General features: G+C 45.0%; 1 protein-coding gene across 6 annotated transcripts; it reads left to right on the top strand.

The window, feature by feature from the left end:
• The first annotated feature begins 9477 nt into the window (after positions 1 to 9477).
• On the top strand, positions 9478 to 118138 carry LOC141196796 (mitochondrial ornithine transporter 1-like). 6 transcript variants are annotated; one of them, XM_073662593.1, is made up of 8 exons: positions 9478 to 9573; positions 25284 to 25475; positions 45407 to 45500; positions 78191 to 78449; positions 83034 to 83171; positions 83248 to 83420; positions 113245 to 113403; positions 117869 to 118137. In XM_073662593.1, the coding sequence occupies exons 3-8, from the start codon at positions 45446 to 45448 to the stop codon at positions 117988 to 117990; spliced, it is 906 nt and encodes a 301-aa protein (XP_073518694.1). In that variant the 5' UTR covers positions 9478 to 9573; positions 25284 to 25475; positions 45407 to 45445; the 3' UTR covers positions 117991 to 118137. The 6 variants fall into 6 exon arrangements, with proteins under 6 accessions (XP_073518694.1, XP_073518693.1, XP_073518696.1 ...); XM_073662592.1 differs by lacking the exon at positions 9478 to 9573 and adding an exon at positions 9634 to 9780; XM_073662595.1 differs by lacking the exons at positions 9478 to 9573; positions 25284 to 25475 and adding an exon at positions 36517 to 36618.
• Positions 118139 to 142813: the final 24675 nt, after the last annotated feature.

Raw genomic sequence — 142813 nt, forward strand, 5'->3', positions numbered from 1 at the left:
TGAGGTCAGATGGAGGGCATTTGTGAACAGCAGTTTTCAGCTCTTTCCACAGATTCTCGATTGGATTCAGGTCTGGACTTTGGCTTGGCCATTCTAACACCTGGATACGTTTATTTTTGAACCATTCCATTGTAGATTTTGCTTTATGTTTGGGATCATTGTGTTGTTGGAAGATAAATCTCCGTCCCAGTCTCAGGTCTTTTGCAGACTCCAACAGGTTTTTTTCCAGAATGGTCCTGTACTTGGCTCCATCCATCGTCTTATCAATTTTAACCATCTTCCCTGTCCCTGCTGAAGAAAAGCAGGCCCAAAACATGATGCTACCACCAAGTTTGACAGTGGGGATGGTGTTTTGAGGGTGATGAGCTGTGTTGCTTTTACGCCAAACATATCGTTTTGCATTGCGGCCAAAACGTTTGATTTTGGTTTCATCTGATCAGAGCACCTTATTCCACATGTTTCGTGTGTTTCCCAGGTGGCTTGTGGCAAATTCAAACAAGACTTTTTATGGATATCTTGAGTGATCATGGGCTTTTTGGCTGCAGCTCTGATCAGTCTTCTCCTTGTTCGAGATGAAAGTTTAGAGGGACGGCTGGGTCTTGGTAGATTTGCAGTCGTCTGATACTCCTTCCATTCAATATGATCGCTTGCACAGTGCTCCTTGACATGTTTAAAACTTGGGAAATCTCTTTGTATCCAAATCCGGCTTTAAACTTTGCCACAACAGTATCTCGGACCTGCCTGGTCTGTTCCTTGGTCTTCATGATGCTCTCTGCACTTGAAACAGAACCCTGAGACTATCACAGAGCAGGTGCATTTATATGGAGACTTGATTACACACAGGTGGATTCTATTTATCATTACCAGTCATTTAGGAGAACATTGGATCATTCAGAGATCCTCGCTGAACTTCTGGAGTGAAAGTAAAGGGGCTGAATAATATTGCACGCCCCACTTTTCAGTTTTTAATGTTAAAAAAGTTTAAAATATCCCAAAAATTTCGTTCCACTTCACGATTGTGTCCCACTTGTTGATTCTTCCCAAACAAATTAGAATTTTATATCTTTATGTTTGAAGACAGAAATGTGGCAAAAGGTAGAAAAGTTCAAGAGGGCCAAATACTTTCAAACTGCACTGTATTAAAGGTGATCGCGTTACAGGTTACATGATACATCGGGTACCTGGGGGTGGGGCCCGCGCCTTCAAAACTGCCCGGGGCCCTGGCTACTCTTAATCCACCCCTGCTAGTAACCAATGAGCCACCGGGCTGCCCTGGGCTGTATCACATTACCAGTTTTTGGCGTAGAAAACAGTGTGGTGAGCCACTGGGGAGGCGCCAGATGTTGCAGAAGGGCCAGCTGGGGAGTGTAGTCTCACTGGCAGCAGATAATGATGTCACAGTAGCTGAACTGGGTCGCTGGACCCCTCAACGCTTCCCTCATGTCCACAACAATTTCAAAAGCGGGAGGTGGCACTTGTGGATGGTATAGGACCCCCCGGGGGCACTCCTGTAGCAGTGGTGTTTGGGTGCAGGTTTTGGAGTGCCGGTGATGTTTGTGCAATCCCAAGCAGCCAGACACGCAGGTGAACTTGTAAACATATCAATTTTACTGAAGGAGGTAACGGGGTACAGTCTCTCTTACAGGCAAAGTTCACAGTATATTGTGCATATGACAGTAATGGTTTTCTCCTCATGAGACAAGCACTGTTATGGCCCCTCAGGGCGGATGGAGCAGAGTTCTCTTCACTTGCTAGTGCAGGAAATGGTATGCACAGTCCAGGAAATATTAAACTGATGGAGGGACCTTCACAGATTGGCTCTCTGTGGGAAACACACTAAAGTGTGGATGTACTCACTGTTTTTATCCCACCGTTCCCTCTTGCAGGGGGTAGGTTTAAACAAAGTTGGTGGCGTGGCAGCCACGTGGATCTGGTCCTGGCTAGAAGCAATCAGGATAACCAAAGAGCAGGAGAGTCCATGTACAGCATTCTCTCTCCTGACTAGAAGACACGGCACTCTTTTTGTGAAAGAGAATATGTGAGGAAAAATGTCCCCTCAGTGTAGACTGGCATTGAAAACTCTTCTCTGAGAGAATAATGTCTCTTCTCAATCTTCCTGAGGCTGCAGGAACCGCCCACAACTGGTTTGTACCAGTGTTCACTCAGTGTGTGCCCTGAGCTGGGAGGCTCCTCCCAGCCTTTGCTATGGCCACCTGTTGTGAGGAGAATAATCATTACTTCATATACACACATTGGCCAGCAGATGGCAGTAAAGTACAATTTACAATGCAATGTATTATATCCCCTAACTCAGTGCACACATTGGAACAAATCTACTGCCACACTACAACTGTCTCATTTAGCTGTAGTAGAAAGGGTACCGGGATGCCACAACAGGTTCCAGCGCAATGTACGCATTTTTTAATGTTTTTATTTGTCCTGTTTAGGTTTTTGTGCTTGTTATATAATAAAGATTTATATTGTTAAAATTTAGGAAGTGCAACAGATCTTTCGAACTTTTATTTCCTTCCTTTTTAGTTACATATGTTTTACATGTACTTTGGTTACCGCTCCATTATTATACAGGTGGTGCCTGATCCATTGGGATTTTTGGGTGTCTCATCTCTCCATTTAATAATTTCCTGGATGTCACTGTCTAAGAAATCGGGAGTCGGGAGCTATGATTCATTATGGATGTGCCACAAGAGTCCGCTAATAATTCTAATAGCACCTTTAAGACACTGCTGTGTGTGTCAGCAGTGTGACACGTACCGGCGCCCGGGAATCAGTGGTACAGTTAGCACTGTTCCCAAGTGCTGAGTGCTGAACGCTGCCCTCATCATTGTTCCTTGCTCGCGCTGTGATCAGCACGAGCAAGGGACAATGTTGGGAGCAGTAGTGTCTGCTCCCGAAGTGTCCCTGTGTAAAAATAAGAATAAAATAATAATATCCTTATACTCACTTTTCCGGAGATGTCCCCCGCTGTAATCCTCTGTCTACTGATGATGAGGAGCAGGGGAGAATGAGCGGGGCCCTGCACTGAGCGGAGCTCACTGAGTGACAGGACACCGCTCCGCGCAGCTTCGGGGCTTGCTGGAGTGGCTCATTCTCTCCGGCACACAGTGGAGACACAGCGGGAGCAAAATACTACTCCCAACATTGTCTCTTGCTCGTGCTGATCACAGCGCGAGCAAGGAACAATGATGAGAGCAGTGTCCAGCACCCGGCACTTGGGAACAGAGCTAACTGTACTGCTGATTCCCAAACGCCGGTACATGTGATCCTGATGCGGCACACGGTTGCCACACGTGTGACACACACAGACACACGGGACACGGATATCTCTGGTACCGGTTTTTCGGAAATATACGGACATGTGAAACCACCCTAACACACAGGCTTCCACTATTTTTGTAACACTGAACAGAGGGCCAGTTTAAGTTTAGTTGAAACCCTCAAAGTTACAAATTTGGTGACATTCCTGTCAAACGTTTGGGCCTATTCCCCCTTATATAGAAGAGATAGTTGCTCATGCATGTGGCCTGCTCTATAGGAGTCTATAGGAGTTTAAGAGATAACCAGCCAGCAATCACCTTGGATTTCAATGGACACAGTCATATGTATGCCAGGCCACCTCTCCATCTCTCTTTGGCTGAACAGAATCAATTAATGGGTATAAGGTGGCTCCAGTTTTATTGAGATGATCAGGGTATACGCTATCCATATACCGAAAAAGTGATTGCAAGACCTTCATAGCTAGCCTGTGTAGAAAGTGGACGCATTATAGAATATCAAAGGGAATGAGCTGCAGCCTGCAAGGTGTGTAATGGGCTCCTTTGCACACACTGAACAACCAGTTCTGATCCAGATGTGATCTAACAGCCCATATCTAAGAATTAGCTTGGACAAAAAGATTGACTGGTAAAAGCCCCTAGTGACCCAAAATGGAGACTGTTCAGGGCATGTGCCACTTGTGCACTCCAAATAATCCAGACAGACTACACCAAATGCCGCCCCTCGGTGCATCATGACGAGGCCAATGATTTACATACACCTTTCTATCTGCTTTTTTTCTTCAATCTCCAGCCTTCCCCCCTCTTCTTTGACAGCTCTGGCTTCATAGAGCCAGAGATTTTTTTTTTTAACTGTCTTCCACTTGGTCTTGAGCCATGGTGACTTTATGCATGAATGATTTGTAGGAAGATCGATCTTGTGCAAACCTAGATAGGTCCACAAGGGTCTTCTTCACCATTATCTTAATAGTATCAAGCCATCGGATTGCAGGTATTCCTCTTTGCCTTGTTCCTTCTATTCTTCCGACCATGATGTCCTTCTCCAGTGATTACTCTCTTCGTATGATGTGTCCAAAGTAGGCAAGTCGTAGCTTGGTGATCCTTGCTTCGAGAGACATGTCTTGCTTGATTTGCCAGAAAAGGGAAGAGGAATTCGAAAACAAGCTGGTGGGTAGGTGTATTTACTTAATTGGCCACGCCATGAAGCACCGAGCACCTGTACTTGGTGTAAACAGTCATTCTGTGCTGACAGACTCTTTGTAACCTAGCAGCACTGTTTGATGGAGATACAGCATCAGCTGCAGCTATGGTGGAGAGACAGCAAATGGTGGTAAGTTAACTGTTAGGCTATGTGCCCACGATGCAGAAATGAAGCAGAAAACTTTTGCAGCATTTCTGCATCTCCCTGGCAAAAAAAACGCATGCGGATTGTACATGCGTTTTCCCTGTGTAATACATGCGGATTCACATGCGTTTCCGCATGCGGATTGACAAGCGCTTTCAAAGCGATTTTAGCATCACTTTGAAAGTGCTTGACAACTAGGTCACACTATATAAATCCATGCAAACAGCATGGATTTATATAGTGTGACCTTTAGAATGGTTAAAAATAAAAAAATAAACCTTGATACTTACCTTCCGATGGCCCGGCGTGTGTTGCTGTGCTCCTTCCTGGCTGCCAGCTGATTGCGGGACACTGCAATGAAAGACCTGCCGTCACATGACTGTGACGTCAGCGCAGGTCCTTCAGTCTGCTAGCAAGCACAGGGAAGGAGACCGGGGGCCGTCGGAAGGTGAATATAATCTTTATTTTTTATTTTATTCTTTTTTTTATGGTACCTGGGTGTGGAGGAGAGTCTTCTCTTCTCCACACTCGGGTACCATTCGCACATTACAACGCGCCAATTACGCAAGTACAGATGCAGTCTTGCAGAATTGGCGCGTTCTAATGCAAGTCAATGGCGGCAAAAACGCAGCGCTTCCGCAAAATTAATGGACATGCTGCGGATTTTTGAGCGCAGCATAAACGCTGTGGAAAAATCCGCAGCATGGGCATTGACATTGCGGCTTGTCATTGGAGACCATGGGGGGCGGATAACCAAGCGTTTCCCAAGCGTTTATGCTGCGGAAGTTCCGCAGTATATACGCTTGTAAAACGCTACGTGGGCCCACGATGCAGAATTGAAGCAGAAAATTTCCGCAGCATTTCTGCATGTCCTTGCACGTAAAAACACACGCGTTTTTGAAGCGTTTTGATATGCGGATTTGCCGTGCATTTTTCAAATGCATTGAGTAGGCAAATCCGCATGCGGAAACGCACAAATAATGGACATGCTGAGGATTTTTCCGCACAGAGAATCCGCTGCAGAAAATTCCGCAGCATGTGCACAGAACATGCGGATTGTCATTGGGGACCATGGGGCACAGATTACCAAGTGTTTTAAAAGTGTTTCTGCTGTGGAAATTCCGCAGCAAAAACGCTTGAAAAACGAATCGTGGGCACGTAGCCTTATATCTTGCTGCTATACTGTATATAGCAGTTCCTCTAGACTGCACTGCATGACATCTCATTTCTTGGTGGCATTAGTTTCTCCTGTTATCTTCTATGTTGTGATGATGAAGATAATAGTTCCTGTATGTCCCAAGTAAAACTGTTCATTCTCTCATCAATCCTGATCGTTCTGTTGAAATCTGCAACACTGCTTTCTAACACTTCAAGGTTTTAAAGTGCCTCTTTAATTAAACCCGAACCTCCAAAAATGCTATTAACCTGCAGATATAGTGATAATATACAGGTAAGTAGCGTTTAAATCATGCCTTGCTGCCATACAGGAGCAGTGGCTACAAGGAGAAAATTAAAGGGGTTATCCACTATTCGAATAACTCCTTCTCAATGACAATATTTCCCTTACAGCCGCTCGCTTCCAGTCATCAGGGCGGTACAGAGGACTATTACCGACACATTGATTAACAGTCAGATGTGCACACACACCCTGCAGAGCCGGCTGTTCATCGTTATGCCGGGAAGTGATTTGATCCGCGCTCACTGTGTAATGAGCAGTGACTATCACATTCCTCTGCACAGTGCTGGTGGAAGTGAGCAGCTGCAGGGAGGATATAACTTCACTTTCTCCCTGTAGCCGCTGCTCCAGTATGGCATCCATACATAGTTTAAACGCTATTTACCTGCATATTGCCCCTATATCTGAAGGTAGGTAGTGTTTCAGGAGGTGACAGGTTCCCTTTAACATCTTCCTTTATTTCAGAGCTTTCTTTCCCTTTAGCCTTATAGAAAATGTTTAAAGCAAATCTGAAAAGGGCAGCAGAAAAGTGACTGCATCAGCAGGTCAATAATTGCAAGACTATTTATGTATATTAGTAGTTTATGAGTTATACTTTAGATGTATTCATTTACTGTACACCAGTTGCTGCTTCTAAGTATATTTTTACCTTACAAAGGAAATCAATCATTAAAAGATCCTCACAGCTACAAAGCATATGCTGCATTGACACAGAAGCAGCATTTTGTGTAAGAGATGAATGCACCTAGAGACATATTAGAAAAAAAACATCATGGAGCAGGTGTGCACAGCACACATCAGGCGCCTTCCTGACATCGATACATTAGAGACGTCGACCTATATAATCATACATTTACTGACACAGTGTTTGATGTCTACATTTACAAATACTGTATACTTTTAAAACCAAATCCCTAAAAATTGACTTATGTAAGGCGGAAATTCTATGGTGATATCATCACAGGGTTTCCTTACTGGGAGCTGTGTATGTGAGGCCACAGCCCCACTATCAGTATTTGGTCATTATTTCTTCTTAGGAGTGGGAAAAAAACAGGAGTGGGTGATAAATGCAGAATTGGTGACTTGTTTCTATTACACCTTTTCTCTGATTGTTCCTCACCTGGTTTTGGCTCCCACTCCTGAGAAAAAATACTGACCAAATACTGGCCAAATACTGATAGTGGGGCTCTGGCCTTAGGCTATGTGCGCACGTTCAGTATTTGCAGGAGATGTTTCTGAGTGTTGGCAGGCAAAATGCTAAATGAGAAGTTTTTGCTGTGTTTTACATGCATTTTTTATGTTTTTTTACTTTTGACTGCGTGAAAAACGCTGCAAAAATGCTGAAAGAATTGACATACTGCAGGTTTTCAAAAAAGCGTTGAAGGGTCAAATCTGCAAGGAAAAAATAAGGAGCATGTGTATAAGATTTCAGAAATCCCATTCACTTTGCTCGCACAGTAAATGTTGCATTTTTTCTGCCGCAAAAACGAGCTGAAAAAAAATCACTGTAAACATGCTTTTAGGGTATGTTCATGGGTAGCTTTTTTGTGCATTAAAAACACAGATTATGATAAGAAAACTGAATAGAAAACTGAAGTTGAAATTGCGTATGATTTTGATGCGTTCTTGATACATTTCACCTTTTGCTTTTTTAATCTTAATGGGGAAAACCTGCAGTAAAAATATTAAAAAACGTACTGCAGGTCAAAAAGCACCTGTTTGAATACGGTTTTAAAAATCTCATTAATTTTATTGTTATTGTAAACACTAAGTTTTATTTTGCAGGAAAAACACATCAAAAACGCAATGTTCACAAAAATGTAACCTCACCCTCCCTGTTGTGATTTTTATTCCATGCAATTTTTTTGTGCTGGGAAACAACACTGCGTTTTACAATAACAAAACCCAAGATAAAAACATAATAAACAAATACCCTGCAGTAAATAAATGAACAGCAATAGTGCATGAAAATAAATAGGGTGCTTAGTTAGTTAGTTAATTTTGAATAAAAAAAAGTAAAAGCCATCCCACCACGTTACGGTGACCCTATTCGGGACGGTCCTAACCTCTAGTATTAAAACCTTACCATTTGTCAAATGACATGTGGATAAGGACTGAAGGGCTGAGAAGGACTGAGACCCGGCTAATGAACACCCAGGCATGGAGAACTACATTAATGTAATGTCCAGCTCAAAGGAAAAAGACAAATGAAACCGAATGCACTTAGCGGTGATAAAAATTTATTTGCTGGCTTCCAGTACATATGTTGATTTCCACAAGGACAAGTTAACAAAAGGCCTATAGTCCTTTCTTTGCGAACATCACATTAGACAAATGGTAAAATCTTTGATGAAAGTTTCCTTTCAAAGTAAAATGTAGTGTGATAATGTCACGTGACGGTAGTTTGATATCCCGGGTCTAGGGGCTCCTTCCCTATCCCTAAAGCTAGGGTCGCCCTAGCTATCCCTGCTTCCCGGATTACTTCCAATGGTGAAGATGCCGGGGCCACATACCTTGCTGAGCTCCTGAATCCGCCTTTTTCTGTCTCCTCCCCCACCCCGGGAAGTGGGGAGTAGTTGTATATAAGAATGCACCAACCAGACTAACAAGGGCAGACATACAGGGATAAATGAAAATACCAATCATAGAAATATGCACTCACAAACAGCAGATTGGAACACCGGGAGTAAAAGGAAGGAACAACAAAATAAGAGAGGATGAGGATATGCACACAGAGCAACAGCCTTTAGATCAACACTCCAAACGCCTCCTCAACAAACACCTCCAACTCCACCCCAGGCCATATGAAACTAACACTGGCAATCCTGATTGTCAGAGGCGAGTATATATAGGAGAGGGGAGTGGTCAACACTGAACAGCTGAGACCATCAATGCTGGAGAGTTCTAGCAGCTCTCAACTAAATAGATTAACCCCTGCACTGCTAGCTGAATACTGCACGTTTAATATGATAGTGAAGTGCTTCTAGTCAGTGCAGGAGTACATGAAATCAGACGCTGCGGTCTTCTGGCCCCTCTCTGTTGCGGTAAACCAGTAACAGATAACATATAAAAAAGACCCTCTAAAAAAAGGTGGCCATCCCATTTGAAAATCCAGTGCAAATATGCGGGCTCTACATTGCATGAAAATGAGGGTTCCCTGCATGTAACAAGTGATATGCAGTGCCTGTTACTGTACTACTCATGCTAATCTAATGATAGTATATTACAATATTGCCGAAAATGCATTAAAAACTTTTTCCTAGAGTCAAGTTCCTATGTGCTTTGAGTTTGACCCTGGACGTGACACTTTTCGCTCTGTATATAAATGTAAGCTATGAAATGTTGAGCCCTGGTTAATGCTTTCTGCTGACTCTCACATGATCTAATCTATCCCAGCTTTAGCTACAAATATGCAATGTGAAAACCACACACAGAAATCTGCTGAGTAAAGTCTTCTCATCTCTGTGCTGCAAACTGAGGTAAAACAGAGGCCTATGCTCTCAGTGGGTCTTCATGTAACAGTGAATGTTCTGGCAACATGTTCTACATTATTCTACGTGGCAGAAAAGGGGCCATGCATGCATTTACTGCCAGCAAGAGACTGCTCCTCAAACTGTTAATTCGGAGCAAAGGCCAAACCTAGATTTATTATCGAGATGAAGTTTACCTTCTTACACACCACATAGGTAGGTGAAGCTCTGCATTCATAATCTGTTTTCATATGTTCTATCTTTCGAGTATGAAGTGCGCTTTGGATGATGATTATTTCATGTGATCAAGTATATATCCTAATGGATCCTAGATGCATTAGATTAAAGCCAGCCAAACCCGCCATTATCAACTGCATCAGTCAATCATCTACTGTGTATGGGGCCTCTCGACTTTCCCCAACAGATGATGTCAGGGAGAAAAGGATCATACCCTTTTGTTCTCCAGGGAATAAGACGCTCACAGAGGTGTAGATATGTTTCTGTCTCCCCCTCTCCCCATTGAAGACACATGAACACTCAGCCAAGATTAACATTTATGTGTATAGGGAAGTCAGATAGCTCATTTGACCGACAGTTATCTAAGGTGTATGGTCAGCTTGAAGAGGACTTTTCATCAGTTTAAGCATGTTAAACTGGGCACATCATGGAATAGTGGCTTCAGAAATGAATAAAACATAGTTTTTATTCTTTAATTTCTCATCTCTGTTGTGGAGATATTAGCTTGAAAAGTTTAGATTCTAATTTTCGCTAAGACCAAAGGGGCATTAGTAGAGATTCATCTCTGAAGGTTCCCAGAGAATGTCATACCTGACTTTTTCTCTGTGAGACATATAATGACACACAGCCCTGCACCGTACACTGATCTCAATATCTACTGTGAGTAAAAGTGGGGAAGGGGTGTAGAGAAAAGCTGTGTGTCATTATAAACATCTTCTGCATCTGCAGCTCTCAACCCATGGTAATGTCAGTGTGGGAGGAGAAGGAGTAGAGTACAGCTGACAGTGCCTTGGGAGGAGAGCTGCAGATGCAGAGGTGTTTGTTATGACACACAGCTCTGATTTACTCCCCTCCCCCACTTGTAATCACAGTAGGTACTGGCAGTGACATCAGTGAGAAGAGTAGGGCTATGTCTCATTACATGTCTTTCCATGTCACACAGAAAAAGCCGGGTCTGATATTCTCTGGGAGAATGTTCTTTTTTTTACCCTGAATGATGCCTCCTGCTTATGAGTGGTCAATGTCATACAGGGAAAGTGTAACTGCCCCCAGAGACGAGTCTCTGCTAGTGGAAATTAGAATCTAAACTTTGCAAGCTAATATCGCTGCAACAGAGATGATCAATTAAAAATAAAAAAAAGGAAGTTTATTCAGCCCGTTTCCATAATGTGGCCAGTATAACATGCTAAAACTGATGAAAAGTTCTCTTTGATATAGATGTAAGACTAAGGCCACGCTCAGATCTTCAGTATTTGGTCAGTATTTGTAAGTCAAAACCAGGAGTGGAACAATCTGAGGAAAAGTATAATAGAAACATGTCACCACTTCTGTATTTTTTACCACTCCTGGTTTTGGCTTACAAATACTGACGTAAAATACTGACCGAATACAAAAATTGTAAACGTGGCCTAACACTGAGTCTAAGAAGGGGAAGAGCATCTTTCAATTTTGTGGCCTTGATGCTTGCAACAGTCACCAACGACTTCACTAGGATCACTACGGTGCTGACCCCACAACACTCAGTTGATCTTTGTACCAGTGCCCTTTTGATCAGAACTTGTACTTGTGTGACAACCCCTATTATATAAATTATATTGACAAATGTATTGGGACACACAACTTATTCATTAAATTTAGGTTTCTATATTCAGTCCCAATGCAACAGGCAAATAAAATCCAGCCGAGATAAAAAAAAAAAATTGTATCTGGTTCTAACGGAAATAAAATCTTCAATATTTATTAGGCAACCATTAAAAGGAACATGTAGTAAGATAGTATCATCCACAAAAACTCATAGGAATCATCAATGCGTTTCTGGTGCTTGTTGCTCGCTTACATTGCTTTTCTATAGATGTATATAATATGTGCATATCTATAGATGTATAATATGTATATATCTATAAGATGTACAATATCCAGCCCCTCGCCATGCTGCCTGCCTTTACTAAAATTTGTGAAAGAACGACTCGTTATAAAAACTCACTGATACCAGCGCGGTCCTGTAATAGGAGGCACTTGTGTAACAAGTCAGATCATGACGTTTCTTCCCTCCTAAATATTCTAGCGTCACCTGTGAATGGTATTATTGAAAAGTGGAAACGTTTAGGAACCACAGCACCACAGACCACATAAAGTTACAGAGCATGGTCGATGCAAGCTGAGGGGCATGTTGTATAAAGTCACCAATGCTCTGCTTACTCCATGACTGCAGAGCTCTAATCCTCCTCTGGCCTTAACATCAGCAATAAAACTGTGCACCGCAAGCTTTGTGTCCTGAGTTTCCATGGCTTAACAGCTGCATGCAGATCTTACATCTGCAAGCACAATGTCAAGCGCTTGATGGAGTGGTGGAAAGCGACCACCGCTGGACTTATCACAATTCACTATCTGGCAATAGTGTTGAGCGAGCATGCTCGACACTGCTCGGTACTCGCCCGAGCATCTCACTACTCGGGATGTTCGGCGAGCACCGAGCATTTTCGGGTTACTCGGGCGGGAGCTCGGGTCTCCGCCCTGCATGTTTGGCGCTCTTTACAGAGCCAATGAACATGCAGGGATTGCCAGTCACTGTAATGCCGCAGCCTTGTTGGTTGTGGGCATTACAGTGATTGGCTGGCTGCGCAGCGTCACCTCGAGTATTTAAAACCGGGCGCCGCCATCTTGGACACAGTCGCTCCGGATCAGACAGTGTAGGGAGAGTGCTGCTGAGCTAGGGAGAGATTTATACTGCAAAATAGGTAGTGTAGGGTCTCTAAAGCCTGCAAAATCAAACAAACAGTCCTTCTGAGGACTAATATCCATCCCAGATATCAGGCAGGCAGTTTGGCAGGCAGGCTGTATAGGAGACGCAGTGGTTATACCAACAAACACTGCACTACATTCCTGTGTGCTGCTGCTGCTCAAATTGCTAGACTTAGCCCCAGGTCTCAGGGGCCAGGAAAAATCCTTTTTTTTTCATCTAAATCCTCTTCTTTTTTTTTTTCCTCAGTCAGACTGTACAAATACCCGTCTTATTTACCTTTTGGTATTTTTTCGCCCCCCCAAAAAAATTTGAGTGTGTCTGTGAGTGTTCAAACACAAATATATCTGTTTAAAAGAGTCTGGTTTCGGCCAGATAACTAGAACTATGGATTTGCAGTTCCACGGTTCAATTCTCTGCATTATCCACTTTTTTGCCTTTTTTCCATAAAAAAACAGTTTGAGTGTCTCGCTGACTGTTCAGACACAAATATATCTATTTAAAAAAGTCTGGTATACGCCAGGAAATTAGAACTGTGGTTTTCCTCTTCCATGGTTCAAATCTGGGTGTTATCCACCTTTTTGCCTTTTTTACATAAAAAAAAACAGTTTCAGTGTCTCGCTGACTGTTCAGACACAAATATATCTGTTTAAAAAATTCTGGTGTAGGCCAGAGAACTAGAACTGTGGTTTTGCTCTTCCACGGTTCAAATCTGGGTGTAATCCACCTTTTTGCCTTTTTTACATAAAAAAAAAACAGTTTCAGTGTCTCGCTGACTGTTCAGACACAAATATATCTGTTTAAAAGATTCTGGTGTAGGCCAGAGAAATAGAACTGTGGTTTTCCTCTTCCACTGTTCAAATCTGGGTGTAATCCACCTTTTTGCCTTTTTTACATTAAAAAAAAACAGTTTGAGTGTCTCGCTGACTGTTCAGACACAAATATATCTGTTTAAAAGATTCTGGTGTAGGCCAGAGAACTAGAACTGTGGTTTTCCTCTTCCACGGTTCTAATCTACTCTTTATTACCCTTTTGCCATTGATAGTGCGAGTGTAAGCTATTTTACTTCATTTACAATGGGCAAGGCGCGTGGCAAGGGACGTGGAACTGGACGTTCTGGTGATGGTGCGTGCAGAGGACGGGGCCGTGGCCAAGGTGAAAATGTGCTACAACCAACAGCCACATCTTCTCGCTCCCAGTTCTTGACCGAATTACTAGGGAAGCACACAACAACACCACTATTGCGAACTGATCAGTTGGAACAGGTTATTAATTGGATAGCAGATAATACTTCCAGTCACCTGGGCACCACCACCTCCAGTCTGTCTTCCACACGGTCAAGTCTTAGTAGCCGTGAGTCTCGACCGCATATGCCTCCTCACCCTGATGCTCCTTCCTCCCACCATGCTGAGTGTCGTCAGACAGCAACTGATCCCACAGTTGGACACTCTGAAGAGCTGTTCACTGGTCCATTTCCATATTTGGGCCCCTCACCTGCTCCGCTTGAAGTGGTGGAAGAGGAGATCCCATGTAGCGATGGCCAAATATTTGAACAGCCACGGCCACAGGAAGGCGACGCTGGCAATTTGTCACAAGAGGTGGACGATGACGAGACACAATTGCCACGAAGAGAGGAGGAGGACCGTGGTGCAGAAGTGGAAGAGGAGGAGGTGGTGGATGATCTAGTAACTGACCCAACGTGGCAGGAGGACACGCAGAGCGAGGCCAGCAGCACACAGGGGGAGGGAGGCAGAGTACCCCAACAGGCAGGAAGAAGCAGTGTGGTGGCCGCAGACAGAAGGCGGGCAACCGTTCCCCGTAACACCAATACGAGGGACGTTGCCAGTACAACCGGTAGGTCTTCCAGAGTCTGGAATTTTTTTAAAGACTCTGCTGATAACCCCAAAAAGGCCATTTGTACCACCTGCCAGGCTAGCATCAGCAGGGGTGACAAAACTACCAGCCTGACCACCACCAGCATGATCAGGCACATGTCAGCAAAGCACCCGACTTTGTGGGGCGAACCCCAGGGTCCACGACCAGTGTCAGCGGGTGTCACCACTGCTTCTTCCGCTGTTGTGCATGTAAGAGAACCCCCTGTTGTGCGTGCAAGGCAATCCCCTGTCCATACTGCATGCAAAGATACCCTCTCCTCTCAGTCTTCACTTGTTATGGCAGTTTCTCAAGAAACAGCATCAACGTCCACGTCCCACCGCAGCGTTCAATTGTCCATATCCCAGACCTTTGAACGAAAGTGCAAATTCGCAGCCAAAGCCCCACAGGCCACAGTCCTAAATTTGCACATTTCACGACTGCTTGCGTCGGAAATGCTGCCTTTTAGGCTAGTGGAGACGGAATCCTTCCGCAACCTTATGGCGGTGGCCGTCCCTCGGTACTCGGTCCCCAGCTGACACTATTTTGCCCGGTGTGCCATCCCCGCACTACACAAGCACGTGTCCCAAAACATCTGCCGTGCCCTCAACAACGCAGTTACTGGGAGAATCCACCTGACAACGGACACGTGGACAAGTGCTTGTGGCCAGGGACGGTACTTCTCCCTGACGGCACACTGGGTAAACATAGTGGAAGCCGGGACCCAGTCGGACCTTGGGACGGAACACATCCTCCCCACACCGAGGATTGCGGGCCCTATGTCAGTCAGAGTTGCCCCCACAGTGTACAGCTCCTGCGCTTCATCCTCCTCCTCCTCCTCATGTTCAGCCTCCATCTCAGATATCACCACATCAGTTACAAGCTGGAAGCACTGCAGTACTGCCTCACCCAAGCAGCAACAGGCTGTGCTGAAACTCATAAGCTTAGGTGATAAACCTCACACTGCTTGTGAGTTGTGGACAGCTGTGAAATAGCAGGCAGATCTGTGGCTGAGACCGCTGAACCTACATCCAGGCATGGTCGTGTGTGACAATGGCCGTAACCTGGTGGCGGCTCTGAGGCGAGGCGAGATCACACAAATACTATGCCTGGCTCATGTGCTTAACCTCGTGGTTCAGCGGTTTCTTAAATCGTACCCCGAGTTGCCAGCTCTGCTCATCAAAGTACGCCGCCTGTCAGCTCATTTTCGGAAGTCGGCTACAGCTTCCGCCGCCCTTGCTGTGTTGCAGCAGCGTTTGCAGCTTCCGACTGGTGTGTGATGTCCCCACACGTTGGAACTCTACCCTCCACATGTTGCAAAGGATTTGTGAGCAGAAGAGAGCAGTTGTGGAGTACCAGCTGCAACAAGGCCGTCGATATTCAGGTCAGACTCCACACATAAGTCCTCAGGAGTGGACCTGGATGTCTGACATATGTACCATCCTGACAAACTTTGAGGAGTACACCAAGATGGTGAGTGGTGATGACGCCATCATTAGCGTCAGCATCCCACTTGTCTGTCTTTTGCAACACTCCCTGCAGAGAATTAAAGAGGAGGCATTGCAGCCAGAGTATGATGAGATGGATCAAGAAGCTGTAGTGGGCGATTACACACAGCCCAGCCTCATCTCATCCCAACGTGCATTGGGGGACAATGAGGGAGAGGAGGAGGAGGAGGAAGAACAAGAGCTGGTATCATGCGCTGTAGATGGTAGTACCTGTACAACTGTCATACCGTCGGTTCAGCGTGGGTGGCCTGAGGACAGGGGGAAGGAGGAGGAGGAGAGCATGGTCAGTCGTCATCTTGGTGAGGACACGGAAGTCTTGCCCGTTACCAGTCTGGCACGCATGGCTGACTTTATGTTACGCTGCCTTAACCGTGACCCTCGCGTTGTCAAAATGTTGGGTGACAGTCATTACTGGTTGGTGACGCTTTTAGACCCCCGCTACAAGGAGAACTTTCACTCTCTTATTCCTGAGGTGGAGAAGTCTACAAAAATGGGGCAGTACCAGAAGGCCCTTGCTGCAGAACTGTTAAAAAACTTCCCATCTGAACACGCTAGCGGCAGAGGTCACAGTTCGTTGCCCAACCAAGGCGTACAGGCGAGAGAGACGCAACTCCAATCCAGCAGAGGCAGGGGAACACTGTCAATGTTCTGGGACAGTTTTCTGACACCCGCCCAGCTTACAGGCCCTGAGGTGCGGGGTACTCTCACAAGGAGTGGAAAGTTTCAAAAGATGGTGAGGGAGTACCTTGCCGACCGTACCAGCGTCCTCCGTGATTCCTCTGTGCCTTTTAATTATTGGGTATCCAAGCTGGACACTTGGAATGAACTCGCTCTGTACACCTTGGAGGTCCTAGCCTGCCCTGCCGCTAGCGTGTTATCGGAGCGTGTTTTTAGTGCCGCTGGGGGAATTATAACTGATAAGCGCACTCGCTTGTCAAATGACAATGCTGACAAGCTGACCCTTATCAAAATGAACAAGGGCTGGATTGGGCCAGACTTCTCATCACCACCAAATGACAGCAGAGTAAGAAAGTCAAATCCACTGTGTTATTTCGAGAGGTCTATTCCCATGCACCGCTTCACACCCACACATGGGTATACGCTTCCTCATTTTGGCTGTTTTTTGCTCTTCTCCTTATCCTCAGCCTCCACCACCACTATACCACCAGGTTGACCGTGGTCCGTGAGGCCAGCATAGCAAGTTCCTCCGTCCTAATTTTTGGCAGCTTTTGCTTGGAAGGCATAGGCAAAGACTATGGGAGACCCACTCCCCAATAATGGGAATAATGTTTTTAATATGCTGTACTGCATGACTCTTGTAAGGGGCGTTGGAAGTTCCTCCGTCCTAATTTTTGGCAGCTTTTGCTTGGAAGGCATAGGCAAAGACTATGGGAGACCCACTCCCCAATAATGGGAATAATGTTTTTAATATGCTGTACTGCATGGCTCTTGTAAGGGGCATTGCAAGTTCCTCCGTCCTAATTTTTGGCAGCTTTTGCTTGGAAGGCATTGGCAAAGACTATTGGAGACCCACTCCCCAATAATGGGAATAATGTTTTTAATATGTTGTACTGCATGGCTCTTGTAAGGGGCATTGCAAGTTCCTGCATCCTAATTTTTGGCATCTTTTGCTTGGAAGGCATAGGCAAAGACTATGGGAGACCCACTCCCCAATAATGGGAATAATGTTTTTAATATGCTGTACTGCATGGCTCTTGTAAGGGGCATTAAAATCGTCTTGTTAAGCTACTGTGACCTCCACATCTCTTTCAAGGGTCATTGATATTGTCTTTTAATTCCACTGGGACCTCCACGTCTCTTCCAAGGAGCATTGATATTGTCTTTTTATTCCACTGTGACCTCCATGTCTCTTCCAAGGGGCATTAAAACCGTCTTGTTAAGCTACTGTGACCTCCACGTCTCTTCCAAGGGGTATTAAAACCGTCTTGTTAAACCACTCTGAACTCCACGTCTCTTCCAAGGGGCATTAAAATCATCTTGTTAAGCTACTGTGACCTCCACGTCTCTTCCAAGTGTCATTGATATTGTCTTTTTATTCCACTGGGACCTCCACCACTCTTCCAAGGGGCATTGATATTGTCTTTTTATTCCACTGAGAGCTCCACCACTCTTCCAAGGGGCATTGATATTGTCTTTTTATTCCACTGGGACCTCCACGTCTCTTCCGAGGGGCATTAAAACCGTCTTGTTAAACCACTCTGAACTCCACGTCTCTTCCAAGGAGCACTGAAATGTTGTTTTTAATTACCTCTAACCTCCACGACCACGACTCTTCCAACGGGCATTGCATTTTCTCCTAATTTTAGTCAGCTTTTGCTTTTCAATGAATAGGCGAACACTAAGGGAGACCCACTCCCCAATAATGGGTAGAAGGTTTTTAGTACGCTGTAATCCACGTCTGTTTCAAGGGGCATTGCAGTTCCTCATAATTTTTGGAAAGCCTTCCATTCACTGCTTAGGCCAACAGTGTACAGGAGACCCAGTTGCTATAAATGGAAAAAACGGTTTAGTTAAGGCCCTCTGACCTCCATGTCACTTCCAAGGGGCATTGGAGTGCCTCGAAATTTTTGGTAGGCATTGCACTCACTGTATGCCCTATAACTGTGTAGCCAAACCGCTCCTTTTGGTACAGAAACATATCCTACAAGACATGTGTGGTTGACTGGCCTGATATTGATGTGAATGGTCCCAATTCCTCCTGCTCTTTCTCCTTTGCCACCACCTCATCCATCACCATTCATCACCTGAAGCTTTTTTTTAACGGGAGTCATAGAACTGGGATAGTAGCAGGAAAACATCCAGCAATCCTCGGAGGAGGTAGGATATGCGCCAAAACGCTGACCACCTCAGGCCTAGCCGCTACTCCATACATGCGCTTGCATTCCAAGAAACACAAAGCTAAGGAGAAGGTTGGCCTCATGATCATGAATAATTTACTCATTGTGTAGGAGTACGACCACTGCTGCTGTCTACCTTCTGAACTTTGTGTTGAAGCCTGATTGACCCAGGACCCGCAATCCTCTATGTCTGGAGGACGTGTTGCATCCCAGTGTCCAACTGTGTCCCGGTTTCCACAATATTAACCCAGTGTGAAGGCGACAGTGAGATGGACCATCCTGGCCACATTCACTTGTCCACGTGTTTATGGTTAGGCTGTCCTTCCCACTAAATGCACTGGGGAGGGCATAGGTAATGTTTTGGTATGCGCGCTTGTGTATAAGGCGCACCGGGACAAATAGGGGCGGCTGGGGACCGTTTATGGACACCCGGCCACCACCCCCAGACGGCTGGGGACCATGTGTGGGCACTCGGCCGCGGGCGGCTGGGGACCGAGTATGGACACCCGGCCGCCCCCTGGCGGCTGGGGACCAAACGTGGACACCCGGCCGCCGGGCGGCTGGGGACTGAGTATGGATACCAGGCCGCCGACGCAGCCATGACGTGGTGGCCAGATTCCGCCTCCACATGCCTAAAAGGCCCAATTTCAAGTGCAAGCAAGCAGTATGGTATTGCAGCCTGGGGGTGGGTGTGTGGCAGGCTGCATACTAGCGCTTGCATTGCAAGGAATGGGGGAGGTACAATTGAACACTGCCCTGTGACAAGGACTTGAACGGAGATAGTTGCAAGTCTGCAACGACAGGTGCAGGGCGGGAGGCATCTTCGCATGTGCCAAGAACAGGGGGTTGGCGTGCACACATTACAGTGGAATAGGCTGTCCTTCCCACTAAATGCACTGGGGAGGGCACAGGTAATGTTTTGGTATGCGCGCTTGTGTATAAGGCGCACCGGGACAAATAGGGGCAGCTGGGGACCGAGTGTGGACACCCGGCCGCCGGGCGGCTGGGGACTGAGTATGGATACCAGGTCGCCAACGCAGCCATGACATGGTGGCCGGCGTCTGCCTCCACAAGCCTAAAAGGCCTCATTTCAAGCGCAAGCAAGCTAGCAGTATGGTATTGCAGCCTGGGGGTGGGTGGATGGCAGGCTGCACACTTACGCTTGCATTCCAAGAAAACAAAGCAAATGCTAACTTCTATCATCATCATCATGCTCCTCACCTTGGCACTCTCAACTCCCCTGATGGAGAAGCCAGTGCCCACCGGAGGAGTCTGGTTGTCTGGTGGGCTCGTCCAATACTGCCCTAAAGCAGGCCAGGCTAAGAAAAGTGTGGGGAAGGTTCCCGGGACAAATAGTGGCGGCTGGGGACTGAGTATGGAGACCTCGCCGCCGACGCAGCCATGAGGTAGTGGCCAGCTTCGGCCTCCTCCAAACTAAAAGGCCCCATTTCAAGCGCAAGCAATAGTATTGCAGCCTGCGGGTGGGTGGGTGGTTGGCTGCATATTTGCGCTTGCATTGCAAGGAATGGGGGAGGTACAATTGAACACTGCGCTGGGACAAGGACTTGCACGGGGATAGTTGTAAGTCTGCATCTTCTGATGCGGCAAGGATGACTTCTGATGGGCACACTTTTAGGCAGTGACCTGGGTGTCAGAGATGCTTCCAGGGGTCTTCCCCATGCTGTTCCCATGTCTTTTCAGCACTGTATGCATGTGTCACACAGCACATGGCCAGATAAGATTGTAAAATGTTAAAATGACATTTCCCGGTGAATGCATTTGTCACGGTTGAAAGCAATACAAAAGTGCAAAAACGCATAAAAATTGCTACTTGTGAACATAGCCCAAGGTGTGGAGGAGTATTTTTGTTTGTGGTTATTTATTTTACCTTATACATAAGTCTTTACCCTGGAAAGGATGTACCTTAACATATTTCACAGGAAAACAGTTTCAGTTTCGTTTTTGAACGTTTTATTGTGTGCCCGTAAAAGTGGCTTAATACCTCTGACCACGTTGTTGACAGCAGTGACCTGGGGGTCAGAAATGCTTCCTGGGGCGATCCCCATGATGTCCCCTTATCATTTGAGCTCTGTCACTATTGTCTTGGGCACTTTTTAGGCTTTCTACAGACTGCCGAGGGTGCCGCCGCAAAAATGCTCGGGTCTCCCATAGACTAACACTGGGCTCGTTGCTCGGGTCGAGCACCCGAGTATCACGGTGAGCTCGGCCAGAGCTTCGAGCACCCGACCATTTTAGTGCTCGCTCAACACTATCTGGCAACTTATGGACGAGTCTGGGTTTGTCAAATTCCAGGAGACTGTAAGGAGATGTGTAAGTCGTGTACCAGGGGTTTTCTTCAGGACACGGCAGAGTTACGGATGAAGAAAACCAACTCTTACACAGTTCGTTCTCAAGAAAAACTATTTTAACCAGACAATAGAAAACATTCATAACATTCTGCATACATTTGCCAAACAGTTGGACCCTCTGTGCTATACAGCGCGGCACTCAAGAGATCTGTATTTACTCTTTCCTCTGCAAATTTGCCTATTGGCGTGCCTGTCTAAACTGACCCACTATTACCGGCTTACACCCTGAGAATTAGGTTAATTGTATGAGTGCAACGTAGAGAGTAGCCTGCGGTACAGCACCGGAGTTTACAAACTTAACAACATTTTCCTATATTTTCCCAACCAAATCTCCCTCTCCCTTCTCGTAATGTCTTCAGTAAACTCAGAGAAATAGTCCATCCTCAACTGCATAGAAAATACCCCAGAAATTACTGTGACAGTGGTTTAGCCGTGAGTGAAGTCTATCGCAGTTAAATAACTGTCCAATAATACAATGCTCCGCAGAAACTTTCTCCTGAAACAGAATGAAGTTCAAGTTTTGATCCGGAGTCCGTTTTGTGCCGCGTCGGCACCTGAGCGTGGATTTGGATTTTTAGTTATTGAACAAACAGAAAATGTGGCAGCAGATCCGTATGTCCTGGATGCTGAAGATACCAATAAACGTATTTTACATCAGTCATTTTGCCTAAATATTTAACTACAGGCTATATCTCAGCCTTAGATATTTTGGCCCCAAAATGTTATGTGATGCATGCACAGTTACTCACTGCGGGGCCCTTCCAACCGGTGAGCAGTAATAATGATGCTTGTGGCTTGAGTCCTCAGCGGCGCCCTTCACCTCTCACTGTGGGTCCTGGCCTTTATCATCTTTTAACAGCGTTCCTGACAGAAATCTCCTCAAATCTGGACAGGTTCTGGTCACGAGCAAGTCTCACTGTGGGTCCTGGCCTTTATCATCTTTTAACAGCGTTCCTGACAGAAATCTCCTCAAATCTGGACAGGTTCTGGTCACGAGCAAGTTCAGCTCCAATCTGCCACTTCTCTGCTGTCTGTGGGATGCTCCCAGATGCAGATGCTGCTGGATCCTTTCCAGCAGGTCCTTTTACTGTTTAGGACATCTCTCGACTGCACTCAAGATGGCCACACTTCCACTTTCTGTGTCTCATGAGTCAGTCTGTAACCCCTCCTTTGACACTTCTGTATGCATTATACAGTCTTTCAACAATACTTTGGCAACAGCGACATCTTATGGCCAGATAATAACATTGTAAAGAAGCAAAATATATTTACAAGTGCAGTGTTACACTGGTATGAATACAGTTATACACAACTATATCACCCAGATGGATTGACACACATCTCACAGATGGACATATTGTCCATGTTCCCCCTTGAAGAACAAGTGTATTATTATGTTGTGTAATGTGAACTATGACATGCTTTAATAGTGTTAATGTTGTATGTTGCCCTACAATAGGGAGAGTTAGAGTTAAGATTGGGAGTAGTCAAGAGTGGGAGGGGACAAGATGAAGGGAGAGAGACATTTTCTCATCAGAACGTCAGATTGAGCCCAGTGTGCATAGAAAGTAGACCTAAGGTCTAATGTGAGCAGTGCCACATGATGTGGGTGTCCCTAATGTGAGAGGAGACTGAAACAGAGGATAGCGAGATCCTAGCGGAACAAAGGAGAGAAGTGACCGAAAGGTAGAGAGATTGATTGGAGATGGGTCCAGGGGAAGGACGCCTAGCAGTACGGCCCAGAGTTTTTAACTCCAAGAGGTAAAGGGCCAAGACGGGACAGAGTATGTGAGATGAAAAAAGTGACCTGGGCGGGAGTTCCAGAATGTCAAGGACAGAGAAAATAAGTACCAGCCATACTTGCAATATAGTTCCCTAGAAGGAAAAGAAGGTGCGGAACCGCGGGTGGAGAATAGGACTGTTGCTAACTGAACTATAGTTCTGAATAATTTTTCTATTTTTCCATCGACAAAGCCGTATGAGTGCTTGTTTTTTTGCGGGATGAGTTTTACTTTTGAATAAAACCATTCATTTTATCATGTAATGTACTTGAATGCAGGAAAGAAATTCCAAGTGAGGCAAAGTAGCGAAAAAAGCGCAATTCCGCAATTTTTTTTGTTAGTTTTTTTTATTTACAGCACTCAATATACAGTAAAAATGACTTGGCAATGTTATTCTCCAAAGCAGTGCAATTACGTCAATACCAAACATGCACAGATTTTTTTTTATGTAAATGATGAAAAAAAAAATTGGAAATTTGTAAAAAAAAACATTTGAAGTAATTTTATATTTTGATAGAGCAGACTTTTACAGATCAACCAGTCACATATGCTATGTACAGCAATACCACAATTTTGCTGTATATAGCAAAACTTACTGTCTCCTATGAACACTGGCCACGGTGTCACGCAAGGTGTGGGAAAGACTAAGTGCAACACGAAGGAAAGAGGGGAAGGGAGCCCAGACACTAGGGAAAGGGGGAGTGGAGACCTCCCAGGCTAATCTGATATCACCCTGTCTTCCCTATCGTCCCTATATTGGTTCCTCACCAATCGCCGCACAGGAACCTAAACCCTGTATTTTCCTAGAGCTTAGCCCTGGATAGGAAAGGGGGGATTTGCACTAGTCAGTCCCCACTAACAACTAAAGACAACAAGGGAGACAAACACGGGGGAAAGTAACTTAGCTTGAGCCTACTTCAGAGAGATTACACCACACGTCCTCCTAGCGTGGAATGAACCTGAGGAAGTAAGCAGACTGCAATAACTCCAAGCCTTCACCAGGGAACATGTGAATATCACCGGCAACTCCCTGTAGCAAACAGAAAGAATTTAAACACCCAGGCCTGGGGTCAATTAGCAGGAGGGAGGTAGCCGCTGGGTCAAAGAGTGAGACAGATTTAAGAAGGTGTCTGTAATGCCAAACGAAGAGATCTTCTGCAACCAACTGCAGGGCGACTGTCTGTCACATCTGACACATGGGCTGGCTCTCAAAGGAGTACCGTCATAAAAGGCAAGGGGTCTTCAGCAGAACCCCAGCTATCATACCAACTCATTGGTGCCCCGCAATCACGTTGGGCACAGACTGACAGCAGCATTTCACAGGGTAACAGCCATTGGTGGAGCTTCTGATCCCACATCAAAGTCAGGAAGCTGACATTGGATGTTCCAGTACCTCCAACGTTAGGAAGGGGTTAGTACCTATGGATTTTGACTATGATGTTGTAAACGCTCCTATAGTTGCAATGTGTAGGTGTCCCAATACTTTTGTCCTTATAATGTACAATATGAGGAAAGATGTATCCCTGCTATAAATGATAAGACTATTACAAATGCCAGGCAAATCCATGACATTCTACAAATTATAGACATTTGAGGTGGCTTCTGATGTTCTTATTAATTATTGGTAAGCAATACATGATTTCTTATAATACACACCTGTCCACCATTAAATGATTGATAGGAATCCCCCTCATACTTTTCAAAAAGATCAAAGGAGAACATTAGATTGTATTCCAGCAGTTGGAATATATATATATTATATAATTCTCACTAATGCTGCTGAGTAACCTCTTTTTTAAAAGAGAGGGGGACTTAATGTTAGTCAACTAACCACTCACTGCCTGTTAATGGGAATCTGCAACCTGGTCTGAGAGCAGCATAATGTAGAAACAGAGATCCTGATTCCAGTGATGTGTCACTTACTGGACTGTTTGCTGTAGCTTTGATGCAATCACTGTTTTATCATCAGGAAATTATCACTAGAGGACTAGTAAACCTGCTGCCATGTAGTCCTCCATATTCATGAGATTGGTATAACCCTGCCGACACAACTGATTGGCAGCTTTATGCCTATGCACAGTGTACACAGGAAGCTGACAATCAGTAATGTGGGGTGTGGTTATACAGAGCTCAGCATTCAGAGAATTGGTAGATCTGCACCAAGTAGTCCAGTAAATGATACATCAGGGTTTCTGCCCCTATATCATACAGCTCTCAGATGGGGTAGCAAAAAAATGGTGGCAGATTCCCTTTTATTCTTTCTGAAGTCATCAGCCCCCAAACGCTATCTTGGTAGACTTGGATCAAACTGAATCTAGAGGAACCCTGACCTTTACCCTTTATCTTCTATACAGGGACCTGGACTTACAACGGGGCCCCCTGGGTTGCGTCCACGGAGAGGCTGCTAGCCAGAAAAATGAGCCTGAGGCAGGAGTAGTCTAACTAGCCTGGCCAGCAACTGGAGAGACAGAACCAGGGACAGCATCAGGAGAGAAAATCAGTAACAGCCAGGCCAGATACCAGGTGGTCAGTCAAAGCGAAGGCAGGTAAGCCGGAGTCAGCGTCGGGAGGGATATCAGAACAAATATGGTCAGGGTCAAAAGCTGGGTCAGAATCAGGATAAGCTCACCAGGAATAGTACCAGTGAACAGGAGAAAACCAAGCAATAATTGGTAACTCCCCACAGTATACTGGGAGTTTAAGTAGGGTATGGTACTGCCCCATTGTCACAGCAGGGAGATAATTACACTTACTAATCTGTTGGATAGCACACACACACACAACCATTCTGCCCACTAATATTAGCCATAACATCTCCTCTATCACAAGACCCTCCGTAGGATGAATGCGATGGTGCCTGGCGACATACGAAGTCTGGAGCAAGTCCGGGTAGAAATGTAACACTGCAACAGAAGAAAAACTCTGTATCAATAGAATTGTATTGATAGTCATATAAAATCTTGATCTATGGGAATGGCCAGGTAAGAGTAATGGATACATAAAGAAGTGGGTGTCCAGCTAAGTCTACTGAATGTGTAGGAATATGGAGCTACTCTAGGGGGCAAAATAATTGGAACAGAAATGTAGTAATTTTTATGGCAAAATATAGGTGACTGCACACACATGAGTTAATAATATTAAAAAATAAGTAGAAAGTGGATTCCCAGGCAACTGGCAATACTGTATGAAGACTTTGGTCATATTCTTCAGGCAGTGTGTCCAAAAAGATTTTATTTTAATAAAGAATCTTGCATGATATGTTATGAATCTACCTCTGAAAAATATTTGGGCTTCTAGCTGTGTGTGGGACTTGTTCTATTAGTCCATCTATACTGACCTCCATCAGGTTGCAAACTGAATATAATTTTTTTCTGCATCTAGCTCTGAAAAAATATTTGGCCTTCTAGCAGTGTGTGGGACTTTCTCTATTAGTCCATCTATACTGACCTCCATCAGGTTGCAAATTAAAAATAATTTTTATCTGCATCTAGCTCTGAAAAAATATTTGGCCTTCTAGCAGTGTGTGGGACTTGTTCTATTAGTCCATCTATACTGACCTCCATCAGGTTGCAAACTGAATATAATTTTTTTCTGCATCTAGCTCTGAAAAAATATTTGGCCTTCTAGCAGTGTGTGGGACTTGTTCTATTAGTCCATCTATACTGACCTCCATCAGGTTGCAAACTGAATATAATTTTTTTCTGCATCTAGCTCTGAAAAAATATTTGGCCTTCTAGCAGTGTGTGGGACTTTCTCTATTAGTCCATCTATACTGACCTCCATCAGGTTGCAAATTAAAAATAATCTTTATCTGCACCTAGCTCTGAAAAAATATTTGGCCTTCTAGCAGTGTGTGGGACTTGTTCTATTAGTCCATCTATACTGACCTCCATCACGTTGCAAATTCAAAATAATTTTTTGTCTGCATCTAGCTCTGAAAAAATATTTGGCCTTCTAGCAGTGTGTGGGACTTTCTCTATTAGTCCATCTATACTGACCTCCATCAGGTTGCAAATTAAAAATAATTTTTATCTGCATCTACCTCTGAAAAAATATTTGGGCTTCTAGCTGTGTGTGGGACTTGTTCTATTAGTCCATCTATACTGACCTCCATCAGGTTGCAAACTGAATATAATTTTTTTCTGCATCTAGCTCTGAAAAAATATTTGGCCTTCTAGCAGTGTGTGGGACTTTCTCTATTAGTCCATCTATACTGACCTCCATCAGGTTGCAAATTAAAAATAATTTTTATCTGCATCTAACTCTGAAAAAATATTTGGCCTTCTAGCAGTGTGTGGGACTTTCTCTATTAGTCCATCTATACTGACCTCCATCAGGTTGCAAATTAAAAATAATTTTTATCTGCATCTAGCTCTGAAAAAATATTTGGCCTTCTAGCAGTGTGTGGGACTTTCTCTATTAGTCCATCTATACTGACCTCCATCAGGTTGCAAATTAAAAATAATTTTTATCTGCATCTAGCTCTGAAAAAATATTTGGCCTTCTAGCAGTGTGTGGGACTTTCTCTATTAGTCCATCTATACTGACCTCCATCAGGTTGCAAATTAAAAATAATTTTTTGTCTGCATCTAGCTCTGAAAAAATATTTGGCCTTCTAGCAGTGTGTGGGACTTTCTCTATTAGTCCATCTATACTGACCTCCATCAGGTTGCAAACTGAATATATTTTTTTTCTACATCTACCTCTGAAAAAATATTTGGGCTTCTAGCTGTGTGTGGGACTTGTTCTATTAGTCCATCTATACTGACCTCCATCAGGTTGCAAATTGAATATAATTTTTTTCTGCCTCTAACCCAGCCAATAGTTTTGGCCTAATACCACAGTTTGGCCACTCAGCTCTGCTCGGTTCCCATCCATTGTTTTTTTGTGCAAACAACTCCAGAGTTGTGAATTAGTTAACCACCAAAATGAGTGGAAAAAGGCCTGCTGCTGGTGGAAAGGGGAATAGGCGTGTTGGGAAGGGGAAAAAAGGTTGTGTCCGTGGTGTAGGTGTTAAAGCAACAGTAACATCTGCAGAAGAATGACCATCTTCCAGCCAAACTAAAATGTCTACTTCTTTTAGCGGACAATGTGATAAGATCCCTTTCTTACGGCCACGCCAATCGCTACAAATTCCAGATGAGGCACAAAAACAGCAGGTGCTTCAACGGATATCAAGTGTTCCTTTAAGTGGGCTCTCCTCCACATCAACTTCAACATCACAAATACTCCAGTCCTCAAAGGTGTCACCCCAATCGCATTTGCTTCCTCACAGCTCCCAAATCTCCAGCTGCCCGTCTGAGTATGAGGTAGAACAGATGGTTGAGTCTGCAGAGCTGTTTACTCATACTATAGCCTGGGAATCAGATGTCGACTCCAGCGCTTCTGTGAATCCAGATGAGGAAATGATCTGCACTGATGCCCAGAATCTTTATGAGTTGGATCCAGGACCAGACGCAGAAGGTTCTGACCATAATGTAGACCCTCATTCCCAAACTGTAACTCCTGTTGGTGGAGACAATGAGGAAGACGATGATGAGACTCAAATACCTGATTGGAGCGACAACTTTAGTTTTTTGTCAGGGCAGGAACAGGTTGGCTCTGAGGACGACGGGTGTGATAACGCACAGGGTGATGATGATGAGGTTGGAGATCCCACTTACTGTCAACCCACAGTCAGCCAAAAGATGAGGTCAGCAGAGGAGGTGGAGGAGGATGCTAGTGACGACGAGGTCAGGTTGCGCCTTCCTGGACAGAGACGTAGTACTGGAAGCACGTCAACAACTGCATCCTCAAACACAACTCTGCCTCTCACCACAAGTCGTGGTGGCTCTTCAGGTCACATGGGTGCTAAGCCTTGCATAGCCTGGGCATTTTTTCAGATCGATAAAGATGACCCAACTCGTGTTATCTGTAACATTTGTCAGCAAAAGCTAAGTAGAGGCCAAAAAATACATAGTTTGAGTACTTCATGCATGAACCGGCACATGGACATGAAGCATAAGTTGCAGTGGGAAGCTCACTGTGCTACAATGCGGCCTAGCCGGCCGGACCAACCACCGTCTGCCATATCTTGTGCATCCGCGGCCTCTTCATCCTCTGTGACTGGGGGGACAGCAGTCACACCTGTTTTGGGGCGCAGACCTGCCACCTCTTTACCCGCATCATTTTCTTTGGAGGTGGTAACACCAGCTGGTGTTGAGCGCTGTCCGACATCGATAGCACCACCTTTGGATCAAGGCAACCTAACATGTCCGCCTGCATCTTCCTCACAGACCGGCAGTTTGCCGGGGACACCCTTATCAACCCCGTCTAAGCACAATAGCCAGCCCTCGGTCCCTCAGATGTGGACAAGTAAAAGATCATTTCCTCCTAGCCATGAGAAAGCTAAGAGGTTGAATTTCACCATCTGCAAGCTCTTGGCTACAGAAATGCTGCCTTTCCGCCTGGTGGACACAGAGGATTTTCGAGACCTTATGTCCGTCGCAGTGCCCCAGTACCAGATGCCCAGTCGGCACTACTTCTCAAAGAAAGGTGTGCCTGCGCTCCACCAGCATGTCGCACACAACATCACCGCTTCTTTGAGAAACTCTGTGTGTGACAGGGTGCATTTCACCACAGACACTTGGACGAGTAGGCATGGACAGGGGTGTTACATGTCGCTGACTGGGCACTGGGTAACTATGGTGACAGCAGGACAAGGGGCTGCTGTCCAAGTCTTGCCGTCCCCACGAGTTGTGCGTCAATCCTCTTTATCTCAAAGTTCCTCCACTGCTTCTGCCTCCTCAACCTCCTCTCGGTCCTCCACCTGCACCCAAAGCCAGTCTGGTCATGCCACAAGCTTTCTAACTGCGCAGAAGGGATCCTGCACACCTCCTTACTATGCTGGCAGTAGGGCTCAACGTCATCAGGCGGTTTTTACTTTGAAATGTCTGGGAAATGTGAGTCACACAGCTGAGGAGTTGTGGTCAGCTCTGGAGAACCAATTTCATGAATGGTTGTCTCCACTGGACCTGAAACCAGGGAAGGCCGTGTGCGACAATGCTGCAAACCTGGGTGCGGCCCTTCGCCGGGGCAATGTCACACACGTGCCTTGTATGGCTCACGTGTTGAACCTGGTTGTCCAGCAATTTTTAGCCCACTATCCCGGACTAGATGGCCTTCTGCAGAGGGCACGGTCGCTGTGTGCTCACTTCCGCCGTTCGCATCCCGCAGCTCAGCGACTTACATCTCTACAGAAGTCGTTGGGCCTGCCACTTCACCAGGTAAAAAGCGATGTGCCTACCCGGTGGAATTCAACTCTGCACATGTTGCAGCGACTGTGGCAGCACCGACAAGCCCTGGTGCAATACGTTCTGACGTATAGCCTGGGCCAACGAGATCCAGAGGTGGGGCAAATCACGCTGGAGGAGTGGTCTCAGATCAGGGACCTATGCACCCTTCTGCACAGTTTTGAAATGGCGACGAAGATGTTTAGTGCTGACGATGCCATAATCAGCATGACTATTCCGGTGATTTACATGCTGGAGCACATGTTAAACAGAATTCGGAGTCAGGTGGTGGCACAAGAGGAGGTGGAGGAAGTAGAGGAGGAGGAGTTGTATGCGGAAGGGCTAACATCTGCAAGGTCCAGACGGTCGGCAGCACCAAGGCGGCAGGCATGTGAGGGTGGGGGAGATGGTTTTACCAGGGCGCATGGTAGCAGCCAAACTAGTGAGGAAGGTGCAGGAGACCAGGAAGAAGTGGAGGACGAACTGATGGAAGACTCATCAGATGAGCGAGACCTTGATCACATTTCTGTTGTGCGAGGTTGGGGGGAGAGGACAGAGGAAGGAAGCATGATTGTTACCTCGCCACCAACACAACAGGGACTTGGTGCTCCTGGATGCGCAACACACATGAGTGCCTTCTTGCTGCACTACCTGCAACATGACCCTCGAATTGTGAGAATTAGAAATAATCCTGACTACTGGGTTGCCACACTGTTAGATCCCCGGTACAAAAGTAAATTTGCAGAAATTATTCCTGCCATAGAAAGGGATGCACGCATGCAGGAGTATCAGCAGAGACTGTTGCAGAATCTTACATGTGCTTTTCCACAAAACACCAGTGGTGCACGTAGTGAATCTCACAGTTCCAACTTGCCAACCGTGGGACCGTCGAGTGTTCAGCACTCAAACCGTAACAGAACCACAGTATCTGCTGGTAACATCAATTTTGCGGAATCATTTCACCACTTTTTTAGCCCATCCTTTGCAAGGCCACAGGAGACAAGAAGTCTGACACATAGTCAACGCCTAGAGACGATGGTACAGGAGTATCTCCAAGTAAACATTGAAGCCATGACTGTGTCACTAGACCCTTGCTCTTTTTGGGCTTCCAATCTGGATAAATGGCCGGAGCTAGCCACTTACGCCTTGGAGATCTTGTCATGCCCCGCAGCCAGCGTTCTGTCTGAACGTGTGTTCAGCGCTGCTGGTGGTGTGCTGACAGATAAGCGCACGCGGCTCTCCACTGATAATGTAGACAGACTCACGTTCATAAAGATGAACAAATCATGGATCCGAAACGACTTTTCTACCCCTGTGTCATCCTGGGGAGAGTAAAAGCTTGATGATTGGTTAAAATCACCTCACCAACCGTTTAAGCTTTCAAATTACTAATCATGTTTATCTGTATCTTGGCTGGAAAATAATTTGGGCTTTGTAGCAGTGTGCAGCACTGATTCTATTAGGCCATCTATACTAAGCTCCACCAGATTTAAAATTAATAATAATTTTTAGCTGCATCTAGCCCGGAAAATAATTTTGGGGCTCCGAGATGCGCAAGACACATAAGTGCCTTCTTGCTGCACTACCTGCAACATGACCCTCATATTGTCAGAATTCGAAGTAATCCTGACTACTGGGTTGCCACACTCTTAGATCCCCCAAACTTTTCGATCAACCTTTTCATTTTAATAAAGACCAAAAAAATGGTCATTTTTGAAATTATAAGCATTAGCAGGTTATTAGAAACTGAAATCAAACAGTTTTCAACTCAAAACTTTATTCTAGGTGATGTTACATTTTCACATAGGACCCCTTGTTCGAAAGGAGCTTCTGAACTCTCTCGTCCATTGAATTTGTCAGGTTTTGGATGGTTTCTGCTTCAATTGTTTTGCATGAGGACAGAATACCCTCCCAGAGCTGTTGCTTAGATGTGAACTGCCTCCCGCCATCATAGACACTCCTTTTGATGATGCTCCAGAGGTTCTGAATGGGGTAGAGGTCAGGGGAGCATGGGGGTCACACCATAAGTTTGTCCCCTTTTATTCCCATATCAGCCAGAGATGCAGATGTTTTATGTGCAGCATGAGATGGTGCATTATCATGCATAAAAATGATCTTGCTGTGGAATACACGGTTCTTCTTCTTGAACCATGGCAGGAAGTGCTGTTTGAGAAACTCCACATACATTATGGAGTTCATCTTTACCCCTTCAGGGATCCTAAAGGGGCCGACAATCTCTCTCCCCATGATTCCAGCCCAAAACATTACTCCACCTCCTCCTTGTTGGCGCTGTAGCCGTGTTAGCGTGGGGTGTCCATCAACCAGCCATCCTCCACTCCATCCATCTGGACCATCGAGCGTTGCACGGCACTCATCCGTGAACAAAACAGTTTTGAAATCAGTCTTCATGTAATGTTTGGCCCACTGGAGCCGTTTCTGCTTGTGTGAAGTGGATAGAGGAGGTCGACAGGATGGCGTATGCACAGCTGCAAACCTCTGAAGGACCCTGCATCTTGTTGTTCGGGGGACGTTGGAGGCACCAGCAGCTTCAAAAACTTGTCTGCTGCTATGACAAGGCTTTTTTGCCGCTGCTCTTTTAACCTGACGTAATTGCCTGTAGGAAAGAATCCTCAATTTGCCCTTATTAGCACGCACACGTGTGTACTGTGAATCAGCTACATACTTCTTGATTGCCAAGACACTTCATCCTGATCATCGCACAATGTTGATTGTAGTCATGCCTTGACCTAAACACTCCACAATTTGTTGCTTCTCAGCAGCCGACACATCCTTTTTCTTTCCCATTTTGGCAGAAAATGTAGGCTGCTTAATAATGTGGGACAGCCTTCTTAAGTAGTCTTGCCTTTCATTGGACACACCTGCCAAACTAATTAGCACAGGTGTCTGCAATTGCTTACAGTGATATAAAGAGCCCTGACACACATCACCATCAATGAGTTTAACTGACGAACAAACAAATTCTTCCCTTATCACTCCTAAACACTTTTTGCATAATAATTTGGAACACAGTGTACATGTGCTTTTCCACAAAACACCAGTGGTTCACGTAGTGAATCTTACAGCTCTAACTTGCCAACCGTGGTCTGTATGGAGTTGTTCAATAAAGGGCCCAAAATTAAGATAACATAGATGGGAGAGGTCTCTATGAATAGGAATTCCTAAGTATTTGATACCCTGTGAGGGCCAGGCAAAGGGAAAGTTGGACTGGATGGAATCCTGTATGGATTTGGGGAGGGAGACATCGAGGGCCTCAGACTTCGCTGCATTGATTTTAAAATTTGACCATGTAACAAAGTGATCTATTTCAGCCATAACAGCATGGATGGATATATGTGATTGAGTGATATATACTAGGACATCATCAGCAAATAGAGAGCACTTGTACTCGGTGCCTCCCACCTCAATCCACCTAATATTGGGGTTATGGCGAATTGATGAGAGCAGGTGCTCCGTCACTAGGATGTATAAGAGAGGGGACAGAGGACATCCCTGCCTTGTCCCATTGGTGATTGTGAAAGGTGATGAAAATGTTCTGATGCACCCCCTGGGCCTTGGGACACCCGGAGCCGGACCCTTTTTGGTGGATGCTGGTGGTTGTAGTCTCCGTGGCGGCGACCCAGTTCCGTGGCTCAGGGCGGTCAAACCAGTGGCGGAACTATTTATGTGGTTTTGATGTTTAAATGTCCGACTACGCCACCCGTGGATTGCGGTCAGAGTGAACCGCCGCTGCAGGGCAGACCACTGAGGCTGGTGTTGTGGGTGCAGCAGAGCGTAGCATAACTCCCCACGGGAGGAGTATAGCCTCAGGGCAGTGTATGCGGAGGATGGGGGTGATGGTGCAGGGCAGCAGCAATAACGACACGGAGTCAGTGATGCAGTCCAGGGCCTTTACTCACAGTTCTTATTATCCAAACCACGTCTGCAGGTAACGGCTGCCCACGTCGTACTGTGCTCACCAGGTGAGGGGCTCAGACAACTCCCAGATAACTTTGGAGCGCTTCACAGGACCCCCTTTGTGTGTCCTTTGTCTGGCCTTTCTTACCAACCCTTCTGTCCGGCTGCCTGGGGCCTCCTCTTGGTAAACTTGGCGCCAGTTTCCCTGACCCTATGTGGTGCCTTCCTAGCGGGTGTAGCGAGGGGCTGCGCCACATAAAATGTCACAGCCTCCGGTTTCTAGCTGAGGGTCGTTTCCTGCCTCCACTAGTTTCGGGGACCGGTCTCCCCCTTTGGCCTGACCCCTCCACGCAGGTGGATTCGGGCGTGCAGTGGCGACTCGCCCGTCCGCACCCCTGGGATCCCTTCGTTCCTCGTTCCTGGAGCCTTCTCCGCTCCTCTTCCTTCCTTCTCCCTCTTCCAGGCCTGGGCCTCTGTTACTAGGCCCGCCTCTGGAGCAGAGCTCATGCAGAGCCCCTGCTCCCTGTCACTTCTGCTCAGACTTCTCTGCACTGAACTAAGATGGTGCCCACCTTTTATACTCCCTTCTCAATGCACCCAGGAACTGCTTCCTCCCTGCTCCTGCACTACAGGGTTCCCCTTCCTCAGTGTTCCCTCCCCCCACTCCAGCCAGGGACAGGGACTGTCGTGCCCATCTCAGGGGCATATTGGTCGCCCTGCCCCACGGCAATGTGGTGTAATGCATGCAGGTGTCGGGTCCAGATCCACACTCCATCCTTACCTGAGAGTGAGATATCACACCTCTGGGTGAGGTGCAATACCTCTGTAGCAACCGAGCCCTCAGGGTGCTACAGTTCCATTTATCTTCAGCCTAGGTGACGTATTGCGATACAGGGCCGTGATTTTGGCTATAAAAGGGTCCCCTAGACCCCTACCCCAAGCTTTTTAAGAGAATCATATATGGCGTGCCAGGAGACTCTATGGAATGCTTTCTCAGCATCCAACGAGAGTATCTAATTACAAATTTTTAACTGCATCTAGCCCAGGAAATACTTTGTGCCTAGTAGCAGTGTCTGCTAGTCAGCGGATTATCCCGGCTGTTAAGCAAGCTACACCACCTGTAGTTTGGACACTTAATTTTTTCAAAGGAAATGCTTCGGGACCACGGGATACTCAGTGAAGAGCATCAGGAGGCACCCCAAGGCATAGGGGCTGGGACTGGCAGTAGGATGCCTTGCGGTGGACAGCCGAGCTCAATCCTTATAAAAGCTTTTTAACTGCAGCAGCTTTAGTGGACGCTACTGGAGCTGGAATTACGCGGCTGCTGGCATGAGACTTGCCCTCCAATAGATCCTTGTAAATGGATTTAAAGTGTATTCATTCAAATTAGAGAGACAATTTAAATTAAAAAGCTTAGAGCTGCCTCCACCACAGGGGGGCTCGCTCGACCCACCAGCGGACAGGCACCAGTATTGGGAGAGGGGGGCTGGCCGTCAGGGTTCACCGCGGCTCTGGCACAAACCCGGCAACACGGAGGTGGCACGGGCAGGAGCGGACTGGCCGTGTCGGCTTCTCACTTTTTGGATTTTAGAAGGGCATGACATGCCTATATCTGTGTCTCCCCCTCCTTTTACTCCTCTACCTCTTTTCTTTTCGCATGACTATATGTACTTGTCACTTTTCCATGTGTTAGTTGTGTCTTCTGAGCAGTTTGTCAGCTTTTGGACACCTTTGAAGGTGTTTTCTATGTGTTTCTATGTGTTTTTGTTTGCCTGCCATTGGTTTTAACGGTGTTCGAAGGTGTTCGACGAACAGTTCGGCGAACACACGGGTGTTCGACGAACCGAACCGAACTCGAACACTACGGGGGTGGCTCAACACTAATACTCACCTCCCTTACTCTGTTCCAGCTGTGTTGGCACTCGCAGTCCGGGGCTCCCATGCGGTTGTTGTGACACGTGATGTCCGGTGCCCAATCAGCGCTGGCGTCACTGGCCTGCCTTCGGACAAATTGAACATGAAGAGGAAGTCAGAGATCAGCTGGAACCGAGACTTCATTTCCATGTTCAATTTGACAGAAGGCGGGGACAGTAACGCCTGTCACAACAGCTGCACAGGAGCCCCGGGCCCGCGAGTGCCGACACCGCTGGAACAGTGCCAGCATGGGAGGTGAGTATAAGCTTTTTTATTTTATCAGGGCCAAACAGTAAGATCAAGAAGGGGTTGTCCTAGTAGTGGACAACATCTTTAAGGCTCACACTCAGATAACAAAGTCAAACAACAAAGTAGAGATCTGATTTCATTTAAATATGTGCTCAGAATAGACGGCTCCTGTACTCAGTATTAGGGCCTTCCTGAAATGTTCCTGCTGACTGTAATAAGATCCATAAAGCACTGCTACTGAGACAGCGGGAAAACGAGCCAGTCTGAAGGTCAGGAAGAGAGTGCAGAAAGTAATCAGGAAAGACTGGCAATAAGGCTACATTCCCACGGCGAGTATTTGGTGAGTTTTTGTTATTGCAGATTTTTCAATATTTTTGCCTCTATTATGTAAATTAGGTTATTTGAGTTTTTCCACTGCGTCTTTTAGTGCGTTTTTTTAACGTGTTTTTGATGCTGCAGTTTTTGTCTCTTTTTGGTATGCCATGTTTTAAATAAAGCTGCTTTGTTTTTGATACTTCCTAACATTTAGCTTTGACAAAACTTTATTAATACTGTCATGTGCAGATTACATCTGTTTATAGTGTGCTTCTGCTGTGAAAACCCGCCAAAAACAAGTGAGTAACTTTAACATGTGAATTTTTTGCAGAAAAACCTAGCAAAACTACCAAAAACTCATCGTGGGAACTTAACCTTATATTACTAAAAAGTTATATTAATTTTTATGGAAAAGTGAACCAAAATTGTAGGTTTGCTTTGTTTTATAGTTACAATGGTAGGCAGTGGCGTACCGCCAATGGCTACAGGCCACGCGACTGCTATGCGGCCCGTGAGCCGGGGGGGCCCCATAGCAGTCGCCCCCATCCTGCACTCCCTGCTCCGCTGCTTGATTGCCTCCGCCACCCGCCGGCACTGTCTTCAGGCATGGCCACGCGCAGTGCGCTGTGAGGCTGTGTCTTGTAGTAATAACACGGCAAGGGTGACACTGCACCTTTAATTGTTCTTGTGTCGCCCCTGCCATCATTACTAGCAGACACAGCCGCACAGCGCACTTCACGCGGCCATGCCTGAAGACAGTGCCGGCGGGTGGCGGCGGCAATCAAGCAGCGGAGCGGGAGTGCAGGAGGGGGGCCCCGATGAAGGAAGGCCCCGAGGTGGGCCCTGATGAAGTGCCGGCAATTAAGCAGTGCCAGCGGAGCGGTGGGTGCAGGAGGGGGGCCCCGATGAAGTGCCAGCAATCAAATGCCGCCGGGGGAGGGGTCTGGGCCCCGACGGTGAGTGGGCCCCTCTGATGGTCCAGATATGCCGGCGGCCCTGCACAGCTGTACCAGACACAGGCCAATGGGCAGGTGAGTGAGGCTTGTCGCCAGATTCCCCAATCCCCATATTAAATATATTTCTAAAGTGTCTTGTGTGTATGTCAGTGTGTATGACTGTGTATATATATATATTTATGTTTGTTTTATGTGTTTTTAAGAATGTGTTCAAATATGTACGCATGTCTGTATGTGTACATACAGTACAGACCACAAGTTTGGACACACCTTCTCATTTAAAGATTTTTCTGTAATTTCATTACTTTGAAAATTGTACATTCACACTGAAGGCATCAAAACTATGAATTAACACATGTGGAATTATATACTTAACAAAAAAGTGTGAAACAACTGAAAATATGTCTTATATTCTAGGTTCTTGAAAGTAGCCACCTTTTGCTTTGATGACTGCTTTGCACACTCTTGGCATTCTCTGGATGAGCTTCAAGAGGTAGTCACCGGAAATGGTTTTCACTTCACAGGTGTGCCCTGTCAGGTTTAATAAGTGGGATTTCTTGGCTTATAAATGGGGTTGGGACCATCAGTTGTGCTGTGCAGAAGTCAGGTGGATACACAGCTGATAGTCCTACTGAATAGACTGTTAGAATTTGTATTATGGCAAGAAAAAAGCAGCTAGGTAAAGAAAAACGAGTGGCCATCATTACTTTAAGAAATGAAGGTCAGTCAGTCTAAAAAATTGGGCAAACTTTGAAAGTGTCCCCAAGTGCAGTTGCAAAAACCATCAAGCGCTACAGAGAAACTGGCTCACATGAGGACCGCCCCAGGAAAAGAAGACCAAGAGTCACCTCTGCTTCTGAGGATAAGTTTATCCGAGTCACCAGCCTCAGAAATCGCAGGTTAACAGCAGCTCAGATTAGAGACCAGGTCAATACCACACAGAGTCCTAGCAGCAGACACATCTCTACAACAACTGTTAAGAGGAGACTTTGTGCAGCAGGTCTTCATGGTAAAATAGCTGCTAGGAAACCACTGCTAAGGACAGGCAACAAACAGAAGAGACTTGTTTGGGCTAAAGAAGACAAGGAATGGACATTAGACCAGTGGAAATCTGTGCTTTGGTCTGATGAGTCCAAATTTGAGATCTTTGGTTCCAACCACCGTGTCTTTGTGCGACACAGAAAAGGTGAACGGATGGACTCTACATGCCTGGTTCCCACCGTGAAGCATCGAGGAGGAGGTGTGATGGTGTGGGGGTGCTTTGCTGGTGACACTGTTGGGGATTTATTCAAAATTGAAGGCATACTGAACCAGCATGGCTACCACAGCATCTTGCAGCGGCATGCTATTCCATCCGGTTTGCATTTAGTTGGACCATCATTTATTTTTCAACAGGACAATGACCCCAAACACATCTCCAGGCTGTGTAAGGGCTATTTGACCAAGAAGGAGAGTGATGGGGTGCTACGCCAGATGACCTGGCCTCCACAGTCCCCAGACCTGAACCCAATCGAGATGGTTTGGGGTGAGCTGGACCGCAGAGTGAAGGCAAAAGTGCTAAGCATCTCTGAGAACTCCTTCAAGATTGTTGGAAGACCATTTCTGGTGACTACCTCTTGAATCTCATCAAGAGAATGCCAAGAGTGTGAAAGCAGTCATCAAAGCAAAAGGTGGCTACTTTGAAGAACCTAGAATATAAGACATATTTTCAGTTTCACACTTTTTTGTTAAGTATATAATTCCACATGTGTTAATTCATAGTTTTGATGCCTTCAGTGTGAATGTACGATTTTCATAGTCATGAAAATACAGAAAAATCTTTAAATGAGAAGGTGTGTCCAAACTTTTCGTCTGTACTGTATCTGTGTTTGTGTATGTGCATATCTGTGTACTATGTGCATGTCTGCGTGCCGTGTGCGTGCATGTCTGCTACCGTGTGCGTGCATGTCTGCTACCGTGTGCGTGCATGTCTGCTACCGTGTGCGTGCATGTCTGCATACCGTGTGCGTGCATGTCTGCATACCGTGTGCGTGCATGTCTGCGTACTGTGTGTGCGTGCATGTCTGCGTACTGTGTGTGCATGTCTGCGTACTGTGTATGTGTGCGCATGTCTGCGTACTGTGTGTATGCTCGCATGAGTACATTTTACCCTGTGGGGGGCTGCATTATACTGTGTTGAGGACCATGGGGTGCATTATACTGTGCTGCGGACCATGGGGAGTGCATTATACTGCATGGAGACCATGGAGAGTTCATTATACCATGTGGAGGACCATGGCGAGTGCATTATACTGCGTGGAGGACCATGGCGAGTGCATTATACTGCGTGGAGGACCATGGCGAGTGCATTATACTGCATGGAGGACCATGGCGAGTGCATTATACTGCGTGGAGGACCATGGCGAGTGTTTATACGGCGTGGAGGACCATGGCGAGTGCATTATACAGTGTGGAGGACCATGGCGAGTGTATTATACTGCATACAGGACCATGGGGAGAGCATTATACTGCGTGGAGGACCATAGGGAGTTCATTATACTGCATGGAGGACCTTGGCGAGTGCATTATACTGCGTGGAGGACCATGGCGAGCGCATTATACTGTATGGAGGACCATGGCGAGTGCATTATACTGTGTGGAGGACCATGGTGAATGTCTTATATTGTGGGGAAGACCATGGTGAGTGTCTTATACTGTGTGGAGGGCCATGGGGAGTGCATTATACTGTGTTGAGGACCATGGGGAGTGCATTATACCGTGTGGAGGACCATGCTGAATGTCTTATACTGTGTGGAAGACCATGGCGAGTGTCTTATACTGTGTGAAGGGCCATGGGGAGTGCATTATACTGTGTTGAGGACCATGGGGAGTGCATTATACTGTGTGGAGGACCATGGCGAGTGCACTATACTGTATGGAGGATCATGGCAAGTGCATTATACTGAGATTGCCGAGTGCATTATACTCTGTGGAGTGTGGAGAGGTGTGGGGCCATTATACTGCATGGAGGGCTGAGCGGGGGTCACAGTTGGGGGATCATACTGTGTTGGGGTCACCATACTTTGCCTTGGGAGTTGCCTTGGGGTGCAGTAGGGTCATGGTACTGTGCATGTGGAGGAATTCACCATGGGGGTATCATACTGTGTCTGGGGGACACTTTTGTTGGCATCATACTTTATGGGGCAATGAAAGAAGGATCCAGGACTTCAGCAGGAGGGAAATTACTATGTAAAGGCTGGAAAGTTGTGAAATATGCTCTTCTGTGACCCCGACAATTATTTAATTTTTTTTGGGGGGGGGCGAGGGGCCCAATTAGAACTTCTGCTATGGGGCCCCATGATTCTTATGTACGCCTCTGATGGTAGGTACATTTTAATTTGTTAAATCCCCCCACATTTCCTAGATTGTTTCTATTGGTGAAATAATATGACCTCTTACATGTTCATTGATCACTTATGTTAATAGTCAGTTTTATAAGCAGCAGAACCTAGGGTGTAAATGTCCAGTATTTCAGAAGTAAGTGAGACTAGCGAAAATCACGTGGGGAATGAATTGTGAAAGGGTCACAATGGAATATGTAAACAGACAGAGGGGAAAATGTCACTTTACTGACTGAGATCAGGACACTGTGTAAATAGACAGATTGTCCATAACCATGTGCTCTGTTTCATGTCTCACAAATCTGAAATCAGTCCGAGAGGAAACCGGAAAGCGGTGAGTGCACTTTCCTTTTCTGTCATTACTACGAATTCTGGAGTTTTGTGTCTCTTTTACAAATCTTTCTCCTACATCAAAAGGGGATAACAACTATATATCTATAAGATCCTGGACAGTATGTAAGAATAGGGGACCTTTTCTACTGTCCATTAACATAAATTTCATCCCTGATTTGTTTGAAGCTGGAGGAGCTTGTGCCGAGAATTGTGCAATTATGGAAATTCTACAGCTCAGTAAGTGCCGCTCTTATCAGTAGAAACAGGTAACACAGTCAGTAAAATAGTGCAAGATACAATACGTGATAAAAGAATATATATATACATTTTTTTTTTTTCTGAAAATAATTGAGTATACAATCCCAATTAGTCGGAAAAGTATTTGCTAAATTTGCACTTAGGTTACAATCACACATCCATTTCTATAAATACATCTGTTAAAAATGGATAATCTTCCATTTTTAAAAAAAGGAAAAAGTTAGATTGCCTGAACTGTTTTCCATTTTCACTTAGCACTGGATCAGTTAAAGACAGATAAAAAATAAGAATGTCTTCTGTTTTTCATCCCTTTTTAAGTGATCCCCATAGATTTGAATAGCAGAAAAACTGATGAGAATATGACATATATGGAAAGGACACACAGATCCATTAAAAAATTGATGTGTGAATGGTTATTTCATTGATATATACCTATTCATTTTTGTATTGGATATCTATTAAAAACAGTTAGGTGATGAAAATAATGCATCACAAGACACACAACAGTTCTGAGTAGGAACCGATTTTTTTATGCACCCATAGACTTGAATGGGGGAGTCTCACCTGATATACCCAAAAAAGTAGTGTATGCTGTGATTATTTTCTCACGGTCAGTCGGACCAAGAGGAAAATCATTCATCTGAACAGCCCTATTGAATAACATGGCTCAGTGTTCGGTCCGTGTGCTGTCTGATTTTTGATCGGGCAGCACACGTTTGATTTATACGCTCAACTGCATGAGCCCTAGCTTAGAGGTAGACCATGTATCCACTGTGCTGCCCATGAGAAGAGAATGCCAAGGTATTCCCCTTTGCTATGGGCAGTGTATACCTCTAGAATAACAGCAATACTAGAAAATTAATGACAGTGAAATAAGAGGGCAGCGCCTTTCTCCTCATCTAGAAGGAATAGTAGGAGGCAACTAAAGAGGGCAGCAAGCCAGAAACTTGGCACTCAAATGGCAGTGAATGAAAAATTTATTTTAGTGGCAATCCAAATAGTGGTCAACTATTTCAGTGCGGAGTTTCTTCCTTGCTTGACAATGGATTGAAACATTACTTGAGCACCTCATCTACAACCAGGGAGTGCCGTATACTTCTACAGTAAAGAGGGCAGCAGGTCTTAGGATGGTGGTGTGTGATGACATATTACTAATATATTAGTAAAATGGTGATGTGCCAAAGGGAATAGCTGGCACTCCTCTTCCCATGGACACCACAGTGGCTAAATGGTCTACCTCTATGGTGTGCATAGAGAGAAACCCATTTGGCCTACAAAGCAGGTTCTGCATGAGGTGAAAAATGTGTGACCAAAATCAAGTTCAAGAACACAACTACTGTGTCCTGCAAAAATGAAACAGGCACAGTAGACCATGGGATATACAGGGTGAACTAAAAGCAGGTGGACAGTAACTAACACAAACCCTATTCCACCTAGTGTCCACCTACTTTTGGTTCACCCTGTAAAGGTCGTGTCACACTGCAGTCACCTGGCCTGACATCTGACTAACACGTCACCAGGACAGAATGTGTTACACAATTACCTGAGGTACATGGTTTCACAATATTGATCCATTTAATATATATATACGTAGGTGTCTCCTGTATTGTCCGTGTGCTGAAAATATTTTTAGCAGCCAAGTTCATGAACATACATTGATGAAACAGCGCACTGAAACTAAAAGATTATAGCAAAAAGATTAGTAAGTTAAAGGGGTATTCTCATCTCCAAGATCCTATCCCAATATGTAGTAGGTATAATAATAATATTAGCAAATACCTTCAATTAGAAATGTTGTATAGTTTTTCTGATTCGTTATGTCTCTTTCCTCATATGCAGACAGTGCAGGACCTTAGGTATCTATAGGGACTGATATAGGGACAGCTGGTTACCTAGTTGCTAGTGGTCGTAACCATGGATACCTAAGATCCTGCAATGTCTGCACATGAGGTAAGAGACATTGCGAATCTGTAAAACTATACTACATTTCTAATTGGAGGTGTTTTATAATAATATTATTATTATTACACCTACTACATATTGGAATAGGATCTTGGAGATGGGAATACCCCTTTAAGACAGTTCTGAGACACTTTCTCATGAATTCTGATATAGACTGATATTCTAAGCTAGGCCCATTTTTTTCAAGGCAATTGACATAAGATTTCAGCTCAAAGATGCAGCCAATTTTTTTAAGATGCAGAAATTTGGTGCGTCTTAATGTAGTCAACTTTTTGTTAAAGAGGTTCTTTGGTCATATGAAATTGATGACCTATCCTGAAACGAAGTCATCAATATCAGATTGGTGGGGGTCCGACACACAGCACCCCCACCGACAGCTGTTATTAGCTCTGTCGGCGGCTGGATGCCCCCCACTAATCTGATATTGATGACTTATTTTAAAGATAGGTCATCAATATCATATAATTGGACAACCACTTTCAAGTCTGTATCAGACACAGTGGTTCAGGTAGGTCCTTGACTAAGCTGCAACCTCTAGGTAGAAATAGATTGCAATATAGTAAGCTTTTTGGGTCTAATAATATATTTTCCGAGTTTATTTGCCATCAGTAGAAAGAATGAATATGAGCCTTCACATGATTTGTTACAAGCTCAACCATTGCCAACAACCTATTGGCATCTCACATACAAAAACTGTAAGTGCCATGTCTGTTTCTTTAGCAACCAAATACAATGTTCCTTGTCCTACAGGCTCTGCTCACACATGTCATGGCTTCCATCCACAAAGCTTTGCCAGATTATCACATGTCTGATAAACTCTACTGACTCATAATGGGGGTTATTGGGGTTCGTTGAGGTTTGCCTTATTTCGATGCCAATAATAATGCAGAGTGCAGCGCAGTTCAGGCTGTCACATCAGAGATGTAACTGCAGCCTCAATATATAAATATCAAATGCAACACCATCTTGTCGTATCTTATAGTCTTATAGAACACAGACCGTAATGCAGACTAGTAATCTGCAGAAAGTATTGGACCCTGTCATTAATCAGCAGTCAAGTTGGCCTAGGTTTACATTTGCCATTTTTTTTATATCTATAAGACTTAACCAGTTCTGTCATGACACTTTTTTCTACCATTTTATCAATGGTGGGCATTTGCAAAACACAGTGAATACTTATGTGTGAGATAATGCCTCATTTTGACACAAACTATGAATTACGAATCTGAAATGGATCATGGCTATTCCATTTTTTACAAGACCCAAAGATGCAGGGGGATGGATTTGAGTAAAAATGAATTAGTCATGATGACATCACAAGTCACTTATACCAAGGGTTTCTAACCAGTTGCTTGCAGGACCCTGACGTGTGGCTCATGGTGGACTGCACTGGCAAGTGCCACTGTCAACTGTATCTGCATCCACAGGGTGTATTATTGCTTGTTATAGGAGCACTCAGGGGTGTTAATAATTTTAAGGGACAATATTAGTTGGGCATTGTTACTATGAGAATGGTTCTCTGGCAATTACTAATTTTTAATGGGGACCTCGGGAATTATTATTTTATAAGGAGACACTTGGGGCATTATCACTTTTTAAGGGGACACTTGTAGCATTATTAATTGATAAGGGGATACTCTGGGCATTAACATTTTATAACTGGCACTAGCTGCATAAGTACTTTGTAAGGTGGCACTTGGGGCATTTTTACTCTATAATTGGACACTTGTGGCATTATTATTTTATAACTATATAAGTTGACACTTGTATTACTTTATAAGAGGACATTTGTTGCATTATTACTTTATAACGGGGCACTCGGGGAATCATAATCTTCAAGGAGTACTCAATTGACTTTTAAAAGGGTCCTCTAAGAATGTAATAAAATATTTTGGCATGAAATCTAACGTGCTTTTTGTTTCAGAACTAAAATATTCTACAAGGGACAGTGTAGCAAGGAAACATGAAAACAAATAATACCATTCAGGCAGTCATCGACCTGACCGCTGGGGCCACAGGTAATTTAATTTCCTCTTTTATTCTCTGATTCTTCAGTTTTCTCAGATCCAGTCTAATAAGTCTACTTACTTATATGTAGCATAATTACTAGTGATTCTCATGTGGTTGAACAGGAGCGCACTGCTCCCCCGCTTCCTGTTTGCCAGGGGGTGGTGCATTCCTAATATTGACAGTGTGGACAAGCAGCATGGCTCTCCAATCCTGCAAGCAGAAGATGCTTTATCTCTGCAGCAATGCAGGAGCAAAAAAGCACTGAAGCTATCCAAATACAGAAATCCAACCAGCTTTAGACCAGCACTTGCATGCTTTATAGAAAAGAGCTTTAAAGTGCTACTCTCTTTACTTAGGAAACCGGCCACCACTGATAGATTTCAGAGGAGGCAAGTAACTTGGGCAACGAGCAGTAAATAATAACATGATAAATCCATCGTAAAGGAGAGGAGTATTTGTGGTAATCACATGTGGTGTATGGCAGGGTGCTGTACTCCTCGCAGTATACAATGTATCTCGCTGTGGACAGTTTTCTGTCAGGAGAAGAGTCCTCTCTTCTCAAATTACACACCGTCATGAAACTCCACAATATAATGTTTTCCCAGTAAATGCCTCCAGTTAGAGGGTGATGATGGTGGTAGTAGTCTGTGCACCCGAGCCCCAGTCATAAAGAAGCCTTAAGAATTTAAACAGAAGTTTCTTTACTGAGGATAATGGGGTTAATTCTTATTTACAAACGGTAGGAACTGAGGTTCAGGATTACACTCAGGGTTGGAGACTGCTGTGTACCTGCAGACAGGCAGATCTTGGTAACCTCTGGTTTCATCAAATCTGAATATTTCTGTGCTCTGTTTCTCCCCTAAGGTAATTCTTCCTCCTAGAGGTACAGTTGTAGTCTTCCTAATATGAAGACTATTAGCTCCCCTTATTGTGTTCGTCCCCTTTTTAAGCGCAGAAGTCAGGGAGAAGGTAGGTAACTCCACCTACAAAATGGCTTCCTCTTCTCAAAATGTCTGACCACCAACTGCCACTTCAATCCTTAACTACCTCACAGGATTTAGCTCCTCCCACTCCCATGTGACTGTTAGAGCTGCAGTCATTGGCTGACTGCCCAGAGGCGTTTGTTCCAGAAGCTTCTGCATATTAAACAGAGCTGGGTCACATGATCAAGCCTGTGAGAAGATTAACCCTTTTTGGGCTGCCTGTCAGCAGGTCTCACAATGTATTCACAATGCACAGTTCACACAAAAATTCACAGCATTTATATGAAAACACACTATATATCCAGTATCCTATAGAAATGGCCACTTTGTGGGATACCACGTGTCTCCCCTTTTGAAGTGTGTCGTCCCCGACACATCCGCATCTGTAAAACAAAATGAAACAGCATACATGTACACATATTCAGTTCATACTGTTGCTTAAACTTTTCTTGGTTTACTGAATACCTGTGAAGAAACATAAAACTATGCAACATCTGAATACAAAGGTAAAACAACAAAGGTAAAACAACATGTAAACGTAATAAAAGAGTCCTTTTGGTCCTGGAGTAGGTCCTTGCAGGAACAACCCCCACTAAGCGGGGAACGGGATAACAGCTAACCCGTTATAACTTCTTTGCTTTGTCCCCAGGTGCAGTCGGGGCACACAGACCATAAAGAAACTTTCTGCACCAGCTGTTTTTAGGAGGGCTAGGAAACAGTGTGGCAGTAATAAGGTTCTCATGAGCCACGGAGTCTCTCTTATTACGTAGTACAAATATGTCTCTATCGGAGCCACACATGCAAAGTCTCTCCAGTTTAGATAAGTAGTTTGCCAACTAGTCCTGGTAATGAGCGGGTAACTGTCCTTTGGTTGCTCGGTTGGATCTCCGCAGAGCAGGCACTTCCCTTTCTTCTTGGGTGGATGCAGGAGCTATGTCCGGATCCTCTAATGGAGAATGAGGCACTGGCAGCACAAACTGAAGACAGGGCGCATGAAGCCAAATAAACGGGTTGGTAGGGGTTCTGGAAGTCTCTTCTGGTGCAATAGGGTTAGAAACTGGCGGGACTGGAACTTCCAGGGGTATGCAAATCTTGATTTGGCTACGATGGACCACCTTTTCTTGCTGAGTGTCCTCTCTGACAATTTTGTACACTTCCACCCCTGGGAACGGGATACTGGCAATGATGTAAGGGTATGATTCCCACTGGTCATCCAGTTTGTGGGAGCAGTGGTTCTTTTTAGCCCAAACTCTGTCTCCTGCTTGTAAGGGTTTCGCCTTGGTCTTTTCATTGAAATCATCCTCCTGCCTTTGGCAGACAGCTTTCATTCAGTCTTCCACAATTTCGTTAGCTTCTTGGAGACGTCTTTGGTGGTCTACTGTGTTATGGAATTAGAGTGATCTTCCATTTGAACATTTAGCTGAAAGTCTGCAGGCAGTTTCCCTGGACGGCCAAACATCAGGTAATATGGAGTGTAACTGGTGGAGCAGTGGGTGGTGTTGTTATACAGGTAAGTTAACTCTTGGAGCAACTCGGGCCATTCTTGTCTTTCTTTGGTTGGAACATTCTTTAACATGTAAATCAAAGTTTTATTCATCCTTTCACATAGTCCATTGCATTGGGGATGGTATGCAGTTGTGCGAAGTTTCTTGCAGCAATAGAGTGCACACGGTTCTTGGAATAACTCTGACTCAAATGCGGGACCTTGATCTGTCAGGATCTGCTCGGGGTATCCATAAGGCCTTACAAAATGTTTCCAAAATACTGTGGCAGTGGTCCGGGCAGTCTGATCTCTGACAGGCACAGCCACAACAAATTTAGTGGTCGATAATGGTCAGAGCATAGAGGTATCCAGTACGACTGGGTTGCAGTTTCACATGGTCAAGAGCAACAAGCCGCAGAGGATCGTGAATTTCAATGGGATACAGCGAGACTTTTTGTTCCATACCTTCTCGGCTTAGAGTACATGAAACACATTCTCTGCACCATTTCTCAATGTCTTGGCGCATTCCTATCCAATAGAAGCATTCTTGGATGGTTATCTCAGTCTTTTGGCAGCCAAAGTGTCCTGATTGGTTGTGGTAGGCCTCTAGGATGAGGCTGGCATCTTGTCTGGGTACGACTACTTGAAACACTCTCTCACGGTGCATCGAACAAGCACTCCTTTGTGGAACTGCAGACGTTTTTTTCTGTCGCCATAATCGACAAAGTTCTGGATTAGATTGTTTGTAGGCCACGGGCCGTTTTGGGGATCTAGAGACTAGCAACTTCTGTAGAGTTCTGAAAGTTCTTGTCTCCTTCTGGATTTCAGCCCAATCGTGATTCATCGTGGATTTGGGGCTAGTTTCTGAAAATGGGTTTCTTTTGACTCTCCGCACATTCTGTTTGGCGATATAGGAGTAGAAGGGAGGCATTTCTACTTCTTCCCTCTCTTCTTCGCTATAACGGGGTGTTTCTGTTGTGGGCAACCTGGACAGGGCATCAGCATTGGCATTTGATTGGCCTGTTCAGTACTTCAGGACAAATTGGTAGTTGGCCAGGCGAGAGGCCCATCTCTGCTCAAGGGCTCCAAGTTTAGCAGTATGTAACTGGGACAATGGGTTATTGTCAGTGAAAGCGATGAAGAGGGTTGCAGCCAAGTAATACTTAAATTTTTCAGTGACAGCCCACGCTAATACAAGGAATTCCAACTTAAAGGAACTATAGTTCTGATCATTTTTCTCGGTTTGCCGGGGAGATCTACTGGCATAAGCCATAACTTTTTCTTTGTCATCTTGACCTGAACTAGCACTGCATCTAGTCCCATATGGCTGGAATCTATATACAGGTGGAAGGGGATATTGTAGTCTGGATAGGCAAGGATTGGGGCTTCAGTTAAATTCATCTTAAGTTCTTGGAAGGACTGTTCTAGCTCTTGAGTCCATTGAATGGAGGGATTTTGTACGTCTTCAGTAGAGATGAGCGGTGTTCGACTAGAACTGTTCGCCAATCTCAAAATTCGAGCTGTTTTGGGCGGTGTTCGAGTTGTAGTCAAAGTTAAAAAAAAACACAACACCCAGAAAAAAGTCCTTTAATTGAAATAAACACACAATTCTTTATTGTTCTAAATTAAACCATACTTACCGTCACGCCCATTCCAGCTGAAGCCAACGATCTCCTGAAATAAAAGAAAAATAATAAAGCAACATCATCCTTACCTTTCCATGGTTCCCATGACAGCTTCAGCTCTGCTACATCGAGATGACAGGCTGAACCGCAGCAGAACGCTGCCATCCAGCCTGTCATCCCGCAGACACTGAGAAGCGCAGGCTTGCTTGCGCTCCACAGTGTCTCTCTGTGAGGGCATCCAGATGAGCCGAGTTAATGTCCAATGAACTCGGCTCACCTCATGCACGTCACTGACAGCGTGGGAAAATTCTCCTGCACTCAGCGCTTCAGCGTGGGAGAATTCTCACACTGAAGCGCTGAGTGCAGGAGAATTCTCCCACGCTGTCAGTGACGTGCAGGAGGTGAGCTGAGTTCATTGGACATGAGCTCACCTTATGCACGTCACTGACAGCGTGGGAAAATTCTCCTGCACTCAGCGCTTCAGCGTGGGAGAATTCTCACGCTGAAGCGCTGAGTGCAGGAGAATTCTCCCACGCTGTCAGTGACGTGCAGGAGGTGAGCTGAGTTCATTGGACATGAGCTCACCTTATGCACGTCACTGACAGCGTGGGAGAATTCTCCTGCACTCAGCGCTTCAGCGTGAGAATTTTCCCACGCTGTCAGTGACGTGCATGAGGTGCGCCGAGTTCATTGGACATGAACTCGTCTCATCTTTATGCCGTCACAGCCAGACACTGCAGAGCGCAAGCAAGCCTGCGCTTCTCAGTGTCTGCGGGATGACAGGCTGGATGGCAGCGTTCTGCTGCGGTCCAGCCTGTCATCTCGATGTAGCAGAGCTGAAGCTGTCGTGGGAACCATGGAAAGGTAAGGATGATGTTGCTTTATTATTTTTCTTTTATTGCAGGAGATCGTTGGCTTCAGCTGGAATGGGCGTGATGGTAAGTATGGTTTAATTTAGAACAATAAAGAATTGTGTCTTTATTTCAATTAAAGGACTTTATTCTGGGTGTTTGTGTTTTCTTTTAACTTTGACTATGGGGTTAGTAATGGGGGTGTCTTATAGACGCCTCTCCATTACTAACCTGGGCTTGATGTCAGCTGGCATTATAAGCTGACATCAACCCCAGCCCTATTACCCCCTGCCACCGCTACAGGGCAGCGTGGAAGAGCGAGGCTAAGTGCCAGAATTGGCGCATCCTATGAATGCGCCATTTCTGGGGCGGCTGATGGCTGGTGTTTCTAGCCTGAGAGGGGGCCAATATTCATGGCACCCTTCCTGGGCTATTAATATCAGCCCCCAGCTGTCTGCCTAGCCTTTGCTAGCTATTAAATTAGGGGGGACCCCACGTCATTTTTTTTGGGGGGTCCCCCATTTTAATAGCTAGTAAAGGCTATGTATTCAGCTGGGGGCTCATATTAGTAGCCTGGGAAGCTCCGTGGGTATTACCCCCTTCCCAGGCTTCAAACATCTGCCCCAGCTGTCTGCTTAACCTCTGCTAGAGACTAAAATTAAGGGGAACCCCACGCCAATTTTTTTTAATAATAAATCCTTTATTTTAATACTAAATGACAAGTACAGTAACCAACACTATCACTGTACTTCATATATATGTGACTGACATGTTTCTATCTATCTAATCTATGTGTGAAGCTCTATTCTGTCTGTTATAAATTGTCGGGTACAGATGCTGAATTGCCGGCCGGCTTTTTTAAAGAGACGGTGCATGAAAACACTGTTATTTTTTTTAATAAATCCTTTACACTAAATGACAAGTACAGTAAGCAACATTGTCACTGTACTTCATATATATGTGACTGACATGTTTCTATCTATCTAATCTATGTGTGAAGCTCTATTCTGTCTGTTATAAATTGTCGGGTACAGATGCTGAATTACCGGCCGGCTTTTTTAAAGAGACAGTGCATGAAAACACTATTATATTTTTTAATAAATCCTTTACACTAAATGACAAGTACAGTAAGCAACACTGTCACTGTACTTCATATATATGTGACTGACATGTTTCTATCTATCTAATCTATGTGTGAGGCTCTATTCCTTCTTGTCTAAATTGTCGGGTACCGGTGTATGCCGCTGCTGAATTGCCGGCCGGCTTTTTTAAAGAAAGCGTCTTCTGAGCAGTTTGTCAGCTTTTGGACACCTTTGAAGGTGTTTTCTATGTGTTTCTATGTGTTTTTGTTTGCCTGCCATTGGTTTTAACGGTGTTCGACGGTGTTCTAAGGTGTTCGACGAACAGTTCGACGAACAGTTCCTCGAACATCCCGGTGTTCGACGAACCGAACCCGAACACTACGGGGGTGGCTCAACACTGGTCTTCAGGCACGGTTGTCCTTTTAGGAGGTCTTGTAAGGGGGTAGCAATCCGAGTAAAGTTTTTGATGAATCTTCTGAAGTAGCTAGAAAATCCGAGGAATCCACGGACTTCTTTAATGGTATTTGGGATAGGTCAGTCTTTTACCAAAGCAATCTTCTCAGGATCTGGAATAAGTCCTTCCGCACTAACTACATGCCCTAGGTATTGGACCTTGGATTTTAGAAGATAGCACTTGGACGGTTTGACTTTCAGGCCATGCTCGGCTAGGACTTCAAAGACCTCAGCAAGATGCTGGAGATGTTCCTTGTAGGTTTTGGAATAGATGATTACATCATCTAAATACAGTAGCACAGTTTCAAAATTCTTGTGACCCAAGCAGCATTCCATGAGGAAGGTTCCCAGAGCATTGCATAGGCCGAAGGGCATGCATTTAAATTCAAACAAACCCATAGGGGTAGTGAACGCGGTCTTCTCTTGGTCCTCTGGGGCCATTGGTACTTGCCAGTATCCGCTGGTGAGATCTAGGGTGGAGAAACAGGCTGCTGATTTCATGGCAGTCAATGATTCTTCTATTCTGGGCAGTGGGTATGCATCTTTGTGGGTAATGTTGTTAAGTTTGCGATAATCCACACAAAAACGAATACTCCCATCCTTCTTTTTAACAAGAACAATTGGTGGGGCCCAAGGACTGCCACTGTCCTTAATCACATCAGCATCCTTCATTTCTTGTATCATCTTCTTTACTGGCTGGTACATTGGAAGGAGGTATAAGTCGGTACTTTTCTTTGATTGGAGGATGGGAACTAGTGGAAATGGGGTGCTCGATTATACGGACTCTCTCGAAGTCAAAGGCAAACTTGCTGAATATATGTTAATATTCTTTGGCAACTCTAAGTACTCCATCTTTTTGCTCGAGGGGGGTGTCTTCAGTGCCTATGTCGAGTTTGTGCCACCACTACTTTTTAGTTTCGGCACTTGGGGAAGGTTTCACTTGGGTAGAGCATTGGGACTCTTGAAGGATATCCTGAAAATTGAGTCTACTCAGTTTTGCTACAGTGGTATATTTATGCAGGTCCCCGCAATTTATGAGACGCACTGGTACTCAACCATGAGTAACAGTAGCCAAACTTCTTGCAGCTATAATGACTGTATCATCTTTGTGTTCATTTGGTTCAACTAGAACTTCATAGTCCTGACCCTTTAGACCCATCTTGATTTTGTATCACACCATAGTTTCTTTACGAGGTTTCAGAATTACAGGCCTGGAGTCCATTATCCTGGCAGGGCTGATCTCCCCTCTTGAATTAGTGAATTTCTGATGACTAACGAGTATGTGGAGTGTCTTCTGAATGGTTCTCTTCTTCATGGGGGACGCAACATTAAGAGCATAAGTCATACCTTCAATCAGTTCGTCAAAACAATTCTGTAGTACATTCATCCCCAAAACTACAGGTGGAAAATCGTCTTCTCCTGTATCGACTACAATAAGGCCTTGGTCAGGTAGTTCCGTTCTGCCGATTTTAAAAGTAGCTGTCCAGTAGCCCACTTGAAGAACAGGTTGTCCGCTACTAGCTATAATGTTGAAGTCAGCCGAGGTAATTTTTGCTAGCTGGTCTGTTTTCCAATAATGCTTACCGTATTTTTCGGACCATAAGACACACTTTTTTCCCCCAAAAGTTGGAAGGAAAATATAGGGGTGCGTCTTATGGTCCAAACGTTACTTTACCGGTGGTGGTGGAGCGGGGATCGCAGGGTCCTCCGGCAGCGGCGAGATGCAGCTGGAGTTGGGGTCTGTAACTGTGCTAGAGTGGCTGGTGTCGGGTGGTGACGCAGAGGAGCAGGGGCCTGAGCCGGACTGTGAGTGGCGTCCGGCAGTGAGGCAGAGGAGCCGGGGCCTGTGCCGGGCTGTGAGCGGTGTCCGGCGGTGCGGCAGAGCAGCGTGTGCAACTTCCGGTGGCCGCGGCCATCTTCCTGAGGCCGTGATCTACAGGAAAATGGCCGCCTGAGCCGGAGCATGCGCCGACCGGGAGCTCCGGCGGCCATTTTTTTTTATCACGGCCTCAGGAAGATGGCCGAGGCCACCGGAAGCCGCACACGCTGCTCTACAGCATCTCCGGACACCGCTCACAGCCCAACACAGGCCCCGGCTCCTCTGCTTCACTGCCGGCGCCGCTCACAGGTCCACAGGCCCCAGGCAAGTCCACAGGCCTCAGGCAGTTCCACAGGCCACAGGCCCCAGCAAGTCCACAGGTTCTGGGCAGGCTACAGGCCAAAGCCGGTCCACAGGCCCCAGCAGGTTCACAGGCCCCAGCAGGTTCACCGGCCCCAGCCAGACACCGGCATCTCACCTCTTCTGCTGCCGCCGGGTTCCTGAGGCAGGGAACGGTGGGACCTGCAATCCTGCTCCACCATCACTGCAACTCACAGCTGCTGGAGCACCGGCTTCATGTATCCAGGGTCTGCAGCATTCCTCCACTTCCGCCAGGTCAGTTTCCTGAAGGACCCTGCCTCCTGCTCCACCACCCCCCAGGTAAGATACCTAATCAGACTATAAGATGGACCCCATCTTATAAAAAATATTTTTTTCCTATTTTCCACCCCAAAATTTGGGGTGCGTCTTATGGTCCAGTGTGTCTTATAGTCCGAAAAATACGGTATATTGTGGTAGCTGGATTGTGGTAACTTGTGATCCAGTGTCAAGTAGTACGGGAAAAGGGATACCATCTTTTGTGATTGGAATTATGGGGCAATAGCCAACATATTTCAGGCCCCAGTCAGGATCATCTGGACCTATGCATTCTTCTCCTGAGGGTCGGTCCTTGGCCTCAGGAAATTCCGATTTAAAGACTGACATTCTCTTTCTATGTGACCACTACGGTTGCATCTGCGGCAAATTGACCTAAGGAATCAAATCTGTCTGTAGGTCTCCTACCTGTCCGATAGTAGTTGTCTCTGGGACTGTAGGGTGGCACATTCTGGATAAAAGGAGGATGGTTTTCATGACGGGGAGCTGAATGCTTCAACTCCTTTACTTCTCTGCATAGGAGTGCAAGACTTTTAGTTAGTTCCGCAATTTGATTACGTATCTCTTCAGTAGAGCCTTCTACCTGTTGGGGAGCACACTGAACAAATACAGGTTTGGCATGGGCAAACACAGCACTTTCTTGGTCATTCAACCCTTTATCCCTTGGGCTCAATATTTTTATGGCGGATTCTTTTAAATCCAGAGATCACTACCAGGGTGTTGCAGTGCTATCATTCTCAATTGTAACCTGGTAGTATCAGACATTACTCCCTCAATAACTTGTTCCTTTAAAATTTGATCAGCATTAACAACTTCAGCAGGATCAGCTTGGTTAAGGTAACACCAGGCTTCCCGTAAACTGAGGGCAAAATGTCTTAAAGATTCATGGGACTGTTGTATTTTCCTGAAGAATCTGATCTTTAACTCTGACAGGGTTTTGGTTTCAAATGTAACTCCTAACCTGTCTAGTATCTGTTCAGGAGTTTTCCTTATACTGGGAGGCCAAGATTTAACTTCCCTTAGTGCAGCGCCCCCTAGATGACCCATCAATAGCTCCACTTTTTGTGCAGGGCTCACTGGGTACAGTCTGAACACTGCCTGCATTTTCTCTTTAAAGTCCTTTAATGTGTGAGGTTCTCCACTGTAGCTGGGGAGCCAGTGTGCCCCAAATAAGGCACTGTTAATGGCATTGCTTGAGCCATAGGAGTTGATGGGCTTGTCACTTCACTCTCCTCTTCTGAAGACATGTTTACAACAACTGTATGTATAATGCAGTAATTCCTCTTATCTTTCCGGCTGCTGTATGTCTCTCCTCTCTTTGTCGGAGTGCAGTGGAGCAACTTCAGTTGCTCATTCCTGCAGGGCACCGACTTTATATGACGCGCCCCTGGGCCTGTGTCGCGCTGCGTTGCGCACGCGGGAGCTTACCCGGAGCCGGATCTGTTTAGGGTTGTAGTCTCGTGGCGGTGACCCGGTCCGTGCCCAGGGAGTCAAACTGGACGGCAGTCTGTTAGCGGTAGAAAATGGTTGATGACTACGCCACCCGTTGAATGCAGCCAGGGGGCTGCTGCTGCAGGGCAGACCGCTGAGGCCGGTGGAAGGATGGTGCAGCGTGATAGTATAACCCCCAACGGGAGGGGTATGGCCTCAGGGCAGCCGACGTGGATGATGGGGGTAGCAGGAACCACTCAGAGACGGTATGGTAGCGTTCAGGGTCTTTACTGGTAACAACGATAGACCCTCCCGGAGTACTTGCTAGCGAACGGGGCCTGGTCAGTCCTTGAGCAGATGGGATCTCCCCTGGCCAGGCGTAGTTGTAGGCCTCCCAAGCTGACTGTACTCTTCTGGCTACCTTGCTAGAAGCTGATGTAAGTAGCCCACGTCCCTGAGTGTACCGTGTGGTGCTCACCCGTATGGCCGGTGACTCGGGCTTCTGGGCCAGGGGACCTGAAATCCCCTGCCTGACGGATTCTGCTGCTGGGTAGAAGTTAGTCCCCACAGCCTCGGACTCCGGGTCCGGTAAAGAATCTTCTTAGTCAGGGCGAGCTCTTTAGCTGCCAGCCCCTGACTCCTTGTGACTCTGCTGCTTCCTATGCTGCTCTTGTCTCTACTCTTCCTGGACTCACTAACCCTGCCTCAGCCCCGGGTTTATACAGGGGAAGTTCTTCCCCTCCCAAGGCTGGGCAGGAGGTGTGGCATGCACAGGATCCCTGACCAAAGGACCTCCCACCTGCTCTCAGACGTAATATCTCTATCACTGTGACAACCAGACCCCTGGGGTGTCACACTCCCCCCTAGTGAAATTTAGTACTCCGGGACTAAACACTTTTTGGAAAAATATAACAAGGTATATCAAAGAACAATAAAATACAATAAGGAAACACAATAAGATGGTCACGGATGTCCGCAACCGGGTGCAGTCTTTGAAGAAAAGCAAAGGTGTCCATTTCACCAACACAGGGAGACGTAACCAGGTAGGGGTCTGTCCTACCCCGAGTCCTTAACAGTCTCTAGTCCATCCTGGGTTACGCTCCAACTATATACAAAGGATTCCCGGTAAATCCACCGAAGACTCCTAAAAACAACTAGAAACACAAAATTACACACAAGCAACAATAAACAGGTAAACATTGTAAAACAACTTAAACATTTAGATCCTCCAACGTGCGGGTAACTGGCCTCTAGTGGCCCTAGTGGACCTACGGAGCTGACTGTCTGGCCCTGAACTACAGGGTGTAGGAGCTGTCAAGGGTAAACTGGGCAGCTGTCTACCGGCTCTTTGTCTCACTAGGGGTACGGCAGGCTCACTATAAGCAGAGGGTGGATTCTCCTGTTCCGCTTGGGTGGAGTCTTCTGCCTCCTGGACCGGCTGCTCTTCCAGCTCTACCCGTTGCTCCGTAGGTTCTTGGGATGATGGTTGGAGGAAGGTGAGTACGGGTACCACAACTGCACCATTGACTTGAGTCCAAGACCGAGGGAAGTCCCCGAGCACGGTACTAACCATATCTTCCCTTTCTTCCACGGGTCGATGGTCTTCCTGTTCCTCCTCAGGGTTCCTCAGTTGTTCCGGGCACTTCTTCAGGTGGTCCCGGGATACAATGGCTGTGGTTTCCCCTCCGTCTTTACTGATGGTACAGACCTTCGGGTTCTCGTGGCTTGAGGGCAGTACGGTGTACGGGTCCTTCTCCCACTGGTCGTCCAACTTGTGGAGCCGTCTCTTCCTCTTCAAGACCTGCTCTCCGGGTACCAGGGGAACAGCGGGAGCATACTGGTTGTAAGTCTTCTCTTGTCTTTCCCTAGCCTGACAGAGACTTCGCTCCACGCTCTCCTGTACTTTCCGGTACTGCTGCTGCCTCTCTGTGTCCCAGTCCGTTTCTGGTGAAGTGTCCTCGGGCGTCAGGACTCCCATTTCCAGGTCAACAGGTAACTTACCAGGTCTTGCCCTCATTAGGTAAGCCGGGGTACAGTTGGTGGAACCTACCGGGATGTGGTTGTATAGGTCCACCAGATCGGGCAACTTCTCAGGCCACAGACTGCGTTCTTCCAGGGGCAACGTTTTTAGAAGATCCATTACCACCTGGTTCATTTTCTCACAAAGTCCATTAGTTTGCGGATGGTAGGGTGTCGTCCTTATCTTCCGGCAGCCATACAGATTGCAGAATTCCTGGAAGACCTCCGCTTCAAAGGCAGGTCCCTGGTCCGTCAGCACTTGGTCCGGGTACCCGTGTGGACGGCAAAAGTGCTGCTGGAAGGCTCTAGCTGCTGTTCGAGCCGTTAAGTCCTTGACGGGGACGACAACCAGAAACCGGGAGTAATGATCCACGATGGTTAACGCGTAGACGTAGCCACTTCTGCTGGGGGTCAGTTTTACATGATCCAAGGCTACCAGTTCCAACGGTTGCCGGGTGACGATGGACTGCAGGGGAGTCTTCTGGCTGGCCCGGTCCTTCCTTCTCAGATTGCACGGGCCACAGTCTCTGCACCACTTCTCGATGGTTCCCCTCATGCCTACCCAGTGGAACCGCTCGCGCAGCAGGAACTCCAGCTTTTTCCACCCGAAGTGTCCAGCTCCGTCGTGGTATGCCTCCATCACCATGGCTGCGTCTCTTCGTGGCACCACTACTTGCCAGAGTAGTTCATGCGTCCTGGAGTTAACCATTCTGCGGCACAACTTCCCCTTGTAAAGGAACAGTCGACTCTTCTCTGCCCATAGTTGTTTGGCTTCCTCCGGAGCGTCTGGTTCAAGGCGAGCCTCCGGCCGAGTCAGCATCTCCTTCACCAGTCGGACGGCAGGGTCGCTGTCTTGCGTTTCCGCCCAGTTGTAGTGGGGTAAGGGGTTCAACGTAGCAGCCTGCTTACTCCTTACCCGGTGGGAATACTGAATAGTCCCATGACGGTGGAACGCAGGGAGTTCAACTTCTTCCAGTCCCTCCGGATCTTCTCCTCCGTCCGGCAGGTTGGGCATCCTGGACAGGGCGTCCGCGTTGGTATTGGAGCGTCCTGCCCGGTATTTAATTGTGAACTCGTAGTTGGACAGACGGGCCATCCACCTCTGCTCCAGGGCACCGAGTCTTGCCGTGTCCAGGTGTGTCAGCGGGTTGTTATCCGTGTACACGGTGAACCGGGAAGAAGCGAGGTAATGCTTAAAGCGCTCAGTGATTGCCCATACTACGGCCAGGAACTCTAACTTAAATGAGCTGTAATTCTCGGGGTTCCTTTCGGTGGGTCGCAGTTTTCGGCTGGCGTAGGCGATTACTCGTTCCTTCCCCTGCTGGATCTGGGACAGTACGGCTCCTAGCCCGATGTTACTGGCGTCGGTGTAGAGGATAAAGGGCTGGCTATAATCCGGGTACGCCAGGATTTCGTCCCCCGTGAGGGCCATCTTCAGCTGGCGGAAGGACTCTTCTTCCAGCTCTTCCCATTTGAAGGGCGGCTTCTGGTTCTTGGCCTTCCGGGACTGGCCTATCAGGAGGTCCTGCATAGGTGCTGCCTTTTTGGTGAAACCGGGAATAAACCTTCGGTAGTAGCCTACCAACCCGAGGAACTGCCGCACTTCTTTTACGCTGGAGGGGCTTGGCCATCCCTTAATTGCGGTGATCTTATCGGGGTCGGGAGCCACTCCGTCAGCGCTCACCACGTGTCCCAGGTACTGCACCTTTGGTTTCAGGAGGTGACACTTGGAGGGTTTCACCTTTAGGCCGTAACTCGCCAGAGCCTCGAACACTTCCGCCAGGTGTTTCAGGTGGTCCTCATACGTCTTGGAATATACGATGACATCGTCCAGGTACAATAGGACCGTCTCGAAGTTTCTGTGGCCCAGACAACACTCCATTAGGCGTTGGAAGGTTCCTGGTGCGTTACAGAGTCCGAACGGCATGCAGGTGAACTCGCTAAGTCCCATCGGGGTGGTGAATGCGGTCTTCTCCCGGTCCGCCTCTGCTACAGGAACCTGCCAGTACCCGCTAGTGAGATCCAAGGTAGAGAAGAAGTTAGCAGATCTTAAAGCAGCCAATGACTCCTCTATCCTTGGTAAGGGGTACGCATCCTTGTGTGTGATACGGTTGATTTTCCGGTAATCTACACACATCCTCATGGTGTTGTCTTTCTTTTTGACTAAAACTAGTGGGGCTGCCCAGGGGCTACAGCTATCCCGGATTACCCCAGCCTCCTTCATGTCTCTAAGCATCCCCTTGGCGTGTTGGTAATGTGCAGGGGGTACGGGTCGATACCTCTCTTTTATGGGAGGATGATCTCCCGTGGGGATGCGGTGTTCTACCCCCTTGACTCGCCCGAAGTCTAACGGGTGTTTACTAAACACTCTCTCATACTCTTGAACCACCCGATAGACTCCTTGTTTCTGGTGTGAGGGAGTGGAGTCAGTACCCAGATGTAGTTGCTGACACCAGTCCTCCATGTCTTTCTTAGAGCCGTTACCTTCCTCCGGGTGAGATGGAGGCAAGGGTTCCACAGATTGTATAGAATTTTGATTAGTGGTATATAATTTGGCTAGCGTGGCATACCGGGGCAGGTACACTTCCCTCTCCCCGATATTTATTATGCGAACGGGCACCCTCCCATGGCGTACATTGACCACCCCCCGTGCTGTCAAAATGGTGGGCCTACTGTCTGAGTAAACTGGTTCTACCATTGCCTGGTAATCTCTACCTCTCAGACCAATAGCTGCCCGGCACCAAATCATCATTTCACTTTTTGGGGGCATGGCAATAGGAAAAGGGTCACACATTCTTACGCTACCAATCTCACCGCCGGAGAGTTCCACTTGTTGCCGTTGCATCAGTGCCCGGATCTCTTTCTGGAGCACCCGCTGCTCGCCGGAGCTGGCATTCTTGGCAACCTGCTGTAAAAGGAAAATCACCTCTGCAAGACAATTTTCAATTACATTAGTTCCTAGAGTTATTTTTGGGTGACTCTCATGTTTGTCAATATCTACAATGATCAGTCCCTGTGCGGCCAGTTCGACTCTACCAATTTTGATGGTCACCTCTTTAAATCCGATCTGTGGCACGGGCTGACCATTGCTGGCGATGATACTCAAGTCGTCGTCAGGGTAGCGGGTAATATCCGAGTCATTCCAGTACTGCTTGAAGAGCACGTACGGGATGGTGGTGACCTGTGACCCGGTGTCCAGTAGGGCACTCATGGGAATTCCATCCAGTACCACAGGCAAGACTGGACGTCCTCCCACATATCTGTCGCGCCAGTTCGATGGGCCTGGTGATCTTTTTCCTGGGGGTTGGCCCTCTACCCCAGGTTGTGCCCGTTTAAAGAACAGTACCTTTCCATATGTCCGGGTTGATTGCAGCGGCGGCAGATGGGTCGTCCGTCCTCGCTGTATCGGTCACTGGGTCTTCCTCTGGCCGGTGGGGTCCTCCTTGGTCGACGCCACGGGATGTCCTCCGGTCCGGATGCCAGCTGGATCTTCCCTGGAGTGGAAACCTGTAAAGACTGCACAGTTCGGGTTAGCGCAGCAACGCTTTTAGCTAGCTCTTGGACCTGATGGTGTAGGTCTGGAGCCGGGTCATTGTCCAAAGCCTGCGCATCAGCTCCCACAGGCCCTGCTGACAAGGGCGCCGCCTCCTGGTAGTAAGTGGTAGTGGGGCGTCTGTGGGTCACAACGCCACCTGGTGCCGGTTCTCGGAGCACCCGGATGGCTCTGTCCTTGAACTGTGCAAATTCTAGATGAGGGTCCTGTAAGGCCATTGCCCGCAACTGGGTGCGGTGGGCATTGCAATATAAACCCTCTATAAATTGTTCGGTCAACAGCCTGTCCTCGTTTCCCACTCCATTAGGGTCGGTCTGCTTAATGGCCCTCAGGGCCTCTTGTAGGTTGAGTGCATAGTCCCTTATACTCTCATGCGCTCGCTGCTTGCACCCGTAGAATCTAAGTTTAATCTCGGCTGAGGTGCGGGTATCAAAGGTGTCCTTCAGCCGGGTTAGTATCCCTGCGACAGTCTTCCTCCCAGGTGGCCAGGATTTTACTTCCCTTTTGGCTGCCCCAGTTAGTTGGGCCACCAGGATGCTCACTTTTTGCTCTTCTGTGAGGGGGTACACCTGGAAGAGGCTATCCAGCTTTTCTCTAAAGTCATGCAGGGTATGTGACTCCCCTGAGTACTGGGGTAGCCAAGCTGCTCCCGGGATATAGGGCATGGTGAAGGGCATAACTGCAACAGCGGTAGCGCTGGCGGGGGTTGAGGCAGTGGAGCTCTCCTCCGTATCCGACATCTTCCTCCCCCCTAGTGGACCGTGGCCTACCTTGCGATGATCCTGTTCCGTAGGCCGCGGCTCCGCAGTGGATCGTCAGGGTTGAGGACCTTCCGTCGCGCTCCTGTGACGTCGGCGTCTGCTGGGCTCCTTCCAGGACCTTACGCAACGTCCGGACGTGAGGCGGGGCTTCAGTTCTCGCGCGCTTTCGGAGTCCACGCCCCTCTTCTTCCCGCGCGGCGTCCTCAAGATGGCGTCCAATGGCGGGAAAACTCCACGGATGGCGGGAAGAAGGCTGAAGATGGCGCCGGATGGCGGGAAACTTCACCGATGGCAGGAAGAAGGCTGAAGATGGCGCCGGATGGCGGGAATCTTCACCGATGGCGGGAATCTTCACCACTGGTAAGTTTGAACAGTCTTTGCTTTTCAGGCACGCAGTACCCGGTGGTTGCGGGCACGTGATCCTGCCGACTACGCCAAAGTTGACGCGCCCCTGGGCCTGTGTCGCGCTGCGTTGCGCACGCGGGAGCTTACCCGGAGCCGGATCTGTTTAGGGTTGTAGTCTCGTGGCGGTGACCCGGTCCGTGCCCAGGGAGTCAAACTGGACGGCAGTCTGTTAGCGGTAGAAAATGGTTGATGACTACGCCACCCGTTGAATGCAGCCAGGGGGCTGCTGCTGCAGGGCAGACCGCTGAGGCCGGTGGAAGGATGGTGCAGCGTGATAGTATAACCCCCAACGGGAGGGGTATGGCCTCAGGGCAGCCGACGTGGATGATGGGGGTAGCAGGAACCACTCAGAGACGGTATGGTAGCGTTCAGGGTCTTTACTGGTAACAACGATAGACCCTCCCGGAGTACTTGCTAGCGAACGGGGCCTGGTCAGTCCTTGAGCAGATGGGATCTCCCCTGGCCAGGCGTAGTTGTAGGCCTCCCAAGCTGACTGTACTCTTCTGGCTACCTTGCTAGAAGCTGATGTAAGTAGCCCACGTCCCTGAGTGTACCGTGTGGTGCTCACCCGTATGGCCGGTGACTCGGGCTTCTGGGCCAGGGGACCTGAAATCCCCTGCCTGACGGATTCTGCTGCTGGGTAGAAGTTAGTCCCCACAGCCTCGGACTCCGGGTCCGGTAAAGAATCTTCTTAGTCAGGGCGAGCTCTTTAGCTGCCAGCCCCTGACTCCTTGTGACTCTGCTGCTTCCTATGCTGCTCTTGTCTCTACTCTTCCTGGACTCACTAACCCTGCCTCAGCCCCGGGTTTATACAGGGGAAGTTCTTCCCCTCCCAAGGCTGGGCAGGAGGTGTGGCATGCACAGGATCCCTGACCAAAGGACCTCCCACCTGCTCTCAGACGTAATATCTCTATCACTGTGACAACCAGACCCCTGGGGTGTCACATATATACAAGATATCTGCGCAAAAACTTGGAAAACACAGTTTAAATCACAGGGTATTACAATCAAATCAGATCACTGTTCCCAATAAAGCAGCCACCAGGATGTGTAGAGTCCAACAACAGCTGTGGTGCAGTACAAATTCTTTACAGCAGTAAAGACTGACACTTTCTGAGGTAATTTTTCTCTTCACCTTCGCTCAATATCAGCAGTATTTATTAACTCAATCTTCAATAAATATAAGGCACAGAGGTAAATCCTGTTTGTGACGCCAATTCTTGTGGTAATCTCATGTGGTGTATGGCAGGGTGCTGTACTCCTGGCAGTATACAATGTATCTCGCTGTGGACAGTTTTCTGTCAGGAGAAGAGTCCTCTCTTCTGAAATTACACACCGACATGAAACTCCACAAAATAATGTTTTTCGAGTAAATGCCTCCAGGTAGAGGGTGATGATGGTGGTAGTAGTCTGTGCACCCGAGCCCCAGTCATAAAGAAGCCTTAAGAACTTAAACAGAAGTTTCTTTACTGAAAATAATGGGGCAAATTCTTATTCACAAACAGTAGGGAACTGAGGTTCAGGATTACACTCACGGCTGAAGACTGCTGTGTACCTGCAGACAGGCAGATCTTGGTAACCTCTGGTTTCATCAAATCTGAATATTTCTTCCTCAGCACTGCGCTCTGTTTCTGCCCTGAGGTAATTCTTCCTCCTAGAGGTACAGTTGTAATCTTCCTAATATGAAGACTATTAGTTCCCTTATTGTGTCTGTCCCCTTTTTAAGCGCAGCAGTCAGGGAGAAAGTAGGTAACTCCTTCACCTACAAAATGGCTTCCTCTTCTCAAAATGTCTGGCCACCAACTGCCACTTCAATCCTTAACTACCTCATAGGATTTAGCCCCTCCCACTCCCATGTGACTATTAGAGCTGCCGTCATTGGCTGACTGCCCAGAGGCGTTTGTTCCAGAAGCTTCTGCATATTAAACAGAGCTGGGTCACATGATCAAGCCTGTGAGAGGAAGATTAACCCTTTCTGTGCTGCCTGTCCGCAGGTCTCACAATGCATTCACAATGCACAGTTCATACAAAAATTCGCAGCATTTATATGAAAATACACTATATATCCAGTATTCTATAGAAATGGCCACTTTGTGGGATACCACATATTAATAACAACTTAGTAAACTGCAAAGTTGCTTGCTTTTAGGCTAAGTGCCCACGTAGCGTTTTTCAAGCGTATATGCTGCGGAATTTCCGCAGCGTAAACGCTTGTTAAACGCTAGGTAATCCGCCCCCCATGGACCCCAAGGGGATTCCGCAAGTTCTATGCCCATGCTGTGGATTTTTCTGCAGCGTTTATGCTGCGCTCAAAAATCCGCAGCATGTCCATTAATTTTGCGGAAGCGCGGCGTAATCGCCGCCATTGACTTGCATTGAGACGCACATAATCCGTGTCAGTACATTTGTACTCACGGATTATATGTGTTTCAATGTGCGGATGGTACCCAAGTCTGGAGGAGAGGAGACTCTCATCCGGACCTGGGTACCATTGTACCTGTAAAAAAAAGAATAAAATAAAAAATAAACATAATATTCACCTTCCGACGGCCCCCGGTCTCCTTCCCTGTGCTTGCGGGCAGGACTGAAGGACCTGCGGTGACGTCACAGTCATGTGACCACAGGCCCTTCAGTGCAGTGTCGCGCGATCAGCTGGCAGCCAGGAAGGAGCGCAGCAACACACGCCGGGCCATCAGAGGGTAAGTATAGGTTTATTTTTTTATTTTTAAACATTCTTACGGTCACACTATATAAATCCATGCTGTTTGCATGGATTTATATAGTGTGACCTAGTTGACAAGTGACGCACCCCCTGGGCCATATTCTTTATGGGGAATATCCGGAGCCGGATCAGATGGGGGTTGTAGTCTTCCGAGTGGCTGTGACCCGGTCCGTGCCCAGGGTGTCAAACTCAGTTGTATGTGGCAGTCCTACAGATGTTATTAAGTTCTTTATTGTCGACTACGCCACCCGTTGTATTGCGGTCACTATGGCCGCCGCTGCAGCAGGGTCCGCTGAGGCTGATGGTGTAGGTGCAGCTGGTGATGGTATAACCCCCAACGGGTGGGGTATAGCCTCAGGGGGTCAGGTGCAGAGGATGGGGGTTGTGGTGGTGCAGCATAGGTGTTAAAGGAAGACAGAGTCGGGTTATGCAGTTAAGGGTATTTACTCACTGCTGATGTTCCGGTCACTCCAGCTTCAAGTGACCTCCCGAGCCGTGCTGCATCCACCAGGTCCTGGATCCAGCCAACCCCCAAGCGAGTCCGGAGCGTGACCCTGAGCTCTCCTTCTATCCTTTCTCTGGCCGTCCCCACTATTGATCCACCCAGGTCCAGCTCCCTCGGGCCTTCTGTTGGGAGACCCTTGGCCTTGGGTTCCCTGACCCTCCACGTGGTATGCCTTCGTGGTGGATATGGTGGGTGGCCGTGGCAGACGCTGCCCACGGCCTCCGGTCTCTGGCTGGGGTGTGTTTTTGCCCCCACCAGCTTGGGTTCCGGTACCCTGATGCCGACTCTTCACCCGGGGATTTAAGTTGGGTTCTTGGAGTCCTTTTCTTCTGTTTCCCCCTCTGGGTCTCTCTTTCTCCTCTCTCACTCTGGGTCTCTCTTCTCCTCCGCTCGCTGACTTTCTCTCTGCAACTGACCCTGTTCTTAGTTGGTGCCCACCTTATATACACCCTCTATGTGTGAGCTCAGGTGACCAGCACCCAATGAGCTCCTATCTTTACCCAGGCTGCTCCCCCTATCTGCCCCTACACTACTTGGGATGTTCCACCCCCCTCCCACTCCAGCCAGGAACAGACTCGGTCGTACCTGCACATTTCTAAGTGGGAGTACCATCGGTCTGCTCCTCGGAAATGGGATGTATGTAGTGCATGCAGCCTACCGAGCTCAGATCCACACTCCATCCTTACCCGGGAGTGGAATATCACACCTCTGGGTTGAGGTGCAATACCCCTGTAGCAGCCGAATCCTCAGGGTGCTACACAAGCACTTTCCAAGTGATGCTAAAATCGCCTGGAAAGCGCTTGTCAATCCGCATGCAGAAACGCATGTGAATAACGCTTCAAATCCGCATGAATTTGGCAGGAAAAACGCATGCACAATCTGCATGCGTTTTTTCTGCCAGGGAGATGCAGAAATGCTGCAGAAATTTTCTGCATCGTGGGCACATAGCCTCAAAAGCACTTGCAATTTTACCCATTTCAGATAATGATAAAACCTCTTGGCTGTATAAATGAATTGTTATATGAAATACAACCGATAAAATGACTATAGGACTTCTTTCCAAGGGATATTTTTATATAAGGTGTATTCAGACAAGCTCCTTATAAACATTTATGTAGCATCACAATAGCATCAACTAGGCTAATAGACCATCAAGTTACTAGAAAAAAAAATAAGTACACTGTGCAGCATATGGGTGACAGATACCATTGTATGTCTGTACATATAGCTTCCAATGTACATTGCAAACGCAATGTTAATAAACCCAATATATAATATTTTTGTTATAATAATAATTCTAATTTAATTTCTATAGCACCAACATATTTCGCAGCACTTTTGTTACAAGGATTTCCCGACAGTAAGCTGATCATAGGGAGGCCTGCTGCTAAATACCCCAAAAATTAGCTTTGATCTGTGTCAGAGCCTGACAGCAAGTGTTCTTTATCCTTGTAGTAACACCAAAGGGGTAAAGTGGCAATACAATGAGCTATTCATTCAATAAATAGACATGCCAGGTCCTCCTCTATAATTAATAAATGTGGGTTCCGAATGGGGGCCTTCTTCTATTTTCACAAAGATGGGTATGTATTCTTTATACCAAATGACTTAATTAAAATATTAACACCTTGTTATGTACCATATTACCACATTGGAGTTGATATAGAGGAAATATGATCCTGTATTAGTATAAACATGAGCTCTACATAGAGTCTGTCTCCTGGCCCTGTAGAATCGTCAGCATCCATTGATCTGGGTGGTCACAGTAAAACGCTTCAGAGACCCTGCAGCATGGATAATGTATTAAAGACCTCGTTGAGGGCAAACAGTGAAGAATTTCAATATTTGCAGATGATACTAAACTCTGCAAGGTAATCAACACAGAGGAGGATAATTTAATATTCCAGACTGATTTAGGGAAGCTGTAAGGCTGAGGCGAGAAATGGGAATTGAAGTTTAATGTAGATAAATGTAATGTCAGGCAATTGAGCACAGGAAACACACTGTTATATAGGGACTGGGTGGACTACAGTGCTAACACAGATTATCAAACTTAGGCTCATTCTGTTTGGAAAATGACGGGTTAAAGGCGATCTAATTATAATATACAAATATATGAATAGATATCTTTTTACACCTAGGCCTGCAACAATGACACGAGGGCATCCGCAACGTCTAGAGGGAAGAAGTTTTCACTATCATCACGCAAAGTGATGCTTCTAATGGTTGTTTCCCTAAATAAGTGCAAGGAAGGCCTGGATGTTTTCTTAAAAACTATTATTTTATAGGTTAGGGCTTGAGTAATAGATTTTGGAGATGCAATGTTAATTCATGGAACTAGCTTGCTTGCCATAAATAAGGTTGTAGGGGTGAAAAGGATTGTGTGGCACATCTTTGGAAACCCCTGTTGTTTTAAATGTACTGTATTGTATGTGTTATCCTCAGGGAAGCTGCAGTTCCTCTTAGTCAGGGGTGACAGGGTTAGCTGTAAGGCCGGCCCATAGTTGGGGAGGAGGATTGGGGACCTGTGTGTCAGTTCCTGTTTTTGGAGTAAATTGTTAGTAAGAAAGAGACAAGAAAAGGAACCCTGGGAGGAAGATGATCATCACCAGGTGTGTGAGAACAAATCAGAGTAAAAGGGAGCAAGTTTAGGCAGGAGCTCTTCAGTGGCGGCAGTGTTCTTCCCTAAGCAGGCAAGTTGGGGGACCCACAGCAAAAGAATATTAGGAACGTATCTAAGAGACCTTTGGGAACGTCTAATGTTGGCGAGACCTGGAAGCTGTGGTCTGAGAGACAGAATCAGCAAGGCTGGGGCACGTTTAGTAAGGTGACAGCCGGAGGAGCTACCTTAGGAAGTGTAGTTGAAGTGTAGTAGTCAGAGTGAAACACATTGACCTATGTGGCACTATACTGGGAATAAGGAGATCCTCAGCTTACCCTGCAGTGCTACAGTAACGTTCATTTTAAGTATTGTGTCACCATTCATAAGCACCAAGAATGTGCCGCTGTATTGTACAGAAGAAAACAGCAAGCTTATTTCCTGCTACCATCTGTACATAAGTTTGATTGACAGTAAAAAGGATTTTATTTTTACTAACTGGTCTGGTTTCCTAATTTTGGGTTTAAAGGAGTCCGGCACAGCATAAATCACAGCAGAGCTAAACCTGAAGGTACAGTTATATGAAAAAGTTTGGGCACCCCTATTAATCTTAAGCTTAATGTTTTATAAAAATTGGTGTTTTTGCAACAGCTATTTCAGTTTGATATATGTAATAACTGTTGGACACAGTAATGTTTCTGCCTTGAAATGAGGTTTATTGTACTAACAGAAAATGTGCAATCTGCATTACTCCTACCTACTTTTTATTGACTTACTAAAGCACTTTTTTTGGTTTTGTAACCTCATTGAGCTTTGAACTTCATAGCCAGGTGTATGCAATCATGAGAAAAGCTACTTAAAGTGGCCACTTGCAAGTTGTTCTCCTGTTTGAATCTCCTCTGAAGAGTGGCATCATGGGCTCCTCAAAACAACTGTCAAATGATCTGAAAACAAAGATTATTCAACATAGTTGTTCAGGGGAAGGATACAAAAAGCTGTCTCAGAGATTTAACCTGTCAGTTTCCACTGTGAGGAACATAGTAAGGAAATGGAAGAACACAGGGACAGTTCTTGTTAAGGCCAGAAGTGGCAGGCCAAGAAAAACATCAGAAAGGCAGAGAAGAAGAATGGTGAGATCAGTCAAGGACAATCCTCAGATCACCTCCAGAGAGCTGCAGTATCAACTTACTGCAGATGGTGTCACTGTGCATCGGTCAAATATACAACGCACTTTGCACAAGGAGAAGCTGTATGGGAGAGTGATGCGAAAGAAGCCGTTTCTGCAAGCACGCCACAAACAGAGTCGGCTGAGGTATGCAAAAGCACATTTGGAGAAGCCAATTTCTTTTTGGAAGAAGGTCCTGTGGACTGATGAAACCAAGATTGAGTTGTTTGGTCATACAAAAAGGAGTTATGCATGGCGGCAAAAAAACACAGCATTCCAAGAAAAACACTTGCTACCCACAATAAAATTTGGTGGAGGTTCCATCATGCTTTGGGGCTGTGTGGCCAATGCCGGCACCGGGAATCTTGGTAAAGTTGAGTGACGCATGGATTCCACTCAGTATCAGCAGATTCTTGACAATAATGTTCAAGAATCAGTGACAAAGTTGAAGTTATGCAGGGGACGGATCTTTCAGCAAGACAATGATCCAAAACACCGCTCCAAATCTACTCAGGCATTCATGCAGAGGAACAATTACAATGTTCTGGAATGGCCATCCCAGTCCCCAGACCTGAATATCATTGAACATCTGTGGGATCATTTGAAGAGGGCTGTCCATGCTCGGCGACCATCAAACTTAACTGAACTGGAATTGTTTTGTAAAGAGGAATGGTCAAAAATACCTTCATCCAGGATCCAGGAAATCATTAAAAGCTACAGGAAGCGACTAGAGGCTGTTATTTTTGCAAAAGGAGGATCTACTAAATATTAATGTCACTTTTCTGGTGAGGTGCCCATACTTATGCACCTGTCAAATTTTGTTTGAATGCAGATTGCACATTTTCTGTTAGTACAATAAACCTCATTTCAAGGCAGAAACATTACTGTGTCCAACAGTTATTACATATATCAAACTGAAATAGCTGTTGCAAAAACACCAATTTTTATAAAACATTAAGCTTAAGATTAATAGGGGTGCCTAAACTTTTTCATATAACTGTATGCACAGCAACATCACCACACACACACAGCCAGGGACCCAGTTTTCCTGTAGCTCACAGGGGCCTGGAAGACGAGTACCGCGCCCACGCCTACCGCCCCATGTCATTACAGGGTCAGGAAGGAGTTTCTCCCCTATTTGGGGAAATTAGCATCTGTAAAAGGACCTAAATTTCTAAGAAGAGTCTGGCCCGAACTTCCAGGGTGTGGGATCCTGGCATGCAGAGTGGGATCCCAGAACCCTCTGCATCCCTTCTTGCAGTGAGAGAGCGTGATTTCACTCATTGCACTAACCATGTCCTTGTCGTCACTGAATTTTGGGTCTTCTATCCTTTGGATTACGAGCTCGGAGAGAATGAAGACACAGGACAGGATGTTTGTGTCTAAACATACTCTAAAAACTTTATTACAAAACACAGGGCTAATATACACCCTAAAGGCAGGAAACGGATTTGCCATATATGGTTCGATTATACAGTTTAGCTGAACAAGCGAAAAAAGCTAGTTTCTGTATGCTTTAAAATATTTAATTAGACTTATCTAGTTAGCAAGGTCATTTCATCTTTCTGCAAGAACACATTATTGCTACAAGAAGAAACATCTGGCCAGGGAGAATCACGTTATCTTTTTAGCAAGGACACGCTATTGATACAAGAAGGAACATTCATAGCTGTTGTTTTTTACCTAAAATAACTGTCAGACTTATATAGCATAGATGAGGCCCTTAAACTTGAGGGACTCCATTTTCTGCTATAACATTCCATCCTTTTGTTCCTTCATTTATCAATACGAATTTCTATGTTTTCTTTTAGTACAATGCTGAATACACATTAGAAAAAGCTTAAAAACCAAATAAACCGCAAGACACATTAGCAAAACCTGTAAAATAGCTTGTACTATACCAGCCAACCACCCACCAATACCTTTAAACCAATTTGCGGGATTTAGAAAGGAAAATCTCTGTGTGGAATTATTGGCCAAAGTATCTGAACAGTTCACTCAAAAGTTTATCTCTTCCCATGAGACTGGGACAGCGAGAAAGGGTATGCTAGTGGATGTCACAGGGGCATGTGTACATATCCAACAATTAGCAATGGTCTGGTTTTGCTCCTTTAGTCCATCGATTAGAGCAAGATGGTGTCTAATGAATCTATTGTCGTCTCCATCCATGGTGCCTAACCTAGTCCATGCACCTGTGGTCGCAAGTATGCAGGTAAGTATAAACAATGTCATCATTCTTTGTCCGCTGGTTCTCCTAGTATCTTTTTGCAATGGGACGCGTGGATCCAGGTCTCTTTTCCCTCTAGCTTAACGGCTGTACTTGTGGTCAGCAGAACTTGAAAGGGTCCGTCAAACCGTGGATCTAGGCTTTTCCTCACGTGTCTTTTTATAACCACCCAGTCTCCAGGTTGCAGCGTATGGCTGCTAGAGTCTTGATCTGGATCTGGAAGAGAACTGAAGACATTATCATGTACTTGCTTAATCTTTTTGTGTAAAGCCCTCACATAGGAACTTAGCACATGGTTGTTCATTTCTAATGCTTGCGGATAGAAACACCCTAGGCTGGGTACGTTGCCAAACAATATCTCATATGGAGAGAGTCCAGTCTTTCTATTAGGCGTGTATCTTACTGAAAACAGAGCAAGTGGTAAACAGTCCGGCCATGGTTTTCCTGTCTCAGCCATGGCTTTCTGAATTTTTAATTTCAATGTCCCATTCAGTCTTTCCACTTTACCACTACTTTGTGGGTGATATGGGTAAGGAATGCTTGTTGAATTCCTAGAGCTGACATGACTTCATTCATTATTTCACCTGTGAAGTGTGTACCTCTGTCACTCTCAATTACCTCTGGTACCCCATACCTGCAGACCACCTCCGCAAGCAGTTTCTTTGCGGTTGCCGCAGCCGTGGCTTTGGCAATCGGGAAAGCCTCTGGCCATCCTGAGAACAAATCAATACAGACCAACACATATTCTCATGACCCTGACTTTAGCAGCTGAATATAATCAATTTGCAGTCTCTGGAATGGATAGAGGGGCCGGGGGGTGTGTTTGGGTGGTGTTTTAACTACTCTACCCTGATTATGTGTAGCACATATCATGCACCCTTGTACCAGGTTTTCAATACAGGTGGAGAATCCTGGTGCCACCCAATGTTTCTGCATCACACTCATCACACCCGTTTTAGATTGGTGTGTCGGCCCATGTAGTATCTGGGCAGCTGCTGGGTACAGTGCCCTTGGAAGGCATCGTCGTGTCCCTTTCCCCCATACCCCATTTGCTTCATTCAGGCATGCACCTTCCTTTAACCACTTATCAACCTCCTCCTTTTGAGCCTGAGCCTGCATTTGGGATAAGATGTCCTCCGACACAAAGGGGTTTTTAGGGGCACTTAACTGACGTACTGTTGACCCTTGTTGCGGCTTACAGGCTGCTGTTTTTGCCGCTGCATCTGCCATCGCGTTTCCTCTGCTTACCTCGTCGGTGCGTCTGGTATGTGCTCTTACCTTTATGACAGCTACTTGTTTGGGTAGTTGTAGCGCATCAATTAACTGCTGGACCGCATCAGCATTCTTAATGGGGTGTCCTGCTGCCGTCAGGAAACCTCTTGACTTCCATATTGGACCAAAATCATTTGATATACCGAATGCGTACCTAGAATCTGTGTAAATGTTAACAATACTACCTTCCGCTAGTTTACAGGCCTCGGTTAGGGCCCTAAGTTCAGCTTCTTGAGCCGACTGGTGTGGGAGCATTGGTTCTGCCTTGATTACTGCATTGAGGGAGACAACTGCATATCCAGTATGGAAGGTACCTGAATCGTCCTGATGACGGGATCCATCTACAAAAAATTCAAAATCTGCATTTTGTAATTCATGTTCAAATACAGTAGGTAAACCTGCCGTTTCTTGTGCCATCATTTGTACACAGTCATGAGGAACTTCCTCTCTTGGATCTTCCTTAAAAAGCACAGTACCTGACTCCTCCTTTAGATCCAAGAGAGGTAACAAAGTTGCTGGATTCAGGGTAGTACACCTCTGTAAAGAAACATTGGGAGGCATTAACAGTGCACATTGTAACTTGAGATGACGTGCTGCTGAGAGGTGAGCGGGTTGCACTTGATTCAATATAGTGTAGACATCATGAGGTGTTAGAACGGTGAGCGGGTGGTCAAGAACAATGTCTGCGGATTTATGGAGTAATAGTCCAACAGCATGCAGAGCACGTACGCAGGATGGTGCACCTCTGGCTACCGCATCCAATCTGCCACTAAAGTAGGCAACAAGTCTCTGATTATCACCGTGTGTTTGAGTTAAAACTCCTGCTGCATGTCCAGCTTGTTCATGAAGGTACAGAGTAAATGGGAGATCATAATTAGGGGTACCCAAAGCTGGAGCGGCCAAAATACGGTTCTTGAGAGAATAAAAAACAGTCTATTGCCTCTGATGTTAGTACAAAAGGTGTTGGGGTAAGACAGTCATAGAGGGGCTGCATTAAAACAGAGACGGCATGAATCCACTGTCTGCAATAGGAAACAAGTCCAAGAAAAGTTCTGAGGGCTGCAACATTAATGGGGATGGTGAATGCCTGTACTGCTTGTTTGCGTGCATTTGTTAAATGACGAGCTCCTGGTGTAATGCAATGTCCCAAAAAGGTGACTGAAGATTTACAAAACTGAAGCTTATCTTTCGATGCCTTGCAGCCAGCGCGATAGAGAAACAACATAAGCGATATAGTTGCACTATGACATTGTTTCCTGGAGGGGGCACAAATGAGCAGGTCATCGACATATTGCAAAACAACGATATGTGGTTCAGACCATCCCTCCAGTATTTCCTGCAGACTTGCAGTGTACATTGTGGGTGAATTCTGGGCACCCTGTGGCAACACTGTCCATGTATATTGACTACTGGAATGTGAAAGCAAACAGGTACTGGCAGTCAGGATGTAATGGTACACTGAAAAATGCATTTGCCAAATCAACCACTGAAAAGCCAAGAGAGTTAGAAGGTATCTGTGACAGAAGAGTATGTGGGTTGGGCACAACTGGTGTTAGAAGTTCTGTGGCTTTGTTAACCAACCGGAGGTCATGGACCATTCTATATGCGGCTGGTTGTCCTGGCACGCTCTTTTTCTTTACTGGGAACAGGGGAGTGTTGCAAGGGGACTGGGTTTTGACTAGGACTCCTCTCTGTAATAATTTTTGGACCTGCTGGGCTATGGCATTCTCCTGAGCCGAGCTAAGGGGATACTGCCTCTGTTGAGGCAAGATGGCTCCTGGTTTTAATTTCACCATTACTGGTTGAACTCTTAGCCTACCAACATCTGTTTTGTCTGAGGCCCAAAAATCATGTGGTACAGCCTGCTCCAATATCGGGGGAAACTCATTTGTCTCTTCTATGCTGGCAATATCTAGTGACATAATTTTGCAAAGGGTACTTGGTTTTAAACCTGGGGTCATGGTGACAGTGCCATCGGGATGATACTCAATATGTGCTTGTAATTGGGACAACACATCATTTCCCAAAAGGTTACATTGGCCTCGGGGCGATACCATGAGCTGGCTATGTACAGTAGCTCCTTGAATTTGCAGGGGAATTCTTTTAGTGACAGGAAGCTGGACAGACGGGGAATTGAAGGGGGTGGCAATGACATGATGTGAAAAATCAGTGTCAGTATATGGCCAATCACCTTGCGTAATTACTGAATTGTCGGCCCCCGTATCTACTTGGAAATCGATTTCATGTCCCCCTGGTAGGTTCACCTGCACTATACAACTGGGAGTTGGGGGTAAGGAGATGAGGGGGTTCATGTGCAAGCTACCCTCATCCTATGGGGGCGTTGTTTGGTCGGCTGGAGGACCCGTACTCTGAGCATTTGGATACGGGTTGGTCCTACAGTTCTTTCTAAAATGTCCTGGCTTTTTACATCCGTAACACAGTTTCTGTCCTCCTCCTTCAGTCCGTCCTCTGCCTCTGTTGTTTCTGGGGGTCGTCTCTACTATATGTATTCTGTCAGCTCTTTTTGCCTGCGCTATGTCATGTTGTGCCCCCTGAGCTATTCTAGCTAAATCTTCTGCCTTCACTGATCTCCAGTCCGGTCTACTTGCTTTTACCTTCTCTGCAATCTCTTTCTTTAGTCCATTCATGAAACCACTTGCTAATACCCTCTCACTAGTCTTATTCCCGGGGTTGAACCCCATTTCTGACCAGGTTTTCTTTAGTGCATAGAAATAATCCTTAGGATCTTCCTCCTTTCCCTGCACTCTATCTTCTAGTGTAACTTGCTTTTCTGCTTGCCTGTCTTGACATGCTTTTACCAACGCTGCTGCGAATAGGACTTCAGCTGCTGCATCATTAGATTCTGCATCTACGGGTCCGGTCCTATTGGCATACTGTTTTTTTGTCTCATCTATCAACCTATCATAGCGGGCTTCATCTGCCAATTTTCCCTTAATTACCCCCTGCAGATCTATTCTAGTGGCATACGTATCCTGTATGGTGGTGATCATTCTAGCAAAACCCATAGGGGACTGGGACGGATCTGGCAGCTGGGAGATCAGTGCCAACTGCTCTGAAGGACTCCATGGTCTATACGTTAACATTGTGCGAGCTTCCTGACCTGGAACCACTGCATCCCCCCCTGCTGCTGCTGCTGCTCCCGGTGCTCCTGGCACAACTACCGTCCTCATTGGGAATTGTCTAGCTGGGTGGGGTCTCGGTCCTCCACATGCCACACAGATGTCTACTGTCAAGGGATTCTGCTGTCCACATCTGGGGCAAACCCAACATTTAGGTTCCTGGGAATTCTGGTACTGGGGTGGGGGTGACGTCGGGAGCGGACAGGGAGGAAAATCTGTCATTCCAGTTTTTGTCAGTCTGTAACGTCCGTCTCCTAATTCTTCAATCTTTCCTTCAAAATAAGCGCATGCATTCATCCATACATCCACTGTCTCCAACAGACCCTTATCTTTCAGCCATCCATGATAGGAGTTAAAGAAGGATTTCCATTTCTCTCCATTCATCTCTCCATTCTCATTCATTCCCGCTTTACACAATATTTTGTCAATTCCAATCAGTGCCTGTTTCCCTTCTCTGCGTACCACTAAGTCTTTGGCTATAATGCCTTCCTTGGCATTTTGGTTCCCCATTTTTTCGGTTCTCCTCACCTAGAAGAGACTCCTCAGTCACTTAGACAATGGTCACTTAGACAATGGGCCACAAAGGTTTCTGAACCATTCCACTACTAGCCTCTCTAGGACTTATACGCCAACCAGAAAAACAGACCAAAAACATCAATCCCGGGACACATCCACAACACAATCATTGGATCCATACTTTCATTCTTAAATTCTCCAAAGGATAGAAGGCAGGACTGTCAATTTATCTGAGGGATTCTACTGGTTCAAAGGGACCTGAGCTAGACAACAATCTGTTGAATTACCTGGGGAGCCGACCGCTCGGGGGTGAGGGAGTCTCTTCTATGCAGTGATATAATTAGGTAGAATATAACAGTTATTCTTACCTCAGCGCTGTATATATCACCAACAGAGAGCTTCACTCGTCCCACGTCTCGGACCGGTCGAGCACCCTTGGGTAGATTAACTCAAGGTCCCTGTTCGAGGCGCCAGCTGTCGTCACTGAATTTTGGGTCTTCTATCCTTTGGATTATGAGCTCGGAGAGAATGAAGACACAGGACAGGATGTTTGTGTCTAAACATACTCTAAAAATTTTATTACAAAACACAGGCTAATATACACCCTAAAGGCAGGAAACGGATTTGCCATATATGGTTCGATTATACAGTTTAGCTGAACAAGTGAAAAAAGCTAGTTTCTGTATGCTTTAAAATATTTAATTAGACTTATCTAGTTAGCAAGGTCATTTCATCTTTCTGCAAGAACACATTATTGCTACAAGAAGAAACATCTGGCCAGGGAGAATCACGTTATCTTTTTAGCAAGGACACGCTATTGATACAAGAAGGAACATTCATAGCTGTTGTTTTTTACCTAAAATAACTGTCAGACTTATATAGCATAGATGAGGCGCTTAAACTTGAGGGACTCCATCTTCTGCTATAACATCCTGCTCATACTTTACCAAGATGTTACTGAACGATAAGCACTGTAATGATGTTACCACTCAATAACACCTTAGTGAAATACGCAGCCGCGCTGGCTTAGTGCAAAAAGCAAAATCTCGCTCTTTCATTGTGAAAGGGGCAGTTGAGGGTTGCGGGATTCCGCTCTGCATGCAGGGATTCCAAACACGAAAGTTCGATCCCTTCTTTGGTAGAAAGTCGAGACCTTCAGGGCTATTAAGATTACTTCTGAGCACTTTATAACTCATATTTAGAAAAATCACTAGTTTGAGGATGTCCACTATTTTATTAAAAAACAGTGCAGCCCCAGACTGCAGATAGATATTCTTTAACAACAATGAAACTATGAGATATAAAGAACTCAACAGCTGCCTGTCAATGTATCAATGTATAGTTTTGTCCAATGTATAGTTATAAGTATACATCCTGTGTATAATTAATCACAGAGATGTCAGGAAATTAATTTAGTTGTATACATATTTTAGGTGGAACGGCATGTGTTCTGACTGGACAGCCATTTGACACTGCCAAGGTGAAGATGCAGACGTTCCCGAATCTGTACAGAGGCCTTATAGACTGCGCAGCGAAGACGTACAGACAAGTGGGGTTCAGGGGCTTCTACAAAGGGACCAGTCCAGCTCTTCTTGCAAACATATCAGAGAACTCTGTCCTTTTTATGAGCTATGGTTTCTGCCAGAGAGTTGTGAGGAGGATTGTGGGATTGGAAAAGAATGCACCTCTCAGGTAAGGTTTTGGGAGCATCAGAGAACCAGTAATATTGGTTTAAGGTGTCAGAGAACTTAAAGCGCACCTGTCAGCAGGATTGTGCTCAGTAAATCACATACACTGTCAGGTGGGTGACATTACACTGATTAATATGATACCTTGGTTGATGAAATTCGTCATGTGGTTCTTGTGTAATCTTTAATTTCAGTTTGGAGATAATGATATGCTCGTGCTTCGGGGCGGCCTGTGTGGGGCGCTCTATCTGGTGCTCTGCTTACATATTGATCTGTATGCTATTATGAGAGGTCTCTGTGCCTTCACTGACCTGCCTCCTATTATCTAGCCTTGCACTACTAGATGCGTTATGTATAATAGGAGGCAGGTCAGTGAAGGCACAGTGAGCTGTCATAAGAGCATACAGATGAGTATGTAAGCAGAGTACCAGATTGAGGCTGCCCCGGAGCATGGGCATATCATTATCTCCAAATTGAAAGTAAAGATTACACAAGAAACAGCACGGATTTCATCAACCCATGTATCATTTTAATCAGTGTAATGTCGCCCACCTGACAGTGTATGTAGTTTAAAGAGCACAATCCTGCTGACAGATGCGCTTTAATGCTAAACTTTCAATCGTCTTCTATTTCCTACTTTTTTGGCAGATGAAAGTGAGCCTGTTACTTACAAAATGGCATGTTATAGAGTAGGGGGAGCTATGAAGACTGATATACAGCTTTGCATGAAAAGGCATAGAACAACTTTTTTTTTACTCATTGAAATCCATGCTCATTTTGTATTTTCCGGCCAACTAGGCGGTCCTAATCAGTGATTGACAGCTATTTACAGTACAGACCAAAAGTTTGGACACACCTTCTCATTTAAAGATTTTTCTGTATTTTCATAACTATGAAAATTGTACATTCACACTGAAGGCATCAAAACTATGAATTAACATATGTGGAATTATATACTTAACAAAAAAGTGTGAAACAACTGAAAATATGTCTTATATTCTAGGTTTTTCAAAGTAGCCACCTTTTGCTTTGATGACTGCTTTGCACACTCTTGGCATTCTCTTGATGAGCTTCAAGAGGTAGTCACCGGAAATGGTCTTCCAACAATCTTGAAGGAGTTCCCAGAGATGCTTAGCACTTGTTGGCCCTTTTGCCTTCACTCTGCGGTCCAGCTCACCCCAAACCATCTCGATTGGGTTCAGGTCTGGTGACTGTGGAGGCCAGGTCATCTGGCGTTGCACCCCATCACTCTCCCTCTTGGTCAAATAGCCCTTACACAGCCTGGAGGTATGTTTGGGGTCATTGTCCTGTTGAAAAATAAATGATGGTCCAACTAAACGCAAACCGGATGGAATAGCATGCTGCTGCAAGATGCTGTGGTAGCCATGCTGGTTCAATATGCCTTCAATTTTGAATTAATCCCCAACAGTGTCACCAGCAAAGCACCCCCACACCATCACACCTCCTCCTCCATGCTTCACGGTGGGAACCAGGCATGTAGAGTCCATCTGTTCACCTTTTCTGCGTCGCACAAAGACACGGTGGTTGGAACCAAAGATCTCAAGTTTGGACTCATCAGACCAAAGCACAGATTTCCACTGGTCTAATGTCCATTCCTTGTGTTCTTTAGCCCAAACAAGTCTGTTCTGCTTGTTGCCTTTGTTGTAGAGATGTGTCTGCTGCTAGAACTCTGTGTGGCATTGACCTGGTCTCTAATCTGAGCTGTTTTTAACCTGCAATTTCTGAGGCTGGTGACTTAGATAAACTTATCCTCAGAAGCAAAGGTGACTCTTGGTCTTCCTTTCCTGGGGCGGTCCTCATGTGAGCCACTTTCTTTGTAGCGCTTGATGGTTTTTGCAACTGCACTTGGGGACACTTTCAAAGTTTTCCCAATTTTTTGCACTGACTGACCTTCATTTCTTAAAGTAATGATGGCCACTTGTTTTTCTTTACTTAGCTGCTTTCTTCTTGCCATAATACAAATTCTAACAGTCTATTCAGTAGGACTATCAGCTGTGTATCCACCTGACTTCTGCACAACACATCTGATGGTCCCAACCCCATTTATAAGGCAAGAAATCCCACTTATTATACCTGACAGGGCACACCTGTGAAGTGAAAACCATTTCCGGTGACTACCTCTTGAAGCTCATCAAGAGAATGCCAAGAGTGTGCAAAGCAGTCATCAAAGCAAAAGGTGGCTACTTTGAAGAACCTAGAATATAAGACATATTTTCAGTTGTTTCACACTTTTTTGTTAAGTACAGTATATAATTCCACATGTGTTAATTCATAGTTTTGATGCCTTCAGTGTGAATGTACAATTTTCATAGTCATGAAAATACAGAAAAACCTTTAAATGAGAAGGCGTGTCCATACTTTTGGTCTGTACTGTATATCTGCACACTTGAACTGGATTTACACTGCTGGATTTGTGGAAGGAGTGTTACAAGGAACGCAGTGATTGTGCAGTGTACGCAAGGCTGCCAATCACCCGATTAATGAGAAAAACGCTCGTTTGTTTGGTTAACTGATTTTTAAGTTGATTTAAAAATCATAATTCTAAGCAGCACATCATCCTGTGCAAACAGGAAGATGTGGTGCCGAGACGAATGGCAGCCTATGAGCACAGAACGATCTACTACTGATCATTCTATACGTATGGGCCTGTGTAGACTAAATTCCGTGCATTAAATGCCATGAGTCGCTGGTATAATCCTGCCCTTAAACAGAGAAGGCTGTTAATCCTTGAGCAAATAGTATGGAGAAAATCCAGCTACCTCACCACCAGGTGCGTGGATCACACTGTCTGTGTGCAGCAATGAGGAAAAATGAAGAGATTCCAGCTCCTACAATTCAAACGCGTTGCATTTCTGCACTTGTGTTTTGCTTGTTGTCCATGGATAACTCAATAAAAGCTGATTTTTTTATTACATTGGATCGTGGGAGCTGAAATTTCTTCATTTTTCCTTAATCCCTGATCAGGATCACCCACTTGACTTAAAAGTGCAGAATGAGCAGGAATTTCATTGAATAAAGTAAAATGACAAAAAGTTATATATCAATTTGCTGAGTTCCTCTATAACATGGTGTCTATAAATGACTCTGCATTTTCTGTGTATTGGGTTCTCTTTAAATTTACACTTAACAATTTTCATATTTTTATGACAATTTTAATTTGAGAATCGTTACAGAATTTATAAGAAAGGATGATGAGTGTTCATGTGGCACCCCAGGGGGTCTGGTTGCCACAGTGGTAGTAATACCATGTCTGGGAGCAAAACAGGAGTTTCCTGGTCAGGGAACACACTACATGCAACACCTCTTGCCCCAGGCCAGAAAAGGGAGGATCCTGCCCTATATAACTGGATCTGGAGGCGGGGTTAGCTCAGACAGGGCTGTAGTCGAGTTGAGGACACAGGAGTAAGGAGCCAGGGACTGGAGCTGGATATAGCTCGTCCTGGCCAGCGTACACAGAGGACCGGACACCGGAGTCCGAGGCTGTGGGACCCTTCAGGCCCAGCAGCAGATACCGCAGGGCAGGGGATTGCAGGTCCCCTGGCCCAACAGAAGCCCGGAGGCTCAGCCACGCGAAAGGACCAGTACCGCCACAGAGGAGCGAGGAATGCACGGGATCCGAGTCGCCAGCCATACGGGTGAGCACAGCACGTCACACTCAGGGACGTGGGCTACAACACGACTATAAGCGGGATAGCCAAAGAGTACAGTCAGAACGGCAGGCCTACAACTCCACCTGGCCAGGGGAATTCTACGATTGCTCCCAGACTGATCAGGCCCTCATCCCTAGCAAGTACTCCCATTGGGGCCTATATAATTACCACCAGTAAAGACCCTAGGACTGCACTGCAAAGACTCCGTGTTCTTATTACTGATCCAGGCACTATCACCACCATCATCCATACACTCTGCCCTGAAGCTCCACTCTTCCTGTGGGGAGTTACATCACCTTGCTGCACATACCATCAGCTTCAGTGGACTGCTCCGCAGCGGCGGTTCCCAATAACTGCATCCCACAGGTGGCGTAGTCGGACTATACATAAACTACCCTGGTTTGACCGCCCTGGGTCACGGACCGGGTCACCGCCATGGTGACTACAACCCCCAGCATCTACAGGCCCGGCTCCGGGTACCCCACGGCCCAGGGGGCGCGTCATTCACAATTTATACTTTGTGCATGAAACCAGAAGTACTGTCATGACCGACGATAAACTACAATTCTGGTTCTAGAAGTTGATTTTTAGCAACATTTCGGCATTTATGATTTCACACAATGTATTGGGAATCTGGCAATAAGTGCTTTGCTTCCAGCAGTTATAGATAGTTTTAGGAGTCCCAAAGTAGCGAAAAAGAATAAGACAGTCAATAACTATGTGTGTGATATACGAGTTTTTATTAATATGTGTCATGTTCCTATAGTTTTAGTTAACAGTGATTAGAATGAACTGGATCACCCCAAAGGTGATGCCTTATTTCTACCATATCGGACTGGAAGAACAATATTAATAATCTTTTCTTCAGTATTTTCCTCTTACACAATTGTGACTGTATTTTTTTTTCGATGTTTTAGTGACCTGCACAATGCAACCGCAGGCTCATTTGCAGCAGCATTTGCTTCATTGGCCCTTTGTCCCACAGAGCTGGTGAAGTGTCGTCTTCAGGCCATGCATGAAATGCAGCTCTCTGGAAAGGTGATAGAAGGACAAAAGTGAGTTGTGATCTATCTGAAACTCTTTGAGATCTACCCAGAGTAATATTTTATAACACTGATCCTTTCTTCATAGTACAGTGTGGGCAGTGGTCAAGAATATCCTGCGCACAGATGGTCCAATGGGTTTCTATCATGGACTCTCCAGCACTCTTCTCAGAGAGGTTCCAGGCTACTTCTTCTTCTTTGGGGGCTATGAATTAGGTCGCTCATTTTTTACAAGATCTGGAACATCTAAAGCTGAGTTAGGTATGAAAATGATTCTTAATACTTTTTATTTCAAAAGTGCAATGTACTTTGACAATGGTCCCTCGTTCAAGATTATGATTTTTGTTAGCCTTAGGACTCATTCAGACATCCGTTTATCATGAATGAAGTATAAATGGACAATGTGACTGTCAAGTTCAGGTCGGGAGAGCAGCGGCCAGTCTGTGCATCACGGTCTGTACTTGGTCTATGACACACAGATGACTGAATGAAGCCTCAACAGCCAAAAAGATTGACTTTTCACTGGAGTACTTAGCACATCTTTGTATTTCTTGTATACACCATTGATCATAATGTTCCCATGTAGTATAAATGCTGCGTTTTTCAACTTCATTTTTATGCATGGAAACTCCACTGCGTTTCAAGCGCACCTATCACAAATTTTTTTATTATTTAAATTAAATACAGATGTAATAACATTTAGCATTTGACCAAAACATTATAAACAAGGCATATACCATGTGGGAGAAAAACTCCCTTTCTTGGCACCAGCCTCAACTCAACTGAGCCCTTCAGCTGAATTCACAGCCTGGCAGGGGAATTCCCCCTTCTCTGCTGTGCTGATCTCGCTTTCCCATGATGCAGTGCATCAAGGAAAGTGAACACAGTCTGCCGATCTGAGCGCAGGCACAGTGACTGAGGTGGATGTGATCAGTCCAGCGTCACCCGTGCAGCTGTGGGTATGCGCTGTGCTCCATAACTCACTAGGCAGTGAACTGGAGATTGCTCTTGTGTTTCCTCCTTCACCTCCCAATTTCCTTGCTTACACTGTCCAGCCATGAAGCCTCCAGAAGTGATTGTTTGTGCCTTCCCCCACTGTCACCACAAGCACCTTGTGAAAGGAGAAAGATGTTGCCAGCAACAGAAACTAAATGCTGAGGAAGATATGTGCCAGAATAGAGGGTGATATTTACTTCATATGGTCATTGTATGTATAATGTGTACATGTGTGAAATGTATACATATATGTGAAAATGGCATACATGAGTGTATGGTGCATTTGAGAACTGTATGTAAACATATGCTGTGTGTGTGTATATACACTGCTCAAAAAAATAAAGGGAACACTTAAACAACAGAATATAACTCCAAGTAAATCAAACTTCTGTGAAATCAAACTGTCCACTTAGGAAGCAATACTGATTGACAATCAATTTCACATGCTGTTGTGCAAATGGAATAGACAATACATGGAAATTATTGTCAATTATCAAGACACCCTCAATAAAGGAGTGGTTCTGCAGGTGGAGACCACTGACCACATCTCAGTACCAATGCTTTCTGGCTGATGTTTTGGTCACTTTTGAATGTTGGTTGTGCTTTCACACTCGTGGTAGCATGAGACGAACTCTAGAACCCACAGAAGTTGCTCAGGTAGTGCAGCTCATCCAGGATGGCACATCAATGCGAGCTGTGGCAAGAAGGTTTGCTGTGTCTGTCAGCATAGTGTCCAGAGTCTGGAGGCTCTACCAGGAGAAAGGCCAGTACACCCGGAGACGTAGAGGGGGCCGTAGGAGGGCAACAACCCAGCAGCAGGACCGCTACCTCCGCCTTTGTGCAAGGAGGAACAGGAGCACTGCCAGAGCCCTGCAAAATGACCTCCAGCAGGCCACAAATGTGCATGTGTCTGCAAAAACGGTTAGAAATCGACTCCATGAGGGTGGTATGAGGGCCCGACGTCCACAGATGGGGGTTGTGCTCACAGTCCAACACCATGCAGGACGCTTGACATTTGCCACAGAACACCAGGATTGGCAAAGTCACCACTTGCGCCCTGTGCTCTTCACAGATGAAAGCAGGTTCACACTGAGCACATATGATAGACGTGACAGAGTCTGGAGACGCCGTGGAGTGCGATCTGCTGCCTGCAACATCCTTCAGCATAACCGATTTGGCATTGGGTCAGTAATGGTGTGGGGTGGCATTTCTTTGGAGGGCCGCACAGCCCTCCATGTGCTCGCCAGAGGTAGCCTGACTGCCATTAGGTACCAAGATGAGATCCTCAGACCCCTTGTGAGCCCATATGCTGGTGCGGTTGGCCCTGGGTTCCTCCTAATGCAGGACAATGCCAGACCTCATGTGGCTGGAGTGTGTCAGCAGTTCCTGCAAGATGAAGGCATTGAAGCTATCGACTGGCCCGCCCTTTCCCCAGACCTGAATCCGATTGAGCACATCTGGGACATCATGTTTCACTCCATTCACTAACGTCACGTTTCACCTTACACTGTCCAGGAGTTTGCAGATGCTTTAGTCCAGGTCTGGGAGGAGATCCCACAGGAGACCATCCGCAACCTCATCAGGAGCATGCCCAGGCGTTGTAGGGAGGTCATACAGGCACGTGGAGGCCACACACAATACTGAGCCTCATTTTGACTTGTTTTAAGGACATTACATCAAAGTTGGATCAGTCTGTAGTGTGTTTTGCCACTTTAATTTTGGGGGTGACTCCAAATCCAGGCCTCCATTGGTTAATAAATTTGATTTCCATTGATGATTTTTGTGTGATTTTGTTGTCAGCACATTCAACTTTGTACAGAACAAAGTACTCAATGAGAATATTTCATTCATTCAGATCTAGGATGTGTTATTTGAGTGTTCCCTTTATTTTTTTGAGCAGTGTATGTATATATACAGTACAGACCAAAAGTTTGGACACACCTCATTTAAAGATTTTTCTGTATTTTCATGACTATGAAAATTGTACAATCACACTGAAGGCATCAAAACTATGAATTAACACATGTGGAATTATATACTTAACAAATAAGTGTGAACCAACTGAAAATATGTCTTATATTCTAGGTTCTTCAAAGTAGCCACCTTTTGCTTTGATGACTGCTTTGCACACTCTTGGCATTCTCTTGATGAGCTTCAAGAGGTAGTCACCGGAAATGGTCTTCCAACAATCTTGAAGGAGTTCCCAGAGATGCTAAGCACTTGTTGGCCCTTTTGCCTTCACTCTGCGGTCCAGCTCACCCCAAACCATCTCGATTGGGTTCAGGTCTGGTGACTGTGGAGGCCAGGTCATCTGGCGTAGCACCCCATCACTCTCCCTCTTGGTCAAATAGCCCTTACACAGCCTGGAGGTGTGTTTGGGGTCATTGTCCTGTTGAAAAATAAATGATGGTCCAACTAAACGCAAACAGGATGGAATAGCATGCCGCTGCAAGATGCTGTGGCAGCCATGCTGGTTCAGTATGCCTTCAATTTTGAATAAATCCCCAACAGTGTCACCAAGAAAGCACCCCCACACCATCACACCTCCTCCTCCATGCTTCACGGTGGGAACCAGGCATGTAAAGTCCATCCGTTCACCTTTTCTGCGTCGCACAAACACACGGTGGTTGGAACCAAAGATCTCAAATTTGGACTCATCAGACCAAAGCACAGATTTCCACTGGTCTAATGTCCATTCCTTGTCTTCTTTAGCCCAAACAAGTCTCTTCTGCTTGTTGCCTGTCCTTAGCAGTGGTTTCCTAGCAGCTATTTTACCATGAAGGCCTGCTGCACAAATCTCCTCTTAACAGTTGTTGTAGAGATGTGTCTGCTGCTAGAACTCTGTGTGGCATTGACCTGGTCTCTAATCTGAACTGCTGTTAACCTGCGATTTCTGAGGCTGGTGACTCAGATAAACTTATCCTCAGAAGCAGAGGTGACTCTTTATCTTCCTTTCCAGGGGCGGTCCTCATGTGAGCCAGTTTCTTTGTAGCAGTTGATGGTTTTTGCAACTGCACATGTGGACACTTTCAAAGTTTTCCCAACTTTTCGGACTGACTGACCTTCATTTCTTAAAGTAATGATGGCCACTCATTTTTCTTTACCTAGCTGCTTTTTTCTTGCCATAAATCAAATTCTAACAGTCTATTCAGTAGGACTATCAGCTGTGTATCCACCAGACTTCTGCACAACACAACTGATGGTCCCAACCCTATTTATAAAGCAAGAAATCCCACTTATTAAACCTGACAGGGCACACCTGTGAAGTGAAAACCATTTCCGGTGACTGCTTCTTGAAGCTCATCAAGAGAATGCCAAGAGTGTGCACAGCAGTCATCAAAGCAAAAGGTGGCTACTTTGAAGAACCTAGAATATAAGACATATTTTCAGTTGTTTCACACTTTTTTGTTAAGTATATAATTCCACATGTGTTAATTCATAGTTTTGATGCCTTCAGTGTGAATGTACAATTTTCATAGTCAAGAAAATACAGAAAAATATTTAAATGAGAAGGTGTGTCCAAACTTTTGGTCTGTACTGTATATATATATATATATATATATATATATAAATATATATATATATATGCACCATGTGTATATATGTGTGCAGTGCAAGTGTATATAAAGGTGCAGCGTGTGTATTTTTATATATCTGTATACCTGCATGCAGTGTGTGCATGTATATACAGTTAGGTCCATATATATTTGGACAGAGACAACATTTTTCTAATTTTGGTTCTAGACATTACCACAATGAATTTTAAACAAAACAATTCCGATACAGTTGAAGTTCAGACTTTCAGCTTTCATTTGAGGGTATCCACATTAAAATTGGATGAAGGGTTTAGGAGTTTCAGCTCCTTATCATGTGCCACCCTGTTTTTAAAGGGACCAAAAGTAATTGGACAATTGACTCCAAGGCTATTTCATGGACAGGTGTGGGCAATCCCTTCGTTATGTCTTTCTCAATTAAGCAGATAAAAGGCATGGAGTTGATTTGAGGTGTGGTGCTTGCATTTGGAAGGTTTTGCTGTGAAGTAAACATGCGGTCAAAGGAGCTCTCCATGCAGGTGAAACCAGCCATCCTTAAGCTGCAAAAACAGAAAAAAACATCCGAGAAATTGCTACAATATTAACAGTGGCAAAATCTACAGTTTGGTACATCCTGAGAAAGAAAGAAAGCACTGGTGAACTCATCAATGCAAGAAGACCTGGGCACCCATGGAAGACAATAGTGGTGGATGATCGCAGAATAATCTCCATGGTGAAGAGAAACCCCTTCACAACAGCCAACCAAGTGAACAACACTCTCCAAATATCCAAATCTACCATAAAGAGAAGACTGCATGAAAGTAAATACAGAGGGTTCACTGCATGGTGCAAGCCACTCATAAGCATCAAGAATAAAAAGGCTAGACTGGACTTTGCTAAAAAACATCTAAAAAAGCCAGCACAGTTCTGGAAGAACATTCTTTGGACAGATGAAACCAAGATCAACCACTACCAGAATGATGGAAAGAGAAAAGTATGGCGAAGGCATGGTACAGCTCATGATCCAAAGCATACCACATCATCTGTAAAACACGGCGGAGGCAGTGTGATGACTTGAGCATGCATGGCTGCCAGTGGCACTGGGTCACTAGTGTTTATTGATGATGTGACACAGGACAGAAGCAGCCAAATTAATTCTGATGTATTCAGAGCCATACTGTGTGCTCAGATCCAGCCAAATGCAGCCAAACTGATTGTTCGTCGTTTCATACTACAGATGGACAATTACCCAAAACATAAAGCCAAAGCAACCTAGGAGTTTATTAAAGCAAAGAAGTGGAATATTCTTGAATGGCCAAGTCAGTCACTTGATCTCAACCCAATTGAGCATGCATTTCACTTGTTAAAGACTAAACTTCAGACAGAAAGGCCCACAAACAAACAGCAACTGAAAACCACCACAGTGAAGGCCTGGAAGAGCATCAAAAAGGAGGAAACACAGCGTCTGGTGATGTCCATGAGTTCAAGACTTCAGGCAGTCATTGCCAACAAAGGGTTTTCAACCAAGTACTAGAAATGAACATTTTATTTACATTTATTTAATCTGTCCAATTACTTTTGGACTCGTAAACCCTTCATCCAATTTTAATGTGGATACACTCAAAGGAAAGCTGAAAGTCTGAACTTCAACTGCATCTGAATTGTTTTGTTTAAAATTCATTGTGGTAATGTCTAGAACCAAAATTAGAAAAATGTTGTCGCTGTTCAAATACATATGGACCTAACTGTATATGTGTATATGTGTGTATATATATATATATATATATATATATATATATATATATATATACTGTATTTTTCGGACTATAGGACGCACCGGACCATAAGACGCACCTAGGTTTTAGAGGAGGAAAATAGAAAAAAAATGTAAGCAAAACATGTGGTTACGATGCCCTGTTATGGGGGAGGGGTCTGCTGCTTACACTGGAATAGGGGTAATATCCCCCATCCTGGTAAATATGCCCCCCCTTCCTATTATACGTGGCTCCCATCCCCATCCTGATATGCATGGCACCCTTCATCCCTATCCTGGTATGCATGGCACCCCTCATCCTTATCCTGGTATGTATGTCCCCCTCATCCCTATCCTGGTATGCATGGCACCCCTCATCCCTATTCTGGTATGCATGGCACCCCTTATCCCTATCCTGGTATGCATGGCACCCCTCATCCCTATGCTGGTATGCATGGCACCCCTCATCCTTATCCTGGTATGCATGGCACCCCTCATCCCTATCCTGGTATGCGTGGCACCCCTCATCCCTATCCTGGTATGCATGGCACCCTTCATCCCTATCCTGGTATGCATGGCACCCCTCATCCTTATCCTGGTATGCATGGCACCCCTCATCCTTATCCTGGTATGCATGGCACCCTTCATCCTTATCACGGTATGCATGCCCCCCTCATCTTTATCCTGGTATGCATGGCACCCCTCATCCTTACCCTGGTATGTTTAGCCCCCTCATCCTTACCCTGTTATGTATGACCCCCTCATCCTTACCCTGGTATGTATGCCCCCTCATCCTTATCCTGGTATGCATGGTCCCCCTAATCCCCATCAGGCTCCCTCTGGGCGTGGGGAGCAGTGAATATTCATTTTCTTTAGCAGCGGGGACAGTGTAGGCTGCAGCAGGCGGCGGCTGCCTCCTGTGCCCCGCTCCTCCGCCGCAACCGCTCCCCCCAGCACAGTATATATATATATATATATATATATATATATATATATATATATATACCCCCCCAGCAACATTCGGACTATAAGACGCACCCCCCATTTTCCTCCAAAATTTGGGAGGAAAAAAGTGCGTCTTACAGTCCGAAAAATACAGTATACACACAGGCATATATATATACAAACATATACACGCATATATATATATATATACACACATATATATATGTATGTGTGTATATATATATATATATGCGTGTGTGTATGTATATATATATTGTAGGGATTTGTACTCACTGAGCCGCGTTGGAGGTAGGCACAGGTTCACACAGTGATGCAGTCCGCGGGTTCAAACAAACAGGTGGTTTATTTAGTGTCCATATACCAGTGAGAAAACAAAAGTAACAGCCTCTTCCTGGCTCAAAAAGGAATAACAGAACAAAGCTCAAAATAACAGGTCCATGCAGCACGGCCTCAGCCGTTTAAACAAAGTGCCTTCCTCTGCCTCCAGCAGAGTCTGAGCATCACATGCAAGGTCTGCTCACCTTTCCCAACACACACAGACAGACTGAGACAGGCGCAGCTGTCTTAAATCAGCCTTCCAAGACCTGGACTGGAGGTAAGTGAGCAGCTGTTCCCCCCACAGCTCTTTCAGCTGCTCGTAAAACCGGACCCTGTAATCCGGGCCCATTAAATTCCTCTCAGCACTATGTGTACTGGAGTCTGCTTCTCCGGGTCCTACATCACTGAAGCCTGGCACTTCGGGGACACATACCTCCCGTCCACGACCTGTCCGGCAGCCACCTTACAATATAAATACATATAATATATGCATGTGTGTGTATATATATATATATATATATATATATATATATAATATATACATGCGTGTGTGTGTATATATATATATAATATATGCGTGTGTGTGTGTGTGTATATATATATATATATATATATATATATATATATATATATATATATGCGTATGTGTGTGTATATATACAGTACAGACCAAAAGTTTGGACACACCTCATTTAAAGATTTTTCTGTATTTTCATGACTTTGAAAATTGTACATTCACACTGAAGGTATCAAAACTATGAATTAACACATGTGGAATTATATACTTAACAAAAAAGTGTGAAACAACTGAAAATATGTCTTATATTCTAGGTTCTTCAAAGTAGCCACCTTTTGCTTTGATGACTGCTTTGCACACTCTTGGCATTCTCTTGATGAGCTTCAAGAGGTAGTCACCGGAAATGGTTTTCACTTCACAGGTGTGCCCTGTCAGGTTGATGAGCTTCAAGAGGTAGTCACCGGAAATGGTTTTCACTTCACAGGTGTGCCCTGTCAGGTTTAATAAGTGGGATTTCTTGCCTTATAAATGGGGTTGGGACCATCAGTTGTGTTGTGCAGAAGTCTGGTGGATACACAGCTCATAGTCCTACTGAATAGACTGTTAGAATTTGTATTATGGCAAGAAAAAAGCAGCTAAGTAAAGAAAAACGAGTGGCCATCATTACTTTAAGAAATGAAGGTCAGTCATTCTGAAAAATTGGGAAAACTTTGAAAGTGTCCCCAAGTGCAGTTGCAAAAACCATCAAGCGCTACAAAGAAACTGGCTCACATGAGGACCGCCCCAGGAAAGGAAGACCAAGAGTCACCTCTGCTTCTGAGGATAAGTTTATCCGAGTCACCAGCCTCAGAAATCGCAGGTTAACAGCAGCTCAGATTAGAGACCAGGTCAATGCCACACAGAGTTCTAGCAGCAGACACATCTCTACAACAACTGTTAAGAGGAGACTTTGTGCAGCAGGCCTTCATGGTAAAATAGCTGCTAGGAAACCACTGCTTGTAACATCCCTGGTGGCGTGCTTGCATGGTGCACCACCTCCCACCACGCAAGACCGCAATCTTACCTGTCAGTCCATGCTGCACTCTTTGTTTCAGTACCTGCTGTGTCCATGTCTCTTGTCTGATTGCTTAGGGCGTCGGCGGGGCTTTCTGCTTGTTTCTTATAGCTACTGTATGCACAGTCCTAATGTGTCTCCAGCTTATTGCTGTGAGTTATTGGATACTTAAACCCCCTCCACCCAGTAGGAGGTGCCTGAGCAACACTTTCCATCTGTTTGTTCCTTGCAACTTTGTTGCCTGGTCCTGTCCTGTATCTAGTCTGTTTCTGCCACCCTGGGGGCTGTATACCCAGGCCTGTTACCTGTACCTGTGACTTTAGTCAGTTTCCGCCACCCTGGGGGCTGAGTTCCCAGGCTCGTTCCTGTATCTTGTTCCTCGTTCAGATCCTGTCTGAACAGTGTCCTAGTCTGTTACCCGTTTGTCTCTATGTCTGTACCTTTCCCTTTTCCTGCAGTATCTGAACCTGCACCTAACTCCAACTCATTGTCTCTGTACTTCTGTTTGTGAGTTTTGTGTCCACTCGCTACTTCATTGCAAGTACTTTGTGTGTATCTGGTTCTGCTCGTTCTGTTTCCCTGCCTCTGTATCTAACTCCTGTGTTCCAGCTATCTTCTTGTGTTCTCCAGTCTGTTCCATGTGAACAGAGCCCTGTCCTGTCTACCGCATCTGCGGGTTTTGCTTTGCTCTGCTTGCTCACCGCACCTGCGGCTTTGCTTTGCTTTGCTTGTTCACCACATCTGCGGGTTTTGCTCTGCTTTGCTTGTCTACCGCATCTGCGGGTTTTGCTCTGCTTTGCTTGTTCACCGCATTTGCGGTTTTGCTCTGCTTTGCTTGTTCACCGCATCTGCGGGTTTTGCTCTGCTTTGCTTGTCTACCGCACCTGCGGTTTTGCTCTGCTTTGCTTGTCTACCGCATCTGCGGGTTTTGCTCTGCTTTGCTTGTTCACCGCATCTGCGGTTTTGCTCTGCTTTGCTTGTCTACCGCATCTGCGGGTTTTGCTCTGCTTTGCTTGTTCACCACATCTGCGGTTTTGCTCTGCTTTGCTTGTTCACCGCATCTGCTGGTTTTGCTCCACTCTGCTTGTCTACCGCACCTGTGGCTCCGTTCCTGTATCCCAGTCTGTACTGGTCCCTATCCTGCCTGCGTTTCTACCTGCCAGTACCCGCCTCTCTGAATGTCAGCCGTGCCTGCCTGTGCCCACCTGTCTGCACGCCAGCCGTGCCTGCCAGTGCCCACCTGTCTGCATGCCAGCTGTGCCTGTCAATATCCACCTGTCTGCATACCAGCTGTGTTTGCCAGTACCCACCTGTCTACATGTCAGACTAACCTGCCTGTTTCTGCATTCCCCGGTGTGGGTCAACAGCTGTGACCGGGGTCTGACCTGGAGTAGCACCTGGTCCCTCTGCTCGGTTCCTCCCTGGTTCACGGAGTCGACTGAGCGGCCGTGCGACCTTGGTCGGATCGGGTTGATACTTAGTTACGCCCCTCCAGGCACTCCTCGGTTCATGGTACAGTGGGATCACTAATCATGCTCACGCCACTCAGTCCGGGCGTGAGCGTAACACTGCTAAGGACAGGTAACAAGCAGAAGAGACTTGTTTGGGCTAAAGAACACAAGAAATGGACATTAGACCAGTGGAAATCTGTGCTTTGGTCTGATGAGTCCAAATTTGAGATCTTTGGTTCCAACCACCGTGTCTGTGTGACACAGAAAAGGTGAACGGATGGACTGTACATGCCTGGTTCCCACCGTGAAGCATGGAGGAGGAGGTGTGATGGTGTGGGAGTGCTTTGCTGGTGACACTGTTGGGGATTTATTCAAAATTGAAGGCATACTGAACCAGCATGACTACCACAGCATCTTGCAGCGGCATGCTATTCCATCCGGTTTGCGTTTAGTTGGACCATCATTTATTTTTCAACAGGACAATGACCCCATACACACCTCCAGGCTGTGTAAGGGCTATTTGACCAAGAAGGAGAGTGATGGTGTGCTACGCCAGATGAACTGTCCTCCACAGTCAAGAGACCTGAACCCAATCGAGATGGTTTGGGGTGAGCTGAACCGCAGAGTGAAGGCAAAAGGGCCAACAAGTGCTAAGCATCTTTGGGAACTGCTTCAAGATTGTTGGAAGACCATTTCCGGTAACTACTTCTTGAAGCTCATCAACAGAATGCCAAGAGTGTGCAAAGCAGTCATCAAAGCAAAAGGTGGCTACTTTGAAGAACCTAGAATATAAGGCTATGTGCCCACGATGCAGAAATGCTGCATATTTTTTCCTCTTCTCCCTGGCAGGAAAAACACATGCGGTTTTTACATGCTTTTTCCCACCAGATAGAAGCGTTTTTGCATGCATTTCTGCATGCGGGTTAGCAAGCACTTTTCCAAGCGATTTTAGCATCACTTGGAAAAGTGCTTGACAACTTGTTCACACTATATAAATCCATGCAACCGACATGGATTTATAGTAGTGTGACCAAGTTAGTTAAAAAAAAAAGAATAAGAATGGTAAAAAATAAAGATTATATTCACCTTCCAATGTCCTCCCGGTGTTTCCTTTGCTCCGTCCGGTGTCTTGGGCGGCTCACGGTGGTTTGAAGGATCTGCGGTGACGTCATTGAGTCATGTGTCAGGTCACATGACTCAATGACGTCATGGCAGGTCCTTCACAACAACGCGACCCATACAGCAGACCTGACGGAGGGGACAAAACGCCGGGAGGACATCAGAAGGTAAGTATAATCTTTATTTTTTATTTTAAATTCTTTTTTTTACAGGTTCTATGGTACCCAGGTCTGGATGAGAGTCTCCTCTCCTCCAGACCTTGGTACCATTCGCACATTGAACCGTGTGATATCCGCTTGTGCAGATGCAGTGATGCGGATGTCACGCGCTCCAATGCAAGTCAATGGCGGCTATTACGCTGCGTATCCGCAAAATTAATGGACATGCTGCGTATTTTTCCGCAATGATAATCTGCAGTGGAAATTTCCGCAGCATGTGCACAGCACATGCGGATTATCATTGAGGACCATGGGGCACGTATTACCAAGCGTTTTTTAAGCATTTTCGCTGTGGAAATTCCACAGCAAAAACACTTGAAAAACGCATAGTGGGCACGCATCTATGACATATTTTCAGTTGTTTCACACTTTTTTGTTAAGTATATAATTCCACATGTGTTAATTCAAAGTATTGATGCCTTCAGTGTGAATGTACAATTTTCATAGTCATGAAAATACAGAAAAGTCTTTAAATGAGAAGGTGTGTCCAAACTTTTGGTCTGTACTGTATATAATATTTGCGTGTGTGTATATACAACCCCTGGCAAAAATTATGGAATTATGTTCATTCAGTTGTTTAATGTTGTTGAAAAAAAGCAGATCATAGACATGGCACAAAACTGAAGTCATTTCAAATGGCAACTTTAGGGCTTTAAGAAACACTACTAGAAATCAAAATGTGGTACTCAGTAAAGGTAATTTTTTTCAGACCAAGAAGAGGGAAAAAAATATGGAATCACTCAGTTCTGAGGAAAAAATTATGGAATCACCCTGTAAATTTTCATTTCCAAAACTAACACCTGCATCAAATTAGATCTGCTCGTTAGTCTGCATCTAAAAAGGAGTGATCACACCTTGGAGAGCTGTTGCACCAAGTGGACTGACATGAATCATGGCTCCAACACGAGAGATGTCAATTGAAACAAAGGAGAGGATTATCAAACTCTTAAAAGAAGGTAAATCATCACGCAATGTTGCAAAAGACGTTGGTTGTTCACAGTCAGCTGTGTCTAAAATCTGGACCAAATACAAACAACATGGGAAGGTTGTTAAAGGTAAACATACTGGTAGACCAAGGAAGACATCAAAGCGTCAAGACTGGAAACTTAAAGCAATATGTCTCCAAACAGGAAATGCACAACAAAACAAATGAACGAATGGGAGGAAACTGGAGTCAATATCTGTGACTGAACTGTAAGAAACCGCCTAAAGTAAATGGGATTTACATACAGAAAAGCTAAACATAAGCCATCATTAACACCTAAACAGAAAAAAACAAGGTTACAATGGGCTAAGGAAAAGCAATCGTGGACTGTGGATGACTGGATGAAAGTCATATTTAGTGATGAATCGCGAATCTGCATTGGGAAAGGTGATGATGCTGGAACTTTTGTTTGGTGCCGTTCCAATAAGATTTATATAGATGACTGCATGAAGAAAACATGCAAATTTCCACAGTCATTGATGATATGGGGCTGCATGTCAGGTAAAGGCACTGGGAGATGGCTGTCATTACATCTTCAATAAATGCCCAAGTTTACATTGATATTTTGGACAGTTTTCTTATCCCATCAATTGAAAGGATGTTTGGGGATGATGACATAATTTTTCAAGAAGATAATGCATCCTGCCATAGAGCAAAAACTGTGAAAACATTCCTTGAAAGAAGACACATAAGGTAAATGTGATGGCCTGCAAATAGTCTGGATCTCAATCTAATTGGAAATCTTTGGTGGAGGTTGAAGAAAATGGTCCATGACAAGGCTCCAACCTGCAAAGCTGATCTGGCAACAGCAATCAGAGAAAGTTGGAGCCAGATTGATGAAGAGTACTGTTTGTCACTCATTAAGTCCATGCCTCAGAAACTGCAAGCTGTTATTAAAACCAGAGGTGGTGCAACAAAATACTAGTGACGTATTGGAGTGTTCTTTTGTGTGTTTGTTTTTCATGATTCCATAATTTTTTTCCTCAGAATTGAGTGATTCCATAATTTTTTCCCTCTGCTTGGTCTGAAAAAACTTACCCTTACTGAGTACCACATTTTTAATCTTGATTTGATCTTTGATTTAGTGTTTCTTAAAGCCCTAAAGTTGCCATTTGAAATGACTTTAGTTTAGTGCCATGTCTGTGATCTGCTTTTTTTCAACAACATTAAACAACTGAATGAACATCCTCCGAGCCCGGTGATTCCATAATTTTAGCCAGGGGTTGTATATATATTTATATAGATGCACGTGTGTGTCTATATATTATATAAATACAGTACAGACCAAAAGTTTGGACACACCTCATTTAACCCCTTAACAACATTTGCCGTACTAATACGCGTCTGTGCCCTGGGACTTAAGAGCCAGACCCGTATTAGTACGTCATGGCGATCGCGCGTCACAGCTGACACCTGGTACTATGTGCAGGGAGCGGTCCTGCACCGCTCCCAGCACATTAACCCCCGCGATGCTGCGATCGAAGTCGATCGAAGTCGATCGCGGCATTGCGGGGGCAAGGGGAGGTGATCGCCGATACTCACCTCCTCTTCCGGCTTCCAGCGCAGTCTGCAAAGGCTTCCCGGGTGTTGCCATGACGACCCGATGTCGTCATGACAACATCCGGGTCACCAGACAGCAGGAAGATTGCTTGGACATGCGCAGTGCATCTCCAAGCAATCTTCACACTGTGCATTTCTGACAGCTTGCATGGCATAGGGATGGTGCTGCATTCCTGTGCCATGCAGGCGATCAGAGAAAAAAAAGTGAAAGTCCCAGAGTGGGACAAAGTAATAAAGTGTATAAACTGTGTGAAAGTGGAAAAAAAAATAAAAAAAAAAATTGCAAAAATATTAAAAAAAAATAAAAAAAATAATCCACCAAAAATAAAAATATAATGTACCCATCAATAAATATTATTATAATAATAATAATAAAAGTACACATATTTGGTATTGCCGCGTCCGGAACAACCTGACCTATAAAACTGTCCCACTAGTTAACCCCTTCAGTGAACACGGTAAAAAAAAAAAAAAAAAAACGAAGCTAAAAACAATGCTTTATCACCATACCGCCAAACAAAAAGTGGAATAACACGCGATCAAAAAGACGCATATAAATAAAAATGATACCGCTGAAAACGTCATCTCGTCCCGCAAAAAACAAGCCGCCATACAGCTCCATCAGTCGAAAAATAAAAAAGTTATAGCTCTCAGAATAAAGCGATGCTAAAAAATATTTTTTTCTATAAAATAGCTTTTATTGTGTATAAGCGCCAAAACATAGAAAAATGATACAAATGTGGTACCGCTGTAAACGAACTGACCCGAAGAATAAAGATACCTCATCAATTTTACCACACGCGGAACAGAATTAAAAAAAAAAAAAAAAAACAATTCCTGAATTGTTGGTTTTTGTTTATTCTGCCTCCCAAAAATCGGAATAAAAAGCGATCAAAAAATGTCACGTGCCTGAAAATGGCACCAATAACAACGTCAGGTCATCCCGCAAAAAACGAGCCGTCACATGACTGTCTGGAAAAATTATAGCTCTCAAAATATGGCGATGCAAAAACTAGATTTTACAAAAATAATCACACCGACCCGAAGAATAAAGTCGTCTAATCACTTATACCGCACAAGGAACAGCGTCAAAAATAAACTCTTGGGTTAGGATTGGGCTAGGGTTAGGGCTGGGTTTGGGGCTAGGTCTGTGCTGGGGCTAGGGTTGTGCTGGGGCTAGGGTTGTGCTGGGGCTAGGGTTGTGCTGGGGCTAGGGTTGTGCTGGGGCTAGGGTTGTGCTGGGGCTAGGGTTGTGCTAGGGCTAGGGTTGTGATGGGCTAGGGTTGTGCTGGGGCTAGGGTTGTGCTGGGGCTAGGGTTGTGCTAGGGCTAGGGTTGTGATGGGCTAGGGTTGTGCTAGGGCTAGGGTTGTGCTAGGGTCAGGGCTGGGGTTGGGATTTTTTTCAAAAGTAAGAAAAAAAGATGACGATATGGCGAATAGTGTTGAGAGCAAGTGCTCGCTACTTGAGTTTGCATCGGGTGCTCTGGTATGCATTGAGTATCGTGGGTATTTGAGTGACATGCTCGAGTCTCTGCCCCATATGCTTCGCGGCCAAAAAACTTTACGGGGATTGCCTGCCATGCACGAGCGATCCCCGCATGTTTTTTTTTGGGTGTCTAATAACCGTGAAACATGCGGAGCAGGGACTCGAGCATGTCACTCGAGCACACGCTGTACATGGTGCATACCTGAGTACCCGATGCAAACTCAAGTAGCGAGCACTTGCGCTCAAGAATAATGACAACTTATTCAATATGATGACCTAATGTAAACAAATTCTGTGCCGTACCTCTGGGTTCAAAATGTTCACTATACACCTTAATAAAATCCTTGAGGGGTATAGTTTCCAAAATGGGGACACTTGTGGGGGAGCTCCACTGTTTAGGCACATCACGGGCTCTCCAAACGCGACATGGTGTCCGCTAACAAATTGAATGGAAAATCGGCTCAAATTGTTAGAGGACGCCATGTTGCGTTTGGAGAGCCCCTGTGTGCCCAAACATTGGAGCTCCCCCACAAGTGACCCCATTTTGGAAACTAGACCCCCAAGGCACCTATCTAGATGCATAGTGAGCACTTGGAACCCCCAGGTGCTTCACAAATTGATTCATAAAAATGAAAAAGTGAAAAAAAAAACACTTTTTCATTTTTATGAATCAATTTGTGAAGCACCTGGGGTTCCAAGTGCTCACTATGAATCTAGATAGGTGCCTTGGGGGGTCTAGTTTCCAAAATGGGGTCACTTGTGGGGGAGCTCCAATGTTTGGGCACACAGGGACTCTCCAAATGCAACATGATATCCGCTAACAAATTGTCGGCTCAAATTGTTAGCGGACACCATGTTGCGTTTGGAAAGCCCCTGTGTGCCCAAACTTTGGAGCTCCCCCACAATTGACCCCATTTTGGAAGCTAGACCCCCCAAGGCACCTTTCTAGATGCATAGTGAGCACTTGGAACCCCCAGGTGCTTCACAAATTGATTCGTAAAAATGAAAAAGTGAAAAAAAAAACACTTTTTCATTTTTATGAATCAATTTGTGAAGCACCTGGGGGTTCCAAGTGCTCACTATGCATCTAGAAAGGTGCCTTGGGGGGTCTAGTTTCCAAAATGGGGTCATTTTGTCAGGTTTAATAAGTGGGATTTCTTGCCTTATAAATGGGGTTGGGACCATCAATTGTGTTGTGCAGAAGTCAGGTCGATACACAGCTGATAGTTCTACTGAATAGACTGTTAGAATTTTGTATTATGGCAAGAAAAAAGCAGCTAAGTAAAGAAAAACGAGTGGCCATCATTACTTTAAGAAATGAAGGTCAGTCAGTCCGAAAAATTGGGAAAACTTTGAAAGTGTCCCCAAGTGCAGTTGCAAAAACCATCAAGCGCTACAAAGAAACTGGCTCACATGAGGACCGCCTCAGGAAAGGAAGACCAAGAGTCACCTCTGCTTCTGAGGATAAGTTTATCTAAGTCACCAACCTCAGAAATCGCAGGTTAACAACAGCTCAGATTAGAGACCCGGTCAATGTCACACAGAGTTCCAGCAGCAGACACGTCTCTACAACAACTGTTAAGAGGAGACTTTGTGCAGCAGGCCTTCATGGTAAAATAGCTGCTAGGAAACCACTGCTAAGGACAGGCAACAAGCAGAAGAGACTTGTTTGGGCTAAAGAACACAAGGAATGGACATTAGACCAGTGGAAATCTGTGCTTTGGTCTGATGAGTCCAAATTTGAGATCTTTGGTTCCAACCACTGTGTTTGTGTGCGACGCAGAAAAGGTGAACGGATGGACTCTACATGCCTGGTTCCCACCGTGAAGCATGGAGGAGGAGGTGTGATGGTGTGGGGGTGCTTTGCTTGTGACACTGTTGGGGATTTATTCAAAATTGAAGGCATACTGAACCAGCATGGCTACCATAGCATTTTGCAGCGGCATGCTATTCCATCCGGTTTGCGTTTAGTTGGACCATCATTTATTTTTCAACAGGACAATGACCCCAAACACACCTCCAGGCTGTGTAAGGGCTATTTGACCAAGAAGGAGAGTGATGGGTTGGAAGACCATTTCCGGTGACTACCTCTTGAAGCTCATCAAGAGAATGCAAAAATCTTTAAATGAGAAGGTGTGTCCAAACTTTTGGTCTGTACGGTAAATATATATATATATATATATATATATATATATATATATATACAGTGCCATGTGAAAGCATTTGCCCCCCTTGAACTTTTCTACCCTTTGCCACATTTCTGGCTTCAAACATAAAGATATAAAATTCAAATTTTTTTGGGAAGAATCAACAACAAGTGGGACACAATCGTGAAGTGGAACGAAATTTATTGGATATTTTAAACTTTTAAAAAAAATTAAAAACTGAAAAGTGAGGCATGCAATATTATTCGGCCCCCTTGAGTTAATACTTTGTAGAGCCACCTTTTGCTGCGATTACAGCTGCACGTCGCTTGAGGTATGTCTCTATCAGTTTTGCACATTGAGAGGCTGAAATTCTTGCCCATTCTTCCTTGCAAAACAGCTCGAGCTCAGTGAGGTTGGATGGGGAGCGTTTGTGAACAGCAGTTTTCAGCTCTTTCCACAGATTCTCAATTGGATTCAGGTCTGGACTTTGACTTGGCCATTCTAACACCTGAATACGTTTATTTTTGAACCATTTCATTGTAGATTTTGCTTTATGTTTAGGATCATTGTCTTGCTGGAAGATAAATCTCCGTCCCAATCTCAGGTCTTTTGCAGACTCCAACAGGTTTTCTTCCAGAATGGTCCTGTATTTGGCTCCGTCCATCTTCCCATCAATTTTAACCATCTTCCCTCTCCCTACTGAAGAAAAGCAGGCCCAAACCATGATGCTGCCACAACCATGTTTGACAGTGGGGATGGTGTTTTGAGGGTGATGAGCGGTGTTGCTTTTACTCCAACATATCATTTTGCATTGTGGCCAAAAAGTTTGATTTTAGTTTCATCTGACCAGAGCACCTTATTCCACATGTTTGGTGTGTCTCCCAGGTGGCTTTTGGCAAACTTCAAATAAGACTTTTTATGGATATCTTTGAGAAATGGCTTTCTTCTTGCCACTCTTCCATAAAGGCCAGATTTGTGCAGTGTACGACCGATTGTTGTCCTATGGACAGACTCTCCCACCTCTGCTGTAGATCTCTGCAGTTCATCCAGAGTGATCATGGGCCTTTTCGCTGCATCTCTGATCAGTCTTCTTCTTCTTCCAGATGAAAGTTTAGAGGGATGGCCGGGTCTTGGTAGATTTGCAGTGGTCTGATACTCCTTCCATTTCAATATGATCGCTTGCACAGTGCTCCTTGAGATGTTTAAAACTTGGGAAATCTTTTTGTATCCAAATCCGGCTTTAAACTTCGCCACAACAGTATCTCGGGCCTGCCTGGTGTGTTCCTTGGTCTTCATGATGCTCTCTGCACTTGAAACAGAACCCTGAGACTATCACAGAGCAGGTGCATTTATACGGAGACTTGATTAAACACAGGTGGATTCTATTTATCATTACCTGTCATTTAGGACAACATTGGATCATTCAGAGATCCTCACTGAACTTCTGGAGTGAGTTTGCTGCACTGAAAGTAAAGGGGCCGAATAATATTGCACGCCCCACTTTTCAGTTTTTAATTTTTTTAAAAAGTTTAAAATATCCAATAAATTTCGTTCCACTTCACAATTGTGTCCCACTTGTTGTTGATTCTTCCCCCAAAAATTTGAATTTTATATCTTTATGTTTGAAGCCAGAAATGTGGCAAAAGGTAGAAAAGTTCAAGGGGGCCAAATACTTTCAAAAGGCACTGTATATAGAGAGAGAGAGAGAGAAAGCTAGAGATAGCGGTCTTTTATGTAACTGCACAATATGGTTGGGTCTCTGTCTACATAATACATTTATATGTAGCGCTCTCTTGAGATATACCCACGTGGTCAAAATTGTTGGTACCCCTCGTTTAATGAAAGAAAAACCCACAATGTTCTCAGAAATAACTTGAATCTGACGAAAGTAATAATAAATTAAAAATCTATGAAAATGAACAAATGAAAGTCAGGCATTGCTTTTGAACCCTACTTCCACAGAATTTTTTCAAAAATTAAACTCATGAAATAGGCCTGGACAGAAATGATGGTACCCCTGAAAATAATGTGACAAAAGGGACATGTTCAATCAAGTTGTGTCCACTAATTAGCATCACAGGTGTCTACAATCTTGTAATCAGTCAGTGGGCCTGTATATAGGGCTACAGATACTCACTGTGCTGTTTGGTGACATGGTGTGTACCACACACAACATGGACCAGAGGAAGCTAAGGAAAGAGTTGTCTCAGGAGATTAGAAAGAAAATTATAGATAAGCATGTTAAAAGTTATAAGACCATCTCCAAGCAGCTTGATGTTCCTGTGACTGCAGTTGCACATATTATTCAGAAATTTAACATCCATCGGACTGTAGCCAACCTCCCTGGACGTGGCCGCAGGAGGAAAATTGATGACAAATCAAAGAGACGGATAATACGAATGGTAACAAATGAGCCCAGGATAACTTCTAAAGAGATTAAAGGTGAACGTCAAGCTCAAGGAACATCAGTGTCAGATCGCACCATCCGTCGTTGTTTGATCCAAAGTGGACTTCATGGGAGATGACCAAGGAGAACACCACTGTTGAAAAAAAATCATAAAAAAGCCAGACTGGAATTTGCCAAACTACATGTTGACAAGCGACAAAGCTTCTGGGAGAATGTCCTATGGTCAGATGAGACAAAAATGGAAGTTTTTGGCAAGGCTCATCAGCTCTATGTTCACAGATGGAAAAATGAAGCATATCAAGAAAAAAACACTGTCCTTACTGTGAAACATAGAGGAGGCTCTGTTATATTCTGGGGCTGCTTTGCTGCATCTGGCACAGGGAGTCTTGAATCTGTGCAGGCTACAATGAAATCTCAAGACTATCAAGGGATTCTAGAGAGAAATGTGCCACCCAGTGTCAGAAAGCTTGGTCTCAGTCACAGGTCATGGGTCTTGCAACAGGATAATGATCCAAAACACACAGCTAAAAACACCCAAGAATGGCTGAGGAAATCATTGGACTATTGTGAAGTGGCCTTCTATGAGCCCTGACCTAAATCCTATTGAGCATCTTTGGAAAGAGCTGAAACATGATGTCTGGAAAAGGCAACCTTCAAACATGAGACAACTGAATCATTTTGCTCATGAGGAGTGGGCCAAAATATCTATCGAGAGGTGCAGAAGTCTCATTGACAGTTACAGGAATCGTTTGATTGCAGTGATTGCCTCAAAAGGTTGTTCAACAAAATATTAAGTTAAGGGTACCATAATTTCTGTCCAGGCCGATTTCATGAGTTTAATTTTTTTTTAAATTCTGTGGAAGCAGGGTTGAAAAGCAATGTCTGACTTTCATTTGTTCATTTTCATAGATTTTTTATTTATTATTACTTTTGTCAGATTCAAGTTATTTCTGTGACCATTGTGGGTTTTTCTTTCATTAAACAAGGGGTACCAACAATTTTGACCACGTGTATATATATACAGTCATATGAAAAAGTTTGGGCACCCCTATTAATCTTAAGCTTAATGTTTTATAAAAATTGGTGTTTTTGCAACAGCTATTTCAGTTTCATATATGTAATAACTGTTGGATACAGTAATGTTTCTGCCTTGAAATGAGGTTTATTGTACTAACAGAAAATGTGCAATCTGCATTCAAACAAAATTTGACAGGTGCATAAGTATGGGCACCTCACCAGAAAAGTGACATTAATATTTAGTAGATCCTCCTTTTGCAAAAATAACAGCCTCTAGTCGCTTCCTGTAGCTTTTAATGAGTTACTGGATCCTGGATGAAGGTATTTTTGACCATTCCTCTTTACAAAACAATTCCAGTTCAGTTAAGTTTGATGGTCGCCGAGCATGGACAGCCTCTTCAAATGATCCCACAGATGTTCAATGATATTCAGGTCTGGGGACTGGGATGGCCATTCCAGAACATTGTAATTGTTCCTCTGCATGAATGCCTGAGTAGATTTGGAGCGGTGTTTTGGATCATTGTCTTGCTGAAAGATCCATCCACTGCGTAACTTCAACTTTATCACTGATTCTTGAACACTATTGCCAAGAATCTGCTGATACTGAGTGGAATCCATGCGTCCCTCAACTTTAACAAGATTCCCAGTGCCGGCATTGACCACACAGCCCCAAAGCATGATGGAACCTCCACCAAATTTTACTGTGGGTAGCAAGTGTTTTTCTTGGAATGCTGTGTTTTTTTGCCACCATGCATAACGCCTTTTTGTATGACCAAACAACTCAATCTTGGTTTCATCAGTCCACAGGACCTTCTTCCAAAAAGAAATAGGCTTCTTCAAATGTGCTTTTGCATACCTCAGCCGACTCTGTTTGTGCGTACTTGCAGAAACGGCTTCTTTCGCATCACTCTCCCATACAGCTTCTCCTTGTGCAAAGTGCGTTGTATAGTTGACCGATGCACAGTGACACCATCTGCAGCAAGTTGATGCTGCAGCTCTCTGGAGGTGGTCTGAGGATTGTCCTTGACTGATCTCACCATTCTTCTTCTCTGCCTTTCTGATGTTTTTCTTGTCCTGACACTTCTGGCCTTAACAAGAACTGTCCCTATGTTCTTCCATTTCCTTACTATGTTCCTCACAGTGGAAACTGACAGGTTAAATCTCTGAGACAGCTTTTTGTATCCTTCCCCTGAACAACTATGTTGAATAATCTTTGTTTTCAGATCATTTGACAGTTGTTTTGAGGAGCCCATGATGCCACTCTTCAGAGGAGATTCAAACAGGAGAACAACTTGCAAGTGGCCACTTTAAGTAGCTTTTCTCATGATTGCATACACCTGGCTATAAAGTTCAAAGCTCAATGAGGTTACAAAACCAAAAAAAGTGCTTTAGTAAGTCAGTAAAAAGTAGGCAGGAGAATTTAAAACAAGAAAATGATAAGGGTGCCCATACTTATGCACTGGTCAAATTTTGTTTGAATGCAGATTGCACATTTTCTGTTAGCACAATAAACCTCATTTCAAGGCAGAAACATTACTGTGTCCAACAGTTATTACATATATCAAACTGAAATAGCTGTTGCAAAAACACCAATTTTTATAAAGAGAGAGAGTGCTACATATATAAGCATACGTGTTATATAGACTAATAGGGGCTCAACCACAATATGCAGTTACATAAAGTTGCGCTATATATAAATCTATAGATATAGAGACTCAAAATTAGAACAGCACCATATCTTCAAAATATCGGGTGCAAGGCCCCCAAACAGATATCCATAAGTGTAGACAGTATAGCAAAAAAATGTCAGGCAGCACTCCAAAAGGTCTTTGAAAAAATCTGGGCTTTATTAGACTGGCGTGGCGACGTTTTGGTTGTGGACAACCTTCAGCAAGCAGTGATGAAGGTTGTCCACAATCAAAACGTCGCCACACCGGGCTAATAAAGTCCATATTTTTTTAAAGACCTTTTGGAGTGCTGCCTGACATTTTTTTGCTATAGATATAGAGCGATATATGGAAAAATATCAGCAACCAACCAAAAACCTTCAAATTAGGAAAAAATAGAATGGAAGCAGCACTTCAGTGAAAATAAGTGATACAGACTTTATTCCCCCATCTGATCTGGATGAATTCGGCCTTTTTCACTTATTTCCACTGGAGCGCTGCTTCAACTCTATTATCCAACTTGCTCCATTTTTAGCCAGGAGATGTAAATGTGGATTTTTATTAGCAGATATGGGTGATACATGCTGTGGTTACTCTGTAGCCTTCTCTTTGGCTCTACACATAGTATATATAGACAGAATACCCCTTTATATAGATTGTCCCCCTTTCTATTACAACCATTTGATTAAATGAGCTCTTAGGGTCACTACGCTGCTGCTGACCAGTGGCGCTGCCTAGCAACCAGCCTCTGGGGGCGTGTCTCAGAGCACAGCATGCTGAGCTGCCAATCCCAAGATGGCCGCTCCCATAACTGTGATTCTCTTATTCCATAACGCAAGTAATGCTTCCAAAGGTAATTTATTTAATGTTAGTTTATATCTACAGTCTCCATACTGTAATATACCATAATATGTGTGGAGGTGATAGGTCCTCTTTAAGCAAAGCCAATGTAATTTCATGAAAATCATGCTGTGTGTTTTTTTATGTATTTTTCATGAAGGAATTAACCCCTTAAGCCGCGAGGGTGGTTTGCACGTTAATGACCAGGCCAATTTTTACAATTCTGACCACTGTCACTTTATGAGGTAATTACTCTGGAACGCTTCAACGGATTCCCCTGATTCTGAGACTGTTTTTTCGTGACATATTGTACTTCATGATTGTGGTAAAATTTCTTCGATATCACTTGCGTTTATTTGTGAAAAAAACGGAAATTTTGGCGAAAATTTTGAAAATTTTGCAATTTTCAAAATTAGAATTTTTATGCCCTTAAATCAGAGAGATATGTCACACAAAAGAGTTAATAAATAACATTTCCCACATGTCTACTTTACATCAGCACAATTTTGGAACCAAAATTTTTTTTTGTTAGGGAGCTATAAGGGTTAAAAGTTGCCAAGCGATTTCTCATTTTTCCAACAAAATTTACAAAACCATTTTTTTAGGGACCACATCACATTTGAAGTCACTTTGAGGGGTCTTTATGACAGAAAATACCCAAAAGTGACACCATTCTAAAAACTGCGCCCCTCAAGGTGCTCAAAACCACATTCAAGAACTTTATTAACCCTTCAGGTGCTTCACAGGAATTTTTTGAATGTGGAAGAAAAAAATGAACATTTAACTTTTTTCACAAAAATGTTACTTTAGACCCAATTTTTTTTATTTTCACAGGGGTAACAAGAAAAAATGGACCCCAAAATTTGTTGTTCAATTTCCCCTGGGCACGCAGATACCCAATATTTGGGGAAAAAACACTGTTCGGGCGCACGGCAGGGCTCGGAAGGGAAGGAGCGCCATTTGACTTTTTGATTGTAAAATTTGCTTGAATAATTAGCGGACGCCATGTTGTGTTTGGAGAGCCCCTGTGTGCCCAAACATTGGAGCTCCCCCACAAGTGACCCCATTTTGGAAACTAGACCCCCCAAGGCACCTATCTAGGTGCATAGTGAGTAGTTGGAACCCCCAGGTGCTTCACAAATTGATTCGTAAAAATGAAAAAGTTTTTTTTTTTTCACTTTTTCATTTTTACGAATCAATTTGTGAAGCACCTAGGGGTTCCAAGTGCTCACTATGCATCTAGATAGGTGCCTTGGGGGGTTTAGTTTCCAAAATGGGGTCACTTGTGGGGGAGCTCCAATGTTTGGGCACACAGGGACTCTCCAAATGCAACATGGTATCCGCTAACAAATTGAATGGAAAATCGGCTCAAATTGTTAGCGGACACCATGTTGCGTTTGGAGAGCCCCTGTGTGCCCAAACATTGGAGCTCCCCCACAAGTGACCCCATTTTGGAAACTAGACCCCCAAGGCACCTATCTAGATGCATAGTGAGCACTTGGAACCCCCAGGTGCTTCACAAATTGATTCGTAAAAATGAAAAAGTGAAAAAAAAAACAATTTTTCATTTTTATGAATCAATTTGTGAAGCACCTGGGGGTTCCAAGTGCTCACTATGCATCTAGATAGGTGCCTTGGGGGGTCTAGTTTCCAAAATGGGGTCACTTGTGGGGGAGCTCCAATGTTTGGGCACACAGGGGCTCTCCAAACGCAACATGGCGTCCGCTAACAATTTGAGACGATTTTCCATTCAATTTGTTAGCGGACACCATGTCGCGTTTGGAGAGCCCGTGATGTGCCTAAACAGTGGAGCTCCCCCATAAGTGACCCCATTTTGGAAACTATACCCCCCAAGGATTTTATTAAGGTGTATAGTGAACATTTTGAACCCAGAGGTACGACACAGAATTTGTTTACATTAGGTCATCATATTGAATAAGTTGTCATTAGTCTTGAGCGCAAGTGCTCGCTACTTGAGTTTGCATCGGGTACTCAGGTATGCACCATGTACAGCGTGTGCTCGAGTGACATGCTCGAGTCCCTGCTCCGCATGTTTCACGGTTATTAGACACCCAAAAAAAAACATGCGGGGATCGCTCGTGCATGGCAGGCAATCCCCGTAAAGTTTTTTTGGCCGCGAAGCATATGGGGCAGAGACTCGAGCATGTCACTCAAATACCCACGATACTCAATGCATACCAGAGCACCCGATGCAAACTCAAGTAGCGAGCACTTGCGCTCAACACTAGTTGCCATATCATCATCTTTTTTTCTTACTTTTGAAAAAAATCCCAACCCCATCACAACCCTAACCCCAACCCTAACCCCAACCCCAGCCCTAACCCTAGCACAACCCTAACCGTAGCACAACCCTAACCCTAGCACAACCCTAGCCCTAGCACAACCCTAACCCTAGCACAACCCTAGCCCCAAACCCAGCCCTAACCCTAGCCCAATCCTAACCCAAGAGTTTATTTTTGACGCCGTTCCTTGTGCGGTATAAGTGATTAGACGACTTTATTCTTCGGGTCGGTGTGATTACAGCAATACCAGAATCATATTGGGTTTTTATGATTGACAGCTGTCACACACTAAAAGACGCATTTTTTGTAAAATCTAGTTTTTGCATCGCCATATTTTGAGAGCTATAATTTTTCCAGATTTTGGCAGACAGTCATGTGATGGCTCGTTTTTTGCGGGATGACTTGACGTTGTTATTGGTGCCATTTTCAGGCACGTGACATTTTTTGATCGCTTTCTATTCCGATTTTTGGGAGGCAGAATAAACAAAAACCAACAATTCAGGAATTGTTTTTTTTGTTTTTTTTTTATTCTGTTACGCGTGTGGTAAAATTGATAAGGTAGCTTTATTCTTTGGGTCAGTACGTTTACAGCGGTACCACATTTATATTGTTTTTCTATGTTTTGCACTTTTACATAATAAAAGCAATTTTATAGAAAAAAATATTTTTTAGCATCGCTTTATTCTGAGAGCTATAACTTTTTTATTTTTCGGATGATGGAGCTGTATCGCGGCTTGTTTTTTGCGGGACGAGATGACGTTTTCAGCGGTACCATTTTTATTTATATTTGTCTTTTTGATCGCGTGTTATTCCATTTTTTGTTTGGCGGTATGGTGATAAAGCATTGTTTTTTGCTTCCTTTTTTTTTTTTTTTTTTACCGTGTTCACTGAAGGGGTTAACTAGTGGGACAGTTTTATAGGTCAGGTTGTTCCGGATGCAATACCAAATATGTGTACTTTTATTGTTTTTTTTTTTGTTTTTTTTATAATAATATTTATTGATGTGTACATTATATTTTTATTTTTGGTGGATTATTTTTTTTATTTTTTTTTTATATTTTTGCAATTTTTTTATTTTATTTTTTTTTTCACTTTCTGGAAGCTTATATAGTTTATTACTTTGTCCCACTCTGGGACTTTCACTTTTTTTTCTCTGATCGCCTGCATGGCACAGGAATGCAGCACCATCCCTGTGCCATGCAGGCTGTCAGCGCCGGACAGGTAGAAGATTGTTTGGAGAAGCACTGCGCATGTCCAAACAATCTTCCTGCTGTCTGGTGACCCGGATGTTGTCATGACGACATCGGGTCGTCATGGCAGCACCCGGGAAGCCTTTGCAGACAGCGCTGGAAGCCGGAAGAGGAGGTGAGTATCTGCGATCACCTCCCCTTGCCCCCGCAATGCTGCGATCAACTTCGATCGACTTCGATCGCAGCATCGCGGGGGTTAATGTGCTGGGAGCGGTGCAGGACCGCTCCCTGCACATAGTATCGGGTGTCAGCTGTGACAATCAGCTGACACCCGGCGGCGATCGCGCCCGCACAGCCTGTGTGCGCGCGCGATCGCCATGACGTACTAATACGGGTCTGGCTCTTAAGTCCCAGGGCACAGACGCGTATTAGTACGTCAGATGTTGTTAAGGGGTTAAAAAAGAAAAACTAAAAAACATAAGAAAGACCATGAGAACAGATTGCTATTGCATATTTTAGTGCAGATAAAAAACAGCATTTCCGCACGTGGGAACATGGCCCAAAGCTTCATTTCTTCTGTGATTATGCTGCAAAGAAATTGAACATTTAGGCCACGTGCACACATTGAGTATTTGGTCAGTATTTTACATCAGTAATTGTAAGCCAAAACCAGGAGTGGAACAATCAAAGGAAAAGTATAATAGAAACACGTCACCACTTCTGTATTTATGACCCACTCCTGGTTTTGACTTACAAATGAGGTATAAACTGAGGTATAAACCTCACCAAATACTCAATGTGTGCACGTGGCCTAAGAGTCTTGATCCAGGGTGCACGTGAATTATTGAATTTGGCACAGAATTTTACTCTGTTCATTTGCTTTAGGGCATTTCTGTTGTAATATACCACACTTTTGTGGCAAATTATGATGCATTTGATGGGTCATGCTCTGTGATGCCCTTTCCCTCTAAGTCTCACTCATTTTTCAAAAAGGTGGCTGAGCTGGCATAAAAATTTTTGTATAACTACATTTGAGACAGTTTCACACCAGATTTCTGCCACAAACTTGTTGATGAAACAGCCTCTTACTGCAAAATTTTCTACGGATTACAGTTGATTGCTTAGGGGTCTCAACAGCGGGGCACCCTTTGATCCCTTTAAACCACAAGTAGGGATTGTCCAAAGTGGAAAATCCATAGACAAGGATCTTTTTTTTTGTTCTACTATCTTAGAAGTAACAATTTAGTATTAATATGGAATACAGTTAAAGAGAACCTTTCACTAGTTTGAGTGTGTTAAAATGGCCACCCCATGGAATAGTGGCTGTAGAGCTGGGTAAAACATATTTTGTATTTTTTAGTTTCTCCTCTCTGATGTGGAGATATTAGCCTGTAAAGTTTAGGTTATCATTTTTGATAAGCCCAATGGGATGTTACTAGAGCTTTGTCTCTGGGGGCATGTACTTCTTCTCCTGTACGAGGTTGACCAATCATAGGCAGGCATTGTCATGCAGGGGAGAAAAGAGCACACCCTACAATAGCTTAGAACAGGTTTCTCAGTGTGAGTGTAAAGACAGACAGTCTGCTCTCTTCACTGAACTCACTGCAGAGCTGTGTGTGATAACAAGGTGTGGGGAACAGAGGAGAGCTGAATATGATTAGTGGAAGTAGAGATACCTGTGATTACTAACATTTCTTTAGCTTTTATCTCATAGCAGCCAGTGTGGGGGAAGGGGAGTACAGCATAGCTGAGCTTTGTCTGGTTACAAACACTCAAACACTTCTAGCAGCTCTCCTATCACAATGTTTTCAACTCTGCTGTACTATCATCTGTGGTGAGATGAAAGCTAAAGAAGTGTTAGCAATCACACTCATTTCTGGGTTCCCAGAACTTGTAATCACACACAGCTCTGCAGTTTAATCAATGAGGAGAGCGAACTGTCTGTCAATACATGTCTCACTCTGAGAAATCTGCTCTAAGCTATTGTGGATGAAAACACACAAACTTTATTTATTTCAGCAAAGAGTTTGTACAAGAAAACAGGCCAACGTTTTCTTGTACAGACTCTTTGTTGCACTAAATAAAGTTTGTGTGTTTTCACCTGCAAGTTTTCAGTGCTGTGGTATTATTTGATATATATGTTGTTTTCTACCACTTGGCACGGATCAATTAATTGAACCGCTGTATGCCCACCATATTATTTCTAAGCTATTGTGGGGCATGATCTTCTTTCCCTAGTATGTTGCTCCCGGCTTTTGATTGGTCAATATTATGTAGAGGAAGACGTACACGCCTGCATAGAAAAATTGTGGTATTTGGCTTATCATAAATTATTATAACCTAAACTTTACAAGCTAATTTCTCCACAATGGAGAGGAAAAATAAAAAAATAAAAACTGTTTTATTCAGCTGCAGCCACAATCCCTTGGTTTGGCCAGTTTAACACGCTCAAACTGGTGAAATGTCCTCTTTAAAAGCATGAAACAAAACAATGACTAATTCTGACTTAAAATATCATTATTTTCACATTCATGGAACCATTATGGATTTTTCTCCAGGAATAGTGCCATTGATGGTCAGTGGAGGATTCGGAGGGATCTCATTGTGGCTGGTTGTCTTCCCAGTAGATTGTGTTAAATCTCGAATCCAAGTCCTCTCCATGACAGGAAAACAATCAGGATTCATAAGGACATTTTTAAACATTTTAAGAAATGAAGGTAAGCATCAATACATTTTAAAATAAACCTGTGCATTTTAAAGGGGGTTTTTCCATGCTGAATTTTTTTTTTTAAAACATCTCATAATACTTAAAAATAAAACTGCTGCTTCAAATGATTGGCTGCAGCGGTTACACATTCATACAGCCAGTACAAAGTGTACAGAGACCAGAATGTACAGAGATCCTATTCTGGCCATACAGACATGTTTACTGAGGGTAAAGAAGCAGTAGAGATGTACAGTTGAAACCAGACGTTTACATACACTATATAAAAAGACACATATGCATGTTTTTCTCAATATCTGACATGAAATCAGAATAAACCTTTCCCGTTTTAGGTCAATTAGGATTACCATAATTTTTAATATTTGCCAAATGCCAGAATAATGAGAGAGAGAGAGAATGTTTTAAGGCATTTTTATTACTTACTGGAAAGTCAAAAGTTTACATACACTAAGATTACTATGCCTTTAAACAATTCTAGACTGCCCATATGATGATGTCATATGTTTGGAAGCTTCTGATAGGTTTTTTGGCAACATCTGAGTTAATTAGAGACACACCTGTGGATTTATTTTAATGCACACCTGAAACACATTGCTCCTTTGAGTAGCATCATGGAAAAGTCTAAAGAAATCAGCTAGGATATCAGGAAGAGAATTGTGGACTTGCACAAGTTTGGCTCATCCTTGGGTACAATTTCAAGATACCTGAAGGTGCCTCATTCATCTGTACAAACAATTATACGCAAGTACAAACAAGATGGGAATGTCCAGCCATCATACAGCTCAGGAAGGAGACGGGTTCTATGTCCCAGAGATGAACGTGCTTTGGTTCAACATGTGCATATCAACCCAAGGACAAATGCAAAAGACCTTGTGAAGATGATGGCGGAAGCTGGTAAGATTGTGTCAATAACCACAGTGAAATGAGTACTGTATCAAGATGGGATGAAAGACCACTCTGCCAGGAAGAAGCCAAAAGATACATAAAAAAGCCAGATTAATGTTTGCAAATGCACACAGGAACAAAGACCTTCACTTTTGCAGACATGTCCTGTGGTCTGATGAAACTAAATTTCAACTTTTTGGGCATAATGACCATCGTTACATTTGGAGGAAAAAGGGAGAAGCTTGGAAGCCTAAGAACACCATCGCAACTGTGAAACACGGGGGTGGCAGCATCATGTTGTGGGGTTGTTTTGCTTCAGGAGGGATTGGTGCACTTCACAAAATAGATGGCATCATGAGAAAAGAAGATTACATCGCAAAACTGAAGCAACATCTCAAGACATCAGCCAGGAAGTTAAAGCTTGGGCAGAAATGAGTCTTCCAAATGGACAATGACCCGAAGCATACTGCCAAAATGGTAACAAAGTGGCTGAGGGATAACAAAGTCAATGTTTTAGAGTGGCCATCACAAAGCTCTGATCTCAATCCTACTGAAAATGTATGGGTGAAGCTGAAAAGGCAGGTGCGAGCAAGGCGACCTACAAACCTGGATCAGTTACACCAGTTTTGTCAGGAGGAATGGGCCCAAATTCCGACCAACTATTGTGAGAAGCTTGTGGAAGGATATCCCAAACGTTTGACCCAAGTCATTCCGTTTAAGGGCAGTGGTACCAAATTGACTTTGCAATAATAAAAGTGTCTTAAAACATTCTCTCTCTCTCTCATTTTTTGGCATTTGGCAAATAATGTAAAATTTATGGTAATCCTAATTGACCTAAAACGGAAAAGGTTTATTCTGATTTCATGTCAGATATTGAGAATGCATATGTGTCTTTTTATATAGTGTATGTAAACTTCTGGTTTCAACTGTAAAACAGGCCATGTCAAATACGAGCCAAATTACAATGCATAAGGTATAGGCTAGAGTTACACAGCAACATTTGTCTACTGAGATCGCAGTGTCACATTGCGACATCACATCTCACAATTTCCTATGGTGAGACGACATACTGCGACACAGAGTCACAAATGTTTCCAAATGTGTTGGATTTTCTATCGCAAGATAAAGTTGCAAGCGACATGCGACTTGTCACAATTTGGTGCACGACAAATGTCGGCGTGTTACCCTAGCCCGCTTGTGGCTTGAAGGGAAATCACGCTTAACAAGAGTACAAACGCAAGGAATATGGAATCTTAACCCCTTACTGGCCTGGGGCGTATTAGTATGCCCCAGGCCATCACCCGCACTGAACCGGGCACATGTCAGCATATTCATACAGCTGACATGCGCCCGCAACAGCCATGGGGGGAATCGCGATCCACACACGGCTATTACCCAGTTAAATGCCGCTGTCAATCTCTGACAGCGGCATTTAACATCGCCGCGCCGGAAGCGCGGCATTAGCCCTGCCCATTGGTGACCCTGTCACATGATCGCGGGTCACCGATGCATGGGCATGACAACCCGGGGTCTGCAGCAAACCCCTGTGGTTGTCATGTAAAGATTGCTATGAGCGCCACCTAGTGGTCGGCGCTCATAGCACCTGAATATTTCTCCTGCATACAGGCAATCTGCTCGTCGCCTGTATGCAGTAGAAGCAATCAGACAAGTGCTGCTTCTAGTCTTTTATGGAGACTATTGAAGCATGCAAATAGTGTAAAAAAATGTTTTTAAAAATATAAAAAAAATTAAAAAAATATAAAAGTTTAAATCACCCCCCTTTCGCCCCATTCAAAATAAAAAAAAACAAAAAAAAACCACATACAGATATTTGGTATCGCTGTGTTCAGAATCACCCGATCTATCAATATAAAAAAAGAATTAATCCGATTGGTAAACGGCGTAACGGAAAAAAGATTCTAAACACTAGAATTACGTTTTTTGGTCACCGCAACAGTGCAATAAAATGCAATAACGGGCGATCAAAACATCGGATCTACCCAAAAATGGTATCAATAAAAACATCAGTTCGGCGCGCAAAAAATAAGCCCTTACCCGGCCCCAGATCCCGAACAATGGGTCTCGGAAAATGGCGCCATTTTTTTTTTACGCAAACTTTGGATTTTTTTTCATCACTTAAATAAAAAAGAACCTATACATGTTTGGTATCTACGAACTTGTAATGACCTGGAGAATAAAAATGGCAGGTCTGTTTTAGCATTCAGTGAACGTGGTAAAAAAAAAAAAAAAAACAACTGTGGTATTGAACTTTTTTTGCAATTTCACCGCACTTGGAATTTTTTTCCCGTTTTCCCGTACATGATATGGTAAAACCAGTAATGTTGTTCAAAAGTACAACTTGTCCAACAAAAAATAAGCCCTCACATGGCCATATTGACCAAAAAATAAAAACGCTATGGCTCTGGGAACAAGGGGAGCAAAAAACGTAAATGCAAAAACGGAAAATCCCAATTAAATAGAAAAGAAGGATTGGGCAGTTGAAATCTCAAGTAAAATAAGCTGCAGCCATGCGTTTTCTCTGCCATGGGTTTTCACTCGGCAGAGAGCTCGTGTAGGGGGAAGGTAGGAGAGATACGAATGGTCATCTGACAGCTATATCATATGTACGACCAGCTTAAGGCCCCTTTCACATTGTGTTCTTGCCCACGTTCAGTGGTCCCATCGAGGCTTGCGCCCAAACCTCCTCAATGGGGTTATTGACTATAATGGTGCCAACAGAGTCAACGTGCACTCTGCCGTGCATCATTTTTGAGTGTATACGCCTACTGGAGGCGGACACTCAGACACCGTCTACTATGTCGTAGCGCCCACCTCCAGTAAGCGTATACACCCAAAAATGATGCACGACAGAGCACACGTTGACTCTGTCAGCACCATTATAGTCAATCGGCCCGTTGGTGCATACGACCGAATCCTGTTTTGTGGCGGGTTCGGATGCAAGCCCCAACGGGACCACTGAACTTGTTGAAACATGCAATGTGAAAGCACCCTAAGCCAAACTAAGTAAAGTGTAGAAGAGAAGAACAAGAGAAGTCACAAAAAGAGTTGGGATGCATTTACACTGGATGACCCTGCGGCCTTGAAATGATTGCCGATAGGCAGTTGTTCAGTAGCATGTTTAGACAGGTCAACTGCACTTCCAGGCACACTGAACGATTGTTAATAGGATCAGTCTGTGTGGATAAAACAGCATTGTTCTCAGGAGCACATGTCCCACTTATGTAGGGGGATGTGCTGCTGAGCAAGATTTTTTTTAAGCAAGCTTAAAATTATTTCATTCAGCAAATTTGCTTGTTTGTCGGCTGATTGACATCCTGTTTACACAGGCCAATTATTGGGAAACGAGCTTTCATAGGCACACTCGTTCCCGATTATCGGCCAGTGTAAATACACCTTTAGATCTAGAAGTCAATATACCGGTATATGTAAAAGAAAAGAATGAACTCTTAGAGAACAAAGGAACTTTGGTCTTAATGAAGACCTTTTTTCATTTGTTTCAAAGTGCAATTACTACCTCTGTTATCTATAGTGACCATTTCTTTGTTTTACAGGTATCCTGGCTTTATACTCTGGCCTAAAGCCGACGTTAATCAGAGCTTTTCCCGCAAATGGGGCTTTATTTGTGGCCTATGAATACAGCAGGAAGTTTATGATGCAACAGTTTGAGGAGTAGTGAATATTCTAATGCTATGAAGGGACACTATCACTGTTTGTTCCTTTTCCCATCCACATTCCAGGTGCAAATTGTGACTTGAACTTTACATACTATAGTTTTGTATTGCAAAGACCTCCTGTATGAACAGATATTTGATGGTTTTATAATAAACATTTCAATTGATATTTCATTTAAACTGATTGAATTGTGTGTTTCATTAGTTAAATCTTTTACCCCCTTTCTGAAGGGCCCAATTTTAATTTTCGCTATTTCATTTTTACCTGCCCTTACTCCAATAGCAATCATTTTTCTTTTTACCATCAGCATAGTCATATTTGGACTTTAGTTTTGCGGGATGAGTTGTAGTTTTGAATGACACCGCTCATTTCACTCTATAATGTATGAAAATATAGGAAGATATGGAGTTTGAAGTCCACCCATATGCCTGAGTCTTTTTCAGTGACAGTGTTGCCCAGTGTTTTACAATTTAGTACATAATGATACATTTTATATCCTCTGGCCAAGTGCATAACCTTAGATTTATTTAAATTAAATTTCAATTGCCATTTCTCAGACTAAGCCTCCAGCTTACAAAATTCCTTATGTAATATTAAATTACTCTGCATTGATTACCCTGCAAAGTTTAGTGTAATTCTACTCTGTATGTCCCCTACAGGCTTATTAATAAATATGTTAAAAATAAGAGGGTCCAATACTGACCCCTGTGGTACCCCACTGTTAACTGTGAACCAATTAAGTGTGTTCCATTAATAACCACCCTTTGTTTCCTATCCCTGAGACAGTTGTTAACCCAGTTACACATATTTTCCCCATGTCCCATTTTTCTTATTTTATATACCAACCGAAGTGTGAAAATTCCAACTTTTAATGTTTTTTTTACCTTTTTTAAAAAAATGTTTAACCTCTTTGCAATCATATAACGTAAAGATATGTCATATGGTTACAGGGAAGTATGGAGCAGAATCAGCCCGCACCATAGAGTGAAATTGACAACATGGCAGCTTTTGCGTTAATTAGAATTTGTTTTCCATCTTTTATGGGATATGAACACACAGAACTGATCTGCTGTCGACTGTTCTGCAACATAAGTTTACATAGATACACGTTTGTGAAATCCAATCCAACTTCTTAAAATAGTTGTCTAGGCTTGGCATTCAAGTCTGCAATCGCTCTATGTGAGTGCAGACTTGTGAATCATCACAGAGCGCATCGTCAGGATTCTCCGGTACTGACGCTGGGAGCTTCACTTGTATTGAACGAGGCCACACACAACTAATAGTAATGTGACCAGGAGTATGCAAATTGCATATTTACGGTCACGCACCCACCCGCTTCCAGCGTCGACATCGGAGAATCCTGACAGTTAACACTGTGCATTTTATTCCCTTTAATATTTTGAACTGCAGTGTATTTTTTCAAATCTGCAGCATGTCAATGATTTCAGCGTTTTTCACCCATTCAAATGAATGAAGTAAAAACACATAAAAAAATGCATCAAAAACGTATGTTTTTTTTGCAGTGTTTTTCCTAGCAACACTCATGTGCACATAGCCATACTGCATACTGTCATGTTAGGCTCCATTAATGCTACCATATCTTATCTGAAGAGGACCAAGGAGAGTAAACAGAATCTTAGGAAACCTGTTTTCATTATTGTTAAGAGGACATTGTGAACTGATTATATTGTCTCCTAAGCAAAAGATAGATTTCTTCTGGGAGAATGCTGATCTAGGACATTTTCACAAACAAAGTCTAAAGTTCGATTTTGTGACATGATCAAAAGTTCATTTTGTGATGTTTTCAGCTTTCTCTCTGTCCTCTGTTATACATAGTAATTATTAAGACTAAAAACAGATATTGTAAGTATTTCTTGTGCAATAAACAGCTATGTTCACACTTTCTATCAGGATTCCTGCGCCCTGTGGAATCCAGAACAGTTTTGGCTGACTCTTTTTCTGTCCTATAGTATAACACATACCTAAAAAGCCCATTCACAGTCAATAAGATCAAGGGCTGTTAGAAAATCTGTAAAGAGAAGCCAACATGCCACCCTAAACTGGACTGTCTGAATTCAATATGTACATTGTATAGGATATTGGCCCAATGGTTATGGAAGACCAGAGCCTTCTGTCCTTCATGGCATCGCTTGACACAAAAATAGGTTATTTTGATCTTTGCTACGCTGCCCCTTCTCTTCTATGTATGTCACTGTACCTGTGACATTCGAGAAGTGATGAGATGACCGGACTGAAGGCCAGCAACAGCAGTATGCCAGACAACACTTGGCGCAAGCCGTCACACTTATGCACACCCTTGAGGTCCGGCGTACTTTTCACCTGCTCCTGGTAAGGAGGGGGGGACTTTTGCAGAGCCCTTCCCAGGTGCCAACCACACCACGTCCTGAGGCAGGTCCCCTGGAACGGAGTACACGGGAAAGGTGGGCCCGATGCCCACTGGTATCCAAGGTGCCAGAACCCTCCCGGTAAGACCACCACCGCCTTCCCAGCTGCCTGACTGTCCCCTACTTACTTGCCTCCTAAGTTTTACTTAGGCGTTAGTGGTCGTCATCTGTGAGCTGTTGGTATTTTCTATGGACAGCACATGGTCCCCATATAGCCTATGGAGGGTTTTTCACCCGTCTGATATTTCACATGGACTAATGGAAGTGGAAGCATGTCCTAATGTTTTCACAATTTGTAAGCCGAAACTCGCTTATTCAAGTGAGTAGATCTGTGAACTTGGTGGACAGCAAACAGATGCCATGGTCCTAGGAGACACCTGGTGAATCATCTCTTGGGTCTCATTTTGTTTTTTCAGCATGCGCGAAAAATAGATGACATGGATGATAAAAAATAAAAATGTAGAACAAAAAGGATGAAAATCAGACCATCACTTCTAAATATAGCGCAGTTCACTTAAAGCTATTTCAGAGTTTCACACCTATTCTCTACTCGACCACAGCTGAAGCCTGTGCTGCCCATTACAACTTGACAAGCAGTAGTTAGTGGGCTGCATTCACATACAGTGGACGTGCTTCAGCTAAAAAACTCATCTACCCTGTTCTGCTACTGTCTTTTCACTGCTCCCCTGCACAGTTATGCAAGGAAATAGCTGTTTTCCTTCAATAATGAAAGGGGTTTTCAACTTTCAGGAAAGTGGACTCCAAACGCTCTAAAACACCTAAAATAACAAACAGAACGGGTACTAACCCTCCCGACTCCCCGCTTCTGCTCAGGTCTCCATGTTTTGGCTGCACTGGTGACACACTGACAGCATGCATCACCACCATATCCAATAACTGAGCTCAGCGACCGTGTATTTTAGAGTCAACAAATAAAGTAGCATTCCGTAGCGCTATAGTATGCAAACATGAAATATATGAAATTTGAATTGCATTACTGCTCTAGAAAATAGAGTCACCCCTAAGCCTCAGGCAGTTTTAATTATTCCAGGATCTTACTTTCCCATATACATGTAGACTTTAGTCTTAGAGAGGATTCACACTAGGTAGGTTCCCAGCAACAAGAGTCGCCTTATCGTGGCTCCGGGTACACATGAATTGGCCAATTTATGCGCTAAGATTTCTCATTTATTTCTATTTTCTAGAGCAGAAATTCCAATCAAATTTCATATCTTTCATGTTTGCATGCTATAGCGTTGCAGAGAGCTACTTTATTTGTTGGTTATATATGGAGATGGCTACTCTTAGTAAGCACCTGTACACACACACCAGTTTTCTGTTTTGGAAGTGACGGTCAGTCTTTTTGATATTTGAAAAGCATTTGTGAAAGCAGCTTTATGGTGCTGCTAATTACAGTGCCTTGTGAAAGTATTTGCCCCCCTTGAACTTTTCTACCTTTTGACACATTTCTGGCTTCAAACATAAAGATATAAAATTCTTTGGGGAAGAATCAACAAGTGGGACACAATTGTGAAGTGGAACAAAATTTATTGGATATTTTCAACTTTTTAAAAAAATTAAAAACTGAAAAGTGGGGCGTGCAATATTATTCGGCCCCCTTGAGTTAATACTTTGTAGCGCCACATTTTGCTGCGATTACAGCTACAAGTCGCTTGGGGTATGTCTCTATCAGTTTTACACATCGAAAGGCTGAAATTCTTGCCCATTCTTCCTTGCAAAACAGCTTGAGCTCAGTGGGGTTGGATGCAGAGCGTTTGTGAACAGCAGTTTTCAGCTCTTTCCAAAGATTCTCGATTGGATTCAGGTCTGGACTTTGACTTGGCCATTCTAACACCTGGATACGTTTATTTTTGAACCATTCCATTGTAGATTTTGCTTTATGTTTGGGATCATTGTCTTGTTGGAAGATAAATCTCCGTCCCAGTCTCAGGTCTTTTGCAGACTCCAACAGGTTTTCTTCCAGAATGGTCCTGTATTTGGCTCCGTCCATGTTTCCATCAATTTTAACCATCTTCCCTGTCCCTGCTGAAGAAAAGCAGGCCCAAACCATGATGCTGCCACCGCCATGTTTTACAGTGGGGATGGTATTTTGAGTGTGATGAGCTGTGTTGCTTTTACGAGCAAACATATTTTGCATTGTGGCCAAAAAGTTTGATTTTAGTTTCATCTGAACAGAGCACCTTATTCCACATGTTTGGTGTGTCTCCCAGGTGGCTTGTGGCAAACTTCAAAAGAGACTTTTTATGGATATCTTTGAGAAATGGCTTTCTTCTTGCCACTCTTCCATAAAGGCCAGATTTGTGCAGTGTACGACTGATTGTTGTCCTATGGACAGACTCTCCCACCTCAGCTGTAGATCTGGGCAGTTCATCCAGAGTGATCATGGGCCTTTTGGCTGCATCTCTGATCAGTCTTCTCCTTGTTCGAGATGAAAGTTTAGAGGGACCGCCGGGTCTTGGTAGATTTGCAGTGGTCTGATACTTCTTCCATTTCAATATGATCGCTTACACAGTGCTCCTTGAGATGTTTAAAACTTGGGAAATCTTTTTGTATCCAAATCCGGCTTTAAACTTCGCCACAACAGTATCTCGGACCTGCCTGGTGTGTTCCTTGGTCTTCATGATGCTCTCTGCACTTGAAACAGAACCATGAGACTCTCACAGAGCAGGTGCATTTATACTGAGACTTGATTACACACAGGTGGATTCTATTTATCATTACCAGTCATTTAGGATCATTCAGAGATCCTCACTGAACTTCTGGAGTGAGTTTGCTGCATTGAAAGTAAAGGGGCCGAATAATATTGCAAGCCCCATTTTTCAGTTTTTAATTTTTTTAAAAAGTTTAAAATATCCAATAAATTTCGTTCCACTTCACGATTGTGTCCCTCTTGTTGTTGATTCTTCCCAAAAAAATTAGAATTTTATATCTTTATATTTGAAGCCATAAATGTGACAAAAGGTAGAAAAGTTCAAGGGGGCCAAATACTTTCACAAGGCACTGTATATTGTCACGGGATTCACTGTGTTTTGTAAGAGTGGTGAATCTCTAAGGCTGTGTGCCCACGTAGCGTTTTTCAAGCGTTTATGCTGCGGAATTTCCGCAGCGGAAACGCTTGAAAAACGCTAGGTAATCCGCACCCCATGGTCCCCAAGGGGATTCCGCATGTTCTATGCACATGCTGCGGATTTTTCCGCAGCGTTTATGCTACGTACAAAAATCCGCAGCATGTCATTTAATTTTGCGGAAGTGCAGCGGAACTCCCGCCATTGACTTGCATTGAGACGCACAGAAACCGCGACTGTACATTTGTACAAGCGGCTTCTATGCGTCTCTATGTGCGGATGGTACCCAGTTCTGGAGGAGAGGAGACTCTCATCCAGACCTGGGTACCATTGTACCTGTAAAAAAAGTATAAAATAACAAATAAAGTTTATACTCACCTGTCCGGCGGCTTCTCTCTGAATGCCGGCATCGCTTGAGGACCTGCGGTGACGTCACAGTCATGTGACCGCAGGCCCTTCTGTCTCGCGATATGCCGGCAGCCGGGAACCAGACAGGAAGCAGCGCTGCAGCCACGCCGGGGCCTCGGGGGTGAGTATAGCTTTATTTGTTTTAATTTTTACGGTTCACACTGTATAAATCCATGCTGTTTGCATGGATTTATACAGTGTGACCTAGTTGTCAAGCACTTTCCAAGTGATGCTATCGCCTGGAAAGTGCTTGTCAATCTGCATGCGGAAACGCATGTGAACCCGCATGTGGATCCGCATGTATTCTGCAGGAAAAACGCATGCACAATCTGCATGCGTTTTTTTCTGCCAGGGAGATGCAGAAATGCTGCAGAAATTTTCTGCTTCATTTCTGCATCGTGTGCACATACCCTAAAGGTTTAGTTTTTGAAGCAGAAGACGCTGCAGGAAAATGCAGTTGGTGTTTTTCTTGAAGCGTCTTCTTTGTCGTCTCTTCTGTTGTTTTTTGAAGTTGATTTGCAGCTGGCTGCTTTTTTTTCATCTTTACATATAAAATGGCAGCTTCCAAGCTGCCTGAAGAATGGACCCATTACTTCTTTTAGCTGCTTCGCGACTTTCATCTGAAGCCTGAAGCAGTTAAAAGAAGTTACAAAAGACTGAACATATACACAGCAAGTCATTTTTTACATATGCTATGCATATGTTTATTATAATTAACGTTTTCTTGTGCTTTTTAAGGGGTGTTTCAGTAGGAATCCGGCTGAAAAAGAAGTTCTTTGCACATATCTTAATAGTGTCAATCATTTATAGTGACTGTTCACTGTAGCGGTCACTTTATATAAGATGTCAGGGGTCAATAGCAATATTCATCCCAGATATATACTAGCAACCTATAGCTACTTTCAGACTTCTGCTCCCCTCCAGTGGTAATATGGGGTGAAGCAGCCATCAGAAAATACATTAATACTAGTAATGCAGGTACTGTAATTTGTAGCTGATTTTCCACTTTGAAATCCAGATGAAAACGGCCACAAGGATGTAGCATATAGGGGGCGATTCAATGTTGAATTTGCACTTTTTTTTCTTATTGAGTAATTTTCCCTTTTTATGTTTTTTTTTCTAATTTATTTTCTGTTTTCTACCTTTTTAAGCTCTTTGCCACTTTTGTTCATCAGTGTGGGCATGATTAGCTTTTTAAAAAGATGCAGTTTTTGACAGAAATGCTCTTCACTAAATCAGCATGTTTATTTCTTTTTTTGAGCATTTGAAGACTGTAGTGCAACTTTTTAAAAGATTGTGCTTCTTTTATTGTGCAAAACAAGCAAAAAAGCAGTCTTGACTTCGCTCAAGATTCATTAAACTTCGTGTACCATTTTGAAGAATTTGGAGTAAAGTCCAACAGGACTAAAAGAAAGAAAAGACAAAAAAAACCCACAAATGATAAATTAAGGTCAAAATCTATAATAACTAGTCTGTTAGTACATAAGACATGGGTGTAGATATATAAAGTATAATAACTGCTCAGTTACACCAGGGCATAGATGCTTGCTCAGAGATTGGGGAATACCTCTATTATATTATGGCTGATCCATCACTACATGCACCTTTACATTCACCTAGGGTCAGATATGCCGCTGATTTTCTATCTGGAATTCCCTGAAAATCCACATGATATATCTGCTGTATATGTGGCCAATGTGGATGTACATGTTCATGTAGTGACTCATCAGCCCTTATATCACAGAGGTATTGCCCAGTCTCTGAGCTATCATCCATGTCCTGGTGTATGTAATGACTGATCAGCTATGTTGTATCAGCCCTGGTGCATGTAAATTTGCAGTCATTATTGACAGGAGCTCTATGGAACGCTCGATCCGTCTGCAACAAACTTTCCTACATCCATGATCTTTTCATTACTAACAAACTTTCCTTCCTCAGCATCACTGAAACCTGGCTCACCCCCTCTGACACAGCCTCTCCAGCTGCACTTTCGTACGGTGGATTCCACCCTTCCCGCAACCCCCGCCCAAGTGGCAAACATGGCGAAAGAGTTGGTTTTCTACTCTCAGATAACTGCGCCTTCAACCAAATCCCACTGCCACCCTCCGTTGCTCTCCCTCTTTTGACGTGCACTGTGCGCGCATTTACTCCCCCTCCAACCGCCAGCTGGCTGTCAATTACCGCCTCCAAGGGCCAGCCACCATTTTCTTCTACCACTTCACCACCTGGCTACTTCACTTCCTTTCCGCTGACATCCCCACTATCATCATGGGTGACTTCAACATCCCGATTAACACTTCCCACTCATCTGTTTCTAAGCTTCTATCTCTCACTTCCTCCTTCGGCCTCACTCAATGGTCTTCTGCAGCCACTCACAAAGATGGCAACACACTGGACCTCATCTTCACCTGCCTCTGTTCCCTATCTAACCTCTCTAACTCACCTCTCCCTCTTTCTCACCACAACCTACTTACATCTGCCCTCTCCTCTCCTGGTCCCCAATCCCCACTTCACAAACTTGCTCACTCTCGCAGAAATTTCAAACACCTTGATTTACACTCATTTTCTGAATCCCTTCTCGCTCTTACAGACATAAGTTCCTTACATGATGCAGATGCTGCTGCCACTTTACATGACACCACAACAGCTGCAGCTCTCGATTCGGTTGTCCCCTTCACACATACCAAAGCTCACACAATGAATAGGAAACCCTGGCACAGCAACCTGACTAAAGAACTGAGACGGGCTTCCAGGGTTGCTGAGAGGAGATGGAAAAGGTCCCACTCCAATGAGCACTTCATCGCATTCAAACAGTCCCTCACTATTTCCAAGTCCACACTTACAGCAGCAAAACAAACCTACTTCTCATCTCTCATATCCTCCCTGTCTCACAACCCTAAACAGCTATTCAACACTTTCAATTCTCTCCTCGGTCCCCCAGCACTTCCTCCCTGTCCTCTCATCTCAGCTGAAGACTTTGCCTCATTCTTCAAGCAGAAGATTGACACCATCGGACAAAGCTTTAGCCTAAAGTCCCCATAGCCCCTCCTCATATCTACTCAACCCTCCCCCTCTAAAACCAGCTTCTCCACCATTACGGAGGATCAAGTTTCCTCTTTACTCTCCAAATCACACCTCACCACCTGTGAACCTGACCTAATCCCATCCCACCTCATCCCTAACCTTACCACAGTCTTCATCACAACCCTAACCCACCTCTTCAACCTATCGCTAACAACTGGTGTCTTCTCCTCATGCTTCAAATATGCCTCAATCACACCCATTCTCAAATAGCCCTCCCTTGACCCATCCTCTCTGACTAGCTATCGCCCCATATCACTTCTCCCCTATGCCTCCAAACTACTGGAAAAGCATGTCCATTTTGAACTGTCCTCTAGTGTTGAGTGAGTATGTTCTATTAACCCTTTCGCCGAGTATGCTCGGGCCGAGCTCCAAGTATTTACAGCTGCTCCGTGATGTGTTTGAATCTCTCCCGTGTGCATGATTTGCACATTCCTCACATGTAATAAAGCTGTCAAACAGTTGCATATCATGCACACGGGAGCGATTCAACCATATCACCGAGCAGCTATAAATACTTGGAGCTCGGCCCGAGCATACTCCAGGGAAGGAATGCCTGCACTCATCTCAGAACTGCTGGAATGAAAAGGAAAGCAGGATTAAGAACAAAAAAGAACAGGTTCTTGCTATTATACAGTGGGTACGGAAAGTATTCAGACCCCTTTAAATTTTTCACTCTTTGTTTCATTGCAGCCATTTGGTAAATTCTAAAAAGTTAATTTTTTTTCTCATTAAAATACACTCTGCACCCCATCTTGACTGAAAAAAACAGGAATGTAGAAATTTTTGCAAATTTATTAAAAAAGAAAAACTGAAATATCACATGGTCATAAGTATTCAGACCCTTTGCTCAGTATTGAGTAGAAGCCCCCTTTTGAGCTAGTACAGCCCTGAATCTTCTTGGGAATGATGCAACAAGTTTTTCACACCTGGATTTGGGGATCTTCTGTCATTCTTCCTTGCAGATCCTCTCCAATTCCGTCAGGTTGGATGGTGAACGTTGATGGACAGCCATTTTCAGGTCTTTCCAGAGATGCTCAATTGGGTTTAGGTCATGGCTCTGGCTGGGTTAATCAAGAATGGTCACAGAGTTATTCTGAAGCCACTGCTTTGTTATTTTAGCGTTGTGCTTAGGGTTATTGTCTTGTTGGAAGGTGAACCTTCGGCCAAGTCTGAGAGTCCAGAGCTGGAAGAGGTTTTCATTCAGGATATCTCTGTACTTGGCCGCATTCATGTTTCCTTCAATTGCAACCAGTTGTCCTGTCCATGCAGCTGAAAAACACCCCCATAGCATGATGCTGCCACCACGTTTCACTGTTGGGATTGTATTGGGCAGGTGATGAGCAGTGCCTGGTTTTCTACACACATACCGCTTAGAATTATCACCAAAAAGCTCTATCTTCGTCTCATCAGACCAGAGAATCTTATTTCTCTTAGTCTGGGAGTCCTTCATGTGTTTTTGAGCAAACTCTATGCAGGCTTCCATATGTCTTGCACTGAGGAGAGGCTTCCATTGGGCCATTCTGCTATAAAGGCCCGACTGGTGGAGGGCTGCAGTGATAGTTGACTTTGTGGAACTTTCTCCCATGTCCCTACTGCATATCTGGAGCTCAGCCACAGTGATCTTGGGGTTCTTCTTTACCTCTCTCACCAAGGCTCTTCTTCCACGATTGCTCAGTTTGGCTGGACGGCCAGGTCTAGGAAGACTTCTGGTGATCCGAAACTTCTTCCATTTAAGGATTATGGAGGCCACTGTGCTCTTAGGAACCTTCAGTAATGCCAAAATTATTTTGTAACCTTGGCCAGATCTTTGCCTTGCCACAATTTTGTCTCTGAGCTCCTTGGGCAGTTCCTTTGAGCTCATGATTCTCATTTGGTCTGACATGCACTGTGAGCTGTGAGGTTTTATATAGACAGGTGTGTGCCTTTCCAAATCAAGTCCTATCAGTTTAATTAAACACAGCTGGACTCCAGTGAAGGAGTAGAACCATCTCAAGGAGGATCACAAGGAAATGGACAGCATGTGACTTAAATATGAGTGTCTTAAGCAAAGGGTCTGAATACTTATGACCATGTGATATTTCAGTTTTTCTTTTTTAATAAATTAGCAAAAATTTCTACATTTCTGGGTTTTTTTCAGTCAAGATGGGGTGCAGACTATACTTTAATGAGAAAAAAATGAACTTTTTAGAATTTTCCAAATGGCTGCAATGAAACAAAGAGTGAAAAATTTAAAGGGGTCTGAATACTTTCCGTACCCACTGTAACTGATAATGCTTCAAACATGATAAGTACAATTAAACTGATGAATGAGAATAATGAAGGAGAGCAGCAGCTAGAAGAACATTTCAGATTCAGTATGTTGGAGATAGAAGGCCACAGTCCTACCTCTCTGGACCTGATATCACCTCCTTAATAACCAGAATCCCACAATGTGGGTCTGCTATTTCATCCTTCTTCTCTGCTAGATTTCTAAAACTTAACATGGATAAAACTGAATTCATCATCTTTCCACCATCTCACTTAACTCCCACATCTGACCTATCCATAAAAGTCAATGGCTGCCCACTCTCTCCAGTCCTGCAAGCTCGCTGCCTCGGGGTAACCCTTGACTTTGATCTCTCCTTCAAACCACATATCCAAGCCCTTTCCACTTCCTCCTGACTCCAACTCAAAAATATCTCCCGAATTTGGATATTCCTCAACCAAGAATCTGCAAAAACACTAGTGCACGCCCTCTTCATCTCACGCCTTGACTACTGCAACCTCCTGCTTAGTGGCATCCCCTCTAACACTCTCGCACCCCTCCAATCTATCCTAAACTCTGCTGCCCGACTAATCCACCTGTCCCCCCGCTATTTCCCTGCCTCTTCCCTCTGTAAATCCCTTCACTGGCTCCCCATTACCCAGAGACTCCAGTTCAAAACCTTAACCATGGCATACAAAGCCATCCACAACCAGTCTCCTCCATTCATCTAGTCTCCCGGTACTTACCTGCACTCAACCTCCGAATCTCACAAGATCTCTTTCTCTACTCCCCTCTTATCTCCTCATCCCACAATCGCATACAAGATTTCTCCCATGCATCCTCCCTACTCTGGAATTCTCTACCACAACATATCAGACTCTCGCCTACCGGGAAACCTTCAAAAGGAACCTGAAGACCCACCTCTTCCGACAAGCCTACAACCTGCAGTAACCACCGCTCCACCATTCGCTGCACGACCAGCTCTACCCTCACCTACTGTATCCTCACCCATCCCTTGCAGATTGTGAGCCCTTGAGGGCAAGGTCCTCTCTCCTCTTGTACCAGTCACTAACTCATTTTTGTTCAAGATTATTGTAATTGTTTTTGCTATGTATACCCTCTTTTTCACATGTAAAGTGCCATAGCATAAATGGCGCTATAATAATAAATAATAATAATTAAACACTCCCCACTCCGATCTATCCTGAATACAGCAGCCAGGATTATATTTTTGTCTAGCAGCTACACCAATGCCTCCACCTTGTCCCAGTCATTGCACTGGTTTCCCATCTGCTACAGAGTACAACATAAGCTTATCACTCCTACCCATGAAACTCTCCATAGTTCTGCACCACAATACATCTCCTTTCTCATCTCTGTTTACCACCCTACCGGTGCCCCCCGTTCCGCTAATAAACTAAGACTAACATCATCTATTATCTGTACTCACACTCCCATCTTCAAGACTTCTCTCTTGCTGTGCCAGTTCTCTGAAATGCACTTACCCAGACAATCTTTTTAATTTCCAGTACCCATAGTTTTAGCTGCTTACTGAAATATAACATACAGTTACATCATATGCCGGCTTCCCGACTTTAAACGGTGGCACTGAACCTGCATTTTTGCCAGAAGATATTGTCTGTGTTATTCAGCCATCATCTGCTTCTAAGGCTAGGTTCCCACGATGAGTATTTGGTGAGATTTTGATGTTGTCGATTTTCTGCACCATTTATGCACCCATTAAGTAAAATAGGTTACTTGCGTTTTTTCAAAAATCTGCAACATCAAAAACTCACCAAATACTCATTGTGGATATGGAATGGAGCTGTTAACATATTAAATGCCACTGTCAATATGTGCCAGCAGCAATAACAGCATACAGTCCGGGAAGCGCTGTTCTAACAGTCCATCTTACACGGCTGCGGGGCGCCGATGGGTAGTGATGGCGGCTGGGAGGCTGATGAAATCCTGCTGAAGTTAAACTAATAAATACAGTAAAGAAATAAAAAAATTAATTTTTTTTACAATAAATAAATTTAAAAAATACACATATGTGATCTATCAAAATCTGAAAAAATGCAGTAAGAAATGACCAAAACATTGAGCCAGATTCATTAAAGCTTTCACGGCAGAATTTTGGTGTAAAAGCTTTGTAAAGTTGCAAAATTTAGGTGCAACTCGAGTTTGCGTTCTTCATGCCAGCTTCTCCCAGCTCCAATGAAATGAGTCGAGCTGGGGTAGGATGGGGGAAGGGCAGGGGCAGGATGCCACACTAATTCATTACAATCTGTGGTGTTTTCTATGCCAGAAATCTCATTCCAATAACTGACTCAATTGAGATTTTTTCTGTAGCACACGGAGATGCATGTCATATATCACACACATGCACCTCTTCAGGAATCAGGAGTGTCTGACTCCAGTACACCCCCTCATAAAGACCGGCGTGAACAACACCACTCTTGATAAACCGGGTCCACTGAATGCACCTTAAAATAGCATCAATAAAAACGTCATCTCAGGGAGCAAAAAACAGCCCTCACACAGCCCCAAATTTCTGAATTTCTTTTCACCACGTAAATAATACCAAACTTGCATAGTTTTTTTATGTAATCTTACTGACCTTGCTTTATAATTTTAACTGTATAATCAGCGCTGCAAAAACAAAACCCAAAAAAACTATTGCGGAATTGTACATGCACTTGGATTTTTTCAGCTTTCCAGTACATCACCTGATAAAATTGTGGCCATTCAAAAGTACAACTCATCCCGCAAATAACAAGCCCTCATATGGAAAAAATAAACCGCAAGAAGAAGAGGTTAAATGTGCTCTAAAAATACATTTATTTAGACTGGCCTATCACCTCACTTCAATACTCTAAATATTCTTTGTTCTCCCTTCCTAATTTTTCCTCAGAATCTGGTCCCTTCCATCACCTGCTTCCTCAGAATTTGGTCCCTTCCATCACCTGCTTCCCCAGAATCTGGTCCCTTCCATCACCTGCTTCATCAGAATCTGGTCCCTTCCATCACCTGCTTCCCCAGAATCTGGTCCCTTCCATCACCTGCGTCATCAGAATCTTGTCCCTTCCATTACCAGCTTCCTCAGAATCTGGTTCCTTCCATCACCTGCTTCCTCAGAATCTGGTCCCTTCCATCACCTGCTTCCCCAGAATCTGGTCCCTTCCATCACCTGCGTCATCAGAATCTTGTCCCTTCCATTACCAGCTTCCTCAGAATCTGGTTCCTTCCATCACCTGCTTCCTCAGAATCTGGTCCCTTCCATCACCTGCTTCCTCAGAATCTGGTCCCTTCCATCACCTGCTTCCTCAGAATCTGGTCCCTTCCATCACCTGCCTCCTCAGAATCTGGTCCCTTCCATCACCTGCTTCCACAGAATCTGGTCCTTTCTATCACCTGCTTCTTCAGAATGTGGTCCCTTCCATCACCTGCTTCCTCAGAATGTGGATCCTTACATCACCTACTTCCTCAGAATCTGGTCCCTTCCATCACCTGCTTCCTCAGAATCTGGTCCCTTCCATCACCTGTTTCATCAGAATCCGGTCGCTTCCATCACCTGCTTCCTCAGAATCTGATCCCTTCCATCACCTGTTTCCTCGGAATCTGGTCCCTTCCATCACCTGTTTCCTCAGAATCTGGTTCCTTCCATTACCTGCTTCCACAGAATCTGGTCCCTTCCATCATCTGCTTCCTCAGAATCTGGTCCCTTCCATCACCTGCTTCCTCAGAATCTGGTCCCTTCCATCACCTGCTTCCTCAGAATCTGGTCCCTTCCATCACCTGCTTCATCAGAATCTGCACTTTGTACATGTACTTATACAGATACTGGCTAATGACTAGTTCATGCAGAGTTATTTGAATACAAGTATTTATTATATTGATAACTAGGCCATAAAATACAAACACTTTTTACCTTTTGTGTCCCCTTATTTCTCCATAGACTATAACCTTGCGAGCAGGACCCTCACTCCTCGTTTAAATTGTGTAATAACATATTTCTGTGTAATGTATTATATAGTTCATACATGCCCCTCTGATTTGTAAAGTGCTGAGGAATATATTGGTGGTCTAGAAATAAAATGATTCTTATTATTATGTTTGAACAATATCGCCCTTATACGTAGATAGTACATGGATATAAGTTCTCCCAATCACAGACTCTGCAGTCATGTTTTGGACAGTGGCATAACTTGAAGCTCAAATGCCCAAGTGCACAATGTCCAACAGGGACCACATGGATCTTTAATAGTATTGGTCTTCTCATATGGGACAAATAGACCTGTTGGACCTACCATGGCCTGTGCGACTGCAACCACTATAGTTACGCCCCTGGTCCTGGGGTACGTGGTAACAAGTACTATACATTAGATTGGGATATACCCCAATAAGACAAGCCTGGAGTCCTTCACATGCAGTAAGAATACAGCCCTAATATATTAGACCAGGGACCAGGACATAATTAATCTCAATCACAGAACCTGCATTTATGTCTTCTCCGGTGTATGTAGTAAGAACAATTATACAGTATATCACTATTTTACCCCCTAACACAGCCTGCAGCTCTGTCCTTGGCCATGTAGTAAGTATGAGGGGGTACCCCAAAAAAACGAGAATTACTTATTTAAACTTTTTTCATTCAAGATAACATCTTGAAAATATTAATCTTCTTCAAAATACTTTTTCCTCTGTTCGAAACATTTTTTATATTCTTCTGAACTAACGCTGTTTGGAGCCTCCAGCTATTTTTTCTTAACCTCGTCTACATCCTGAAAACGCCTTTCCTTTAGGTTTTTATTCATTCTTGGGAATAACAAGAAGTCGCAGGGGGCTAGGTGGGGCGAGTAGGGGGGCTGAGAAACCGTTGTCATACCGTTAGTCACCAAAAACTGGTTGGTTTTCAACGTTGTGTGGGCAGGCACATTGTCATGTCCCCCGATCACCACAGTTCAGGTTGTTTTTTTCTTAACTGCCTCACGCCATTGCTTCAGCACTTGCAGATAGTAATGTTGGGTCACTGTGCGGCCCTGAGAAACAAATTCACCATGAACGACCCCTTGGATGTCGAAAAAACAAACCATCATGGACTTCAAATTTGATTTCACTTGCCGTGCCTTTATGGTCTGGGCGATGACGCCGTCTTCCACTGGCCGGACTACTGTTTTGTTTCACAATCACAGGCGAAACACCAAGATTCATCCCCTGTGAGGACTTCTGACAAAAAATCAGGGTCACCACCTTTACTCGCCCGACCTAGCCTCTGCGACTTCTTCTTATTGCCAAGAATGAAGAAAAACCTAAAGGGAAAGCGTTTTCAGGATGTAGAAAAGGTTAAGAAAAAATAGCTGAACAGCATTAGTTCAGAAGAATATAACAAATGTTTTGAACAGAGGTAAAACTGTTGGTACAAGAGCATATCATCTAGCGGGCAGGATTGTGAAGGGGATTCATGTTTTTTTGACGATGTTACCATGAATAAAAAAAAAATTAATTCTCATTTTTTTGGGTACTCCCTTGTATACTGCCCACATGGTGAGTATACAGCCCTGAGGTGAGTATTCAACCCTCATGGAGAGTATACAGCCCTCATGGTGGGTATACAGCCCTCATGGTGAATATACAGCCCTGACGTGAGTATTCAACCCTCATGGAGAGTATACAGCCCTCATAGAGAGTATACAGCCCTCATGGAGAGTATACAGCCCTCATGGTGAGTATACAGCCCTCACGGTGAGTATACGGCCCTCATGGTGCTTATAAAGCCAGCATGATAAGTATTCAACCCTCATGGAGAGTATACAGCCCTCATGAAAAGTATATAACCCTGAAGTGAGTATACAGTCCTGATAGAGAGTATAGAGTCCTCATAGAGAGTATAGTCTTCATGGAGAGTATACAGTCCTCATGGAGAGTGTAAAGCCCTCACGGAGCGTATACAGTCCTCATAAAGTATAGTCCTCATAGAGAGTATACAGCACTTATGATGAGTACACAGCCCTCACGGTGCTTAGCCTGCATGATGAGTATTCAACCTTCATGGAGAGTATACAGCCCTCATAGAGAATATAGCGCCTTCATGGAAAGTATAGTCCTCATAGAGAGTATACAGTCCTCATGGAAAGTATACAGCCCTCATAAAGAGTATGCAGCCTTCATGTAGAGCTCAACAAGGTCAAGGTTATCACTCCCAGAGTAATTTTAAACAAACAAAAAAACTCAAGCTGTATAGGCCAAGTTTAAAGGAAGATAATATATGTGTCTATTTATCTTCCTTTAAACTTGGCCTATACAGCTTGAGTTTTTTTGTTTGTTTAGCCTTCATGTAGAGTATATAGCCTTCATGGAGAGTATATAGCCCTCATAGAACGTATACAGTCCTCATGGAGAGTATACAGTCCTCATAGAGAGTATACAGTCCTCATGGAGAGTATAGAGTCTTCATGGAGAGTATACAGTCCTCTTGGAGAGTATAGAGCCTTCATGGAGAGTATAAAGCCTTCATGGAGAGCATATAGCCCTCATAGAGAGTATACAGTCCTCATGGAGAGTATAGAGCCTTCATGGAGAGTATGCAGCCCTCATAGACAGTATAAAGCCTTCATGCAGAATAAACAGCCCACACAGACAGTACAAAGCCCTCATGGAGAGTATACAGTCCTCATGGAGAGTATACAGTCCTCATAGAGAGTATACAGTCCTCATAGAGAGTATACAGTCCTCATGGAGAGTATGCAGTCCTCATGGAGAGTATAGAGCCTTCATGGAGAGTATAGAGCCTTCATGGAGAGTATACTGCCCTCATAGACAGTATAAAGCCTTCATGGAGAGTATACAGTCCTCATGGAGAGTATAGAGCCTTCATGGAGATTATACAGTCCTCATGGAGAGTATACAGTCCTCATGGAGTGTATAGAGCCTTCATGGAGAGTATACAGTCCTCATGGAGAGTATAGAGCCTTCATGGAGAGTATAGAGCCTTCATGGAGAGTATACTGCCCTCATAGACAGTATAAAGCCTTCATGGAGAGTATACAGTCCTCATGGAGAGTATAGAGCCTTCATGGAGATTATACAGTCCTCATGGAGAGTATACAGTCCTCATGGAGTGTATAGAGCCTTCATGGAGAGTATACAGTCCTCATGGAGAGTATAGAGCCTTCATGGAGAGTATACAGTCCTCATGGAGAGTATAGAGCCTTCATGGAGAGTATACAGTCCTCATAGAGGGTATACAGTCCTCATGGAGCGTATACAGTCCTCATGGAGAGTATAGAGCCTTCATGGACAGTATACAGTCCTCATGGAGAGTATACAGTCCTCATGGAGCGTATAGAGCCTTCATGGAGAGTATACAGTCCTCATAGAGAGTATACAGTCCTCATGGAGAGTATAGAGCCTTCATGGAGAGTATATGTGGCACCCCAGGGGTCTGGTTTTCCACAGTAATGTAATGTTATGTCTGAGAGCAGGTGGGAGGTCCTTTGGTCAGGGATCCTGTGCATGCCACACCTCCTGCCCAGTCTTGGGAGGGGAAGAACTTCCCCTGTATAAACCCTGGGCTGAGGCAGGGTTAGTGAGTCCAGGAGAGTAGAGACAAGAAACAGTCATAGGAAGAAACAGCTGGAGCTCAGTGGGAGCAATACTACTACGAGTCAGGGGCTGGCAGCTGCAGAGCTCGCCCTGACTGAGAAGCTTTCTTACCGGACCCGGCGTCCGAGGCTGTGGGGACTAACTCTTACCCAGCAGCAGAAGCCGACCGGCAGGGGATTTCAGGTCCTCAGGCCCAGAAACCCGAAGGCACGGTCACACGTGTGGGACCAGCACCGCCATCGTGGAGCGGAAGCCAATAGAAGGCCCCGAGTCACCGGCCATACGGGTGAGCACCACACGGTACACTCAGGGACGTGGGCTACTTATATCCGCTTCTAGCAAGGTAGCCAGAAGAGTACAGTCAGTTTGGGAGGCCTACAACTCCGCCTGGCCAGGGGAGATCCCATCTGCTCAAGGACTGACCAGGCCCCGTTCGCTAGCAAGTACTCCGGGAGGGTCTATCGTTGTTACCAGTAAAGACCCTGAATTACACCGCACCGTCTCTGAGTGGTTCCTGCTACCCCCATCATCCACATCTGCTGCCCTGAGGCCATACCCCTCCCGTTGGGGGTTATACCATCTACGCTGCACCATCCATCCACCGGCCTCAGCGGACTGTCCTGCAGCGGCAGCTCCATAGCTGCATTCAACGGGTGGCGTAGTCGTCCTGCATCTACCGCTGTTACATCGCCGCTCAGTTTGACTCCCTGGGCACGGACCGGGTCACTGCCACGAGACTACAACCCTCAAGAGATCCGGCTCCGGGTAAGCTCCCGCGTGCGCAACGCAGCGCGACACAGGCCCAGGGGCGCGTCAACTTTGGCGTAGTCAGCAGGATTTCGTGCCCGCAACCACCGGGTACTGCGTGCCTGAAAAGCAAAGACTGTTCAAACTTACCAGTGGTGAGGTTTCCCGCCATCCGGCGCCATCTTCTGCCTTCTTCCCGCCGTCCGCGAAGTTTTCCCGCCATCCGGCGCCATCTTCGGCCTTCTTCCCGCCATCCGTGGAGTTTTCCCGCCATTGGACGCCGCGCAGGAAGAAGAGGGGCGTGGACTTCGAAAGCGCGCGAGAACTGAAGCCCCGCCTCACGTCCGGACGTTGCGTAAGGTCCTGGAAGGAGCCCAGCAGACGCCGACGTCACCGGAGCGCGACGGAAGGTCCTCAACCCTGACGATCTACTGCGGAGCCGCGGCCTACGGAACAGGATCATCGCAAGGTAGGCCACGGTCCACTAGGGGGGAGGAAGATGTCGGATACGGAGGAGAGCTTCACTGCCTCAACCCCCGCCAGCGCCACCGCTGCTGCAGTTATGCCCTTCACCATGCCCTATATCCCGGGAGCAGCTTGGCTACCCCAGTACTCAGGGGAGTCACATACCCTGCATGACTTTAGAGAAAAGCTGGATAGCCTCTTCCAGGTGTACCCCCTCACAGAAGAGCAAAAAGTGAGCATCCTGGTGGCCCAACTAACCGGGGCAGCTAAAAGGGAAGTAAAATCCTGGCCACCTGGGAGGAAGACTGTCGCAGGGATACTAACCCGGCTGAAGGATACCTTTGATACCCGCACCTCAGCCGAGATTAAGCTTAGATTCTACGGGTGCAAGCAGCGAGCGCATGCGAGTATAAGGGACTATGCACTAAACCTACAAGAGGCCCTGAGGGCCATTAAGCAGACCGACCCTGATGGAGTGGGAAACGAGGACAGGCTGTTGACCGAACAGTTTATAGAGGGACTGTATTGTAATACCCACCGAACCCAGTTGCGGGCAATGGCCTTACAGGATCCCCATCTGGGCTTTGCACAGTTCAAGGACAGAGCCATCCGGGTGCTCCGAGAACCGGCACCGGGTGGCGTTGTGACCCACAAGCGCCCTGCTATCACTTACCACCAGGAGGCGGCGCCCTTGTCGGCAGGGCCTGTGGGAGCTGATGCGCAGGCTTTGGACAATGACCCGGCTCCAGACCTACACCATCAGGTCCAAGAGCTAGCTAAGAGCGTTGCTGCGCTAACCCAAACTGTGCAGTCTTTACAGGCTTCCACCCCAGGGAAGATCCAGCTGGCATCCGGACCGGAGGACATCCCGTGGCGTCGACCAAGGAGGACCCCACCCGCCAGAGGAAGACCCAGTGACCGATACAGCGAGGACGGACGACCCATCTGCCGCCGCTGCAATCAACCTGGACATATGGCAAGGTACTGTTCTTTAAACGGGCACAACCTGGGGTAGAGGGCCAACCCCCAGGAAAAAGATCACCAGGCCCATCAAACTGGCGCGACAGATATGTGGGAGGACGTCCAGTCTTGCCTGTGGTACTGGATGGCATTCCCATGAGTGCCCTACTGGACACCGGGTCACAGGTCACCACCATCCCATACGTGCTCTTTAAGCAGTACTGGAATGACTCGGATATTACCCGCTACCCTGACGACGACTTGAGTATCATCGCCAGCAATGGCCAGCCCGTGCCACAGATCGGATTTAAAGAGGTGACCATCAAAATCGGTAGAGTCGAACTGGCAGCACAGGGACTGATCATTGTAGATATTGACAAACATGAGAGTCACCCAAAAATAACTCTAGGAACTAATGTAATTGAAAATTGTCTTGCAGAGGTGATTTTCCTTTTACAGCAGGTTGACAAGAATGCCAGCTCCGGCGAGCAGCGGGTGCTCCAGAAAGAGATCCGGGCACTGATGCGACGGCAACAGGTGGAACTCTCCGGCGGTGAGATTGGTAGCGTAAGAATGTGTGACCCTTTTCCTATTGCCATGCCCCCAAAAAGTGAAATGATGATTTGGTGCCGGGCAGCTATTGGTCTGAGAGGTAGAGATTACCAGGCAATGGTAGAACCAGTTTACTCAGACAGTAGGCCCACCATTTTGACAGCACGGGGGGTGGTCAATGTACGCCATGGGAGGGTGCCCGTTCGCATAATCAATATCGGGGAGAGGGAAGTGTACCTGCCCCGGTATGCCACGCTAGCCAAATTATATACCATTAACCAAAATGCTATACAATCTGTGGAACCCTTGCCTCCATCTCACCCGGAGGAAGGTAACGGCTCTAAGAAAACAAAGGAGGACTGGTGTCAGCAACTACATTTGGGTACTGACTCCACTCCCTCACATCAGAAACAGGGAGTCTATCGGGTGGTTCAAGAGTACGAGAGAGTGTTTAGTAAACACCCGTTAGACTTCGGGCGAGTCAAGGGGGTAGAACACCACATCCCCACGGGAGACCATCCTCCCATAAAAGAGAGGTATCGACCCGTACCCCCTGCACACTACCAACACGCCAAGGGGATGCTTAGAGACATGAAGGAGGCTGGGGTGATCAGGGATAGCTGTAGCCCCTGGGCAGCTCCACTAGTCTTAGTCCGAAAGAAAGACAACACCATGAGGATGTGTGTAGATTACCGGAAAATCAATCGTATCACACACAAGGATGCATACCCCTTACCAAGGATAGAGGAGTCATTGGCTGCTTTAAGATCTGCTAACTTCTTCTCTACCTTGGATCTCACTAGCGGGTACTGGCAGGTTCCTGTAGCAGAGGCGGACCGGGAGAAGACCGCATTCACCACCCCGATGGGACTTAGCGAGTTCACCTGCATGCCGTTCGGACTCTGCAACGCACCGGGAACCTTCCAACGACTAATGGAGTGTTGTCTGGGCCACAGAAACTTCGAGACGGTCCTGTTGTACCTGGACGATGTCATCGTATATTCCAAGACGTATGAGGACCACCTGAAACACCTGGCGGAAGTGTTCGAAGCTCTGGCAAGTTACGGCCTAAAGGTGAAACCCTCCAAGTGTCACCTCCTGAAACCAAAGGTGCAGTACCTGGGACACGTGGTGAGCGCTGACGGAGTGGCTCCCGACCCTGATAAGATCACCGCAATTAAGGAATGGCCAAGCCCCTCCAGCGTAAAAGAAGTGCGGCAGTTCCTCGGGTTGGTAGGCTACTACCGAAGGTTTATTCCCGGTTTCACCAAAAAGGCAGCACCTATGCAGGACCTCCTGATAGGCCAGTCCCGGAAGGCCAAGAACCAGAAGCCGCCCTTCAAATGGGAGGAGCTGGAAGAAGAGTCCTTCCGCCAGCTGAAGATGGCCCTCACGGGGGACGAAATCCTGGCGTACCCGGATTATAGCCAGCCCTTTATCCTCTACACCGACGCCAGTAACATCGGGCTAGGAGCCGTACTGTCCCAGATCCAGCAGGGGAAGGAACGAGTAATCGCCTACGCCAGCCGAAAACTGCGACCCACCGAAAGGAACCCCGAGAATTACAGCTCATTTAAGCTAGAGTTCCTGGCCGTAGTATGGGCAGTCACCGAGCGCTTTAAGCATTACCTCGCTTCTTCCCGGTTCACCGTGTACACGGATAACAACCCGTTGACACACCTGGACACGGCAAGACTCGGTGCCCTGGAGCAGAGGTGGATGGCCCGTCTGTCCAACTACGAGTTCACAATCAAATACCGGGCAGGACGCTCCAATACCAACGCGGACGCCCTGTCCAGGATGCCCAACCTGCCGGACGGAGGAGAAGATCCGGAGGGACTGGAAGAAGTTGAACTCCCTGCGTTCCACCGTCATGGGACTATTCAGTATTCCCACCAGGTAAGGAGTAAGCAGACTGCTACGTTGAACCCCTTACCCCACTACAACTGGGCGGAAACGCAAGACAGCGACCCTGCCGTCCGACTGGTGAAGGAGATGCTGACTCGGCCGGAGGCTCGCCTTGAACCAGACGCTCCGGAGGAAGCCAAACAACTATGGGCAGAGAAGAGTCGACTGTTCCTTTACAAAGGGAAGTTGTGCCGCAGAATGGTTAACTCCCGGACGCATGAATTACTCTGGCAAGTAGTGGTGCCACGAAGGGACACAGCCATGGTGATGGAGGCATACCACGACGGAGCTGGGCACTTCGGGTGGAAGAAGCTGGAGTTCCTGCTGCGCGAGCGGTTCCACTGGGTAGGCATGAGGGGAACCATTGAGAAGTGGTGCAGAGACTGTGGCCCGTGCAACCTGAGAAGGAAGGACCGTGCCAGCCAGAAGACTCCCCTGCAGTCCATCGTCACCCGGCAACCGTTGGAACTGGTAGCCTTGGATCATGTAAAACTGACCCCAAGCAGAACTGGCTACGTCTACGCGTTAACCATCGTGGATCATTACTCCCGGTTTCTGGTTGTCGTCCCCGTCAAGGACTTAACGGCTCAAACAGCAGCTAGAGCCTTCCAGCAGCACTTTTGCCGTCCACACGGGTACCCGGACCAAGTGCTGACGGACCAGGGACCTGCCTTTGAAGCGGAGGTCTTCCAGGAATTCTGCAATCTGTATGGCTGCCGGAAGATAAGGACGACACCCTACCATCCGCAAACTAATGGACTTTGTGAGAAAATGAACCAGGTGGTAATGGATCTTCTAAAAACGTTGCCCCTGGAAGAACGCAGTCTGTGGCCCGAGAAGTTGCCCGATCTGGTGGACCTATACAACCACATCCCGGTGGGTTCCACCAGCTGTACCCCGGCTTACCTAATGAGGGCAAGACCTGGTAAGTTACCTGTTGACCTGGAAATGGGAGTCCTGACACCCGAGGACAGTTCACCAGAAACAGACTGGGACACAGAGAGGCAGCAGCAGTACCGGAGAGTACAGGAGAGCGTGGAGCGAAGTCTCTGTCAGGCTAGGGAAAGACAAGAGAAAACTTACAACCAGTATGCTCCCGCTGTTCCCCTGGTACCCGGAGAGCAGGTCTTGAAGAGGAAGAGACGGCTCCACAAGTTGGATGACCAGTGGGAGAAGGACCCGTACACCGTACTGCCCTCAAGCCACGAGAACCCGAAGGTTTGTACCATCAGTAAAGACGGAGGGGAAACCACCGCCATTGTATCCCGGGACCACCTGAAGAAGTGTCCCGAACAACTGAGGAACCCTGAAGAGGAACAAGAAGACCATCGACCCGTAGAGGAAAGGGAAGATATGGTT

This window comes from Phyllobates terribilis, unplaced genomic scaffold (genome assembly GCF_046119375.1).
Source record: "Phyllobates terribilis strain yellow unplaced genomic scaffold, ASM4611937v1 Scaffold_2__4_contigs__length_985480577, whole genome shotgun sequence".
Classification (NCBI taxonomy): domain Eukaryota; kingdom Metazoa; phylum Chordata; class Amphibia; order Anura; family Dendrobatidae; genus Phyllobates; species Phyllobates terribilis.

Coding starts and splice junctions, on each gene's coding strand:
- LOC141196796 (XM_073662593.1), top strand. CDS start 45,446: ATGAAAACAAATAATACCATTCAGGCAGTCATCGACCTGACCGCTGGG. Junction 83,421..113,244: donor AACATCTAAAGCTGAGTTAG/GTATGAAAATGA, acceptor ATTTTTCTCCAG/GAATAGTGCCATTGATGGTC. Junction 113,404..117,868: donor AAACATTTTAAGAAATGAAG/GTAAGCATCAAT, acceptor TTTGTTTTACAG/GTATCCTGGCTTTATACTCT.